Source organism: Diprion similis, chromosome 9 (genome assembly GCF_021155765.1).
Source record: "Diprion similis isolate iyDipSimi1 chromosome 9, iyDipSimi1.1, whole genome shotgun sequence".
In the NCBI taxonomy this organism is placed as follows: Eukaryota; Metazoa; Arthropoda; class Insecta; order Hymenoptera; family Diprionidae; genus Diprion; species Diprion similis.
Genome location: NC_060113.1, coordinates 3622154 through 3765607, shown reverse-complemented (window position 1 = coordinate 3765607; position 143454 = coordinate 3622154). Strand labels below are relative to the sequence as shown.

The window sequence follows — 143454 nt, the reverse complement described above, 5'->3', positions numbered from 1 at the left end:
TTTGGTTATTGTAATATAAGAAACTGTTTTTGCTCACTCATTTTTTTACCATTTTGCGCTGATTTTCAGAATTTTGTAAATTTTATCCGATATTGAACATCGACTTCCTTACGACGTTGCAACTCGATTTGGGAAAATAGAATTTTAACCCCCAAACCCTGATTTCCGTGAAGCCGCTTTATTCGGCGATTTCCATCCCGCATTTATCTGCACGAGTTTGGATCTGGGCCGTGGAATTTTTAGGGTGGATGGTACGACTTTTTGACATTTCAACGATGCAGTGGTTCTCAAATCTTGGTCACAGTCTGGTCAATTCATTGAAATGAGGTTATTTTTATTCTTTCTCTGTCTCACCTTATTGACAACAATTACACAAAGTATATTATTTGCAGAATATATTCCATGCTGTTAAAGACTGCTAATAAAAATATCTCAATAATCTCGAAAAAAGCATTATCTTATCGCATAGATTCGATTTCGAGTTAGCATAAAATTATCGAGTACCAAATCAAACCAAAATAATATTTCAGTTTAGAAACTTTTCCTTCTGATGAATCGTAATTCGTGATAACGGTTAGGTGCGCATAGCAATTCGAAATGATAGTGATTTCCATAACTGAATATATTTACCAGTGTGCATTCATCAGGCTTCTTCTTGTAATAGTTCGATTCAGCGTGACAATTTCACAGAATTTGATACCCGGTCAACGCACAAAATTAAGTGTCTTCGGAAAGTCTACCTTGCGAGACATTTGTTGCCTGGGTATTATCTTGGCGCATGAGAGCTTCAATCCTTTGAACAAATCAATGGTTCGACGTTGAACATTACTGTTGTTATGATATATACAAGTAAGCGAGACAGTCTGCAGCAGCAGGTCGTTGAACGTCTAGATAGGATCGACTGCATCTAAACGGCGCTGATGACGGACCGTAAATTTTTTTGCTGTTTATCAGTGCCAGAAATAATTGGATCCTCAAACGAACCCTACGTACCTACTTTTGACGTCGAAGTGAGAAACATGACACTATAAACCACCAACTGTACCGGGACAATGGTAATTGGATGCACTTAAACGCGGACGGATAATGATTACATCCGACGTCGGAATGTGGATCAACGCATTATAGTGGTCGTGGAATACTTTGTAGAGCTGCAGTTCATTCTGTGACTCTGTATGATGGAATAATAATTTTATTCCGCTGTCGATCGGATATTCTCGGAACGCGATCAGCGATACACGTAAATACCATTGTTATTACCATTCGACGTAGTTTTGCTTAATCAATCACCGAGATTAGATTGCATACGTCGTTATTGTACTCGCACTGCGGGGAGTTCGTCATTGGTTTGAGGGTGAAATTATTCACTTGCGAACACACGAAATGAGCTGGTGTCTTACTCAGATATTCGTGGCCGTATTATTCTTTGCCATTGTTATGTTTTGCGTACAATAAAAAGAGTACAACGGCGTTACTTTTTCATTAAAGAATCAATTTTCTGCAAAGCAAACTAATTGAGTATCACTTTGACTTATCAGGACAAATAATTATGTTTTTCAAACGATCGTATTCGAGCATTCACTGCGCAGTCTCTTTTCCCTCTGGTCTGCAGTAGATACTTACTATGCTGTGAGAAACAATGGTAAAAGCATTTTTTTCCTCGTTTACTTCTAAGAGAACCCATATTGCACTTTTATCGATCTTTAAATCGTAATATGACGTGTTATAGCTGTGTCTGCATAGCAGGTAGAAATCGCTAAACTAACCAACGCCTCAAAGCTCTTTGAATTCATGTCGACAGACGTATTGTCGTTCGAAATCAGTTGTCATTTTACAATTTAATAACCGTTTATTTAAGTACAAAAGAATACAGATAATTATAGAGGTACAGTAATGCGTCCTTTGAGAGTGAATAATTATGACTAGGAGTATTATATCTCGGATTTGAGAAACGCTGAGGGTAGGCGAAGATGAATGATTCAGACACGCGTGCGATTTGCATGACAATTACCATGTGTTGAATAAAGGCGGGTTCGTTCAGCTCGCCGTTTCATTCTCTCTTGTATAAGAGCGTCAAGCAGGTCACATATGTAATAAAGAAATACTTTACTTTCTAACCTGGTCCTCCCTAAATATCGTGTCATTTCCAATCTACTAGTCAAGTCCAAATGAATTTTTAAGGAAAAAAGCTATTATAATATAATAATATACGCGCAGATGAAAGCTAATGCACTTATATTTTCTAGCGAGTTCTTATTTTTTCTGACACAGCATAGTTCGCTGAATGGGCTCTGTTCCAAAGGAATTGAACTCGAGACGTGATGCCGGCGTTTGCATGGTCAGTGTTTTCTGATTCTTAAAAATAAATGTCCACACTATAGTAAATTATAATATACAGTAGAGGTCGTTAGACCCGTACTCATGGATATCCGACGACCATAAAAATTGTACCTTTCATTCATTTTTCTCTCCATTTTTCCGTCTCATTTCATTAATCACCACACTTTAGCTTAAGAGAAAGAAAAAAATAGTGCATGCCTACAACGTGATTCAGTTTTCGCACCCAGTGCCAATGACATTCGGATGTGGTTGGCGGTTGCAGAAGATATGATGTAACGTGTTATATGTATGTATGTATGTACATATAATAAGAATGAAAGTAAATTTCTTAGAACAGTAGCATGACTCAATTCATAATTACGTCATGATGCTGCATAAGCGACTACTCATAAGCCTTATGATCGTAAAATTAGGAATCAAAGTAGAGAAATTTCAAATTGACAATCGACACCAAGGAAACCTTGAAATCAAAGGCTGATCAAATTAAAGCGATCTTGTAGCTGCCAAAAATCGTAATGCTGCAATATCTAGAGACTAAATCAAGGCGAAATCATATCGTTGCAAAAAACGCCTCCGTAAGCGAATCAGCGATCGCAACATGGACGAGCTTCGCGGGTGAAAAACCCGCAGCCAATGAAAACTCGGCGAATCCTCCTTCAGCAAGGATGCGTCGCTGCTTTGATGGAAAGTCGCCCAAGTGTTTTGGGTTTCCCAGCCGCGCCTTGTCGTCGTTTAACGCGCATGCGCGGAGCTTCGGGTATTCCCGGGATTCGTCGGCTCGGCAATCGGGTTCAAGGTTTGGGTTGGCGGTCGAATTCGCACAGGTTCGTTCGTCGTTTCATTGTGTGACAGTGGTTCGTTCACTCTCGACACAAGTGGTTGTTATTGTAGCCGCGATTTCGTCCGACGAGAAGTTGCTCGCTCTATTGTGTCCGGTGCGCCTCCATCAAGCCCGCAGATAAGCGGTGTCTCGTCAAACTGCCACAGTAGAATAAAAAATACGCATAAAATGGCTCGCTGCTTTGCGCTTTCCATCGTCGCTGTGACCTGCCTGATCAGTGTAGCCTACGGTGAGTGAAAATGCACCGAAGGTGCCGATTATCGGCTACCGGCCGACGACTGTTCGATTTGTTTCGGTTCGATTTGAATCAGGACCGACCGTGACACACTCTCGAAGCGTGTCCGGTTCAAGGATCGTTAATTTAAGTACATAACGACAAGTGAATCGGGCGTCTCGACTTCTAGACTTTGGCCAAGAGAATTCGCCGCAACGTTGCTTCGATGCAGCAGAGATTGAAACTCGTTGGCAAACAGCCACACACACACACACACACACATGCACACCGAGAGTCCCGTTCCTTATGTGCAGTGAATCTGTACCTGTGTGCGCACTTAGCGAGAGTCGAGATAACTGCGCATGACGCATCGACACCGTGTCCGCTGATCTCTCTGTCTGCTCGCTCTTTTTTTATTCCAGTTTACATACTTTGTTTGCGCTTTTTTCTTCACCCATCACCTTCCTGCGCTGATATGCGATGCGGTTGCTTCGTCGTATTTCTTTCCGAGAATTCTTAATCTGTCGATTGCCGTATTGCGAGACGCAGGATTTACGGACACTCGGTTTACGCCTTTTCGAATTACACGTGCAACACATACTCACACACACACACACACGCGCGCGTTTGCTTATTTGAAACCCGACTCATATCTCATATAATCTTAGTTCTTTACTCATTGTCAGTGGTTTTTTGGTACCACGAGTGTATCATGTTATGAGACGACTTCATCGACTTTCGTCATAAAGATATATACCTATATATATACACACTCGCTCTGTTTTCGTACAGATAATGAATTCTACTAAGTACATAAAGACGAAATGAATCAAAGAGAGCCAGATATCAATAACCATGTATAGAAAATGATTTTGTGTCATTTTTCATGGGAACTACAGACACCTGTTTTATCTTTTGCTCCAAATTCACTTACAACGATAAGATGATTTATGACCATGATTCATTATCACTAATTCGATCAGTCATTTTTCAGCGATCTTGAATCGCTAATAAATGTCTCATAAGACTTATAAGCTTTAATTTCCTATAACCTGAAATTATTTATGTATGAAATATTGACGTGTCTAATATTTTTCTATTTATTTCGTACAGGTATGGACTGTACCTTAGGAACCAGTGACAATTTTCTCGACAAATTCGTAAACTCCTGTCCGAGACCACTGATTGATCCCAGCGAAAATAGCTATTGTTGCCCGAGAGTCGACGGTTCTGTTTACTGCTGTGATTTGGCAGAGTTCACAATGAAAACTGGGTAAAAAAAACTGACAATTTGGATTGTTTTGATTGATCGGAATATGCTGATTTTATGTATTACCTATACCTCAATTATCGAGGTTACAAGTAAGAACTGTTTTAATGGAAAAGAAACAATTCAGAACTTGCGTAATTTTGTATTGACAATCGGATAGCTATAGTTGAAGGTTGATATTTGTTATAGTGAATGAACAATATGATTACGTAACAGCGAGTATCAAAGAAAATTATTTTTCCAGACTGACCATAATCATTCCTGTTATTATTGCTGTGGTGGTTATCATCTCACTGATTGTGTTCTGTATTTCCTGCCTTTGCTGCGCCTGTTGTCCATGGTACCGACGACGTCACCGTGGAACCATCTATAGCAGTAAGGGACCAGTATAAAATCAGAATAATGTTCTGTAGGCTATCATTCCTCACATAAACGTTACACAAGCACATATTGCCAGGGAAAATATTTCAAAAATGATTTTCTTCCTTGCTTACTTATCCATTGAAAAAATGATCTTTTCTTTTATTCGATTTCCTTCAAATATGAAAGATCAATATGATCATAATTATCATGTACTCTACTGTATAGATATTCCATTGTTCTGGCAGATCTTTTTTTTTTTTTACGAAAATGTAACGCTAAGGTCCTACGCAGGATTATTTATTTGCTTAGTGTGGCAACTTTTACAATACAGCATGGGAATGAGAACGATTTTAAACAACCATGTCAATTTCTCATACTATAAGTACAGAATTATACCCTTTTTCAAACTGATTGTAAGCATAAATTTCGCTTCCTGTCTAACGTGAAGAGTAGGTCTACGGAGAGTGAATGGATTCATACTGAACATACTAACTTTGTACTAACTCTTCCATACCTGCATTGTTTGAGTGAAACTTAAAGAGAATCTCATGCATGTTTTTTTTCAGGACCCATTGCCTGAATGAAACCACTCGACGCATCCCGAAATAACTTTTAATTTCAAAACAAACGAAGTTACTTCCTACATATAAGTATTATTCGAAGTTGTCTTATACATTCCAGTTTTCTACGCTTTTTTTTCTAATCATATTAAATATAATCACAAAACATGCCTACTATATAATATAAATTAGCTATATTTTTTACATGGATCGAAGATCATTTTGTTCTAAGCATACGTGCAGCATTCCAATTCTAATAGAAGTAAATATTTACTTAGGGTTTGTTATTTTTAGGATAATGCTACTTGCAGATTGTAAGGTGTTGAAATTTACACAGGAATTTATTACTTTTGTGTGTGTTTCGGCCTGGAGTCGAGAATTTCTGAGGTTACAAACCTTGTTCTGATGCTATTTCTTCAGCATCATTCAAATATGCTGTTTAAATTTGAGTTTGTTATTTAAATTTAATTAGTAGCTGATACCTTTAATGTGATAATTTTTACATGGTCGGCGAAATAGAATTTATTGTAGCATCACGCGTTTTCATAAAATGAAATTCTTTGTAACATTCTTAAGAATGAGACTTAGTACTTACATTTATATACACTATAAAACTGGCTGTTACTGTGGATTTTGAGGTACATTTTTTGTATCGCATTGATATGATCATGTCTTTTGTTATAAGGAGATTTTGATTGTACAGGATTGAGTACAAGTCTAGAAATCTTTAGAACACAAAACATCAGTGTTTTAATGTGTTGGTCATATAGAGTGCAGCTCTAATCATTTATGTTCAACCTGCTTTTTGCTCAGAAAAAACCACATCATTTCAATCATACTAACCGGGATATCAAAAGTCGTACGAATGCTTTTTATGTGCACAATATCAACAATAATATCAATCATTTTGCTTAATATTGTCTCTAAAATACCGTAAATACCACTCAGACTTCTGTTCATTCTTAATATTAATTCAGCTAAATTTTAGAGCTTAATTTCTGCTTCTGCTTGCGCATCATTGATTGCAAAGAAAAAAAAATGGTAGCTCATTTTTAGATCTATGGACGATTTGTTGTTTCAAAATAAGTTTCCGCTAAAGTATACGCACAAAAGAAAATGAACAGATTTTATCGAAAACTACAAGAAAAGAGAAACACATCAGGGTTTTTGGTGAAAAATAGCCATGTAAACTATATTTTTTTTCACTGCTTCTAGAGTAAATACTGCAATTTAAGAAGTAAATTTTACTGAAAAACTTCGTGTATTACTCTTTTCTTGCAGTCTTGAGTAAAATCTGCTCTCCTATTATCTCTATGTAAGTGATCTACAAAATTAAGCAGATTCGCCAGTTGCGGATAGAAATATTTGCATGAATGTGAAATAGTCACTTCTTTTTGTATCGATATTATGCGTTGTGAATAATTATCGAGCAAAAACTGTTTTTCACCGAGAACTATACAGTGAATGACAAATATTTTATATTGTCACATTGTATGTAATGCAGTTTATATTTATATTATTATTTTGACTCATTGAAAAGAACCAACGTATGCTGTAAACGACATACATCATGTATGATACATGATATCTGATTGTAAGAGTACCCCTGTTACAAGATAATACGCGATATGTACGAAAAGTTTAAGTTCCTGTTCAAGATTTTGAAATCATTTACAAGTTTAACAATATGACATATATACTTATATTTTTGTATACCTACTTTTCTAGTTACGTAAAAGTAACGAACGTTAGTTTGAGTTTGTAGTTGTAAAACCGCAAGCGGAAAATAAGGAAATAATCACTCTGTGTAACTTTAAGATGCTTGCAGAAATATTGTGTGTAAAACTATTATATACTATTAATAAATATATACGTGCTTAATAAATACTCGTAACGAAATGAAAATCGAATAAAATACGTGATTGGCACGATACTTTTTGTTAATTTTTCCTAATCCTCTTTAAGTACAAATTTGATTTCTAATTTGATAATATATAAGTAAAATATCACCACTGTGAAAGTGATTTATAGATCACATTCCTTCAGCACTTGTACAAAATTTGACAACGTTCATTTGAATCTGTAGAAAAGTTTACTTTCTCTCTTTATGCACATATATTATTTCTGATTGCACCTTTTGCATGAATAAAAACCAGAGATTATTTCCAACGTCCGGTAAGATATTTGTCATCGCATTTTTTCACGGTTTGTTTTTTTCATTTTACTATTATCTGATTATAGTTATTCAGAAAAGAATTCCGGTCTTGAATTATCAGATCTTTATTGACGATGACTAAGATCAAGTACCTAGAAATATAATGAACGTGTGTGACGTAATATCGCTCTATCTGTAATAATTCACGGGCAAGAAAATATTCATAATATTGTTATTGAACTTTTAACAGCGTAAAATTGCCTCGAGATTTATATATAGCTTATGAGTACAGTAGAGTACATACGAGACAAAGATTTAAAAAAATTTTCCTGTAAACTTTGACTGATTGGGTATTCCTCGTAATTACTCAATTGAAACGAGAATTAATTGTGTCCCAAACACAAGACGCTAGTACTTTGATGTGTCAAATCAATTTTTCAGGCATGCAAACACCTGGTACGGGTGTTCATGTTATCCAGACGCCTCCTGGAAATTCTGGCTACACTGTTCATCAGATACAAAATCAACCGCCAATTTATGCGACTGCTGAATCAGGTAACTTGAATCAATATTATTATCAGTGTTGAGTGGAAATTGATTCCATTTCCGAAGTTGTTGATTAAGTGTCCTGGTAAAGATGTGCAAAATGTCCTGTATTCAGTTGATAACAGTCGTTTATTTTCACGCAGCTATGCCGCAGCATCCCGTTCCTCCTCCTCAATACACCAGAGAAGATTACACTAAACAAGCACCCTACAATCCAAGCTACGTCCAGTAAAATGTGAAACCAAGTACACGTGTCGCTCGGTGATCGAGGGCGTTGATACGGAATTGAGCGTCTCGCCGATGAACAAAAGATTATGCGCCTTACGATTTGAAACTTGAATGTAATCCTTCCAAGTGTATATTTAAATACCCTGAATGCATGTCGCGAGGATCCCTTGAGGGATCATTGTGGGATGAATAATTACCGTGGAATTTCTGTCCGAGCGAAGTGTGATGTTGGCAAGCGATTTATAAATCAAAGTGTTTTTTTTTTTCGATTCTTCCTTTATGACATACTTATGTCACCACTTACATTACACCGGTGGTTGTTTTTGTAATCCACAACAAGGCGCAGACTGTTAGAAATACTAGCCGCCAACATCACGTTTAGTCTCGTAGATTTATGTTCAGATTTTATTGGTATTTTGTCTTCGATCTTACAAAAAGAGTCTCCTATTTTTTAGGTATATTATATACAAGAGCTGTGATGGCCGATTATATGTGCTTGCCGATTAATTAGTATGTAACATTATTCAAAGTCAGAGCTAATTGTAAAGTTTAATTCCGTGGAGCATATTGACAGTCAGGTCTTGTCGTCAAGATTAGCTCTTATACATGAGTTATGCAAAATGCAGATAGAGAAAGGATCATTAGAGCAAAACCTTGCCTCAAGTCCCGACTATTAATACCGCCACTCATATCTTGTAATTCTGTTCTACGTTTTAAGTTGAGAATGACGCGAGTTGAACAATACAGTTTTTCGATCGGATGGAAGATATCAATTGCATATCTCACCCAGTGTGGGATTAAGATTGGCGGATGGTAGCATCATGCTCTTCTCCTCGTTAGATTAATTATTCGTTGTCTTTATTTTCGTGAAAAAACATTTCGATGAAGTGTGTAGATGAATCAACGTGTAAGCATATTTTTAGAAATAAGTTATATCTATGCAGTATTCGGGGACCTCTTACTTTTTCCACTTGTCAGTAATGATTACGGGAGGTGCAGAATTCTCGCAATTTACTGGGTCAAAAGAGTGAAATGATGTAAGTGAACCTGATAATGATGTAAGAATTTTTGGATTGTTTCGCAATAAATATCTTTATATTTTGGATGGAAATTATGTCTTGTAAAACTGTTCACGTGTCCCATATCGAACTTCATGATAATGACATAACTTTCGATCTGTGTGATGAATTTTGTCGGGTCAATAAGCCATGACAGCATGACCCTCAGAAATGGAGGAAACGAAGCTAAATAAGTGCAGGACCAGCAGCAGAGAAAGAAAAAAAATTTACGTCGACATGGTATTTCGTGATTTTCAGCGATGAAAATTTTGCGTCTCCGAATCGATTCGTATGACCCTTACTAAATTAATGAGACGCCCGAAAACTCGGAAAACACAAGAGAAAAAGCGTACGACCAGCAGCAGAGAAATGGCGATGAAAATCTGCAGTTTTTCGGCTGTAACTTTACAGGTGTTGCTCGCAGCGCATTGGGACTGCGATCAATCGATTTCTCTCGCAAAATTACGTCGGAATAGTGTTCTAAAGAATTAATTGCAGCACTTTTCAAAGTCGTCGAAATTTTCACCAAAAATGCAAAGGGGTTAGCCTTGGATTTTTTTTGGCCGAAAAATCTTTTGTCTGGGAATCGATTATTATGACGCTTTTTAGACTAATTCGACGCCCAGGAACTCAGAAAACACATGAAAAACAGCGTAGGACCAGCAGCAGAGAAATGGCGATGAAAATCTGCAGTTTTTCGGCTGTAACTTTACAGGTGTTGCTCGCAGCGCATTGGGACTGCGATCAATCGATTTCTCTCGCAAAATTACGTCGGAATAGTGTTCTAAAGAATTAATTGCAGCACTTTTCAAAGTCGTCGAAATTTTCACCAAAAATGCAAAGGGGTTAGCCTTGGATTTTTTTTGGCCGAAAAATCTTTTGTCTGGGAATCGATTATTATGACGCTTTTTAGACTAATTCGACGCCCAGGAACTCAGAAAACACATGAAAAACAGCGTAGGACCAGCAGCAGAGAAATGGCGATGAAAATCTGCAGTTTTTCGGCTGTAACTTTACAGGTGTTGCTCGCAGCGCATTGGGACTGCGATCAATCGATTTCTCTCGCAAAATTACGTCGGAATAGTGTTCTAAAGAATTAATTGCAGCACTTTTCAAAGTCGTCGAAATTTTCACCAAAAATGCAAAGGGGTTAGCCTTGGATTTTTTTTGGCCGAAAAATCTTTTGTCTGGGAATCGATTATTATGACGCTTTTTAGACTAATTCGACGCCCAGGAACTCAGAAAACACATGAAAAACAGCGTAGGACCAGCAGCAGAGAAATGGCGATGAAAATCTGCAGTTTTTCGGCTGTAACTTTACAGGTGTTGCTCGCAGCGCATTGGGACTGCGATCAATCGATTTCTCTCGCAAAATTACGTCGGAATAGTGTTCTAAAGAATTAATTGCAGCACTTTTCAAAGTCGTCGAAATTTTCACCAAAAATGCAAAGGGGTTAGCCTTGGATTTTTTTTGGCCGAAAAATCTTTTGTCTGGGAATCGATTATTATGACGCTTTTTAGACTAATTCGACGCCCAGGAACTCAGAAAACACATGAAAAACAGCGTAGGACCAGCAGCAGAGAAATGGCGATGAAAATCTGCAGTTTTTCGGCTGTAACTTTACAGGTGTTGCTCGCAGCGCATTGGGACTGCGATCAATCGATTTCTCTCGCAAAATTACGTCGGAATAGTGTTCTAAAGAATTAATTGCAGCACTTTTCAAAGTCGTCGAAATTTTCACCAAAAATGCAAAGGGGTTAGCCTTGGATTTTTTTTGGCCGAAAAATCTTTTGTCTGGGAATCGATTATTATGACGCTTTTTAGACTAATTCGACGCCCAGGAACTCAGAAAACACATGAAAAACAGCGTAGGACCAGCAGCAGAGAAATGGCGATGAAAATCTGCAGTTTTTCGGCTGTAACTTTACAGGTGTTGCTCGCAGCGCATTGGGACTGCGATCAATCGATTTCTCTCGCAAAATTACGTCGGAATAGTGTTCTAAAGAATTAATTGCAGCACTTTTCAAAGTCGTCGAAATTTTCACCAAAAATGCAAAGGGGTTAGCCTTGGATTTTTTTTGGCCGAAAAATCTTTTGTCTGGGAATCGATTATTATGACGCTTTTTAGACTAATTCGACGCCCAGGAACTCAGAAAACACATGAAAAACAGCGTAGGACCAGCAGCAGAGAAATGGCGATGAAAATCTGCAGTTTTTCGGCTGTAACTTTACAGGTGTTGCTCGCAGCGCATTGGGACTGCGATCAATCGATTTCTCTCGCAAAATTACGTCGGAATAGTGTTCTAAAGAATTAATTGCAGCACTTTTCAAAGTCGTCGAAATTTTCACCAAAAATGCAAAGGGGTTAGCCTTGGATTTTTTTTGGCCGAAAAATCTTTTGTCTGGGAATCGATTATTATGACGCGTTTTAGACTAATTCGACGCCCAGGAACTCAGAAAACACATGAAAAACAGCGTAGGACCAGCAGCAGAGAAATGGCGATGAAAATCTGCAGTTTTTCGGCTGTAACTTTACAGGTGTTGCTCGCAGCGCATTGGGACTGCGATCAATCGATTTCTCTCGCAAAATTACGTCGGAATAGTGTTCTAAAGAATTAATTGCAGCACTTTTCAAAGTCGTCGAAATTTTCACCAAAAATGCAAAGGGGTTAGCCTTGGATTTTTTTTGGCCGAAAAATCTTTTGTCTGGGAATCGATTATTATGACGCTTTTTAGACTAATTCGACGCCCAGGAACTCAGAAAACACATGAAAAACAGCGTAGGACCAGCAGCAGAGAAATGGCGATGAAAATCTGCAGTTTTTCGGCTGTAACTTTACAGGTGTTGCTCGCAGCGCATTGGGACTGCGATCAATCGATTTCTCTCGCAAAATTACGTCGGAATAGTGTTCTAAAGAATTAATTGCAGCACTTTTCAAAGTCGTCGAAATTTTCACCAAAAATGCAAAGGGGTTAGCCTTGGATTTTTTTTGGCCGAAAAATCTTTTGTCTGGGAATCGATTATTATGACGCTTTTTAGACTAATTCGACGCCCAGGAACTCAGAAAACACATGAAAAACAGCGTAGGACCAGCAGCAGAGAAATGGCGATGAAAATCTGCAGTTTTTCGGCTGTAACTTTACAGGTGTTGCTCGCAGCGCATTGGGACTGCGATCAATCGATTTCTCTCGCAAAATTACGTCGGAATAGTGTTCTAAAGAATTAATTGCAGCACTTTTCAAAGTCGTCGAAATTTTCACCAAAAATGCAAAGGGGTTAGCCTTGGATTTTTTTTGGCCGAAAAATCTTTTGTCTGGGAATCGATTATTATGACGCTTTTTAGACTAATTCGACGCCCAGGAACTCAGAAAACACATGAAAAACAGCGTAGGACCAGCAGCAGAGAAATGGCGATGAAAATCTGCAGTTTTTCGGCTGTAACTTTACAGGTGTTGCTCGCAGCGCATTGGGACTGCGATCAATCGATTTCTCTCGCAAAATTACGTCGGAATAGTGTTCTAAAGAATTAATTGCAGCACTTTTCAAAGTCGTCGAAATTTTCACCAAAAATGCAAAGGGGTTAGCCTTGGATTTTTTTTGGCCGAAAAATCTTTTGTCTGGGAATCGATTATTATGACGCTTTTTAGACTAATTCGACGCCCAGGAACTCAGAAAACACATGAAAAACAGCGTAGGACCAGCAGCAGAGAAATGGCGATGAAAATCTGCAGTTTTTCGGCTGTAACTTTACAGGTGTTGCTCGCAGCGCATTGGGACTGCGATCAATCGATTTCTCTCGCAAAATTACGTCGGAATAGTGTTCTAAAGAATTAATTGCAGCACTTTTCAAAGTCGTCGAAATTTTCACCAAAAATGCAAAGGGGTTAGCCTTGGATTTTTTTTGGCCGAAAAATCTTTTGTCTGGGAATCGATTATTATGACGCTTTTTAGACTAATTCGACGCCCAGGAACTCAGAAAACACATGAAAAACAGCGTAGGACCAGCAGCAGAGAAATGGCGATGAAAATCTGCAGTTTTTCGGCTGTAACTTTACAGGTGTTGCTCGCAGCGCATTGGGACTGCGATCAATCGATTTCTCTCGCAAAATTACGTCGGAATAGTGTTCTAAAGAATTAATTGCAGCACTTTTCAAAGTCGTCGAAATTTTCACCAAAAATGCAAAGGGGTTAGCCTTGGATTTTTTTTGGCCGAAAAATCTTTTGTCTGGGAATCGATTATTATGACGCGTTTTAGACTAATTCGACGCCCAGGAACTCAGAAAACACATGAAAAACAGCGTAGGACCAGCAGCAGAGAAATGGCGATGAAAATCTGCAGTTTTTCGGCTGTAACTTTACAGGTGTTGCTCGCAGCGCATTGGGACTGCGATCAATCGATTTCTCTCGCAAAATTACGTCCGAATAGTGTTCTGAAGAATTAATTGCAGCACTTTTCAAAGTCGTCGAAATTTTCACCAAAAATGCAAAGGGGTTAGCCTTGGATTTTTTTTGGCCGAAAAATCTTTTGTCTGGGAATCGATTATTATGACGCTTTTTAGACTAATTCGACGCCCAGGAACTCAGAAAACACATGAAAAACAGCGTAGGACCAGCAGCAGAGAAATGGCGATAAAAATCTGCAGTTTTTCGGCTGTAACTTTACAGGTGTTGCTCGCAGCGCATTGGGACTGCGATCAATCGATTTCTCTCGCAAAATTACGTCGGAATAGTGTTCTAAAGAATTAATTGCAGCACTTTTCAAAGTCGTCGAAATTTTCACCAAAAATGCAAAGGGGTTAGCCTTGGATTTTTTTTGGCCGAAAAATCTTTTGTCTGGGAATCGATTATTATGACGCTTTTTAGACTAATTCGACGCCCAGGAACTCAGAAAACACATGAAAAACAGCGTAGGACCAGCAGCAGAGAAATAGCGATGAAAATCTGCAGTTTTTCGGCTGTAACTTTACAGGTGTTGCTCGCAGCGCATTGGGACTGCGATCAATCGATTTCTCTCGCAAAATTACGTCGGAATAGTGTTCTAAAGAATTATTTGCAGCACTTTTCAAAGTCGTCGAAATTTTCACCAAAAATGCAAAGGAGTTAGCCTTGGATTTTTTTTGGCCGAAAAATCTTTTGTCTGGGAATCGATTATTATGACGCTTTTTAGACTAATTCGACGCCCAGGAACTCAGAAAACACATGAAAAACAGCGTAGGACCAGCAGCAGAGAAATGGCGATGAAAATCTGCAGTTTTTTGGCTGTAACTTTACAGGTGTTGCTCGCAGCGCATTGGGACTGCGATCAATCGATTTCTCTCGCAAAATTACGTCGGAATAGTGTTCTAAAGAATTAATTGCAGCACTTTTCAAAGTCGTCGAAATTTTCACCAAAAATGCAAAGGGGTTAGCCTTGGATTTTTTTTGGCCGAAAAATCTTTTGTCTGGGAATCGATTATTATGACGCTTTTTAGACTAATTCGACGCCCAGGAACTCAGAAAACACATGAAAAACAGCGTAGGACCAGCAGCAGAGAAATGGCGATGAAAATCTGCAGTTTTCCGGCTGTAACTTTACAGGTGTTGCTCGCAGCGCATTGGGACTGCGATCAATCGATTTCTCTCGCAAAATTACGTCGGAATAGTGTTCTAAAGAATTAATTGCAGCACTTTTCAAAGTCGTCGAAATTTTCACCAAAAATGCAAAGGGGTTAGCCTTGGATTTTTTTTGGCCGAAAAATCTTTTGTCTGGGAATCGATTATTATGACGCTTTTTAGACTAATTCGACGCCCAGGAACTCAGAAAACACATGAAAAACAGCGTAGGACCAGCAGCAGAGAAATGGCGATGAAAATCTGCAGTTTTTCGGCTGTAACTTTACAGGTGTTGCTCGCAGCGCATTGGGACTGCGATCAATCGATTTCTCTCGCAAAATTACGTCGGAATAGTGTTCTAAAGAATTAATTGCAGCACTTTTCAAAGTCGTCGAAATTTTCACCAAAAATGCAAAGGGGTTAGCCTTGGATTTTTTTTGGCCGAAAAATCTTTTGTCTGGGAATCGATTATTATGACGCTTTTTAGACTAATTCGACGCCCAGGAACTCAGAAAACACATGAAAAACAGCGTAGGACCAGCAGCAGAGAAATGGCGATGAAAATCTGCAGTTTTTCGGCTGTAACTTTACAGGTGTTGCTCGCAGCGCATTGGGACTGCGATCAATCGATTTCTCTCGCAAAATTACGTCGGAATAGTGTTCTAAAGAATTAATTGCAGCACTTTTCAAAGTCGTCGAAATTTTCACCAAAAATGCAAAGGGGTTAGCCTTGGATTTTTTTTGGCCGAAAAATCTTTTGTCTGGGAATCGATTATTATGACGCTTTTTAGACTAATTCGACGCCCAGGAACTCAGAAAACACATGAAAAACAGCGTAGGACCAGCAGCAGAGAAATGGCGATGAAAATCTGCAGTTTTTCGGCTGTAACTTTACAGGTGTTGCTCGCAGCGCATTGGGACTGCGATCAATCGATTTCTCTCGCAAAATTACGTCGGAATAGTGTTCTAAAGAATTAATTGCAGCACTTTTCAAAGTCGTCGAAATTTTCACCAAAAATGCAAAGGGGTTAGCCTTGGATTTTTTTTGGCCGAAAAATCTTTTGTCTGGGAATCGATTATTATGACGCTTTTTAGACTAATTCGACGCCCAGGAACTCAGAAAACACATGAAAAACAGCGTAGGACCAGCAGCAGAGAAATGGCGATGAAAATCTGCAGTTTTTCGGCTGTAACTTTACAGGTGTTGCTCGCAGCGCATTGGGACTGCGATCAATCGATTTCTCTCGCAAAATTACGTCGGAATAGTGTTCTAAAGAATTAATTGCAGCACTTTTCAAAGTCGTCGAAATTTTCACCAAAAATGCAAAGGGGTTAGCCTTGGATTTTTTTTGGCCGAAAAATCTTTTGTCTGGGAATCGATTATTATGACGCTTTTTAGACTAATTCGACGCCCAGGAACTCAGAAAACACATGAAAAACAGCGTAGGACCAGCAGCAGAGAAATGGCGATGAAAATCTGCAGTTTTTCGGCTGTAACTTTACAGGTGTTGCTCGCAGCGCATTGGGACTGCGATCAATCGATTTCTCTCGCAAAATTACGTCGGAATAGTGTTCTAAAGAATTAATTGCAGCACTTTTCAAAGTCGTCGAAATTTTCACCAAAAATGCAAAGGGGTTAGCCTTGGATTTTTTTTGGCCGAAAAATCTTTTGTCTGGGAATCGATTATTATGACGCTTTTTAGACTAATTCGACGCCCAGGAACTCAGAAAACACATGAAAAACAGCGTAGGACCAGCAGCAGAGAAATGGCGATGAAAATCTGCAGTTTTTCGGCTGTAACTTTACAGGTGTTGCTCGCAGCGCATTGGGACTGCGATCAATCGATTTCTCTCGCAAAATTACGTCGGAATAGTGTTCTAAAGAATTATTTGCAGCACTTTTCAAAGTCGTCGAAATTTTCACCAAAAATGCAAAGGGGTTAGCCTTGGATTTTTTTTGGCCGAAAAATCTTTTGTCTGGGAATCGATTTTTATGACGCTTTTTAGACTAATTCGACGCCCAGGAACTCAGAAAACACATGAAAAACAGCGTAGGACCAGCAGCAGAGAAATGGCGATGAAAATCTGCAGGTTTTCGGCTGTAACTTGACAGGTGTTGCTCGCAGCGCATTGGGACTGCGATCAATCGATTTCTCTCGCAAAATTACGTCGGAATAGTGTTCTAAAGAATTAATTGCAGCACTTTTCAAAGTCGTCGAAATTTTCACCAAAAATGCAAAGGGGTTAGCCTTGGATTTTTTTTGGCCGAAAAATCTTTTGTCTGGGAATCGATTATTATGACGCTTTTTAGACTAATTCGACGCCCAGGAACTCAGAAAACACATGAAAAACAGCGTAGGACCAGCAGCAGAGAAATGGCGATGAAAATCTGCAGTTTTTCGGCTGTAACTTTACAGGTGTTGCTCGCAGCGCATTGGGACTGCGATCAATCGATTTCTCTCGCAAAATTACGTCCGAATAGTGTTCTAAAGAATTAATTGCAGCACTTTTCAAAGTCGTCGAAATTTTCACCAAAAATGCAAAGGGGTTAGCCTTGGATTTTTTTTGGCCGAAAAATCTTTTGTCTGGGAATCGATTATTATGACGCTTTTTAGACTAATTCGACGCCCAGGAACTCAGAAAACACATGAAAAACAGCGTAGGACCAGCAGCAGAGAAATGGCGATGAAAATCTGCAGTTTTTCGGCTGTAACTTTACAGGTGTTGCTCGCAGCGCATTGGGACTGCGATCAATCGATTTCTCTCGCAAAATTACGTCGGAATAGTGTTCTAAAGAATTAATTGCAGCACTTTTCAAAGTCGTCGAAATTTTCACCAAAAATGCAAAGGGGTTAGCCTTGGATTTTTTTTGGCCGAAAAATCTTTTGTCTGGGAATCGATTATTATGACGCTTTTTAGACTAATTCGACGCCCAGGAACTCAGAAAACACATGAAAAACAGCGTAGGACCAGCAGCAGAGAAATGGCGATGAAAATCTGCAGTTTTTCGGCTGTAACTTTACAGGTGTTGCTCGCAGCGCATTGGGACTGCGATCAATCGATTTCTCTCGCAAAATTACGTCGGAATAGTGTTCTAAAGAATTAATTGCAGCACTTTTCAAAGTCGTCGAAATTTTCACCAAAAATGCAAAGGGGTTAGCCTTGGATTTTTTTTGGCCGAAAAATCTTTTGTCTGGGAATCGATTATTATGACGCTTTTTAGACTAATTCGACGCCCAGGAACTCAGAAAACACATGAAAAACAGCGTAGGACCAGCAGCAGAGAAATGGCGATGAAAATCTGCAGTTTTTCGGCTGTAACTTTACAGGTGTTGCTCGCAGCGCATTGGGACTGCGATCAATCGATTTCTCTCGCAAAATTACGTCGGAATAGTGTTCTAAAGAATTAATTGCAGCACTTTTCAAAGTCGTCGAAATTTTCACCAAAAATGCAAAGGGGTTAGCCTTGGATTTTTTTTGGCCGAAAAATCTTTTGTCTGGGAATCGATTATTATGACGCTTTTTAGACTAATTCGACGCCCAGGAACTCAGAAAACACATGAAAAACAGCGTAGGACCAGCAGCAGAGAAATGGCGATGAAAATCTGCAGTTTTTCGGCTGTAACTTTACAGGTGTTGCTCGCAGCGCATTGGAACTGCGATCAATCGATTTCTCTCGCAAAATTACGTCGGAATAGTGTTCTAAAGAATTATTTGCAGCACTTTTCAAAGTCGTCGAAATTTTCACCAAAAATGCAAAGGGGTTAGCCTTGGATTTTTTTTGGCCGAAAAATCTTTTGTCTGGGAATCGATTATTATGACGCTTTTTAGACTAATTCGACGCCCAGGAACTCAGAAAACACATGAAAAACAGCGTAGGACCAGCAGCAGAGAAATGGCGATGAAAATCTGCAGGTTTTCGGCTGTAACTTGACAGGTGTTGCTCGCAGCGCATTGGGACTGCGATCAATCGATTTCTCTCGCAAAATTACGTCGGAATAGTGTTCTAAAGAATTAATTGCAGCACTTTTCAAAGTCGTCGAAATTTTCACCAAAAATGCAAAGGGGTTAGCCTTGGATTTTTTTTGGCCGAAAAATCTTTTGTCTGGGAATCGATTATTATGACGCTTTTTAGACTAATTCGACGCCCAGGAACTCAGAAAACACATGAAAAACAGCGTAGGACCAGCAGCAGAGAAATGGCGATGAAAATCTGCAGTTTTTCGGCTGTAACTTTACAGGTGTTGCTCGCAGCGCATTGGGACTGCGATCAATCGATTTCTCTCGCAAAATTACGTCCGAATAGTGTTCTAAAGAATTAATTGCAGCACTTTTCAAAGTCGTCGAAATTTTCACCAAAAATGCAAAGGGGTTAGCCTTGGATTTTTTTTGGCCGAAAAATCTTTTGTCTGGGAATCGATTATTATGACGCTTTTTAGACTAATTCGACGCCCAGGAACTCAGAAAACACATGAAAAACAGCGTAGGACCAGCAGCAGAGAAATGGCGATGAAAATCTGCAGTTTTTCGGCTGTAACTTTACAGGTGTTGCTCGCAGCGCATTGGGACTGCGATCAATCGATTTCTCTCGCAAAATTACGTCGGAATAGTGTTCTAAAGAATTAATTGCAGCACTTTTCAAAGTCGTCGAAATTTTCACCAAAAATGCAAAGGGGTTAGCCTTGGATTTTTTTTGGCCGAAAAATCTTTTGTCTGGGAATCGATTATTATGACGCTTTTTAGACTAATTCGACGCCCAGGAACTCAGAAAACACATGAAAAACAGCGTAGGACCAGCAGCAGAGAAATGGCGATGAAAATCTGCAGTTTTTCGGCTGTAACTTTACAGGTGTTGCTCGCAGCGCATTGGGACTGCGATCAATCGATTTCTCTCGCAAAATTACGTCGGAATAGTGTTCTAAAGAATTAATTGCAGCACTTTTCAAAGTCGTCGAAATTTTCACCAAAAATGCAAAGGGGTTAGCCTTGGATTTTTTTTGGCCGAAAAATCTTTTGTCTGGGAATCGATTATTATGACGCTTTTTAGACTAATTCGACGCCCAGGAACTCAGAAAACACATGAAAAACAGCGTAGGACCAGCAGCAGAGAAATGGCGATGAAAATCTGCAGTTTTTCGGCTGTAACTTTACAGGTGTTGCTCGCAGCGCATTGGGACTGCGATCAATCGATTTCTCTCGCAAAATTACGTCGGAATAGTGTTCTAAAGAATTAATTGCAGCACTTTTCAAAGTCGTCGAAATTTTCACCAAAAATGCAAAGGGGTTAGCCTTGGATTTTTTTTGGCCGAAAAATCTTTTGTCTGGGAATCGATTATTATGACGCTTTTTAGACTAATTCGACGCCCAGGAACTCAGAAAACACATGAAAAACAGCGTAGGACCAGCAGCAGAGAAATGGCGATGAAAATCTGCAGTTTTTCGGCTGTAACTTTACAGGTGTTGCTCGCAGCGCATTGGGACTGCGATCAATCGATTTCTCTCGCAAAATTACGTCGGAATAGTGTTCTAAAGAATTATTTGCAGCACTTTTCAAAGTCGTCGAAATTTTCACCAAAAATGCAAAGGGGTTAGCCTTGGATTTTTTTTGGCCGAAAAATCTCTTGTCTGGGAATCGATTATTATGACGCTTTTTAGACTAATTCGACGCCCAGGAACTCAGAAAACACATGAAAAACAGCGTAGGACCAGCAGCAGAGAAATGGCGATGAAAATCTGCAGTTTTTCGGCTGTAACTTTACAGGTGTTGCTCGCAGCGCATTGGGACTGCGATCAATCGATTTCTCTCGCAAAATTACGTCGGAATAGTGTTCTAAAGAATTAATTGCAGCACTTTTCAAAGTCGTCGAAATTTTCACCAAAAATGCAAAGGGGTTAGCCTTGGATTTTTTTTGGCCGAAAAATCTTTTGTCTGGGAATCGATTATTATGACGCTTTTTAGACTAATTCGACGCCCAGGAACTCAGAAAACACATGAAAAACAGCGTAGGACCAGCAGCAGAGAAATGGCGATGAAAATCTGCAGTTTTTTGGCTGTAACTTTACAGGTGTTGCTCGCAGCGCATTGGGACTGCGATCAATCGATTTCTCTCGCAAAATTACGTCGGAATAGTGTTCTAAAGAATTAATTGCAGCACTTTTCAAAGTCGTCGAAATTTTCACCAAAAATGCAAAGGGGTTAGCCTTGGATTTTTTTTGGCCGAAAAATCTTTTGTCTGGGAATCGATTATTATGACGCTTTTCAGACTAATTCGACGCCCAGGAACTCAGAAAACACATGAAAAACAGCGTAGGACCAGCAGCAGAGAAATGGCGATGAAAATCTGCAGTTTTTCGGCTGTAACTTTACAGGTGTTGCTCGCAGCGCATTGGGACTGCGATCAATCGATTTCTCTCGCAAAATTACGTCGGAATAGTGTTCTAAAGAATTAATTGCAGCACTTTTCAAAGTCGTCGAAATTTTCACCAAAAATGCAAAGGGGTTAGCCTTGGATTTTTTTTGGCCGAAAAATCTTTTGTCTGGGAATCGATTATTATGACGCTTTTTAGACTAATTCGACGCCCAGGAACTCAGAAAACACATGAAAAACAGCGTAGGACCAGCAGCAGAGACATGGCGATGAAAATCTGCAGTTTTTCGGCTGTAACTTTACAGGTGTTGCTCGCAGCGCATTGGGACTGCGATCAATCGATTTCTCTCGCAAAATTACGTCGGAATAGTGTTCTAAAGAATTAATTGCAGCACTTTTCAAAGTCGTCGAAATTTTCACCAAAAATGCAAAGGGGTTAGCCTTGGATTTTTTTTGGCCGAAAAATCTTTTGTCTGGGAATCGATTATTATGACGCTTTTTAGACTAATTCGACGCCCAGGAACTCAGAAAACACATGAAAAACAGCGTAGGACCAGCAGCAGAGAAATGGCGATGAAAATCTGCAGGTTTTCGGCTGTAACTTGACAGGTGTTGCTCGCAGCGCATTGGGACTGCGATCAATCGATTTCTCTCGCAAAATTACGTCGGAATAGTGTTCTGAAGAATTAATTGCAGCACTTTTCAAAGTCGTCGAAATTTTCACCAAAAATGCAAAGGGGTTAGCCTTGGATTTTTTTTGGCCGAAAAATCTTTTGTCTGGGAATCGATTATTATGACGCTTTTTAGACTAATTCGACGCCCAGGAACTCAGAAAACACATGAAAAACAGCGTAGGACCAGCAGCAGAGAAATGGCGATGAAAATCTGCAGTTTTTCGGCTGTAACTTTACAGGTGTTGCTCGCAGCGCATTGGGACTGCGATCAATCGATTTCTCTCGCAAAATTACGTCGGAATAGTGTTCTAAAGAATTAATTGCAGCACTTTTCAAAGTCGTCGAAATTTTCACCAAAAATGCAAAGGGGTTAGCCTTGGATTTTTTTTGGCCGAAAAATCTTTTGTCTGGGAATCGATTATTATGACGCTTTTTAGACTAATTCGACGCCCAGGAACTCAGAAAACACATGAAAAACAGCGTAGGACCAGCAGCAGAGAAATGGCGATGAAAATCTGCAGTTTTTCGGCTGTAACTTTACAGGTGTTGCTCGCAGCGCATTGGGACTGCGATCAATCGATTTCTCTCGCAAAATTACGTCGGAATAGTGTTCTAAAGAATTAATTGCAGCACTTTTCAAAGTCGTCGAAATTTTCACCAAAAATGCAAAGGGGTTAGCCTTGGATTTTTTTTGGCCGAAAAATCTTTTGTCTGGGAATCGATTATTATGACGCTTTTTAGACTAATTCGACGCCCAGGAACTCAGAAAACACATGAAAAACAGCGTAGGACCAGCAGCAGAGAAATGGCGATGAAAATCTGCAGTTTTTCGGCTGTAACTTTACAGGTGTTGCTCGCAGCGCATTGGGACTGCGATCAATCGATTTCTCTCGCAAAATTACGTCGGAATAGTGTTCTAAAGAATTATTTGCAGCACTTTTCAAAGTCGTCGAAATTTTCACCAAAAATGCAAAGGGGTTAGCCTTGGATTTTTTTTGGCCGAAAAATCTTTTGTCTGGGAATCGATTATTATGACGCTTTTTAGACTAATTCGACGCCCAGAAACTCAGAAAACACATGAAAAACAGCGTAGGACCAGCAGCAGAGAAATGGCGATGAAAATCTGCAGTTTTTCGGCTGTAACTTTACAGGTGTTGCTCGCAGCGCATTGGGACTGCGATCAATCGATTTCTCTCGCAAAATTACGTCGGAATAGTGTTCTAAAGAATTAATTGCAGCACTTTTCAAAGTCGTCGAAATTTTCACCAAAAATGCAAAGGGGTTAGCCTTGGATTTTTTTTGGCCGAAAAATCTTTTGTCTGGGAATCGATTATTATGACGCTTTTTAGACTAATTCGACGCCCAGGAACTCAGAAAACACATGAAAAACAGCGTAGGACCAGCAGCAGAGAAATGGCGATGAAAATCTGCAGTTTTTCGGCTGTAACTTTACAGGTGTTGCTCGCAGCGCATTGGGACTGCGATCAATCGATTTCTCTCGCAAAATTACGTCGGAATAGTGTTCTGAAGAATTATTTGCAGCACTTTTCAAAGTCGTCGAAATTTTCACCAAAAATGCAAAGGGGTTAGCCTTGGATTTTTTTTGGCCGAAAAATCTTTTGTCTGGGAATCGATTATTATGACGCTTTTTAGACTAATTCGACGCCCAGAAACTCAGAAAACACATGAAAAACAGCGTAGGACCAGCAGCAGAGAAATGGCGATGAAAATCTGCAGTTTTTCGGCTGTAACTTTACAGGTGTTGCTCGCAGCGCATTGGGACTGCGATCAATCGATTTCTCTCGCAAAATTACGTCGGAATAGTGTTCTAAAGAATTAATTGCAGCACTTTTCAAAGTCGTCGAAATTTTCACCAAAAATGCAAAGGGGTTAGCCTTGGATTTTTTTTGGCCGAAAAATCTTTTGTCTGGGAATCGATTATTATGACGCTTTTTAGACTAATTCGACGCCCAGGAACTCAGAAAACACATGAAAAACAGCGTAGGACCAGCAGCAGAGAAATGGCGATGAAAATCTGCAGTTTTTCGGCTGTAACTTTACAGGTGTTGCTCGCAGCGCATTGGGACTGCGATCAATCGATTTCTCTCGCAAAATTACTTCGGAATAGTGTTCTAAAGAATTATTTGCAGCACTTTTCAAAGTCGTCGAAATTTTCACCAAAAATGCAAAGGGGTTAGCCTTGGATTTTTTTTGGCCGAAAAATCTTTTGTCTGGGAATCGATTATTATGACGCTTTTTAGACTAATTCGACGCCCAGAAACTCAGAAAACACATGAAAAACAGCGTAGGACCAGCAGCAGAGAAATGGCGATGAAAATCTGCAGTTTTTCGGCTGTAACTTTACAGGTGTTGCTCGCAGCGCATTGGGACTGCGATCAATCGATTTCTCTCGCAAAATTACGTCGGAATAGTGTTCTAAAGAATTAATTGCAGCACTTTTCAAAGTCGTCGAAATTTTCACCAAAAATGCAAAGGGGTTAGCCTTGGATTTTTTTTGGCCGAAAAATCTTTTGTCTGGGAATCGATTATTATGACGCTTTTTAGACTAATTCGACGCCCAGGAACTCAGAAAACACATGAAAAACAGCGTAGGACCAGCAGCAGAGAAATGGCGATGAAAATCTGCAGTTTTTCGGCTGTAACTTTACAGGTGTTGCTCGCAGCGCATTGGGACTGCGATCAATCGATTTCTCTCGCAAAATTACGTCCGAATAGTGTTCTAAAGAATTAATTGCAGCACTTTTCAAAGTCGTCGAAATTTTCACCAAAAATGCAAAGGGGTTAGCCTTGGATTTTTTTTGGCCGAAAAATCTTTTGTCTGGGAATCGATTATTATGACGCTTATTAGACTACTTCGACGCCCAGGAACTCAGAAAACACATGAAAAACAGCGTAGGACCAGCAGCAGAGAAATGGCGATGAAAATCTGCAGTTTTTTGGCTGTAACTTTACAGGTGTTGCTCGCAGCGCATTGGGACTGCGATCAATCGATTTCTCTCGCAAAATTACGTCGGAATAGTGTTCTAAAGAATTAATTGCAGCACTTTTCAAAGTCGTCGAAATTTTCACCAAAAATGCAAAGGGGTTAGCCTTGGATTTTTTTTGGCCGAAAAATCTTTTGTCTGGGAATCGATTATTATGACGCTTTTTAGACTAATTCGACGCCCAGGAACTCAGAAAACACATGAAAAACAGCGTAGGACCAGCAGCAGAGACATGGCGATGAAAATCTGCAGTTTTTCGGCTGTAACTTTACAGGTGTTGCTCGCAGCGCATTGGGACTGCGATCAATCGATTTCTCTCGCAAAATTACGTCGGAATAGTGTTCTAAAGAATTAATTGCAGCACTTTTCAAAGTCGTCGAAATTTTCACCAAAAATGCAAAGGGGTTAGCCTTGGATTTTTTTTGGCCGAAAAATCTTTTGTCTGGGAATCGATTATTATGACGCTTTTTAGACTAATTCGACGCCCAGGAACTCAGAAAACACATGAAAAACAGCGTAGGACCAGCAGCAGAGAAATGGCGATGAAAATCTGCAGGTTTTCGGCTGTAACTTGACAGGTGTTGCTCGCAGCGCATTGGGACTGCGATCAATCGATTTCTCTCGCAAAATTACGTCGGAATAGTGTTCTAAAGAATTAATTGCAGCACTTTTCAAAGTCGTCGAAATTTTCACCAAAAATGCAAAGGGGTTAGCCTTGGATTTTTTTTGGCCGAAAAATCTTTTGTCTGGGAATCGATTATTATGACGCTTTTTAGACTAATTCGACGCCCAGGAACTCAGAAAACACATGAAAAACAGCGTAGGACCAGCAGCAGAGAAATGGCGATGAAAATCTGCAGTTTTTCGGCTGTAACTTTACAGGTGTTGCTCGCAGCGCATTGGGACTGCGATCAATCGATTTCTCTCGCAAAATTACGTCGGAATAGTGTTCTAAAGAATTAATTGCAGCACTTTTCAAAGTCGTCGAAATTTTCACCAAAAATGCAAAGGGGTTAGCCTTGGATTTTTTTTGGCCGAAAAATCTTTTGTCTGGGAATCGATTATTATGACGCTTTTTAGACTAATTCGACGCCCAGGAACTCAGAAAACACATGAAAAACAGCGTAGGACCAGCAGCAGAGAAATGGCGATGAAAATCTGCAGTTTTTCGGCTGTAACTTTACAGGTGTTGCTCGCAGCGCATTGGGACTGCGATCAATCGATTTCTCTCGCAAAATTACGTCGGAATAGTGTTCTAAAAAATTAATTGCAGCACTTTTCAAAGTCGTCGAAATTTTCACCAAAAATGCAAAGGGGTTAGCCTTGGATTTTTTTTGGCCGAAAAATCTTTTGTCTGGGAATCGATTATTATGACGCTTTTTAGACTAATTCGACGCCCAGAAACTCAGAAAACACATGAAAAACAGCGTAGGACCAGCAGCAGAGAAATGGCGATGAAAATCTGCAGTTTTTCGGCTGTAACTTTACAGGTGTTGCTCGCAGCGCATTGGGACTGCGATCAATCGATTTCTCTCGCAAAATTACGTCGGAATAGTGTTCTAAAGAATTAATTGCAGCACTTTTCAAAGTCGTCGAAATTTTCACCAAAAATGCAAAGGGGTTAGCCTTGGATTTTTTTTGGCCGAAAAATCTTTTGTCTGGGAATCGATTATTATGACGCTTTTTAGACTAATTCGACGCCCAGGAACTCAGAAAACACATGAAAAACAGCGTAGGACCAGCAGCAGAGAAATGGCGATGAAAATCTGCAGTTTTTCGGCTGTAACTTTACAGGTGTTGCTCGCAGCGCATTGGGACTGCGATCAATCGATTTCTCTCGCAAAATTACGTCCGAATAGTGTTCTAAAGAATTAATTGCAGCACTTTTCAAAGTCGTCGAAATTTTCACCAAAAATGCAAAGGGGTTAGCCTTGGATTTTTTTTGGCCGAAAAATCTTTTGTCTGGGAATCGATTATTATGACGCTTTTTAGACTAATTCGACGCCCAGGAACTCAGAAAACACATGAAAAACAGCGTAGGACCAGCAGCAGAGAAATGGCGATGAAAATCTGCAGTTTTTCGGCTGTAACTTTACAGGTGTTGCTCGCAGCGCATTGGGACTGCGATCAATCGATTTCTCTCGCAAAATTACGTCGGAATAGTGTTCTAAAGAATTAATTGCAGCACTTTTCAAAGTCGTCGAAATTTTCACCAAAAATGCAAAGGGGTTAGCCTTGGATTTTTTTTGGCCGAAAAATCTTTTGTCTGGGAATCGATTATTATGACGCTTTTTAGACTAATTCGACGCCCAGGAACTCAGAAAACACATGAAAAACAGCGTAGGACCAGCAGCAGAGAAATGGCGATGAAAATCTGCAGTTTTTCGGCTGTAACTTTACAGGTGTTGCTCGCAGCGCATTGGGACTGCGATCAATCGATTTTTCTCGCAAAATTACGTCCGAATAGTGTTCTGAAGAATTAATTGCAGCACTTTTCAAAGTCGTCGAAATTTTCACCAAAAATGCAAAGGGGTTAGCCTTGGATTTTTTTTGGCCGAAAAATCTTTTGTCTGGGAATCGATTATTATGACGCTTTTTAGACTAATTCGACGCCCAGGAACTCAGAAAACACATGAAAAACAGCGTAGGACCAGCAGCAGAGAAATGGCGATGAAAATCTGCAGTTTTTCGGCTGTAACTTTACAGGTGTTGCTCGCAGCGCATTGGGACTGCGATCAATCGATTTCTCTCGCAAAATTACGTCGGAATAGTGTTCTAAAGAATTAATTGCAGCACTTTTCAAAGTCGTCGAAATTTTCACCAAAAATGCAAAGGGGTTAGCCTTGGATTTTTTTTGGCCGAAAAATCTTTTGTCTGGGAATCGATTATTATGACGCTTTTTAGACTAATTCGACGCCCAGGAACTCAGAAAACACATGAAAAACAGCGTAGGACCAGCAGCAGAGAAATGGCGATGAAAATCTGCAGTTTTTCGGCTGTAACTTTACAGGTGTTGCTCGCAGCGCATTGGGACTGCGATCAATCGATTTCTCTCGCAAAATTACGTCGGAATAGTGTTCTAAAGAATTAATTGCAGCACTTTTCAAAGTCGTCGAAATTTTCACCAAAAATGCAAAGGGGTTAGCCTTGGATTTTTTTTGGCCGAAAAATCTTTTGTCTGGGAATCGATTATTATGACGCTTTTTAGACTAATTCGACGCCCAGGAACTCAGAAAACACATGAAAAACAGCGTAGGACCAGCAGCAGAGAAATGGCGATGAAAATCTGCAGTTTTTCGGCTGTAACTTTACAGGTGTTGCTCGCAGCGCATTGGGACTGCGATCAATCGATTTCTCTCGCAAAATTACGTCGGAATAGTGTTCTAAAGAATTAATTGCAGCACTTTTCAAAGTCGTCGAAATTTTCACCAAAAATGCAAAGGGGTTAGCCTTGGATTTTTTTTGGCCGAAAAATCTTTTGTCTGGGAATCGATTATTATGACGCTTTTTAGACTAATTCGACGCCCAGGAACTCAGAAAACACATGAAAAACAGCGTAGGACCAGCAGCAGAGAAATGGCGATGAAAATCTGCAGTTTTTCGGCTGTAACTTTACAGGTGTTGCTCGCAGCGCATTGGGACTGCGATCAATCGATTTCTCTCGCAAAATTACGTCGGAATAGTGTTCTAAAGAATTAATTGCAGCACTTTTCAAAGTCGTCGAAATTTTCACCAAAAATGCAAAGGGGTTAGCCTTGGATTTTTTTTGGCCGAAAAATCTTTTGTCTGGGAATCGATTATTATGACGCTTTTTAGACTAATTCGACGCCCAGGAACTCAGAAAACACATGAAAAACAGCGTAGGACCAGCAGCAGAGAAATGGCGATGAAAATCTGCAGTTTTTCGGCTGTAACTTTACAGGTGTTGCTCGCAGCGCATTGGGACTGCGATCAATCGATTTCTCTCGCAAAATTACGTCGGAATAGTGTTCTAAAGAATTAATTGCAGCACTTTTCAAAGTCGTCGAAATTTTCACCAAAAATGCAAAGGGGTTAGCCTTGGATTTTTTTTGGCCGAAAAATCTTTTGTCTGGGAATCGATTATTATGACGCTTTTTAGACTAATTCGACGCCCAGGAACTCAGAAAACACATGAAAAACAGCGTAGGACCAGCAGCAGAGAAATGGCGATGAAAATCTGCAGTTTTTCGGCTGTAACTTTACAGGTGTTGCTCGCAGCGCATTGGGACTGCGATCAATCGATTTCTCTCGCAAAATTACGTCGGAATAGTGTTCTAAAGAATTAATTGCAGCACTTTTCAAAGTCGTCGAAATTTTCACCAAAAATGCAAAGGGGTTAGCCTTGGATTTTTTTTGGCCGAAAAATCTTTTGTCTGGGAATCGATTATTATGACGCTTTTTAGACTGATTCGACGCCCAGGAACTCAGAAAACACATGAAAAACAGCGTAGGACCAGCAGCAGAGAAATGGCGATGAAAATCTGCAGTTTTTCGGCTGTAACTTTACAGGTGTTGCTCGCAGCGCATTGGGACTGCGATCAATCGATTTCTCTCGCAAAATTACGTCGGAATAGTGTTCTAAAGAATTAATTGCAGCACTTTTCAAAGTCGTCGAAATTTTCACCAAAAATGCAAAGGGGTTAGCCTTGGATTTTTTTTGGCCGAAAAATCTTTTGTCTGGGAATCGATTATTATGACGCTTTTTAGACTAATTCGACGCCCAGGAACTCAGAAAACACATGAAAAACAGCGTAGGACCAGCAGCAGAGAAATGGCGATGAAAATCTGCAGTTTTTCGGCTGTAACTTTACAGGTGTTGCTCGCAGCGCATTGGGACTGCGATCAATCGATTTCTCTCGCAAAATTACGTCGGAATAGTGTTCTAAAGAATTAATTGCAGCACTTTTCAAAGTCGTCGAAATTTTCACCAAAAATGCAAAGGGGTTAGCCTTGGATTTTTTTTGGCCGAAAAATCTTTTGTCTGGGAATCGATTATTATGACGCTTTTTAGACTAATTCGACGCCCAGGAACTCAGAAAACACATGAAAAACAGCGTAGGACCAGCAGCAGAGAAATGGCGATGAAAATCTGCAGTTTTTCGGCTGTAACTTTACAGGTGTTGCTCGCAGCGCATTGGGACTGCGATCAATCGATTTCTCTCGCAAAATTACGTCGGAATAGTGTTCTAAAGAATTAATTGCAGCACTTTTCAAAGTCGTCGAAATTTTCACCAAAAATGCAAAGGGGTTAGCCTTGGATTTTTTTTGGCCGAAAAATCTTTTGTCTGGGAATCGATTATTATGACGCTTTTTAGACTAATTCGACGCCCAGGAACTCAGAAAACACATGAAAAACAGCGTAGGACCAGCAGCAGAGAAATGGCGATGAAAATCTGCAGTTTTTCGGCTGTAACTTTACAGGTGTTGCTCGCAGCGCATTGGGACTGCGATCAATCGATTTCTCTCGCAAAATTACGTCGGAATAGTGTTCTAAAGAATTAATTGCAGCACTTTTCAAAGTCGTCGAAATTTTCACCAAAAATGCAAAGGGGTTAGCCTTGGATTTTTTTTGGCCGAAAAATCTTTTGTCTGGGAATCGATTATTATGACGCTTTTTAGACTAATTCGACGCCCAGGAACTCAGAAAACACATGAAAAACAGCGTAGGACCAGCAGCAGAGAAATGGCGATGAAAATCTGCAGTTTTTCGGCTGTAACTTTACAGGTGTTGCTCGCAGCGCATTGGGACTGCGATCAATCGATTTCTCTCGCAAAATTACGTCGGAATAGTGTTCTAAAGAATTAATTGCAGCACTTTTCAAAGTCGTCGAAATTTTCACCAAAAATGCAAAGGGGTTAGCCTTGGATTTTTTTTGGCCGAAAAATCTTTTGTCTGGGAATCGATTATTATGACGCTTTTTAGACTAATTCGACGCCCAGGAACTCAGAAAACACATGAAAAACAGCGTAGGACCAGCAGCAGAGAAATGGCGATGAAAATCTGCAGTTTTTCGGCTGTAACTTTACAGGTGTTGCTCGCAGCGCATTGGGACTGCGATCAATCGATTTCTCTCGCAAAATTACGTCGGAATAGTGTTCTAAAGAATTAATTGCAGCACTTTTCAAAGTCGTCGAAATTTTCACCAAAAATGCAAAGGGGTTAGCCTTGGATTTTTTTTGGCCGAAAAATCTTTTGTCTGGGAATCGATTATTATGACGCTTTTTAGACTAATTCGACGCCCAGGAACTCAGAAAACACATGAAAAACAGCGTAGGACCAGCAGCAGAGAAATGGCGATGAAAATCTGCAGTTTTTCGGCTGTAACTTTACAGGTGTTGCTCGCAGCGCATTGGGACTGCGATCAATCGATTTCTCTCGCAAAATTACGTCGGAATAGTGTTCTAAAGAATTAATTGCAGCACTTTTCAAAGTCGTCGAAATTTTCACCAAAAATGCAAAGGGGTTAGCCTTGGATTTTTTTTGGCCGAAAAATCTTTTGTCTGGGAATCGATTATTATGACGCTTTTTAGACTAATTCGACGCCCAGGAACTCAGAAAACACATGAAAAACAGCGTAGGACCAGCAGCAGAGAAATGGCGATGAAAATCTGCAGTTTTTCGGCTGTAACTTTACAGGTGTTGCTCGCAGCGCATTGGGACTGCGATCAATCGATTTCTCTCGCAAAATTACGTCGGAATAGTGTTCTAAAGAATTAATTGCAGCACTTTTCAAAGTCGTCGAAATTTTCACCAAAAATGCAAAGGGGTTAGCCTTGGATTTTTTTTGGCCGAAAAATCTTTTGTCTGGGAATCGATTATTATGACGCTTTTTAGACTAATTCGACGCCCAGGAACTCAGAAAACACATGAAAAACAGCGTAGGACCAGCAGCAGAGAAATGGCGATGAAAATCTGCAGTTTTTCGGCTGTAACTTTACAGGTGTTGCTCGCAGCGCATTGGGACTGCGATCAATCGATTTCTCTCGCAAAATTACGTCGGAATAGTGTTCTAAAGAATTAATTGCAGCACTTTTCAAAGTCGTCGAAATTTTCACCAAAAATGCAAAGGGGTTAGCCTTGGATTTTTTTTGGCCGAAAAATCTTTTGTCTGGGAATCGATTATTATGACGCTTTTTAGACTAATTCGACGCCCAGGAACTCAGAAAACACATGAAAAACAGCGTAGGACCAGCAGCAGAGAAATGGCGATGAAAATCTGCAGTTTTTCGGCTGTAACTTTACAGGTGTTGCTCGCAGCGCATTGGGACTGCGATCAATCGATTTCTCTCGCAAAATTACGTCGGAATAGTGTTCTAAAGAATTAATTGCAGCACTTTTCAAAGTCGTCGAAATTTTCACCAAAAATGCAAAGGGGTTAGCCTTGGATTTTTTTTGGCCGAAAAATCTTTTGTCTGGGAATCGATTATTATGACGCTTTTTAGACTAATTCGACGCCCAGGAACTCAGAAAACACATGAAAAACAGCGTAGGACCAGCAGCAGAGAAATGGCGATGAAAATCTGCAGTTTTTCGGCTGTAACTTTACAGGTGTTGCTCGCAGCGCATTGGGACTGCGATCAATCGATTTCTCTCGCAAAATTACGTCGGAATAGTGTTCTAAAGAATTAATTGCAGCACTTTTCAAAGTCGTCGAAATTTTCACCAAAAATGCAAAGGGGTTAGCCTTGGATTTTTTTTGGCCGAAAAATCTTTTGTCTGGGAATCGATTATTATGACGCTTTTTAGACTAATTCGACGCCCAGGAACTCAGAAAACACATGAAAAACAGCGTAGGACCAGCAGCAGAGAAATGGCGATGAAAATCTGCAGTTTTTCGGCTGTAACTTTACAGGTGTTGCTCGCAGCGCATTGGGACTGCGATCAATCGATTTCTCTCGCAAAATTACGTCGGAATAGTGTTCTAAAGAATTAATTGCAGCACTTTTCAAAGTCGTCGAAATTTTCACCAAAAATGCAAAGGGGTTAGCCTTGGATTTTTTTTGGCCGAAAAATCTTTTGTCTGGGAATCGATTATTATGACGCTTTTTAGACTAATTCGACGCCCAGGAACTCAGAAAACACATGAAAAACAGCGTAGGACCAGCAGCAGAGAAATGGCGATGAAAATCTGCAGTTTTTCGGCTGTAACTTTACAGGTGTTGCTCGCAGCGCATTGGGACTGCGATCAATCGATTTCTCTCGCAAAATTACGTCGGAATAGTGTTCTAAAGAATTAATTGCAGCACTTTTCAAAGTCGTCGAAATTTTCACCAAAAATGCAAAGGGGTTAGCCTTGGATTTTTTTTGGCCGAAAAATCTTTTGTCTGGGAATCGATTATTATGACGCTTTTTAGACTAATTCGACGCCCAGGAACTCAGAAAACACATGAAAAACAGCGTAGGACCAGCAGCAGAGAAATGGCGATGAAAATCTGCAGTTTTTCGGCTGTAACTTTACAGGTGTTGCTCGCAGCGCATTGGGACTGCGATCAATCGATTTCTCTCGCAAAATTACGTCGGAATAGTGTTCTAAAGAATTAATTGCAGCACTTTTCAAAGTCGTCGAAATTTTCACCAAAAATGCAAAGGGGTTAGCCTTGGATTTTTTTTGGCCGAAAAATCTTTTGTCTGGGAATCGATTATTATGACGCTTTTTAGACTAATTCGACGCCCAGGAACTCAGAAAACACATGAAAAACAGCGTAGGACCAGCAGCAGAGAAATGGCGATGAAAATCTGCAGTTTTTCGGCTGTAACTTTACAGGTGTTGCTCGCAGCGCATTGGGACTGCGATCAATCGATTTCTCTCGCAAAATTACGTCGGAATAGTGTTCTAAAGAATTATTTGCAGCACTTTTCAAAGTCGTCGAAATTTTCACCAAAAATGCAAAGGGGTTAGCCTTGGATTTTTTTTGGCCGAAAAATCTTTTGTCTGGGAATCGATTATTATGACGCTTTTTAGACTAATTCGACGCCCAGGAACTCAGAAAACACATGAAAAACAGCGTAGGACCAGCAGCAGAGAAATGGCGATGAAAATCTGCAGTTTTTCGGCTGTAACTTTACAGGTGTTGCTCGCAGCGCATTGGGACTGCGATCAATCGATTTCTCTCGCAAAATTACGTCGGAATAGTGTTCTAAAGAATTAATTGCAGCACTTTTCAAAGTCGTCGAAATTTTCACCAAAAATGCAAAGGGGTTAGCCTTGGATTTTTTTTGGCCGAAAAATCTTTTGTCTGGGAATCGATTATTATGACGCTTTTTAGACTAATTCGACGCCCAGGAACTCAGAAAACACATGAAAAACAGCGTAGGACCAGCAGCAGAGAAATGGCGATGAAAATCTGCAGTTTTTTGGCTGTAACTTTACAGGTGTTGCTCGCAGCGCATTGGGACTGCGATCAATCGATTTCTCTCGCAAAATTACGTCGGAATAGTGTTCTAAAGAATTAATTGCAGCACTTTTCAAAGTCGTCGAAATTTTCACCAAAAATGCAAAGGGGTTAGCCTTGGATTTTTTTTGGCCGAAAAATCTTTTGTCTGGGAATCGATTATTATGACGCTTTTCAGACTAATTCGACGCCCAGGAACTCAGAAAACACATGAAAAACAGCGTAGGACCAGCAGCAGAGAAATGGCGATGAAAATCTGCAGTTTTTCGGCTGTAACTTTACAGGTGTTGCTCGCAGCGCATTGGGACTGCGATCAATCGATTTCTCTCGCAAAATTACGTCGGAATAGTGTTCTAAAGAATTAATTGCAGCACTTTTCAAAGTCGTCGAAATTTTCACCAAAAATGCAAAGGGGTTAGCCTTGGATTTTTTTTGGCCGAAAAATCTTTTGTCTGGGAATCGATTATTATGACGCTTTTTAGACTAATTCGACGCCCAGGAACTCAGAAAACACATGAAAAACAGCGTAGGACCAGCAGCAGAGAAATGGCGATGAAAATCTGCAGTTTTTCGGCTGTAACTTTACAGGTGTTGCTCGCAGCGCATTGGGACTGCGATCAATCGATTTCTCTCGCAAAATTACGTCGGAATAGTGTTCTAAAGAATTATTTGCAGCACTTTTCAAAGTCGTCGAAATTTTCACCAAAAATGCAAAGGGGTTAGCCTTGGATTTTTTTTGGCCGAAAAATCTTTTGTCTGGGAATCGATTATTATGACGCTTTTTAGACTAATTCGACGCCCAGGAACTCAGAAAACACATGAAAAACAGCGTAGGACCAGCAGCAGAGAAACGGCGATGAAAATCTGCAGTTTTTCGGCTGTAACTTTACAGGTGTTGCTCGCAGCGCATTGGGACTGCGATCAATCGATTTCTCTCGCAAAATTACGTCGGAATAGTGTTCTAAAGAATTAATTGCAGCACTTTTCAAAGTCGTCGAAATTTTCACCAAAAATGCAAAGGGGTTAGCCTTGGATTTTTTTTGGCCGAAAAATCTTTTGTCTGGGAATCGATTATTATGACGCTTTTTAGACTAATTCGACGCCCAGGAACTCAGAAAACACATGAAAAACAGCGTAGGACCAGCAGCAGAGAAATGGCGATGAAAATCTGCAGTTTTTCGGCTGTAACTTTACAGGTGTTGCTCGCAGCGCATTGGGACTGCGATCAATCGATTTCTCTCGCAAAATTACGTCGGAATAGTGTTCTAAAGAATTAATTGCAGCACTTTTCAAAGTCGTCGAAATTTTCACCAAAAATGCAAAGGGGTTAGCCTTGGATTTTTTTTGGCCGAAAAATCTTTTGTCTGGGAATCGATTATTATGACGCTTTTTAGACTAATTCGACGCCCAGGAACTCAGAAAACACATGAAAAACAGCGTAGGACCAGCAGCAGAGAAATGGCGATGAAAATCTGCAGTTTTTCGGCTGTAACTTTACAGGTGTTGCTCGCAGCGCATTGGGACTGCGATCAATCGATTTCTCTCGCAAAATTACGTCGGAATAGTGTTCTAAAGAATTAATTGCAGCACTTTTCAAAGTCGTCGAAATTTTCACCAAAAATGCAAAGGGGTTAGCCTTGGATTTTTTTTGGCCGAAAAATCTTTTGTCTGGGAATCGATTATTATGACGCTTTTTAGACTAATTCGACGCCCAGGAACTCAGAAAACACATGAAAAACAGCGTAGGACCAGCAGCAGAGAAATGGCGATGAAAATCTGCAGTTTTTCGGCTGTAACTTTACAGGTGTTGCTCGCAGCGCATTGGGACTGCGATCAATCGATTTCTCTCGCAAAATTACGTCGGAATAGTGTTCTAAAGAATTAATTGCAGCACTTTTCAAAGTCGTCGAAATTTTCACCAAAAATGCAAAGGGGTTAGCCTTGGATTTTTTTTGGCCGAAAAATCTTTTGTCTGGGAATCGATTATTATGACGCTTTTTAGACTAATTCGACGCCCAGGAACTCAGAAAACACATGAAAAACAGCGTAGGACCAGCAGCAGAGAAATGGCGATGAAAATCTGCAGTTTTTCGGCTGTAACTTTACAGGTGTTGCTCGCAGCGCATTGGGACTGCGATCAATCGATTTCTCTCGCAAAATTACGTCGGAATAGTGTTCTAAAGAATTAATTGCAGCACTTTTCAAAGTCGTCGAAATTTTCACCAAAAATGCAAAGGGGTTAGCCTTGGATTTTTTTTGGCCGAAAAATCTTTTGTCTGGGAATCGATTATTATGACGCTTTTTAGACTAATTCGACGCCCAGGAACTCAGAAAACACATGAAAAACAGCGTAGGACCAGCAGCAGAGAAATGGCGATGAAAATCTGCAGTTTTTCGGCTGTAACTTTACAGGTGTTGCTCGCAGCGCATTGGGACTGCGATCAATCGATTTCTCTCGCAAAATTACGTCGGAATAGTGTTCTAAAGAATTAATTGCAGCACTTTTCAAAGTCGTCGAAATTTTCACCAAAAATGCAAAGGGGTTAGCCTTGGATTTTTTTTGGCCGAAAAATCTTTTGTCTGGGAATCGATTATTATGACGCTTTTTAGACTAATTCGACGCCCAGGAACTCAGAAAACACATGAAAAACAGCGTAGGACCAGCAGCAGAGAAATGGCGATGAAAATCTGCAGTTTTTCGGCTGTAACTTTACAGGTGTTGCTCGCAGCGCATTGGGACTGCGATCAATCGATTTCTCTCGCAAAATTACGTCGGAATAGTGTTCTAAAGAATTAATTGCAGCACTTTTCAAAGTCGTCGAAATTTTCACCAAAAATGCAAAGGGGTTAGCCTTGGATTTTTTTTGGCCGAAAAATCTTTCGTCTGGGAATCGATTATTATGACGCTTTTTAGACTAATTCGACGCCCAGGAACTCAGAAAACACATGAAAAACAGCGTAGGACCAGCAGCAGAGAAATGGCGATGAAAATCTGCAGTTTTTCGGCTGTAACTTTACAGGTGTTGCTCGCAGCGCATTGGGACTGCGATCAATCGATTTCTCTCGCAAAATTACGTCGGAATAGTGTTCTAAAGAATTAATTGCAGCACTTTTCAAAGTCGTCGAAATTTCCACTAAAAATGCAACGGGGTTAGCCTTGGATTTTTTTTGGCCGAAAAATCTTTTGTCTGGGAATCGATTATTATGACGCCTTTTAGACTATCTCGACGCCCAGGAACTCAGAAAACACATGAAAAACAGCGTAGGACCAGCAGCAGAGAAATGGCGATGAAAATCTGCAGTTTTTCGGCTGTAACTTTACAGGTGTTGCTCGCAGCGCATTGGGACTGCGATCAATCGATTTCTCTCGCAAAATTACGTCGGAATAGTGTTCTAAAGAATTAATTGCAGCACTTTTCAAAGTCGTCGAAATTTTCACCAAAAATGCAAAGGGGTTAGCCTTGGATTTTTTTTGGCCGAAAAATCTTTTGTCTGGGAATCGATTATTATGACGCTTTTTAGACTAATTCGACGCCCAGGAACTCAGAAAACACATGAAAAACAGCGTAGGACCAGCAGCAGAGAAATGGCGATGAAAATCTGCAGTTTTTCGGCTGTAACTTTACAGGTGTTGCTCGCAGCGCATTGGGACTGCGATCAATCGATTTCTCTCGCAAAATTACGTCGGAATAGTGTTCTAAAGAATTAATTGCAGCACTTTTCAAAGTCGTCGAAATTTCCACCAAAAATGCAAAGGGGTTAGCCTTGGATTTTTTTTGGCCGAAAAATCTTTTGTCTGGGAATCGATTATTATGACGCTTTTTAGACTAATTCGACGCCCAGGAACTCAGAAAACACATGAAAAACAGCGTAGGACCAGCAGCAGAGAAATGGCGATGAAAATCTGCAGTTTTTCGGCTGTAACTTTACAGGTGTTGCTCGCAGCGCATTGGGACTGCGATCAATCGATTTCTCTCGCAAAATTACGTCGGAATAGTGTTCTAAAGAAATAATTGCAGCACTTTTCAAAGTCGTCGAAATTTTCACCAAAAATGCAAAGGGGTTAGCCTTGGATTTTTTTTGGCCGAAAAATCTTTTGTCTGGGAATCGATTATTATGACGCTTTTTAGACTAATTCGACGCCCAGGAACTCAGAAAACACATGAAAAACAGCGTAGGACCAGCAGCAGAGAAATGGCGATGAAAATCTGCAGTTTTTCGGCTGTAACTTTACAGGTGTTGCTCGCAGCGCATTGGGACTGCGATCAATCGATTTCTCTCGCAAAATTACGTCGGAATAGTGTTCTAAAGAAATAATTGCAGCACTTTTCAAAGTCGTCGAAATTTTCACCAAAAATGCAAAGGGGTTAGCCTTGGATTTTTTTTGGCCGAAAAATCTTTTGTCTGGGAATCGATTATTATGACGCTTTTTAGACTAATTCGACGCCCAGGAACTCAGAAAACACATGAAAAACAGCGTAGGACCAGCAGCAGAGAAATGGCGATGAAAATCTGCAGTTTTTCGGCTGTAACTTTACAGGTGTTGCTCGCAGCGCATTGGGACTGCGATCAATCGATTTCTCTCGCAAAATTACGTCGGAATAGTGTTCTAAAGAATTAATTGCAGCACTTTTCAAAGTCGTCGAAATTTTCACTAAAAATGCAACGGGGTTAGCCTTGGATTTTTTTTGGCCGAAAAATCTTTTGTCTGGGAATCGATTATTATGACGCCTTTTAGACTAATTCGACGCCCAGGAACTCAGAAAACACATGAAAAACAGCGTAGGACCAGCAGCAGAGAAATGGCGATGAAAATCTGCAGTTTTTCGGCTGTAACTTTACAGGTGTTGCTCGCAGCGCATTGGGACTGCGATCAATCGATTTCTCTCGCAAAATTACGTCGGAATAGTGTTCTAAAGAATTAATTGCAGCACTTTTCAAAGTCGTCGAAATTTTCACCAAAAATGCAAAGGGGTTAGCCTTGGATTTTTTTTGACCGAAAAATCTTTTGTCTGGGAATCCATTATTATGACGCTTTTTAGACTAATTTGACGCCCAGGAACTCAGAAAACACACGAAAAACAGCGTAGGACCAGCAGCAGAGAAATGGCGATGAAAATCTGCAGTTTTTCGGCTGTAACTTTACAGGTGTTGCTCGCACCGCATTGGGACTGCGCTTAATCGATTTCTCTGGCAAAATTACGTCGGACTAGTGCCTGAAAGAATTTATTGCAGCATTTATTTCACCCGATTCACCGCAGAAGGATGGATCGTGTTTGTTGGTCTCCTCGATCGAGTCGATTCTCCAGATACTATAAGGACATGTAGTTACTGTACACGGAAAATAATTACCAATTTTAAATAATTAGATGCTCGAAATAATTAAGATGTTTTTTTATGAAACAGTAATATACATATGTATATACATATACATATACTTTATTCATATATATATATATAGATTCATATATATATACACATATATATGAGGTATTCTATACCAAGTGTGTAAACCTGTGATCCTCACCCTCTCGGATTTTTTTTATTTTTCTCTATATGATCGCATCGAGCCGTAAAACACATTTAAAATAATCTGCCCACTACGGGTGATAGCTTGAAAAGTTTCATACGTTATCACGTTTTTTTGAGAATTTTTTCAGATTAAAAAAAAATGGTGTTTTTTTCGAAATTTTTTTTTTCAAATAAGGGATGTTTGAAAAAATCTCAAAAAAATATGAGGGTATCTTTTAGACTCAATGCGATCATATAAAAAAAAAAAAAAAAATCCGAGAGTGTGAGGGTCTTGGGCTTACACACTTAGGATGGAATACCTCATATATATATGAGGACATATATATACATATTTTATAATAAATCTCATCCGTGATACACATTCCTATACTAAAATTATTTACAGAATAGATCGACGTATGTTTTGTTCAAAAACTGGCTCTGGTTTGGTCACGGTTTCTCTCTGTTTTCATTATCTAAGGGCCAATACTCAAGGCGACTTCAAGTCGTGAACATATGGAATATCATTTGGGGAATGCGTATATCTTCGTAAAAGCAATCGGGCGTACTTAACATATAATTGATCGCGTTCTATAGTCAAATACACTACTATTTTTATTAAAAACTACACTATCGGTTATAGTTCCAGCTTGTAATGTAAATTCGTCGACTAGCATTTCGATTCAGCGAAAATTTCCACGAAATTTCCAAGAGTTTTGAACGGGGAATGAACGGCCTTGAATGCCTCATTGTATTGGTCCCGGAGCGTCAAGACGACTTTTTGACTTTCGTTAAAAATGAATACTCTTATTATTTTAAATTGTATGTATAATATACGTATACGTATTTATATATTGCCTATACATTAGATATAATCGATGAATTAGGTTAGTTTCCCTTGTACGTATTCCACGCTTATCGCTCTTAAAACGTTTAACGCAGGATCACAGTCATGTATGGATATCATAAATATTTGGAAATATTCACAAACGCTTCGGATTCTCAACTCCGAACTGCACGCCACCCTGCTCGAAATATCACTCGGTCGAATTCACACACACAGTGATTCTCTATCCGACGATGATCGTTTACCTAAGCTTGAAGGGGCCTCCAATTCCCGGCCTTCTTCTTTTTCTTTGGCCTATTTATAAAAGTTCGTCACTCTTCCCATAACTTTCGGACATTAACTCGGTGGCATTTGAAGAGATAAAACGGCCCGCAGGAAGATGACAAGTGAAATGACGAAGAAGCGGAGAGCCTGGGGAACCTCCGCCGAACCCGAGGCCGGATTTCTCGCCTGGTCGTTCATCACGTCGCTGGAAATTGCAGCGCTGTTCGGCTCGGCCGAAGGGCAGCTCAATTGTGGGCTGCTCGTGTTGTTTACTGCAGATTCCCGGGCACACCGACTGGCGTGATGAGCGAAGCAGGCTGCGTACGATATCGCGTGGGGTATGTAGCTCTGGTCCACGCTTCCGGAGAACAACGTCGTCGCCAACGGTCCGATAGCGAAAACGGGGACGTCCTCACCCCCATGGGTCGCCCAGGCGCGCGGTACTCCGGCGGTCTGCGAATAAAATTCAAGAATCAGCTGTAGATTGATTGCCATTGGAAACAACTGCCGCTGGATTCGCGGTGTAAAGTGGAGTAACAATGGCGAAAATGGATAAGATCCTATGTCTTGGAATTGAAAGGTGCTTCGAATAAAGATCGACGCCTACGGAGAAGCAACCTGATATTCAACTGAGTAACGATAATAGCCTATCCCGAGGCAACTTTTTCAGAGATCATTAATCAGACGTGTGACAGTCACATCGAAACCACTTTCGGGTGACTGTTTTGAAAAATTAATCCCCAGTAGTGGTCGGAACGTGAAAAATGCTTTATTGTAAGATTCCGTCGATCTGTAGCGTCTGTATCAACTTATACCATTTTCATCTCGTGGGATTTAGAGTAAGGGGTCCTCTCGATTCCGAATCAACGTGTAGAGCTCTTTTTCCACTTATTGACTGCATAACATCTTACGGTTAACGGCCGAAAAAATACACCAGTAAGTCAGCAGACTGTTAAAATAGGTAACTTGAGCAGTTTAATTGATTTTCCGAGAATTGCATACTGTTTTGGGGGTTGCTCAGTCATTTCAGAGGGTATTTCAAGACTTACGATTCTCGACTAGTTTTACCCCATTTCTCTTCGTGACTCTTGAGTCTTGCACTGCGTATCGCGCCGTACGTACACGCAAAGTAAGATGCCTTCAAACTCTGATGTTGCATTAAATACTTAGGATGCCTTGTGCTATGGTTTGGAGGCACAGTTTATTTCAAACATAACTTAAATTCTGGAAGGGTGATCAAGCTACAAAGCCGTCATTGATAATGCGGGGGCATAAACTTTACGCCAATGTATACCTAACATCAATATAATAATTAAATTGCCAGTAGGTCATTTCTGATAGCTTTATTATACAGGTACTTATGCATCTCATTTGCAATTGTATTTGACGCCAGGAACCTTCCTGTGACGCCAAGAGAATACTTAGAATAACCTTACCGGGCACGATATCGACAAGGATGAAGAACGCAATATGAGTTGTCGCGATTCCACCATCTGGCGGAAAATTCAATATCACGCTTGAAGAGTGCTGTATCTAATTATAAAAGTCGTTATTTATTTAATTCTTCAGCCTGTTCTTGTTGCGAAATAAAACTCTGCTAACTTGCACAAAGTTTCCTTCGCCTCATCTTTTTTACGTTTCTGATTATTTGACTTACTCATATTGTTCATCCCCACAGTTTCTCCACGATTTTATAGATTCAGCACTAATTTAGTTGAATGTTTTTTCGGCGATGTATAAATAACTATTAAAGCAATTGTTCGTTACGTTGCCGATTGTTTTGGGCGTAAAAAAATTGTCAACGAGTGTATGATAAAACTAGAGTGTAAACATAAGTCGCGAATTGGAATTCGGGAGTTCCGATATAGATCCAGGAAAAGGTTCGTGTGGTTTTTCTCACCTGAATCGAATCCTTTCCAGCTTCTCGAAGAATCGATCTTGGTTCGGTGTGCCCAGGTCCGTTGCTATACAAAAGAGTTGTGTAAGGTTTCCCGTCCAGGTCCGATACCTTGCTGTCTGAACCTGCGAAACAGATCAGAGTCATAATCAGCTCCGATGTTACGACGTCTTTCAAAATCAGAAAATTCAGATGAAAATATACGCGGTGGCAGGGATTGGATTGGATCGAATCGCGTGACGACGAGTCGAACGAGATTTAATAGCTGAGAGGAGTTGGTGATACAGTAGCGACGCATTTACGATCATAAATACCTAATACCTACTTATTCACAGACATGTAGTACAGGCACAACGTCCTCCTAGCTTTGCATAAATCTCTCCACACTGATGAAGAATAATCGCGTGGCTTTCGTCGATGTGAAATTACTCTGCGGGAATTACAGGATTCCGTGATAAAAATGGCGGTTTGATTTAGTACGAAGCAACATAGGGTAGTCTGCACTAACTTTTATTCAGGCAGGTGAGGAAAAGTAACCTCGCGAATTACGCTGTCCACGAAGTGGTTGCCGGTGTTTCATACCCTGGAAGGTGGATTAATCGTGAGATTTTTTTAATCGCGTTCAATATCGTACGAAGTGAAGAATGTAAAAATAACAGCGAAATTTCATCAAGAAATTCCAAACGTTTAAAATCTCTCGGCGAATTTCTGGTGATAAAGAGGTTTGCCGAGTGATGATGCACGGCGCATAGCAAGTTATTAACGATTCTGGAGAGCATTACAAGCTAAGAATTCGAAGAGAGTACCGTAATCAAATTGTTTGCATTGGTATCCCCAGATCCATATAACTTAATGGGTTCAGGGTGATAATTAACGCGCCAGGTTACCTAACGACATTACACTTCGCTATCCTGGCGCTTGTACTCAAGCTCAGTAAAATCTCACTACAGACTCAATAATTCAAGGAGTGTTGGTATGAACAGGTAAATAATAAACTCAGTGAGAGTACTTGCGCGAAGACAAGCTCTCAACTAAGTACAAACATTGTGGAGGACTGGTGTCAGAGATATACGGTCTGAATCACCACCGCGAAAACAGCTGCAGGGAGTGGAGATTAGTTCGTGAATTGAAACTAGCTTGGATTATACTATCTCGTTTGCACCATGTTGCGGTAATAAAAGGAATATTAAGTTCCTCACCACTTTCGGAATGAACCTGGTGATTACAACGGGTCTTGAATGAATTGTTAATTTCAGAACACAAGAGCGTGAAAGAATTTGCACAAATTATTTACCGAAAGCAGGGACTACGTTGGATACGGCGAAATATCTTTCGGAGAAGATGCAGTTATACGTGGTATAGAAAGTTGGAGAGAAAGTGAGTCAAGTTTAATTATATACGGCTAACAAAGAAAGTTTTTAACGAGAAAGTAATTTCGCGACATTATTCTTAACACTGCGGAGCCAAGCGCCGGAGAATTTGCATGAAAATCTGACACTCGAAACAACATTTAAACGCTTTTAGTTGTACGTGAGTTAATGCGAAAGTCCAAGTTCTTCTGCACCCTTGTTCAGCTCGTTACCGCGTCCCAAACCTGTGACGGTATATGTAACACACATATATCGTGGCCCTCGTAAAGGCGGGGTAAACATACCTATAATATTAACGAGACGAAAGATCCCAAGGAGATAAAAAGCCCGACGGAAGCTGCGGGGTTTCGAGCAAGAAAACGTTCGGCGTGTGCATAAACCGCGAATGGTGCTACCTGAGTGAAAATGATCAGGATTTCTCTCTTCCGGCGGGACTTTTTACTCAACAAACTGGTACGAGCATCCGGTCTGGAGTCCATTTTATAACCGAATAGCCAGGAGCTACTCCCCTGCTGTGAGTAAGCAGACAGTCGAACAGAACTAATTCCCACACCCCTGGTTCATTCCGGTGTTTAGGGTGGTTTACGGTAGCTCACCGAGTGAAACGACGGTTGTCGCGGGTATCAGGTTGGATTAATTAAGTCATTTCACGCTCTGCTTCGTCCAATGACAAGATTAAAGACCCGGCATGGAATCGACACTCTTGGGAAGCATCCGCGGCATCCCTCGAACTGCAGGGGCGGGTAGATGAATTGAAAGTCCACGAATGCTGTTCGAAAATCGCTTCCGAGCGGACAAAGCTGTAGGCTATACGTACGCCGATTCAAAGGACTCTTCCTGCTGGGTGTTGTTTGCTGGTTATACTAGACATGCACAGGGGCAACGACGGAAACGTTAATCAATTATGCAAATGGCTACTGATGCTTTGACAAAGGTCCCGCTGAGTCTCCACGACGCATAGAGATCCGAAACTATTCTTGGAAGTGTCGAAGTTTCCGCCGAAGTGATTGTCCGTCCAAGGGTTTCGACAAATTGATCGATTGGTTGGCCTCGATCCGAGATTCCGCTTTGAAAGTTTGCTTCCTTCCCCCGCCCATCTCTTTCTCCGTCTTCTTTGAGACTTTCGACGAGATTGAACACGAAATTATTCGTGATGGCCGAGCTAAGATATCCCCGTTGATCCAGACGTCGGGATTCGAAGCGTTATTGAATCCCCGATTGGCGAAAACGCTTGACTGACTGACGAGTAAGTGAAAAGAATTAGAATTGGTAAGCGTTCGATATCCCTGAAAGCATTAATTTCCAACATTATTCCGCGGGCGTCGTGAATTGAAGGGGGATTGAATTGTGCTCGACTCGTATAAACCGTTCGTATTATATTCAATTTTCTATTATGAATTATTCTGGAAACACCGAATCTGCCGACAGTATGCTGATTACTGCATTACAAAAGCAATTCGTCTATCTGAATTTCGATTCTTATCCAAAACGTTCGAGATTATGCGAAAAATTTGTGAAATCAAACCTTGTGGTAAAAATGTGTTAAGAATATGATAAAATATAAATTAAAATAATTTAACAAATTATTTACATATTAAGTGAATGATAATTACTTAATTAACGGTCAATCTAAGTGAAACTTAATATCAACTTGGGCAACTGAGAAAGTTCCGTGGAATAAGCATGGGTGAAATTCGTAAAAAAATAGTATACCGTTCATTTGAAAATATATCAAGTAGATTAAATCCTTCCAGTGTCTTCTCGCGAATGGTATTAGAAAGTAAAAAATTTTAGAGCAAAATTCGCTTCGAGTCAGCGCGTTAGACTGAAGGCAACGAAACATGGAGGTGTACGTATAACTCTATAGGTATATCTATTTATCTATCTATCCAGCACCAAGTATGCTCAACGTGACGACTCGACGAGGCGAATCGTTGGAACTTCTGTACGTGCCCCAACTTCAAAATGGATTTTCCCATAACGCTGTGGGTAGAGCACACAAAGTCGCTCCTCAAAAGTCTGGAGTAGGTATAACGAATTCACCGTCCCCGAAGTGGAAATACCCATATAGTATACCCGAGGCGAAGATATCCACACTTGAACGGTGAGATGGTCGTCGAAGTGGAAGCCGGTGAATTGTTTTGGCGCATCGTAGAAGAAGAGGCTAATTGAATGAGATCCCGTCCCCGACGAACGTTCATTTGATTTTTTTTTCTTTTTTCGGTGGTTAGATGAATTCGAACCCCTTCGGCAAAGGGGTCAGCATTTGAAGGGAGAGCGATTCCCTTGCCCAAGAGTATCGTCCTTAAACTCGTTCGCGGTACGTACGTGAAGTGATGAAATAAAATTGAAGAAGAAGGAAAAGGGGGGAGGAGAGAAGTGGAACGTTGGAACATCGCGTCGCCGGTTTATAGTTTTGCAGTGAACTGGAGGACGTCTGGACCTGGTGCAGCGACTCGAGAGTTGGCCCGAACCAAGCAGAGGTGCAATTCTGTATATCACTCCAAGTAGTTCCCAGGACGAGGTGAACCCCGTACGGTGTGTATACGTATGACGATAAAAATTTTGCAACCTCTATTTACATTTACGACGTGAAGACCGGGATTCGATTTACCGGAGACGAGAGGCGATCTGCGAACTCCCACCCTCGAGGAGCCCCGCATACAGCATATATAGGAGACCACCCCGTATACATACACGTATGTCGAGCAGATTGAATCTCATTGAATTATGGCGACGGCAGGGCGGCGTGCACGTATCCATAGAAAAGCAGATAGAGTCTATCGGGGCTCGTGTGTACTAACCTAGGATCGGGTTGCCCCGGTGAGTAGCCAACCCTCCGAGAGTCAGTACGTGGGAGTGGTCCGCTGTCACCAGCAGGAGCGTTTCTGAGAGATCAACTTCGTCCATGACCGCCCGAACTGCCTCCTCTAACGCCAGAGTCTCGTCCAAGGCCCGATAAGCGTTGTTGTAGTGATGGGCGTGATCGATCCTACCACCTTGTCAAAATCATTATTACTTATAAGCGTGACGGAAAACGTCGATCGAGAACGTTTAGTCCCTCAGAAATTATACCTGTGATCGTGTCTTTGATCCTTTTGATATAGAAAAACACTCGATATATTGTCAATAAATTATGTATAAAGCATGAATTTTTAGTACATATGATTCGATGTAAGCAATGAACATAAATAAATTCATCATAATTATGTGTAATGGCTTCAGCATACCGATCACCAGGCATATTTCGATGTGACTTTATTAAGTAACTTTATTAATATTATAATAATTAAATGCGATTGGTTAGATTCAATGTGAGTGAATGTAATATAAGAATACATAAAATTGTCTCTCATTGTCACACGTACCGAAAACAATTGTAAATCTACACATTTTATATGAAAAAACCAGGAATATTACTCCCAGTAGAGTAAATTCCAAGAAACTGTCGCGTCTTTCGTACTACTTTATGAAATTAAATAGCAAATTCTGTTGGTATAAATAAAAGGATATACTACAAATTGCTGGAGCTGAATTTTTTCCTTATCACAAACATTTTCCATAAAAAAATTACTGCAGGTATAAATGAAATTACCAATCTTGAGTTTTATTAAAATACATTATATGTCAGCTTCATTTAAGAGATTTTCATAAAATTCAACGATAGTCAAATATATGCAATATCTATTGAAATGGAACTGACGGTATGACTTCGGTGCTATGAAAAAAGTCATTAACAACTGAATATTTCGAATTGATGTTTCTCACTCGTTTACTTACGTTGTTAAATTTTGACCGGAGATTCTCTTGAAGAGAAAAAACAAAAAATAAAAAAGAAAACGAGACCAACTCGAAATTAACTTCTCCAATTCTGATTTTAGTATCGTTTTTATTCTGTAGCGTTTTACTGGAACGTATGGCCGTTAAATCCTCACATCAAGATAACACTGACATTCGACCGTGTTTTTACTAGCGAAACGTGTATTTTCCGTGTCTGTATCCAGCTGTCGAGATATTCTACACCGACTATGAGGTAACAATACATGCCACCGGTACGCTAATGGCAACAAGATTAATACAATAACCGTAATTAAACCTGATAAAACATAGTTAAGTGCGGTACTCGAGTACTGTACAATCGCGTTTAATTTCACCCTCGAATTAGAGTAACAGGCAACGTCTCCCCGCCTAGCCTTTTCCCTTCGCTTACCTTCGACAAACAGAAAGAATCCCTCTGGATTTTTCATCAGTATACGCAGCGCCTTCAAAGTCATTTCAGTTAGCGACGGGTCACCCGTACCATTAGTGTTTCGATCGACGTCGAAATCCATGTGCGAGTAGGCGAACAAACCTGGAGAGTAGAAAAAAAAAACCCATATAAATTGTGACATGGAAAACGAAGCACAACGTGCGAAAGACACTGGAGATGAAAAAAATCTTTCAGTCAATTCAATTCCGACGACAAAAAACAAGCTGCGTTTCAACTCTTTGTCGAATGTACCTGCTCGGTGGAAACCTACTCTGGAAAGCTCAACGCGACTATAAGGTACAGAATGCTGATACTTTACCGCAAGTTTACTCCGCATTGATACGGAGCTTTCGAAACATAGCGCATGCAGGTCTAGCTAACGAGGAAAATCCTTCGTGGCTCCCTTTCATTGGTGTTTGAATGACTCGATGTATGTACATATAAATACCGCTACAGTTGCACCCGGAGGGAATTTAACCCGGCGGATTTTCACGCCGATGGTTTACGCAGGTACGTCTGTACAGAGTTGTCTGTATATTGAACGCGAGGGTGGTGAGGTCAGGAGAAATAAGGGCGAGAGTTGGCGGTCGCGAATGAAATACTGCAGGGTAGTAATTCATTTCAGCAGGTAAAATAACAGTGTAGAATATAACCGCAAAGAGCGTTGCAGGGTGGTGTTGCCACCCAGAGTTGGGACCATCGCGAAGGGATTATCACGGAGCTTTGTATTCCTGTTAAGCCGCAGTATATTTAAGCAAGATTGAAACGTGTGTAAGTAGAGATGGGCATCGTTGGTTAAGGCGCGAGTAGGTAGGTACCTCTGATACGCCACTGCACTATTTTCTCTGTGAAAAGTTGGCTAAGCGAAAGCTCGTTAGACTGCATGGAGTTTCCGGCGTGGAAGCCCCGCATCTGGGTCCTCGGCACGTATCAGGTCTCGCGATAGCGCACGTTCATTAGTATCCGTAACTTCCGTTTCCGGTCTAATCGTACAAGACTATATATACGCCTGACGATACACTTGCAGAAGCTACCGGGAAACGGTGTCGATGTTTCGTTGGTGTCGTCATTGTTGTTGCTATTGAACGGCTGAAAACTACGCCCGGAAATTCAACCCAAACTGACAGCTCAATGGCTCGTCCGACGTCCCTGATGGACGGAAAACTCGACGGCGACTATCTGCGACCGAAATACGGCCGGACCGCAAACGGCTCTCACTACTTGCAGCCGCGTTTCGCAATCAGCTGCCTGCCTGTCTGACTGCAGCACGATGCTCATCACTGGAGGGTATACACATCGTACTCTTCGTATTTGGCGCAACGCTCGCAATCACTTTTCCGAGGGTTGATATGCACAGTACCAACTGGAATTTCACCCAGTAACTGGAAGCCAGCAACCGCAACGCGGCGACGACTGCGATGCAATGGTCAACTAAATCGGACGAGCCGGCTGGCTTATTCTCGTAAATCACAAACCACTGCCTAGCCTGCCTCGGTGTGTTTGACTACAAATGTAGGTATCTACGTATATTTTGTCTTTGCACCCTGAAGACCGGTGATTAATAGGTTATTGAAGGGATGACAGAATTCGATAAACTGTTTTTCTGTCAATTTGGATCACGGAATGTATCGAGGTTATTGGATTTATCGTATTCAAGAGACTTTCACAAACTCTCATCGACGTTCGTCTTTCACGTTATCCAGTTGTTCGGACGAGCTGACAACATTCAATTATGCACTAAACTGACGTGAATTTACTTTCTCTGAAATATTCTCCGACTTCTCCAGACTGTGAAATTCCCCCGAGATTTTTGGGGTTTCCAAAAATTGTCTGGACCATTCCTAGTCCGGAGAATGTATGAGGGGGAAATTGAAATGTCAACTCACCGAGTAAGTGCTTGACCTTGCGAGGGTCAACGTTCTCCAGTTGTTCCTTATTCCACACGTACTCGGCCTCGATGTTGCGAAGGCGACGCTCGCGTGACCATTCCTCAATCAGGTTCCGGCCGTCGAGTCGGCGGCCCTCCTTGTCAGGTTCCTCGGGATCCATGGCAACCTTGGGTACGAAGTGCCTTCTGCCTCCGCCCAGGAGAACCTGCACAGTAGAACACACGCGAGGTTAGCTACAGGCTGCGATATGGGCTCGTGGTCCAGCGGCAAAAGGTCTTGTACGGTTTGTTTTTTGCTGTTTTTACTCCGCTCTTGGATCGATCAATCACTCACGCGGTTGACGTCGATTTTCAAAAGTACCACCGAGGAAATATAATGCGTATCAATATATCATGCTTCAGGTAATTTGTATGGTATACATTCGACAGCGCGAAAAGTCCTTCAGATCCATGCCCGTATACTTGGTATCACAGCGAGGATTTATCATTATATAATATATTTAGTTGTATGCGAAATGTGATATCTGACAACCGTCCCTCGTGCACGCGATATCTAGATTTATCGATGGACTTTTTTTCAGGGTATTTTCTTTCTTCGAGTTTTCAGATTTTCACATCTGCAATGAATTTATTGACAAAACTGGGGCTTAACCACGTCACAGTAGTTGCTGTAGTATTACAATAAATTTTTTCAATCGAATTAGTCAACTGTAGAGAAATTTTCTTATATAGCTAGTTAATGTGAAAGTAGGTTATTCCTTTCGATGCGAAGTTACTTTTGATTTCATACACAACCTAATCGTGCGAAGTACGCTTGGGAAAAACAATACTTTAAGAGTACCAAAAAGCATGTGATGATAAGCTCAATGGATGTGAAATTTAAAAGTAACAGTTAAAGACAACGCAAAAATCATTTAAAACCTACTAAGTTACTTTTAAAAATTAAATACGTAAACGTAAACGTATGAGCTTTACCAACACAATTCTTTCGCTCGTATCCATGCCTCAAGCTGCGAGTTCGGTGGGCCTCTTGTAATTTCGGTATACAAGCGTCGTTCGATCACAGTTTCGGGTCTCGTGAGAGAAATAAAAGTAAATGAAGCGGGTAGAACAGTAACTCAATATCCACGCAGCGAACTTACGTTGATGTTACGGCCAGGCTCATCCTCGAGAAGCTGTCGAGCAATGTCCTTACAGGAGCGTCTCGCAGCCGGTGGAACCTTGCCGTCATCCTCCCAGTAGCGACTAGATGCGTGGCTGAACAACGCTGCTGGCGTCGCGTGTGTCACTCTCGTCGTCGTCACTACGCCGGTTGATTTCCCTGCGAAAGTACGAATAAAATTGGTGAGGAATCGTGGAGCGTTATAACGAAGATTCTATCGCGCTAAGCCGTTTAGCCGCACGGCGGCGCCACGTTCGAGGATCCGTGACGTCAAAATAGCTCCAGCCAATCGTTAGCGGCGTGTCACGAGGCGCGAAATTTGAAATGATCGAATGTCGAACGTAAAGAAAACAATCGGCTCACTGTACGGGGTGAAATTCATGTTGAACACAAGCCGCGAAGATTCGTTTCGAAAAGCGCCGTTCGTGGTTGTGAAAGATAATCATTTTATCGATGAATAATAAAACGCAGGATGTGCACAGCGTTATACGCTACAGAGCAGAAATTCCGTATGAAAATGCTTGCATATTATATCCAACGCAGTTTTTTCGTGGCTTGGTTTATAATTAAATTTACGAAGCGTATAGAAAGAATAATTGATTTCTCTCGTCGAAGGGTCGCGATGCATACGTCTAGCTATATCGCGTTCATCATAGTCTGTGGAATTCAATTATTAACAAAAGGAGGAAAAAAGAACCCTTCGCAAAAAAAAGAAAGGAAAAGAAAAAAACAGTGTCACCGTTGATAACCGTGCGGTGAAGCTGACCCGAGGAAGCGTATTTTCATCCAACAAAGAGACTCAATTTCCCCTGATATATATCCCGCACAATGTTGTCCTGTTTCTAGGTTTTTTCTTCTCTCTTTATTCCCTCCCTCCCTCCCTTTTCTTTCTCTTTCTCTCTCTCTCTCTCTCTCTGTCTCTCAAAATTTGCTGATATATATTGTCTTCGTATACATATATGAAACTAAATGATTGTATATCGTAATGTGCAAAAAATAAATCGCATCTAATCTAATCTCTCTCTCTTTCTCTGCCTCTCTATACCCTACCAGCGGTTCAATTTGCTTCGTAGCTGCTCTTTGTCATCTTTTCACAACTATTCCACCCTTTGACCAGTCTAGATTTATCTCCCTTGAATAGTAACGCTCGCGCTATCTGCCGCGTGGTTGCGAGATGAAAACCGACTTCCACAGGCTTCTCAAAATTGCTCAATCCATCGGCCAGGGCTGAAGTTCTGATTAAAAAACAATCGATTAACAAAGCTGGAAACGGCAGTGAATCTCTCAGGTCGAAATATAGATTAGAGAAGAAAAAATATCGCACGAGAAACTTGAGTTACGATCTTGCATCAAGCAATCTGTCCCACGACATTCCTGAGAGACAGGTCAATCACCGTTGCATCTTCTCGTCTGATCAAAAATGTGCAGGGATGCAAAATTGCAACTTGCAGAAGAAGAGCAACGTTTCCCATACATGGAATGCGAGCGAGCCATCTCCTTCCTGCTCCTTCTGGATTAATCGTTTGGAACTAAATTAGTTTTATCGAGTTACATACTTTCGATCGAACCAATATGCGGTCAATGGTTTCCATTCATCAAAAGAACCACGCTTTTACGATTAACTCTTTTTTTTGGATGAGTTAATTAACTTTCTCAAGATTCTTTCTTTTCTAATTTTCTCGAGGAAACAGCTATCACCGCGATACCTTTTATCATGTTTCATAAAACTCGTTTTACTCCCTCAAAAGTTTACCGATTCTCAACAGTTACCTACGATGCAGGCGTGTTAAAATTGTGACGGAAAAATATCTAAAAACTAAGGTTATTCAATTGAAAATAAAAAAACACCTGCAATCACTGACGAAGTTTCAAAGTTTAGGGTCATTCTGCGATAATAAAATTGACTTCGGCGTGAAACTAAAACTCGGAACGATGTAGTATAACGGTCGAATGACGTCCAATGGACTACTTGAACGCCGTAAACCAGACTGGGCAGACCAGAGATTGGGTAACTGAAAACATATCGTCGCACGATAACCAAACGCTGACTTCGGATAAGGCGGGTGTTGAATCTGAGGGTCCTTTGGCCGGCAGTTCGACCATTTTATCACCAAGATCTGGGGTCTCGTTTCTCACAGGCATACACGAATGTGTGCGTATATGTGCACGCGTCGACGGAAACTTGACCAAACATTACATGGGTATACGAATTATTCGCCGTCGAACTAGTTTGCACGAGATTTCGTCCAATTCATTGTCAGTTTGCACAATCAAGTCCGAAACAAATTCGGACTAATGAAAATTCGGTGAAATCAAAGAGCGATTAGATTAGATTGTCCGTTTTATATACCTATTACAAATGTATTCCCACAAATTTTCGTAAAATTCAACAGCTATGTCTAGTAGTGAGATTTTCGACGAGTTATCACAAGTTATTACCGCACGCGAGCGAAAAAAACACGCGAAAATCAGAACAAAGTCTGACATTTTGAAAACAGCGCGTATCAATTATTTATAAAGTCGTGCAGCCCGACGAGTTTTTACAGCTACTTTAGGGGCATGAGAAAGAGAGAAAGAAAGACTTAGTGCGAAACGTGCGGCGTGTTTGTCGCCCTTTACATAAAATAGCGTAACGGTGACTATAAAAATTTATACACCGTGACCTCAGGGGTGAATATTATATCCGAGGAAAAAATGCGCGTCTGAATTAGCATCGTGAGATGCATTTTTTCCCGAGCTTAGAACTGTTCGAATTTCGATCCTTCGATCACGTGTCCATAATTCGCGCAGTTAATCACCTGCAGCCTTATCCTTTCGGATCAGATCTTCCTGGGTAATGGGGTAGCTGAAAGGAGGATTTCACCCGACTAATATTATCAAGAAATTGTCCGAGGGTAGTTTATACCTAGGGATTAGCGAAGTTTTCCTTCTAAAATCGGAGCGCTGGGACAGAGCTGTTACTCATTCTTCGAGAAAGTTTCTTTTTCCACACTGCGTGTCGCGAATGTATCTCTGGGCAGAATCCGCGTAGTCGGATTGTACTACGAACTTTGCCAATTAGCCAGAAGCGAGTGCAAGGCGCGGTGGTGGTGAGCTTGTTTCGCACATGATTTATTATTTTGCAAACAGTCTGTGCTTTTCTTTTCGTTTCTTTTTTTTTTTTTTTTTTTACTCGTTATTTTTTTCATTGTATTTTAACTTTCTTTTGTTGTTTTTTCACGCACGTTTGAATATTTTCTTACAATGTGTTGCGGAAGGGTTGACCTTTGTTTAATATCGAATTCCAGCCACTTTGGGAGGTTTGGGAGAAAAAGGTCAGAAGATATTGCGAAGTGGGGAAGAAAAAACTAAGATTTATTTTTCTCTTTTGAATGGGCATATATCAGTGAGTAAAAAATTATACGGAAAGTAAAACCGCTCGGGTGTAACGTAATAGGTTTATTGATTACATGCGTATTATATACACGAGCGAAATACTTTCAGTTTTGGGAAGAGATGGAGATTTTGAATGTAAAAATAAAACTTGGAAAATGGCGAAGAATTCAATTCTAGCGAAGACAAGCTCTCTAAAGCTCACTTTCGGAGAGAATCTCTGTTCTCAAGAAATTCCTTCCATAACTCGATATAAACTCGATTTTTGGAGAATCTCAATCGAATCTTACGCTTAGCTAAAAGATAATATACGAATATACGTACGGCAGAAGTCTGATCGGATGATGAAAGGTAAATCCGAGACGAAATGTGTATCCGGTGAAAGGATACGTTCGGGATAAATTTGAGCTGTGCACAGGAGGGACGAAAAAAGCGAGGGAAACGGATGGCTGAGAAAAGACTTTCCCTCGACTTACCTTGGTCAAAAAGTAAATATCTTACTCAGGGAAAAACTCTTATTAACATTCGAATTTAAACCCGATTGAAAGTCAACGTCAAAAAATTTCTTCAAACAAATGGCATGAATTTTTAAGAGGAACGTCTTCTTTGCCGCGAATATTTAGGCAAAGGAAAAAGCCTCGCGGCGTTAAATTTTGCTTTCCATTAAGCCCGCCCACCCCGTCACCTCATTCTTGTACCGTGATGAAAAATTTACAAGTGTATACTAGAATTACCGTTCAAGCTTATATTCTCCTTATTCAACGGTCTTACAGAGCGGTGGGAAGCGAAAGAATTTTGCAACAAAGAGCTACTAATAAGACCAGAAACGAAATGCCGCGAGTATTTTCATATTCACTTACCAAAATCCGCTTGAACGATCGACCCTTAAAATGTGGAGACACAAGGTCGAGCTTTACATTCTCCAGTTTAATCGCTTCGAATGTGAAAGAAAGTTGAAAAATTTGTGAGTTGGAAAGGCAGAAAAAAGGAATAAGAAAAAGCAGGCAAAGAGGAGAAAAATTCGTCCAAGAAAAAAGGTAAAATAATTTCAAAGGGCGTGAATGTCGGACTTTTAATACCCTCGAGTGGTAAATTATCGTTATAATTAGTGGCCAGCTGATTCATTACCAAATTGTAAAATATGTCCCTAAAGTCACGGGGGCACATGGCGGTGCTGGTTGTTCGGTTAACGAGCCAAAAATTACTTTCACGCTTTGAAACGCCACCAATTTTCAAACGAGTCTTTTGCAGGGAGTTTTTTTTTCCGCCAAAATTCGAGAAACAATTTAGCAGCACTCAGAACACGATTAAGTTGCTAAAAATGAACTGCGACGCGATATTGCGAGCAATTTGGAAACCGCGGTCCGAGCCGAAAGGAGTAGATACGCGGACAGATAAAAGGGGATGCTGCCGGGCCGGAAAGCCGATGGCAAAAGCGGGGATCCCGAGCCCACGTTCCCGTGCAATTAATCAACCAGGCAATCAATCTTAATGAGCCGAGCGGTCGTGCAACCAACCAAGAAGAGCTTGCGCCTCGGCATATGTGAGACCCGCACGCCACACTCTGCGGGTCTCTGGAACTTCGGAGTGAAACTGCGGTTTTAGTCGCTCTGACGGAACAGATCTATACTCCGTATCCAAGAGCGATGGGGAAGTGAAGGAATTCGAAAGTGGGTCTGGAGCCTGGAGAATTCGGTCAGGTTTATCTCTCACCGACATGCTTCGATTCCGCCGTATTTATCACGGCGGTGATGAACGCTTTTTACCCCGCGAAGATCAATCCGAACTGCGACCGGAACAGGGATCGAATAAACTCTTCGATTCGACCGTCAGGTTTCACATTCTATTTTTCATTTTACCCTAAAACGACGGAAATTTCCGTAGAGATTTCTTGACCGAAGTTTAGTGCCAATTTCGCATCGGGATCTATCGAGGTTTTATAAGAATTTGTCAAATTTCAGGGATTCTCGAAAGCTTTACGACGATACTTTAAAGAATTTATAGAATTTTATCGGATTTTATAAAAGTCGATACAATGTTTCAAGATTTTTCTTCTTCTTCTTCTTCTCTTCTTCTTCTTCTTTCTCCTCACAACTCACAAGATTGTACGAGAAAACTTTTGAGAACATCGTAAGGTTTAACGATAATTTGTGGATTTAATCCAAACTTAATATAAAAGAATTTAATATAAAAAACAGACAAGATCCCACCGGAAAACTTGAAAGAATACTTTACGATGTTCGATAAAATTATGCAAGCTTTCGTATAAAATTTTACGAATCTATAAGATTTCAAGAGCTTTCACTATAAGACTTGATATTATCCGTGATGTTTTGTATAGAAGATTTAGAAGACATTCCATCGGAAAATCTGACGAGACTGGAAGATCTGGAAGCCGACTCGAGGATGAATATCGAATACTTGCTAATTCCTGATTCGTCATCAGCTAGAAACAGCCCACCACGTAAAATTCAGTCACCCCAGAGGCCAGGTAGTTTCTTGTAGCACATAAGCCCGTGAAACTGTTCATACATATAGGCAGGAAAGCTCAATTAGATAATAATTGTCCCATAGAGACCGAAAAGGGTCCTCAATAAAAAATCGGGAACGCCCTCAAGTGGAGCAATTTATCCCCGAGTCCGTTCGAGCTAGGCTTGGGCGTGAAATATTTTTGGAAAAACGGCGTGCTTCAGATCCGAACCTTTATATTTTCCTAACTTCTTTACATTTCCTTTGCCATAAACGCGGGGTGAAAAGCAGATTGAAGCGCTTATCCCGATGGGCAAAGGTTTTTTCACTCGTGCGCAAAGCATATTTTTCTCTTCGAAAAAGACGTCGGCAAAATGCAGATCAAATACCAGCGTCGTCAGCCCCTCGATTTCTAGAGTAAATAGAAATTTTCTCTCCTCGCGGTCTTTCGCTCATACTTTAAATCCGCTCCTAAATCTGGTGAAACGATGATAACCATTCATGCACACACTTTTGAAAGAAAGAAAGCCAAAAACTCCCAAAATCCGCCCTCTTTTCCATCAAAGCCTCGTCAAAGCTATCGGGTCCTTACCTTGCTGTTGGGCCCAGCTGATCAGCGATGGAACCTTCGCGTTTTGGCTCGAGAAGCAGTTCTCGAATCTTGCGGAGGAATCGAGTCCGACGGTTTCGTAGTTGGCCTTAACCCCGCAAAGCAGGGCAGTTGCGCAGGCCGAAGACTCGCCGACCTGAGCGTCCATGTTGTAGGTCTGAAACACGTAAAATAACCAAGAAAAGTGGTTAGGAGTAAAGTAATGAAGAAATAGGAATCTGAGGTTACGTACATAGGGGGAATTCCATGGGAATCGAGCCGACATTGAACTCTCACCATTTTTGATTTTGTTCAATAATTTTTTCTGCAATTATCCCAACTTGGAAACAGTGACCAGATTTTTTGAACACTTTTTATATACTACTGGTTAATTAATTATTTATAAATATTGAGAACGATGTTGAGAAGGACCTTGTTTTTAAATTCTACAAAAATACTCAAAAACTGTATTTTTTTTTTTCCAATTAAAGCCGTTCTTTTAATGGTTTGAAAATTCATAAACAATTTTCAGAAGTTCTATTTTTCACTTAGAAAATTTCGAGGACTATTTCATTACGAAGTTGATAAAAGAAATTGAATGTGCCAAAAAAAATAGACAAATATCGCTTCATAATGGAACCCATATAGAAAATTTCTAAAATTGTGTTTTCCAAGATTTTCGTAACAATTTCAAGTGACAAGTAACGAATTTCGCTCTTGTAGTTAAATTCTCGCCCCTGAAGTTACGTAAGGAGTTATAAATACCGCCTTTCGAGGAAAGCGCGAATTATGGATCAAACTGTCATAGATGAATGAAATCCGCGACGAGAAACTTGACTTATTGCAGTTGGTCGCGGGGGTTCGGGTTCCCCGTGGCAGCCCATAAAACTGCAGATTATGATAATCTCGAGGTCGTTTTAGCGCCGTGGTTATAGGTGACTACTAGATTCGAGAAAGTGGGGTTAAATCTTTTCCGCATTATTGAATTTAGCCGGGTGAGTTCTGCTGACGCCTTTGATGCTCGGAGCAGATTTCGGCGCTCTCAAACATGGAGTGTAAGAGATGCACGAGGTGAATGCGAGGCCTGCGCAAGTAAAATGCCTGAAAAAGCCGTCAGGACCAGTCATCATTATCATAACACGGAAGGGAAGAAGCGACTCTCGATGTGGATCAGGAAGCTCGCGTTCTCGGTTCGAAAAAGTCGTTCCTTGATATGGGTATTAGGGTGGATCAAAAAAATGACTATTTTTTTCGTTAGTTACCGTGAAAATATCGTTTAAGATGACAAAGAAAAAAAATTCCGTCAAAGTTTGAATTCTTAATATTAATATTAAGAGGTGCCTATTTGCAATTTTCCATTTCACGTTTAAATGACACAGGAAAACGTTTTGTTTTATTTATTTATTTCTTTGGAGATGTTTTTTTGTTCTTGTTTCTTTTTTTTTTTTTTTTTGATAGAGTCCCGTGAAATCTCGGTAATATTTTAAAGTTCCGAATTGAAATCTTATGCAATCTCATAGATTTATTCGAAATCTGATTGAATTAAGTAAATTAATTTTTTTGAGCACATTTTTTTTCAAATCTTGTGACTGTAACCTTATAAATTACATCCTTAAAAGTATGTAAAATGTCAGGAAGCCTGGTACAAAGTTTTTTTCAAACTATTTGATGAAAATTTCCTTTATCCAACAGCAATTCGTAGTGCAGAATAAAAGTACGTATGATCTACAGGCATCAAAACTTGTTTGAAATGAATTTATATTTACGATATGGTACGGGTTGATTCATGCGGTATACAAGTAATACACACACACACACATATATATATATATATATATATATATATATATATATATATATATATATATATATATATATATATATATATATATGAAACTGTAATATTATTATAACGAATGGCGGGTGTCGTGCGCATGCATAATCGCTTGTTTATGAAGAGAAACTTCACCAAGAACGCCATGCGGTTCTGTTTTATGTATAATATACAATAGACTTGCATATTTTGACGGAACGCACTGTTATGACAACAACTTATCTCAGCGGTGAATTTTCCGCATGTTTTAGAGTATGTTTATTAATTAATAAAAGCTTTCAAAGGTACGATTAAAGTTCACATCGAGTCGGTTTGACTGATCGTGAGAATAAAACAGCAATTTTATATATATATATATATATATATATATATATATGTATATATAATTAGGGAAAGTTAGAAGAAAAAGAATCTAATTTCAGCTGAAATTTTGAAAGTAAAAAATGGCAACGATGCACTTTGTACGGTAATCATACTTGCATTAAGTTACGTAAATTGGAATAATTTATTTGATTGACTAAAAATTTTTGAATACTATTCATTCCCTCCCGATATTTAATTTAATTTATCAAACCTGCACACATAATACCGTAAAGTTTGATGCAGAAGTTTCATCGATAAAACGGGGTATAAAGTAGTCTGTAAATCGCGTTGTAACCTTAAAGCGTCTTTTGAACGTGGCTGTAATTTATAATCCCGTCGTCCCGGGGGATTTATGTAATTCCCAAGAGACCTTGCGAGAGCTGAATGCATAAAGATCGCGCCTTGAGGCCGTCCGTCAGCCTTGTTATCGGGACGGCGATGAATCCGAGGTCTGACACACCGGAAGTTGCCGCGGGCCAACTATCATGCAGGTTGAATCGTTGGAATTATACACGGGCCTTTTAAATCGATTCGATACTCGATAGTCGCGGCTCGGATAAGATAAGAATGTGTTATGTGCGTTTTATCTGGGCCGACGTAACCGACGAATCTTCGCGGTGGAGTCACTTGGTCGAGGGATTTCCCGCCGTCGGGATCGTCATGACGTCGTTGACAGTCCGCGAAAACCGCAATCAGAATTTCAATACGGAAAAAATTTCCGGTTCGCAACCCGAGCCGGAAACCAGGGCTGATGACACAGACGCCTGGCTACTGAGGAAGAAAAAAAACAAGTTAGTATAACGCTAGTCTATCGCGAAGTTAATTTCAAGTGCATATAACTGAAAAAAGTGTTTCGCGAATTACGCACTTCGAGAGACTATATTATAACCGAATAATGGCGAGTTTGATATCAGGCTTTTCCGAATATTTTTCGTGCCGTTCTATCAGCTGTTGTCGAAGGTGATGCGTCACGTTGAAGTTTATCTCGTTTTAATGTCAGTGTCGATAAGGCGGCCTGAATTTCATACTTTATTGACACTTCGATGGTTTAATAGCAATTCATACATGGACGCGCCTTGGAAGAGGTTTATAACTTTTTTTTTTTTTTTTTTTCTATGAAACACGTTCTTTATAACACGGCAAGATTAATTTATGGCTAAATTCTCGATAACTAAGCAGCACAGACGCCGAATTTTGACTGATTAAATTACTCCCTTGGAAGATCGCGTATTTTATTAAAATATTCCTAAGAAATGACGACGGTTATTCAGAAAAAAATTCTCATTCACGGCAACGGGATTCTTGAATCTTTTTCACTCGTTGAATAACCGCGTTACACGACGTATATACGATATACATATTACATCTACAGAAATACGTTGGATTCACTGGTTTTTAAAAACCTTTTTGCTTCCCGGAACAGTCATTGTGCCCTGCGGGATTTATAAGTGCGTTATTAAGTAACGTGAAATAAGAGGTTGAGAGAACGGGAAAAAAGAAATTTATGAAAGTAATATTCTTTTATAACCAATTTTCTTTACGAAAAACACTCCGACGAACATCAAAGTCCCACGCTTTATACATTTTTTTTATTGCCGACACGTGACTTTGACTTCGCGCATACGCGCGTGCATGAGTGATGAAAAACTGTCAACCGGCTGGAAAATTTCTCCCAAGTATTTAAGTATGTATGTATGTAAAAGAAAAGAACTTAATGGCGTGACTAAAAAAAATTAACCGAGTTAAGGATTTTAACCGCGTGAACCAACCGACGTCTAATTAAACCACCGAACCGCAAAATTCATTGCGGAATTCTCGTACCCAAAAGTTTTTTCTGGCTAAATAATGTATTGAAACTGAACTTTTGAAAGGTCGTAATATTTATGACAGTAGCGAAAGGCATATCGGTGACCTGAACGATTCAAGCTTATGGCAACTGTGATTTCACTTCTTCAATTGTTTAGAAACATTAAAATTGTTAAGCAGCAAGTTGGCGATTACTCACACTCACGGAATCACAATCCGCAATTGTTGAGCATAAACTGACCCGAGTAAAAATGCCATGGGAAACCGTGAGCTCCATAAAATTTGTATCACAGATTCGTTTCGCTGTCAAATCCAAGCTTAAGTCGCCCTAAATTAAAACCAATTCCAAACCTGACTCCAGAATCCGTTCAATTTTCCACATTTCCCAGAGTTGGTTTAACGCAGCACCATTCTCATTCCGAACAAGTAGAATTAAGGCGATTTTTGCCTTCGGCAAGTCGACAGAAAATATTCTCTCTCTATCTCTTTTTCTCCTCCACGTGTTTCCCGCAAAAGCGGAAGCCCCTGTCGTCCTCAAATCTCACCCTCTCCCTTTTCTTGATTATATATACAACGCGAGTTTTCATCCCACGTCAGTCGAGTGTCGCCGCGAGAAGATTCAACCGCAACAACAGACGGCAACCACCGTACCGCCGCCGCCATTCCCTCCCTCCCTCCCAGACCGGCATTCCTTTTCTTCCTTCTTCAGTCCCTCTCCAATTTCTCTCTAGTCCCTCCTCCAGGTCCTCTTCACTCTCATGCTACCGAAAGATAACGAGATGGTTCGCCGGTCTTCAAGTCTCGGCGTAGTTATTCATCCGGCAGCTCGTCTTTGCCACGCTTGCAGTCCTCTCTCGTTATAAGACCGGCCGAGGGGCTGTTGGTTACAGGGTAGAAACTTCTCGCGCGCAGTCGAAACTTTGTAGCCGGTAATGACAGCTCGATACATGTGAAACTTGAAATAGTTCGTTCGATGCTTTTTATGCCGAAATATGGCAAAAAGCAAATTTGAGAAAAAGCAGAGACTACAAATCGTTAATTTACGATGTTTCGCATGTATCCGCAGAAAACACGTCAGGAATTATATACTTGATACATGTGCTGTAAAGTTTGTTGTTGAATTGAGATAGTAAAATATCTGTAAATTGTAAAAACTAATTATTACAAAGCGGTTTCAAATTCATTGAAAACACGCAGAAAGTTGGTAACGTTAACGCGATGACAAATTATTACGAAAAATGGTTATTTTTTCAATTTCAGTAGGTTCTGACATTCAGTAAACCGTATAATGATGCAAAAAAGAAGATCAAAGAATCTGATATTCTGCAAATTTAACACCTTCAAAGTAATTCCGAAGTTGCGAATTAGTGACTTTCTTTCTCAATGCTCCGCTACGTTAGCGTTTAATGTTACTAACTGCGATCCCGTGAGTTGGTTCAAGTTTTCATACAAAATCGTCTTACCCTGGATTTTCGATTCGTGACTCTTTGGTCTGCACAATTAGGCCGCGGCTTTGCCGCCATTTAGCCAGATATTTTCTCTAGCTCAAGGTATATATACATATATAGATAGATATATAATTGTCAAAGGTCAATGTTAGAGAGCTTTCGCTGAACGAGAATCGTGCCCTGTTTTCTCAGTCGTGGAAGTGCAATTATAAGACGACATAGAGGTAGGGAGGGAGAGAGAGAGAAGGCTACTCCACTCTGCAGGATAAGGATTATTGGCTTATCCTTCAGAACGCTACTTTCGACTAGTCTTAATTTAGTAATTCCAAGGGGGATGTAATCCCCGCCATAACGCTCGTCGCCGTGCAATCGGCGTTAACGGATCAGACAGCCGTCGGAGTGATCGGATCCCAACGATCCGGTAACTGAGTGTGCAATTTTTTCGCGAAAATGAAAAGAATATCTGGGCTAAACCGCCCTGACAAATATCGTACAAATGTTGTCTCTGCGAGCGGGCGAAACGTTCGATTGTCCCAATTCTCGTCCTCTGAATATGTAATAGCATTTGCGCTGAAATTGCGCTCTCGCGCCACATGTTTTTGGTGTACAAACACGCTGCATGCAGATATCGAAACGTATACAGGGTGAATCCGTACACCAGCTGATACCTCGGCTCCCTTTCGAAATTGCCGTTCCGCAAATTTTGCCGGAGTCACGTTACACGTTTGCGGTGTTTTAACCACCCGAGTCGAAATTTAGCGCTTACCTACCTCAAACCCTAGCTAAAGTTTGAAGATAACAAAGTAGGTTCAATTTCAATGCATTATTAGACCCTATACGTCGACGCTAAAGTGTTCAAGATTTCCTGATTTAGTTCAGTTTCCTTCAAAGTAGGTTCACATAAACCTCGAGGGAGGCTCGATCGTAGGCCATAAACTTCGACTTGGGCGTCCTCGATGCCATCCTCATCCTCCCGCACCTCTTTCTTCACCACCTAATTATTTTTTGTTCAGTGACGATGCCGACAGCGTGGCGAGCGTCACGTCGAGCCTGGAAAGCACCGTCGTATCGAGCAAAGTACACCGGGATTCCGAAGTCTACGACATGACCCACCCACGACGAGGAGTCGCCCTGATCTTCAACCACATTCACTTCGTGAACATGGCGACTCGGACCGGGACGATTAAGGACTGCAAAAACCTCGGAGAAGCTCTCGATAGTCTTGGATTCGAGGTTCGCGTCTACAACGACCCCAGCTTTAAGACCATAACGCAGGTCCTGAGATCAGGTGGGTTTTTCAAGCTTCTAAAGGAAAACTCAGCGTCGAACTTCTGCTTCCTGCACTTTCTTCGGTCCAAACCATGCAGCCGGTGCGTTATGGAATATACCTGGAGGTGCATGAAGTATTCACCCGGAAAATTTGTTCAGGCTATTTTCCAGGCTCTCTAACCCAGGACTCGGGAAACTCGGATTTTGAACACACCGTTATCGCCCGCAGTCCATAGCTAACTACGTCTGCATGCAGAGCTGGGGAATTATTTGTTTCGGTGAATCGGTCCTAAAATCGATACATTATATGTATACCTTTATTGTACCCTGGATGATTATAAAGTTAACACAAATTTAGTGTTGATAAAACTCGATTCGTGCTGCACGTTCTGTAAAAATAGGTCGGTTTTGGAATTAAAAACTTGCAAGCATTGATCATTGGAGATTTGTAAAATTACACCGATTTTTTCAGCGGTCTCGATTTTAACGCGGGGATTCAGAATTCGATTACTTCATCCGTTCCCCCGAAAATGAAAAAGTTTATCAACATTCGGGGTTTGCGACAGAGATACGTATATGAATATGCATGAATGCTTTGGTGAGGTCGTTCATTGTCGATGATCAAAGGCAGGTTTTTGATAAGACCATATTTTAACCTGCTCTCGATTGGCGAAACATCCGAAGTTCCAGCGAGAATCTATCAGTCAGATGAGTTTGGCTTGTAAGCTCCTCGATCTTCGGGACAAGAAACTATTCGCAGTGAGAGATAATTTTCAAGTTACACAAGACAGTTGCTGAAAGCTGTTTATCCGAGTTATTCAGCCAGCGCGGTAGGCCGATTAATTTGCACAATTGTAACGCCTCTAGTGTCTCTCTCTTCTCACTGACTTGACACAGAGGAATTCAAGATCGTTCCATCAACACGACGAACGGAATAAATTACTTGCGAATCGTTGGAATAATTATCCAGGTAGAACGTGATGCTCGCTTTGGGTTTAGAACAGTCGAATTGAATCCTGCGCAACGAAAAGACTGCCGAAATACCTCGAATATCCATTTAACCCCTTCTACAATTTGCATACCTAATGAAACGTGGAAGAGTGAACAAAAAGGGGGAAAAAAAAAATTACTGTAACTTTGACGACGAGAAACGCGACGAGGAATTATAATGTCGGTCGTATTTACGACACGCAAATTTCTGATTGCTTTTACCCCTTATTGTATCCACTTATCATTAGTGGCAATATTTATGTTCATTAGGGGTCAAGCTAAGCACGTGACGTACAAAGCCGTTATCAATTAATTGCCAAAGTTTTTAATCGCATTCAGTCCTCCACACGCACGAGTGATTTGATTAAGTGGATAAATTAATGTTTATCATTCAAAACAACGAGAGGAATTCCGCGGTATCAAATTAAAAAAAAACAAAAACAAAACACAGATAAAAACTTTAATAGATACATGTTCAAAGCCAGCCGTATTATACGATTTCTTATTAATAAGCTTTTCGGCTGAGTTCTGAACGAGGCAAGGAGTTAGTTGGGGTAGTAATACGTTGTTTACCAATCCGTGAAATGATTATTAATAAAATTACTGGGAATAATGATGCTCGTGAATAAATCATAGATCGCGGTAAAGAGGTGTCAGTATATAAATATTCTGCAGAGGTGCGACAATTTTGACACAATTTCATCCCGAGATTCGAGAATAATAAATAATAAACGTAGTCTCCACACAGACGAAGAGTGTTTCAATTCGAATTAATATTTAGGACTCGTTAAGTGCCTGGAATCGAGTGAATAACCTGTTTGGGGTTTGCAACCATTTTAAGACATGTTTCGTAGCTTTGCTCCGTCGATCCCGATCTCCTGATAAATTTACGCCGGTTACTCTATATAAAAAAATATAAATTCGCATCGTGTAAACGTAATTTTGATATGCAAAACGAGGTCTCATTAGACAAATGTCATATAAATATTTTATCGTCTCCCCGAATCGTGTCGGTGAATAATTGGCAATTTAAACTCGCACAGCTGATCCTCGAATCGTAAAAACCCGTCGAACTTTTACGCTAGATTCCCACTGCATTCACACTCAGGATATGACGGGCCTGGCTAACGAGCTAAAGATAAACAATCTCCGAATTGGCAACAATTGGGTGGGCAAAAAGCGATAGACGTCCAGCCGCGAGGCGTGTGATTTGCGAAATTGGTGCAACTTCGTATTCGCGTTTGGCTCAAGGTGAGCAGGAATCTGCCAAACGAAATTGGCGAAACAGCGAGGCTGCATTTCAGCGTGGCTTTTCCATGAATCTTGTCCCGATTGAACCCAAAAACGCATCGGCGGCCTCCGGATCACCGGATTAATTAACGCCGTTGTCCTGATTTCAGTCGCTGCCGAGGATCACAGCGACGCCGATTGTCTCGTTGTATCAGCGATGTCTCACGGCGAATCCGGCTTCCTGCATTCGAGCGATGAACTTTACCCCGTTGACAAACTGTGGAATTCTTTCACCGGCGATTTGTGCCCCACCCTCGCTGGAAAACCGAAGCTCTTCTTCATCCAGGTCAGAGGAAATTGAGAATTGACAGGAAATTTAATGGAAATAAATGTTTATATATACATTTTATTTTTGATCAACTACGTCAATAATTTTATCAGATCTGTTCAGTTTCCTTTTTTTTTTCAATGATTCACCATTTTTAAATTATACAATGACCAGATTTTTCGGTGATAATATTACAAAAGCAATTATTCACATTTTGTGGAAAATAGTAGCATAATGATTGAGGATTATTACATTATAGCGTACGAAATATGGTGGCGATTAAGTACTGTAAGAATTTTGGCTCGACATGTGTTTTCAGTTTTTAATATATTATTTATTAACCCTGTACCCAATTTCTCGCCGAATCGCGTTGATTTGATTAGTGATCGTTACATGATTACTTACAGCCACTTATCACGTTTGGCTAAATTATTTCCCACCGTCTCGCGAGAAGGTTAATTAATTTCGTATTTAGTGTGAAAAAAAAAAAAAATCAGAATAAACAGAAAGTCTCGATGCGAATTGCAGCCGATATTTTATAGATTATAAATACACGTATTATACGGTATCAGACGTGGAACGGAGGATCAGATAAGCCACTTGCTTTTCCTTCTGCCCCATAACATTAATTCAAGCGGGTATTCAATCCGTTTCACTGGAATTAAGAGTATGAATGCTTTATTTTTTATCGCACAGAAAAAAATGGGAGCAACAAGGGGAAGGGATTAATCGATCGCTCTAAAACGCGTGCAGGATTTAATAAGCGTCGGATTACACAAAGTGCGGAAATATATTACACACACGTGTATACACGGTTTTGCGTATTACCTCACGTTCATGTGTGCACCGGCGGGACAAGATTAAGTTTTTTTTTAAAAGCGGACGCGTGTCCCAAAAATTTTGTCCCCCCCCCCCCCCCCCCTCGTACCCGCACCCTTTTTTTTTATTTTTCTCTTCTCTTTATTCGCGGTATACTTTTTTTCTACCTTTTGCCTAGGATATACATTTCATTAAATTTCTCGTACGGTTTAACATAGATATACGTATATAAAGTCTACATATATACACGAATAAGGGTAAGCACAGGGCTGCTAAGACACATACATACATGCAAGATTCGCACGAAGGGTGTACTTTCTCGTTTCTTATTCTTTTTTGCTTCTTTTTACTCCTCTTCCACTTTTATTCATTTTTCCTTTTCTTTTCTGGAAGCTGACTAGAGGTTAAAAATCGCGTGGATCTCGATTGCGAGTAGAAGACGGTTTGATATAGGGGTAGATAAAAAAGTTTCACGTTCGCATTTTTACACACCTACCAAAAATCATATCACATCAGTTTGGCAGCAGAATTTTTCGCCCTCTTTCCTCCCCATCCAATGATTCGTTAATTCACGTTTTTCAGGCTTGCCGAGGTAATCGACTCGATCAGGGTGTCACAATAATTGACGAAACTGACAGCGCGACTAGCTACAGCATACCTGCCTACGCTGACATCATGGTTGCCTTCTCTACTTATGATGGTAAGCATTAGAAACACGAGTGTTACTCGAAACGAGCGCGTATTAAAACGTAGAGTGATACTGGTCAGAGATATAAGTTTAAATGAAAATTCAACGCGTGTCATTATACCACTGATAATGAGTTTGAATCCCGCTATTTCATTATCTTCCGCAAATTCTTACGAATTACACAGAGATTTAATGAAATTTCCATCAAAGAAGAACGCGATTAATACTGAAAATACGTTTCTTACATAACCTGATTATTAAAAATCCAAAACTCTTACCGACATTTTCAAAGATTCAAACAAATATTTGCTATCCAAATTTTGCGTCTTACAAGATACAAACGTTTTTTTTTTTGTTTCTTGTTTTTTGTTTTACATATCTATTCATATTTGAATGTGCAGATTGAACGTAAATACCGGATTTTTTTTTTATTCAAATATAATGAAACTGCTCGTTCACTCTAAAGAAATTCTTTAACCCACGTTTATATCTAAGCTTAATATTAACTATATTGTAGAATCTAATAATTTTTCAGTGAGATATACGGCAATGAATTGATTACTGATTTTCTGCATAAAAATCATTTTCTTCGATGATCATTTATCAACCGCATTAGTATTTCGGTGGAAAACAAATGCGGAAGATAATTTCCGTCGCATATAAAACCTCAATTCCACGTGTTTCCGTTTACCCGGATCGCCGTTTTGGCAAACAACCCAACCGTGAAGGTCGATTGCGAATCCACGCTGGATTCTCGCGTCGATTTAACCGGCAAGGTTATAGCAGGCTTCCGGTTTCCGCGAGCTTTTCGCAGCTTCTCGGTCCATCATTGGCTGGAACCGCGCGAATCGAATCTCACTCGGATCGAGGCCAATCTTGCAGATGTGAACAGGGCTTGCAGAGAATCCGCGGAGTGGCTGGGAGTGGTCGGATGCTTCTGTCGGCCTGAATGCCTAACGGAGAACCGTGCATCGCGTCGAATCGCAGAAACCGCCATCGACCTGCACCGCACTCTACATACCTGATTACGACACGTTGTCCACTTTGCAATAAGCTTTGACTATCGGAGCCGGTTCAATCGCCAATTTAACGCGGGCTGTAAATCGCTGAGGAAAGAGGAAGTTTCGGGGTTGAAATTCCGAACTTGAAAGGTATCGAAAGCGCCTGATTCAGAATTATTTGGCGGCGAAACTTGAAATGAAATTCGTAATTTCAATCCAATCTCGAGGAAAGAATTTGCCAAATGTACAGAAGTGATAGGTAGCGTCTTTGAACAATTTATCTAATTTCGCGAAACTTTTACACTTGTATGTAAAAATAAGCTTCATTTTACCGTTTGATATATTTTCTTGTTACTCTACGAAATAACAAATATTGCGTCGTGGAATTGAGAAATTTTTTATTCACTAATTAAAATGAATTAACCACGAGATGGTAATGAAATATTTTGCACAAAATAAATAAAATTAATCCTTTTTTGCTCGATGTAATGAAAACTGTTGGAATGATCCTTACAGGTTTTTGTTCTTTACCGAATCAATTGCATAAGTCTGTTATAAAAATTATAGTAAAATTTTTTTCCTATGACGTATACCGAGTCCGTGAATATTTCACTCGCTTAATTTTTTGCACAATATTTAAAGTAATATATTGTATGAAATTGTTTTATCTCCGTAATTTCTCTGTCACTGAATATCGGCAGGCTGTCTCAACGAATATCGACCCTTGTAATCTAGTTAGAGAATATTATTATTATTAAACCTTAATCTCGATTGAATTCTCCTGAAAAAATTTTTACGCTCTAAATAATCTAGATCTCGTTCTGAAAACCACCATAGTTCCAGTTCTGTAGGTACGTTAATAAACTGTTTCTAGTTGAAGTTAGTTTAATGAGCTGCCGAGCCTTCACGAGTTCCGGTATACCTGACCTACGATAAAACGCGCTTCTGGAACCCATCATAATGACTCCTAAGTGCCCCTTGTGTGTTGCAAAAGTTATCCAATCAGGCCGAGTTTCAAATTCAGGAAGCTGTTATAAAAAAGCCGAAAGAAGAGGTTTTTTGCGATACTTTTCATAACCGTGAGAATTGAAGAGTCTGTCGGTCTGTCCCACAAACTTCCGCGACGATTTCGTAAACAGCCAAGTGAAAAATTTGAAACTGATAGGACTTGGCGGCCAGATGAAAACGTTTTTTGGGGAATGGATTGCCTCGTAATTTGACCCGCAATAGCGGTTGAATAAAAGTTTCATAAGATTGCAAAATTATAAGCAAAGGAAAAAAGGTAAGGTAGTTATTATCAACGGATAACGACAATGAGTCCCGCGAAGATTGGAAAAGTTAAAAACGAGGAGATTTATTTATTCATTTTTGTTTTTTTTCAATCACGCCTTAAATATCTTCCGCGACTGATTTGAACACTGCAAATTACTAAACTCAAAATTCTAACAGTATAATCAAGCGTTTTCAAATGCTTCTCTGTGTGAAAAATTTATGTTCATTGTTCAATTTCGTACGTAAACGTTGAAAGAAAATCTGCATATATAGTCGTGATAATCTGATTAAATAATAATAATAAAAGGAAGATATAAAGGAAAAAAAACAAAGTACATATAAAGTGAAGGAATTCAAGCGAAGACAAATTATACCAGCTAGTCGCGAAACGGCCATTAGATACGCCGTCCAAATGATCGAAAATCGGTTCGTATATCGAAAACAGGGGGGGGGGGGGGGGGGGGGGGGGGTCGACGGTTTTCATTATCCCGAGGGAATACATTGGAGGTAAAATACAACTTCGGTATCTCGACGGCGAGTCTATGTCACGTGCAAATAAAGTTAAAACGTAATCACAGAATTATACAACTCGTTTATTCCGAGGACATCATTGTACGGCCGACGACGCGACGAGGCAGCCGAGTAAGTAAATGCGGAGGGAATTTGCGAGCGAGGAGATCTTTCCGTCCGTGCGACCCTGGACTGTCGCCCTTTTGCGGACAATTTCTCACCCCGTGTATAAAAAGGGACTAAATCCCGACAGCGGAATCGCTTCCGAAACAAGAAACCGAACCTACGCATGCAGAGGAATGAAAATACAGATACCGTGGAAAGTTTCTTCCTCGAAATGAGAATTTCTTATTTCTATTTCTCGAGGGGTTGGATGGAATTCGTGGCTGAAAATTTGGAATTTACATCCCGACGACCAATTCGATCGATATTCGATTTAGATTTGTTGCGTTAAAAACTATGTAGATCGGGATTTATTACACATTTATTTTGTTGAAATTAATTTATAGGAAACATATTGTTATTGACCTCAAAATCAGCTAGATCGATTTCAATAAAAAAAAATCTAATAAAGCTCTTACATGCATACTTTCGAACGAAATAAGCCCGATTGAAATTGAATAATTTTTTGTCAATAGATAAGATCCCAAAAGTCAGCGACTTTTCTTCAGCCGCTACTCGTCTCTACCCCTTGATAAATATCCGCTTTGCACTTTGTTTCAGGTTTCTATTCCTGGCGCAACCCAGACGCTGGTTCGTGGTTCATCCAGGCGATCTGCAAGGAATTCGCCAGGAACGGCACGAGTCGGGACCTTCTGACTATAATGACGTTCGTCAACCGGAGGGTCGCCCTCGACTTCCAGTCCTACGTACCCCAGAACGCCAAGATGCATGCAAAGAAGCAGATTCCATCGATAGTTTCGATGCTCACGCGCCTCGTCTACTTTTCAAAAAAATCGGGCAGTCTTTGTTCTGCAAAAAAAGTCACCGCACTTTGAATCGAATCCCATGAACGAAGGCTTTTATAAACGTGAATCATCGACGACCGTTGAATACACTTGATTTATTTCAGCTGCGTATAATACACAAAGTATTTCGTGCCAATTTGATAGAAGGTTTAATTGTTAAAAAAATTTTGTTTAAAATTTTGAAAATGAGAATAGAAAATAAGTACTCGATAGAATTGAATCGGGGTAGAAAATCAAATTTTTGCGAATTTCACGAAAGGTGTGGTATTAAGAACCAATTTTAATATTCATATATACAACTCAAAAAACGGCCGCGTAAAAACAAAGTCAAAAAAAAAGGAGAAGATTGGTGTTATGAGAATACCGTTAGGTACGTGAAAAAATGTCGATCCAATTAAAAACTGCGATATTACAAGCTCTTGTCAACCTTGCATGGAATACCTCGTATACATGTTAAATATTGTGATGCGTATCAGCAATATTTCAATATATACATAAATTAATTCCCACGCAGCCGAATGAAGAGTTGTCAATTTTCGACAATATTTATATCAGAAACAAATTACTTTTTAGGTCTTGAGTGCGATTCAAACGAGAAGATAAAATTTTATAATAAAAGTTCACGTATCAAATTAATGTTTCTGTTTTTTCCCATTATTTAATATTATTTTCACAATTGTTACAAGCAATGTACGAAGTATTTGTGAGAGTCACGTTTGTAAAATATTCGCACGATTTTTGCGAATGCGGAAGCGAGTGCGAATATTCGTTACATCACTATTATGTACACCAAAAGCCTGGATATTGACCGTGTTTACTTAGGTCCAAGAGAAATTATTTTCAGTTTCCGTGCGTGTTTGCCCATCGCAAGATTGCAAATATCGCGCCAATTAATTATTGATCGATATCGCCTTGGGTGGCTTGCGAAAGGTAATTACAAATTATTCAATCATAATGTACGTACCTACGTATAAACGAGGTTCGAAACTTGCTGTTTAAGTGTAAATCAAAACCATTCTAGAAACGATACGTAATAAAAAGATGCAGTTATACCTGGTTAACTCGCAAAATTAATTAACTCCTTCGTTTCAATGGATAATTAAAGCCTCGCGTACCTACGGTGTAGGTACAGAAAGCCTTTTACAGCAGACAAACAAGCTCCCATAATGCCCTTGCCATGCCTCTATCTACCTACCCGTCGTTTCTCCTCGCGAGTTAAATTTGTAAGTACCCCCATTCATCGGCCCATCATCCGCCCACTGGTGGGTGGAAATCGACTCTGAACATAATTTATTCAAGACATTGCGGGGCGTTTAGGCCCGCGTTTACATTGTTCAAGTCACGACATAATTGGTAAGAAAATTACTCGACCGTTCGTTCCGGCATTAAACCGTCGGATGTTCGTCGTTCGTTTAATATATTTTTTACCACTTTTTTAACTTCATCAATCTCGATCGTTGTACGTAAGCGTTGGACGAAATCTCCACTCGACTTTGTACATAATTTATTAATCAACATAAATTAGACTGTCTATACACTTAACTTCCTATTTTCTTATTTTCTAAGAAAAAAGTAAGTTATTGTAATCATCCCGAAGATGAAGAGTTGAGTTTTCACTAGATTATCACGATTTGCAGTTTAGAGTATCACCTGCAATCATTTTCAAACGAACCTCCGGATGAATAATACGATTTCGATGATTTTAGTCTCGATCAACTCGGCTTTTCCAAAATTAGAACTGATTAGATTTTGGCTATTATCGATTTAGTATACGTGTTCAATTATTCGAATGACAAAATTCCAATAAATCAAATCGATAATCGTCCGTTTTTGGGGTGGCTGATCACGAATCTGAAGTCAGATTGCGAAATCCAAAACGGCGATCCAATATGATGGAAAAAATTAAAAAATAATTACGATTTCGGCAGGAATTGGTAGGCCAAGGTGTCTTGGGTCACAGAAAACGAATCCAAGATCAGACTTTCAAAATTTGTAATAACGGTTCCATTGTAGTGGTTGAAAATAAAAAAGTCGTCACATTTTCACGTAACATAATATCCAAGGGCTTTAAAACCGTCAATCAAGAATCTGAATTTGCAGTTCGAGATCCGAATTAGTTATTCTTCCTTTTTTATCTATGAACTTGGAAACTGTAGTGTAAGAAGGGGAAGTTCAAGGGCTGGCACATGACCAGTCTAAAGTCGTTTGTGTTACAACATCGTTTCAATTGTTAACCAATTTTGCGTTACTTTTTACCCCCGCAATTATATGGAATAAATAATCGCTTCCAAAAATTCAGATTATTATCTAGATACTCTATTCGATTACTCTTTCTCAAGTTTATCAGGCTAAGTGTGTACATCTTATATTATACGTATGTGTATTGGAGTAATGAAAATGCGCACGACGATGGCGCCGCGGCGCCTCGCGTCGAGAGGGAAAAGCAGAGGGCGAGAGGGTGCTTCGAAGCAAGCTCTATTCGCAACCCTTGCCGGATTGCCATGGTTCGCAAGGCATATGAATGTGAATATGTACGACACGAGGACAGCTTGCTGAGACCGGTGTCTCGATGTGTGCGGAACGTGGAGAAGAGAGACACCCTTGCGGTTATAATTTGAGTGCAAATACACGAGGCGAGGCGAGGCGAGGCGAGGCGAGGCGAGGCGAGGGGATGCAAGCCTTAAGAGAAGCTAATGAGATCGCGCCGAGGGGGCGTAACAGCCACAAGACGAGATGATGCGCCTGTTATGCTTTCCCCGTCTTACAGGCTTTGCCGGCTACAAAGTGAACTCTGCAAACAACGAAGGAGGATTCGTGTACGTAATAATTTGAAAATCAATAATTAATTACCGACTTGGAACGCGTCTCTCTCTCACTCTCCAGCTCCGAAAATTTCCAAATTGGGATAGATTTTGCGCAGAATTTACGACTTCGGTTGAACCCAACGCGGAAAATAGGATTCCTACGAACGCGGGGATTTTTTGAGAGGAAAAGGAAAACAGGGTTCAAAGAAAATTTTCTGCTTGGAATTTGGGCTATGTACTATATACGCAGGGTCAAGAATTGCTAAAGGCTCTTTCCGAGGTGGAGAGATAAAGTGGAAACAGAGAAGAAACGGTTGAAGATAGGTTGAAACTATATGCAGCTACAGTAAATCGAGTTGGTTTTTTATTAATACAGTATCGAAGACCTGCGTTTGTCATTTTCGTTTGTGATTTACCGAATGAAAACCGTGACAAGTGAAAACCAAAAATCAAAGAATGCAGCTCACGAGTATAAAAATTCAAAGTGTAATATCCGTTTACAGAAATCGTTAAGCACTTTCAGTACACTAGTCACAATGAAACAGAGGTTTAAGTCCTGTGACGAGAATCAATCGAGTTGAACGTAAGTAAAACAATACGAAAAACTTTCATTCCTATTATTATTTCTTTTACAAAACCTGCACAAGCTGCAAAAGAAATGATAAAACAATCACTAAGATAAATATCTTTTAAGAATCCGCAACGAAATCATGCGAGAAGTTTTTTCGAGATTTAAAAAGCTCGAAGGACATTTTTGTGACCAGCAGGAATATTTCCGCTGGGACAATTCCATCCGCAAACTTGCCTGGGTAAAACGGTCGCCCGATTTGTCGATCAATCGTTCTACTCCTTCATCGCCGATCTCGTCGATCTCGAGTGACGAATTCTATAGTCGCTCGCCGTAAAAGTACCGACGACCAATCCGAAGCACCAAAATTAATCCGTTCTCTGCCCGCATCCCTGAAAGCGAAGGGTTCGACGGAATATCTCGAGACCCGATCTTTCCCCGCCTCCCTCTCTCAATTATGCTACCGAAATTAGCCTTAAATGCTATCAACTGGCATGGAAATGTTGCCTCTCGCGTTACTCTGAGCCGCCTTTGGTATTCGGATAAAGGAGACTCTGGAAACAGTTTGTTAAGATTGCGAATGATACTTCCTGGTTAATAGTTAAAAAAAGTTTCGTTCGATTTTTTAGTGCGTAGAAAGGAAAGTGTTACAGTAATGTGTGAGAAAAGGTTTGGATCCACAATACGATAGATCATTTTGTAAAGATTGAAAAGGTATTTTAAAGAGTGAAGATCTAGTCCGACAACCCTTTTTACTTCACCTAATATTCTTGTCCGTATACCTGTATGTTTTCACGACGGAAAGGATGCGTTGAGAAAATCAAGAAGTGCGTAACAGTATAGAATTGAAAAAAGGTTGAAATAGAAAAGTTTTCAAAACATCAAAGAATTACCTCGCTCCTACTACTTCTGCGCAAAGTCAATCCCAAGTCAGTCCCTCTCCGTATCTTTCTTCCCCTTTTTTCAACATTCTTGTTTCACTTCCTCTCTTTTTTTTCTTTTTTTCTTTTTTCTCTTCTTTACACAAGCCAGGGAAAACGAAATGTCAAGTAAGTCGGCCGAGGGCATGTTTGCTTTGACACCGTCGCGTCGCCTCGTAGTTTCGCGAAAAACACTTTTCCGGATAAAATATATTCCGCCTACTCCGCGCGGATCGGCTTATAGTCAGCCTATATGCATACGAACCTTCCATCTATCTACATATGTCTCTATATAGATAGGCATACATATATACGAACCGACGACAATGGCCGTGACGTTGAAAAACCAAACGATGTAGAATAATTCTCATTTCGATATAAATATCGGGCGAAGCACAGTGCCTCTCTCTCTCTCTCTCTCTCTCTGTTACTCTCTTTCCCTCGCGTACCTACAATTATTAATTTTTTCGCTGGTAACTCACAGTTGGTCCGGAAATTTCTGCTGGTCTAAGGACCTCGTTCCGCAATCAGTAGGACGAAGTTTCCTTTCAGGCGGAAAGTAAAGGAAAGAAAAGGAAAGCAAATCAAAGCAAAGTAAAGGAATGAAGGTGTTTCTGGATGGAAGAATCGGGAAGGTCCGACATTCCGGTTGGACCGTATAAATACATCGATCCTCGAGAGGTACGATATTCCTATTACCGGCTTAAGAACTGGTCAAGACTGTCGCCCGTCGAAAGCTCACCATTCCGTAGAACGGGTTTCAAAGCTCCGTCATTCAGGTTCCCCGTCTGGAACTCGAATCGGTCCGCGAACCATCGAACCGTGACAAAAATCCATTACACGTTAAGGTACTAATCAATAGCTGAGGCGTACCAACTCGAAACGAAGGATATTCGCTCGACGAGAATTTTCGCACAGGTTGCAAAATCTCCGTTACGATAATACTTGGTCGCATTTTTTCATCTCTCATCGCGTTCAATGTAGGCAAATCGTAAGAGTTGATCTAGCTCTTATTCTCAGCCTTTCTGAAATTCGACACCGAAATTTTACATAAATCTCTTCGGGATATATATATATGTTTATATGTATACACCGCGTCTGATTTTGTTTAAAATTAGTTTTGCAATTGTCCAAATTCTGAAACAACGCCCTGAAATTTGTGAGATTTTTTATTCACGTGTTAATTGATTTATAAATTATTTCAAGTGATTTTGAAAAGAGACTTGTTTAAAATTCTCAAAATATTCTCAGAAACTATATTTTCTATTAGAGATATTTTAAGACTGAGCCCAGTATGAACACATTTTTCCCCATTTTTTTTTCAAAACTTTGAATTTTTTTGTTCAGTTAAAACATCGTTGAACGGTTTGAAAGTTTCCAAAAAATTTTCAAAACTTCCGTTTTTCACTTTCATCATTTCTAGGCCGGTTCCATTATGGAGCAATTTTTGTCTATTTTTTGTCACATCAAATTTTTCTTCCAACTTCATATCAAAACTAGTCTATAAATTTTCCAAGTGAAAAACAGAAGTTCTGAAAATTTTTTGACAAATTTTCAAACCATTTACGCAATGCGTTCGTTGTTAAAAAAAAATATATCAAAATTGCTAAAAGGGTGCTGGTCTTGAAATGTTTGGAAAAAATAATAAGAGTTTTTGGGAATTTTTAGAGAATTTGAAGTAAGTCATTTTCAAAATAACTTGAAATATTTATAAATAACTAAACAGTTGAATAAATAATCTAAACAAAATTCAGGGTATTATTTCAGAGTTTGGACAGATGGAGAGAAAATTGTTGAACAAAATCAAAATTGGTGAGGATCACATGAGTTGGGTTCCCATGGGATTCCCCCTATTATATTGTATGGTTACACTAGAATACATGTATCATTGGGAATAGCTTCTTATTTTCTTAATATAACGAAGACGAAAGGTATCACTCATTCGGCGAAGGTTAACAATAAGCCAAATCTCAGAAGCGCGTTCCAGTTTTTTTTCTTCTCCTTCTTCTTCTTCTTATTCTTTCTCCGCCTTCAACCCTCATGGGGGAGTTGAAATAAGATGTTTTTTTTTTTCTGTTCTTTTTTCACTCTTCTCTCGCGTAGTTTTTCTTTCTTCTTTTATTCTTTACTCCTCATTCCATTCCTCGCGGAAGACTCGAGCGTATATAGTGAATGAAAAGGGAGGAAGAAGAGTGCTGCACGTTTTATGGTGCGTGTATGTATGTATATACGTGTGCCGTGATACGTTTGACTAAGAAAAGTAAGGAGCTGAAAGGGGGATGAAAAAAGAGTCGTCTTCATCAAAGTGAAACTTTCCGACGCTCGCAACTTCCGGCAGGATGAACCTCCACCCCTCCCTTTATTCATCGGTCTATGAAAAGCTCGTGTCGTCGGACTTTCGCGACCTTGAGCGAAGACCGAATCCCGATCGAATTCCTCCTCATCCCTCTGGACGCCCCCGTAAAACCCGGCCAACAAAACCAAAGCAATAACAATGAGTCACTCCGTTACGTAAAAGCCACGTAACACAGACTCGGTTACAATTCTCAATCAAGCTTTTGGGTAGGAATTTATTTTACCGACCTAGTTAAATGGCGTTTATTTGGAAAAATATTAATTCGACGGAATTTGGTGATGTTGCGTGCATACGAAGAGGGCTGGATTCGCAAAAATTCTCGCCCCCTCCGCGAAACAGTTGTTCAAACATTCGTTCGCGCGATATTATACCTGTATTACGACTCTGAGCTTCAGGCACGAAGGATTAGGCTTCTTCGGCAAATCATTAGAAGGTAACTGAGCGGATGTTTTTGTCCATTATAAGTGAAAGCTTATAATTTACTTAGGTACACCCGGCTCGTAAATAGGGAGTCTAGAGAGTCTCTGTTATTGAAATTCCGGAGTTTGTTGTGTAAATTTTGGCTATGTGTAAACGCATAATTTCAGCGGGAATTAACCTGCGGACTTTATGCCTCGACTAATCCTCGGCTTTTTAGATCCCGCTGGGTAAAGAAAGCTTATATAGGAGGTACCTGCAGGCGAATAGGGGCGTCTAAGCTTGAGGTTAGACTCCGCCGGAGTAAAGCCAAGTAAGAACTTTGTTCAACCAAGTCGTTCAAGTTTGAAAATTCGAACTTTGCAGAGCTATAAGATTTCCTCGAGTATGTATGTATATATATATATACATACCTACCCTTGGTATATACACACCTCGAGATGCACGTTTACCGTAAACTCGGAGAGGGAGTCTTACGATTAGACATAAACCTGAAATCGTGAGTGATTAACGCGCTTTTCGCCAGTGGATGTGAAAAATGTGACCGAAGATCTTGGGGCCATTCATTAATTGCGCAAGGGTCCCCGGAGGAGGGGGGGGGGTTAAGAAAATCTATACATGCCCTTATCTTGGGGGGGAGGGGGGTAAAACCCATTCTTACGTAATATTTTACAAGTCGAAATTTATTATTAAAAATCTATTTCTATTTCGGATGCTGAATGATTTTCTTCATTCCATAATGTGCACTTCGATTTACATCTTATGTTACAAATTTTTGTTTATTAAAATTTAAAAATCTTAAATATTTTGATTTTCATCCATTTTAAATGTCATAAATAATAATTATATTATAGTGAATTCTTCCCGCGTATTAATTTTATTCTAATCATTTGAAAAATAAGAAATGATTCTCGTGTTATTCGTTTAAAGATTGTTTAACTGATTTATGTTTGTTCACTTCAAGATTGTTTAAAAACTTACTTTTAATTATAATAATAATATTCCAAAAACTAGATAGTTATCTAATAATATAAAAATAATCTATATCTGATAGCAATGATAAAGTATAACCTAAATTATCTGCTAAGAAATAAAAATTTTTGATTTACGTAAAACTATGAGTTTTAGTGTAATTGATCCTTTTCTAACAACGTTTTATTATTTAATCTTGAACGAGATTGAATCTTACGTAAGAAAAGGGGGAGGGGGGGGGGGGGTTCGAGAAATCTTACGTATCCTTACATGGGGGTAGGGTGGGTCAAAAATCGTCAAAATCATCCTTACGTAACTAATGAATGGCCCCTTGAAGCGGAAACGAGGGAGGAAATGTGCGAAGAAACAGACGGTCAAAGTTTGGGGCAGAAGAAGGTGACAGGCGGAGGTAAAAAGCGAGAAACGACGGTGGTGAAAAACTGCGGATCGAAAGATCATAGAAATAATAAGCAGAGGGGGAGGATATTGCGCGTTGGTCCCGATATAATGAGGGAGAACCTCTGATTGTGAGCTTGGCTCGCAACGCGAGGCTTCTGCATACACGCGATTCGTGTAACAAGCGTTTCAGCCCCGGGCGAAGCAAAGCCTCTCGGGTATACAAGAGGTGACACAGCGTGTAAACGGCTTATAACTACAGCTGGCAGTGCTCCTCGGAAAATAGTGGCTAAATCCGTTGCTGATTAAGGGTTTATGTACAGTCAAGAGGCCAAAAAAAAATTGATTTTTGGAGAATTTTTCGGCAGAACACTTTTTAATTTATTAAAGTAAGAATTTGTACTTATATTATGGTAACTTTAAACTGTATTTTGATATTTTTTATTTGTAAGAATAATTATTTTGAAAGTTGCTGTAACTGATCTTTGGGAGCACTTCTAAAAAATGGCATTTTGCGGTGAGCGTATATAATGATACAAAATGAAAGAAACAAAAATATTTCGTTAATATAATGTATTATTTTGTCATTAATCGAAGGAATAAGGAAAATAATGATTTTTGACAAAATGGTGATTTCTTAAATATTTATCGGCGAGAAGAAACCTTCGAATGGATTACTAAAAAATGTGCTTAAAAAGCTTGTGTTAAAAGTTGAGACTGATCGGTTGAGCCATTTTCGATAAATCTTTAAAAGCACAGTTTTGAGAAAAACGCGTTTAAAGTTTCAGAAGTACTTTACATTTAGTACAAACATTTTTTTCTTCAACTTATATCGAGTTGTCAACATTTTCTGGGTTGACAAGAAATTTTCTGTGTGTGTATTTAAATATATGTAAATTACGAAAGTAAAATTTAAAAAAATCGTTTTCTTGAAAACTTTAACTGTACACAACCCCTGAAACGATCGAGTGCATGCGTGATTTCCTATAAAATTCAGTAAACTGTAATAAGAAGAGAAATATTCATATTTTCAAATCTTAGTACCTTCGATCATGTCAATGTTAAATTGAAAAAACGTAAGTTTTTTCCCCAATATTTCATTACTACGATGTTACTAACTTCAACATCACCAAATACGCGTATAAATTTCTGGGTATAATAATAATCTTCCGGCAACCGGAAGCCCCATTTGTTTATTCGTTATTCGATCGTCGATTCGCTGGGAGGATCTCATAATTTGTGCTCATTATTTTAGCTCAGCTTGGGTCTATGGTTATAATTATCCGCTCGGTACTGTGCACAAACGCGGTTGTTGTATTGAAGGCAATTTTCAAACAGCATCATCGTTTCATTGTTCAACACAAATCATCAGTTTTCCTCGAATAGGAGAATCGTTTGAAATTCAATAGCTTCCAGTTTTCCATTGAATTTAACGCGCGCGTTCCGCACTGCGGTCCAGTGAATAACTGCAATTTTATATTATAACAGCTTGATTAACGAGTGATTAAGGATTTTCAGGTGGTAAAACGGTCAAATATTACATATCAGAGCTGCAAATTTTTTAATGCATCGCCATTTTCTTTTATCGTATCATTGATTTTAATTTTCTAATCTTAAGAATTTCCATCAACCATTGAATTAATTATTTTTTTTTTTTTTTTTCATGGAAAATAATGTTCACCAACTATTGAATTTATTTTTTTCAATGGCAAAAATTGTCAGTAAAAAATTTAATGTCATGTTTACTGTATAATTTTTCATAAAGAATTTTACAACCCTGTTACATATATCTCGCTGATATAGTATACCTATATATGTATATAGTATATATATCAACAAAATGAAATTATTCAACACAAAGTTTCGTTTCAGGTTCCTCCTAACGCTTCGTTAGCTTGTTAAATATTTACAAATACCGTTTGCGCAACAACTTCTAATCAAGATTAAAATCTGCGTAAATAAGTAAGCGTATAACCCATCAAATTGTTTGAATTTGGAGTTAAAAATCGCGCAGGACGGGTTGGTGGGTATCGATTCCTCGGCGTATATATGCAGATAAGTTATGGCCCTGGGGACAAACGCGAAACGATGGATGAACGCGGTACGCCAGTAATAATGATAACTTTGATCGAAAAAAAAAAAAAAAAAAGAAGAAGAAAAAACAACCGCCCGATATGTGTGCAGAAAAATGTCAGCTTCCGCGACAGTTCAATTTTCGCAATCGTCCTTTAGCAGTAGGTGCAAAGTAATTTCTGAGGTAACAAAATTGGTCAAGGAATTTACGGTTTATTAACACCAGTGTTCCAGGTGTTCAACTGACACCGCGGCTTGAAAGTGAACCGTCGAAAGTCGGGAGATTAATTGGAAATCGAAACGGGAATATGGATGGATAAGGTAACGGTGATATCGGGCAATTTGCGAGGGTTCGAAAAGCGGATAAATTATGCGAACCCTCCTCACTCCTTCGACGGACAATCGAAGAGGTAGAAATGTTCTGTGCAGACACGAAACGCGGTCTTCTGCTCAGGTAACGCGTACCTACCGACTAACGACAAGACCGTAATTCTCTATGAAAGCCGTCGGACAATGACGGATTCAAGTTTCGGATCCACCTACATTTGGGGATGATGAAGTCGTTACGGGGCGTCGAAACAGGCAGACGACACTCTCATCTCACTCAGCCACACGAAATGTCATCAAGGAAGAGATGCGGGACGGGGTGAAAGGGGCGAGTGTAATTCAATCGGTGAATTAAGCCGGAGTGAAACTTACAGGCAGCTAGGACTAACTTCGCTCTGGAAACGCGTAATAGTGTTTTGGCTTAATTCCGATTATCGTAGGTCAAGTTTGCAGGAAAGTGGTAAACTTCCTGAGGTATACGTATATCCAGCCTCGAAGCGAAACAGCGATAAATCTGAAAGGCGTCGAAATCTAATCTTTACACCTCGGAGTCATACCTCCTCGTCCTTCAGGATTCTGCGCGGTGATCATCCACCATCCATCCCGACAAGGACGGGAAATTTACGACTTTGCTGGGCCCGTCAATAGGGTCGTTAATTCCACGAAGAGATTGAGATGAGATGGGTGTACATACCTGTATAGATATAATATATATATGCGTATGAACGTGTATTCGGAGAATTTGTTGTTAAGGGAGAACAACGGATCAGCCTGAATAATTCCGATGAAACTTACACAGAATTTCTGGGGTGTATTCTGTCTCTCTACCGAACGACGGGATATGCTTGCGATGTTTTGTCAAAGAGAACTATGGACTACCAGCAGCGAGAATGTCCTTAAAAATCCTTTGCATGGATACAGAATTATTCAGTTTTTCACTGTTTTACTGCTCTCTCAGACATTTTCATTTATTCTACATGCAGCGAGGAATTCTAAGTTTTGGAGAGTCAAGGCGAAGAGGCTTGGGTTTTAAAATTGACGTTACGTGTCGGTACGGTAATAAAAGAAATAAATTCAGGACCTTTTATTAATACTAGCTACAAAGTGAATCGAAGAATAATGTTGGTCGTGCGAGTGCTGGTCATCGCAAGAGAAGGAATAAATGTATTTTGCAATCTTTGGACACGTGCTCTAAAATCATCATGCATATTCCTGCAGCTGCTAAATCGTCGTGCGAATTTCTTTTCCACATAAAGCTATTAAGGAAGAGATCGAAAAAAATGTCGAGCGTGGGAAAGTCGAAAAAATGTAATCGTAAGAGTCTCTGGTGACGGTACATGAAGAAAAGCGTTGGTTCGAATCATTGATTAAAGTGATTAATTTAGTTGTAAAAAGCATTTATCGCCAAGATCCTACGTCCTGAAAAAAAAGACTCGCAAAATAGGTCACTTTTTAACCGAATAAAAGATTGAGGTAAAAAATTATCCCGAGATCATTTCTAAAGAATGAATTCTTGCGAACAAAATGCGTTGTATTTTGTTAAAACCGTGCAATAGCCTTACTCGATTTTAGGTTCAAAGAAAAAAAAAAAACCCCCCAAAGAACAACGAGATTCCCCTAAAACGATAACATCGGTCAGATTCTTTCAAGTTGAGTAATTTCAGCCCGTGCGTTCTTTCAGCTGTTGTTTAATCACTTGTCATTAGTTTCAACGCGTTCCGAGAGCTGAGAGTTGAGTTACTTAACGTGCCTTAAGGGTTAACCGTAAACCCCCGATAAAAATCGAAAAATACGTGGAAGAAAAAGTTTTTTTTCCCCTGTTTATTTATTTTTTTTTTTTCTTTTTACTTTCAATTAATTTCTAGAAACGAAATAAACTGCGGAGGTATATATAGGAGAGATTATCGAAGATGTGCTTAATCAGGGCAAGAGACAGAATGCGAGAGATTTTCTTTCAGGCGTGAAGGACGATTAGTCATTAGGGGACTCGGGGAAGCTAGAAACCCGTTTTCCCCGGGGTGTCATTCCCGGGTCTCTATATTCCAGGGCGTAATCCGTCACCGTCGTAACTCCACCCCCTGATACATCGCCTCGAAGATGTTCCGTGCAAAGTTATCCAGGTATTGAAAATTTTTGCGTTAACCCTGAGCACCCTGCATCCACGTTTCATAATTATCATCGCCGCCGGTTCATTTCGCACCCTTCACCCGCAGCATCAACGACGTCGCCTTTAGTCGGTTCATGGAGTCGTTCGTTTATCGCACGCTGTATAAATACCGGGATTCAGGAAGGCACTCGGGACGAATCCAGAATACAGCTCATGCCTCGAGAGTATGAATGCAAAAATAATAGCCCAGAGTTTAAGGAGGAAAGTTTCGTGCAGCCGTACTGCACGAGATGCAACTACGGATCCTAAGAATAATAATAGTAATGATAATATTAGTAGTACCTAGAGAGAAGACACTTCTAGAGGAGAGACTCCTATACGCTTCAAACTTCGCATTCATATCTTTGTAAATATGTATGTATATGTATATAAGGTAAGATTGCGAATCTATGAATACGTAAGAAAGTTCCCTCGTAACTCTTATGGAAATAAAACACCGCGGTATTATAATTCAGCTCTAGCAAGTTTGTCTTCTCATCTCCTGATCGTCTGAATTTGTTCCAACCTGTACAGGGTGTTCCATTTAAGTTGACACGGTAGAACATTTCGCGTGAATAACCCATTTTAGAGTAAAAATTTTTCAAATAAAACTTTAATGGTTCGAAAGACGTATAATATGTACTTTTTTCGTCAACGCTTACAAAGTCGTTTGTCGATTAACATCGCCTTTTTTAAATGTGACACCCTGTATATACCTACATGCACTCTTCCATTCGCGTTCCTCGTTGGCCGATATGTGTGCGGAATTTTGCAAGAACACCCTAATTTGCTTCGAGATATGTCTCCGAGACGATGAAGTGAAAATACTTCGTCACTTCGAGCCTCACCGGAATATCAAGTTGTGTCAACTTTTAACGTCCTGGATCCTTGAACCCTGGGAGTATCGTAGAATCGCGAACAGAATGTTTATCGCATAGCGATAACCCTCCGGCGATGCTGCACTCTAGAGCATCGGATCGTGTGGATTATCGAAGCGACTATACGTGTACCTACGAAGCGAGGGTGTAGGTGACACGCGTTAATAATTCCCCTAATTAACAACAAACCAGACTGGCTTATTTCGCCAGAATTCAATTTCTGCCTGAGTAGGGTCTACTGCCATCCCTACTTTCACCCCCGAGTTACATCGCAGCTGCGTTCGTTAATGAGACAAGGTGACACGTCTTTTCGAGCAATTAAGACGATTGTATTGCCGTAATTACAAGGTCCGACTACGCCAGTATTATCGATCTTTTATCCTTAACCTCCCCCTCCCCCACCTCTTTTTCTTTCTCTCTATTTCTCCAGCAGAATAAACTTTCGAGGGAGTTCATCTCCTTTGAATTAAACTCGCAGCTAAAAACCCGCGCGTTACTTTCACGTATTATAGGATTTCTGTGCGTCTACGAGGAATCGACTGAATCAACTTGTTGATTATAAATAAAACGACATTGATTGCGAGACCGAATTCTATCGATCTAATTCGCAATTTATTTTTAACATACCTGATTATTGTATATAGGTATGTATTTCGTTGAGTCCCTTCCCTTGAGAAGATTCGAAAAAGTTTCTTTCGCAGGATTTCTCTCACAATGAGAAGAAAATTTATTATTATAGGTAGGTCGGTTAAAAATTCGAAACGATTCAAAACTTATCGTGACAACGGCTCGGTGAAAAGTTTTTCAAAGAGGTTATGTACATACATGTATATAGTGTATATACCTCGCGTTTATACTTTGCCCGCGGTGACAAATGTAATAGTTCTATATCTAAAGTTTTAAAGTTTCTCTGAGTTCGGAGCTTTCAACGAGCGTCACAAATACCACGAAGACGGAGAGAATCTAGCCGAGAAGAAGATGATCAGGGGGAAGAAACTTGGCGAATAGACCTGAGAGCGTTTAATGATGGTTTCTAACTGTAGCGAAGCTGGAAAATCGTTATTTAGTTGTTGTTGTTTTTTTTTTCGAATTGATATTTTCATCCCAGTATACGTATCTATAGCGCGAAGAGAAGCAGCAAGAAAAAAATAGCGGGTTCAAAGCGTGTGTGGGAAAAAAAAGTATAGAATCCATGGAACCCCGAGGATGAGAAGAAAGAAAAAATGTGCCAAGTTCGCACGTCGTAAAATCTGGCATGCTTACCTACTTATTTATATGCCATAAAACAGAACCTTCATCCCAGGTTAGACGTAATCGCAAAATTCAACCGAACACAGAACAGCAGATTTACGTTAGTATAACCCGATATCGGATGACACTTTTGCTTTTTCAGTGAAAAAGAAAATCGTCTCTTCGTAATACAAGGATTTTAATAAGAAATCGAACTCGATATAACTCAAGGAGGTTGGTTGGTGAAAACTCGATACGTTTTTTCACAATTTCAACAGAAATGAATAAACAAGATATTTGCGTATCGAGTATTCGTCACAATAATATGTTCGCAACGTGCGAAGATAACTTTGAAAGTACAAGAAACAGAAATACAAAAATTGTAAACAAAAGCTTGGACATCGATGCTTCATGTCAAGTTGATTCGTGGGTTAATCTAGTCTAGAAAAGTAAATTTTATTCATGTTTTAGGGCTAAATAAAAGAAGATATGTGTATACGAGAGACTTAACAAATATCAAATAGAAAAAGGTGAACTCCCCAAACCTAGTTCCAACGCATCGTAACGTTCATGTAGCTACCAGCCATAGGCTGAAAAACTTAATTTTTTTACTTTTTCTATGCTGTGTTATGAAAAATGCATGCTAGTGATATCGAATTCGTAGCACGCAATACTCGCGAACTAGGATTTGAATTAATTGTAAAATGTGCTAAGTGTGAATCATTAACCATGGACTCTTGCCCATTAATTAACACTGCGTATGCAGTAAATAAACGCATTAAATTTGCAATGAAGCTAATTGGAGTGGGATAATATGGTGCGAGATACATCAGTGCATGCATGAATTCACCAAGGACCAATCTTACAGAGCTTTTATGATCATATTTTAACTATGATCAATGATACACGTCATGTGACGAGCTATGCCGAAGAAGAAATTGGTCTTAAAAAACAAAAATTTGGCAGAGAAAATATCGCAGGAGTTTCTGCATCAGGAGATTTTTAAATTTATCTTCTGCAAGCCCTGCTCTCAGATAGAGCTATTAAAAAAGTATCCTTTTTCGCTACGAGGCACTGAGAAAAAAGAAACAAAAGATCTTGACGGAAAGGAACGACTTACTGATAAGGTTGTAAATTATCTCGCTAATTATTGTAGTCTTTCATTACGTCGTCATTCTCTGATAACATTGGCGGTATGTACAATGGTGCACGGCAGGCTTGCATTATAAATCATGATCCTTCGAAAATCCCAGAAATTTTATGTGTCCATAAGGTATCGAATCGTGGTGTAAATTCCAATACATTACTGGGAGAGACAATTTGGCTGCATTTGAGGATAAATCACCGTTACCTGAAGACATTGCTGAGCGTTTTTCCTACTTACGAAGACCTGTCGAAGGATAAATTGTCGGAGAGGTGTGTCGGTGAATTCACCCAAAACTAGTAGTACGAGTGTCTCGAGTGTTTCTGCAGTAGTCTGGCAAATGGCACCTAAACGTAATTTCAACGGAAATGATATTGTTGGAATAGAATTACATATTCCAACGATAATATTCAAAGAAAAAAGTCTAGCAGCTTTAAAAATATATGAGATACTGGCAACAAAGGTTGGACCTACTCTGTACGACTACTGTGTTCACAAGTAATGCTGACATTTGAGAAAAGTTGAATAGGTTTCAAATTCGTGATTACTTGTGATACCTGAGAACCAACTAGTGCTAGTTTTAGTCCTCCCATCAACAACAGAGCACTCAAGTTGCCATTCGATCAGATTACAATGACCTGAATTTAGATAAATTTATTGAAATGGCGTGAAGGAGGCTTCAGGGAAAATAGCAACGAGAGCGTCACCGTTGCGGTTATTTGGTCAATTGGTCAAAAGTTAGAGTGCGAAAATATATAAAAAAAAGCACCTCCTACTTTGCAGAAAGTTCTGCAGGCTGGATTATTGAATTTAGTGTCTCTTATGAAAGACAATTTAATAAGTACGTATAATCGTACGAGAAGGCAAATCAAACATGGCAAAACGGTCTTTTACTCGCCCCCTTATGTTGCAAGCTAAATTCAATTAAAATGATATGGTCGACGGTGAAAGATTGCGTGAAAAGGCATGACGCAACTTTTAAAATTGATGACGTAAGAAGTTTACTCGAAGAAGGAGTAAATTGAGGGCATCGGAGCGTAAAATTGAAAGATTTTTTTCAGGCATGTCACACTAACGGGCGGAAAACAATATCTGGGAAGTTGTCGATTACAGATCTAAAATCGCATTCAAAAATTTCAAGATAACAAAAATTTAACTTCAATCGAAAACGATGAGAAAAAACTCTATGCAGCGAGAGTTTTTAGGGTCGCTGAATGAATTCACGATACTCAATATTCAAAATCTGATTTCAGATTCGCAATCAGCGACCCTAAAAATCCCAAAAATTTAAATTTTTCGTCCGGCATATTGGATAGGCGCTAGGCGGTAGGAATACCTACCGCCATGACTCAAAGGGTTGATTTAAGGGTTATCTTAGAGAGACGTGAAACTCACCCTCGCCAAGGCGACGGCCGGAAAGGTGTCCCAGGCGAGCTCAGCCTCCTCTCCAGTGTTGCCGTGGCGTTGACCCGACAGGATTCGGGCAGCCGTCAGGGTGCTAAGGCCCATACCGTCGCCGACGAAGAGGACGACACCTCGGGCAACGCCCGTCGGCGTTGTGCCGGGGTTTCCGGAGGCTGCTGCCATCTGCCTGACCCGCGATTCGATGGCTCTGGTCGCAGCCTCGTACCAGACTTCTCTTTCTGCAACAAAACGTCGAGGGTTCGAGTTACAGTTTAAAAGAAAGCTGCAAGGAAATTCGTTTTCTCTACGGGACCACTCGATAAATATATATTTTTTTTTTTTTAGTTTACAAAGAAGTCTCGGAAAGACTGATTACAGAGGTACCAATTTCAACATCCGCGAACCTGATTTTTTTAAAACCAAAAAATAAAAAATCGATGTGATTTTTTTATCGCTTTTATATTTGACGAAAAAATGCATCAGGGTAAAAAAAAAAAAAAATTATCTGTGATGCAAAAGGTTTGAAATAATAATTGAAGGGCGGATGGTGGTGAGAAAAAAATACACATACGCCCTTTCGCCACTAAAATTGCATTTTTCATGGTTACGATCTTACGCCGTTATAGACGCACGTGAGATATTCTAAGGACTGAAACCGAGCTATTGAAGATCAGAAAGGCGATCATCAAATCGTGCGGATTGCATAAAAAAGCTAAGCTTCTATCTATATTCGGTTATTTTTGGGCGCACCGACCCAATTGAAGTTCGAAAAGCGGATATTCTTTTCCGGAAGGATTCTTCTCCTTATGCTTTGCCGGACAATTCGAACTTTCCAAGGAAGGAGAGAATCTCGGCTCGACTGACCGTCCAGCGTAATTTCGAGTGTCGACGGAGGGACGTTTTGCCAGCAAGGCGACCGGCCACCCACGCTCCAGATTATTCGAGTCTTTGATTCGATTCAATCTCTTTCACACCCGACAAGCACGTAGTTCCGTATACGCGATGAACCAGAGCACAGAGGGTCGGATTGCCGAGTAAAATTTCGGACACGATTCGAGGTCGATCGAATATCATTCCTCGAAATTGCTTTTTCACCATTTTCCGCATGGAACAGGTGTTGCAAACGTGACGTGAAATTTTTTTCACAGGACGGTCAAAGTTCATTTTAATTCTTTAATTGTGTATAAATAAATAAATTCACCTTTGAAAAGAAATCCCCGATTCGGAAGGTTGATTTTACTCATTATCTCTCTTAATTGTATACGGTTAGAAAAAAGATGTCTGAGCAGGAAAATCTTTTGTCGAGTTAAAGATTGACTAAACTGAAGCTTTTTGAGTAGTAATTATGGAGTGTTGTTCGTTATGTACGTGAGGTATAAATTTAAAAAAGTTAGAAGTCCTGAGAAATTTGAAAGCTGCGGTATCCCAAATCGAATGACATGGTAAAAATTTGAAAATCAAGATAACATAAAACAAAATAAGCAAACGCGCGTGACACGCATACGAGGTAACGAGGGTGGAAGGATTGTGTGAAGGTTTGATTTTTGCCGGATCGTAAATTTCGGTTCAATGTTTGGGCGGTTGGATTATTTAACGGATGCCATGGAAAACAGGGGGCCAAACCGCAAACACCTGATTCCTCGATTCCCTCGTTTATTACACAATTTGAAGTCTGGAGAGCAGCCTTCGACTGTAAGGCCGTCGCTAACCTCTGATCTGGGCGCGACCTAATCAGGAATCTTTCTCCTAAATTTCCTACCACAGATGGGGGAGAGAAGTCTCCGAATAAAAGTCAGGCCTCGACCTTTTCCCGGGTGGTAGTAAAACTGAAGTAACATCAGAAAATATAATGGAACGGTAACGATGTCGAAACATCAGATACGCGAAAAAAATTACAAAATGTAAACATTTTTTATGTACAGAAAAGTTAAGCTGTAGAAAGATAAGTGGGACAGATGGGGTGGGGTTGAAATTCCGAATTTCAAAAGCTCCGAAAGCGCCAAATGCCCAATTTTTTCAACTACCAAAATCTGACTTTGACGAAACTTCAAATTTTCGAATAATCCGAAGCCTGAGGCTCAAAGTTCGAAAAGTGCGATAATGAGAAAATCTAACATTCTGAAACATCGAAATTCCGAATGATCCAAGATTTTCAGTTCTGTGAATGTCTGGCTTGGTGAAATTTTTTTTCTTCGGATTTTCGATATTTTTTTATTTACTCATGAGCTATGCTGTATGATTGCATTTCAATATTCACAATTTTATTCTATCGAAACTTTATTTTTCAAAACCTTGCATTTCGGAAATTTGCGCCATCGCCTTTCGGACAATTCGAAACATCATTGTTTCGTAAAAGTTTCATTTCTTTGCTTCAACTTTCGCCACAAAATAAATCGAAATTAGACTTCAACCCCGCCACGATTATAAGGATCAACGTAGAATTTTCAAAACAACAAACACAAAACTTCACTGTTCCTATCCCTCTACATTCTCATCCCCGGGCCATGACAGTTCCCCCTTGAATTGTGAGCCTAAAAAACTCCCTAACAAATATCCGAGGGGCGGTTCGATGACGGAATTATCACTCCCTAAGGAGCAGAGTCCTGTTCATAATAAACCCGGGTAAAGGAGTCGGTCGAATTGTCGCAGGATTCGAGAGTCCGAGCGGGCAAGGACCTCGGGCATTTCTATTAATCCCACTTCGTGGTCCGGAGGCTGAGAGATACGTCGGTACCTCGAAGACGCGACGCGGAATAGCTAAGGGACAAAATTCCCTTCCCCACGTGTATATGAACAGGAACAATGCAGCGTACACGGAATATTGTGGCGACAATACCGTACCTACCAAAGGTATTATCAGTATAACGTGCGATGGAGAGGAAGAGAGAAAGGGAGGAAGGAAAGGGTCAAGCAAGGGGCGCTACAGGACAAGTAATTCAAAATGGCCGTCCGACTACTCGCGGGCAAGCGCCCAGGACTATTTTCATTTCTCAGTTGGTTAGACCGGAAGTAGTTCTCATACGCTCTGTGGAGCCTGGAAAATCCAATAACGCTGATGGCAGTTCCCGGATGTGTAGGGTATAAAGTCGTGTATAATGTTACGCGCTTATACGAGATCCAAGCTTTTCTCATTCTCGATCTCGATCTTCGATTCTGACCTAATTCCTACCCGCACGGTTCAATTTTCAAAGGCGCGGAATGTTGTAATTTCTTTCTGGAAAGAAAAAGATAAGAACTCCTCCCGCCGATGGCTAGCTGGACGAAAAACATCGACGAGTTGTTATACGTTATGATTGTAAAATTGTTGGGAGAAGACGTGATAAAATAAAGATTCAAAAAGTTTCGTCGGATCTAATCCAGTTATAAGTTGTAACTGAAGAAATTCTTGCACGTAAGAAATTAATTTCTTAAACTTTAAACAGTTCATCGTATCGATGACCATTTTCTTCATTTTTTACAAAAATTCCAATTGCTTGACTATAAATCTCATGAAGAATAACTCGTTTTGTTCGCAAATAAAAATAATGACAAAAGTGTATTATCTTGCTGAATAAAAATTAAATTATAACGATTTTGTAACTTCTTCACCAACTGACGGGATGTATAAAAAAAAATTGTATTACGTAATGAACAAAACGAAATTATTTTCCTGATATTGTGAGTAAAAAAAGTAATTTCAGTTGCAATTTTTAAACTAAATTAGACTCGATTAGCTCAAAACGTAATTTTACAGATCCGTTTGTTTTTTATAATTTTTTGGCATTTTTGTCACCACGAGTGTACGTTTTATGCAACTTTAATCCGCCTTTCACTCGCGGGAAATTAGGAAAGACAGAAAAAACTGCCGCTCGCGATGTGTGTATACCTTATACCCTTTGCATGCAGGCGTAGACGAGAAATTAGAATTACGAAGTTAGAGAGCGGTTCCCAAGGTAGTCACGAGATGTGCGATGCGAGTGGAAAAGCCTCTGCCGCTGGTGTTGGAAAAGCTGGCGTGTATCGCCGAGCCATTGTTGAAATCCCAGGCAGACAAGACAACTTTGGCGAAATTAACACCGCTTTTTGTCAGAATTAAGGGGCCGCTTTTGTCGCGACAAATGTCGCACATTATGAGGAAACTACGCAATACCGTGAAATCAGCTGCGTCTCGCCGCGAGTTTTGAGTTTTGCGACGCGGCGTTTAAAACGCATGGAGCTTTTCTGAAGTCGACGGTAGTAAAAATTATAAACGCACTTCGAAAATCTGTAGCAGTAGTTAACTGAAGTCGATGGAATCGAATTTCACGAATTTTTAGATTTGAGGTGTTTGGTTGAAGAAAATTTTTAGTAATTATATTAACTGTAGAATTCGTGTATTTGTTGAGTAATCATATTCGTGAGCTACGAAGATCCCTTCAGACATGCATACGAAAATAGATAAATCTTAGAATCTTAAAACATTTTTTTGATAACTTCAGTATTTTCCATGATCAAGGAGTGAAATATTGGTAAAAACAAATACAACATTCGTGTTAGCACCTGTGAACGCGTGAGACCATAAGTCAAGCTTTTGCCTGGTGCATTCCTTCGAAAGCCACGTAGGTATCTACTCATTGTCAGTTTGGAAAACTTTTTAATAAACCTTGTTATTTCGTTAGCGGCTGTACGGAGACAGCGGCTTGTGAAAAGTGAAGTGAAATAAAGAAATGGGAAGAAATGAAAATCGTGCTCGGAGTAGGTACGTACGTACGTATAGATATACGTATGCATACGTATATAGCAGGTTCACGCCAGGCATAATATTAGCTGCAAATTGAAACTTCGTCCGGCTTTCGAGGTTCTTTAATAAAAACTTTGCCACGTGCAGGCCGCGTAGCTTGCACCGAACGGCTGTGAGCATATTAAAAAACCTGACAAAGTTTCATTTTGAAAATAATTAATTCACCCCACGGTGTGTATATTTTCAATTTTCTCTCACACGCGATTCTATATCTGCTGTTTGACTGCCCGCGATAGCGAATTTCGGTTATTTCGAACCGCGAACACGGTTCTCGATTAATAAAATCGTATTGCATTCATTATTGACAGTTATACGAATCACGGTGCCGTTTGCGAATTGAAAAATAATTTCATTTTCCATCCACCTCCCTCCTTCCCTATTCCCAAATTCTTATCAACATATTATGCGTCACGTGCGATAAGCAATTAAAAAATAAATTACAAATAAACTATCATTTCCTGCTTATATTACGATAACGTTTTACGATATTCTCACACATTACTTACGATTTAAAAAACTATATCTTACGATTGTAAAAATTATGCGCAAAAAATGTTCTCGTATACAGAGATCTTACAACTCCGATAACTGATATTTATTTACGTTATAAAACATCGTATTATCACGCTGACTTTATCGAAAGTTAAATAAGTAAAAAGAGAAGAATAAAAAACAATTTTTAAACCGAACACCGTAGCGATTTGAGAGTTCAAACGATACCGATCCAACTGACAGGGCGAAAAATGTGCATATTTCCAAAGACTGGGGGAAACGATCAGCGCCCCTCCCCTTTTGATAAGGATAATTGCGTTATCCAGGTACTTTATCCTTTAGGGGAGGACGGGGGAGGCATTTGGACTTGTACCGAGTTCGAGATTGGATTCAACGTCCTCTCGCAAGCCACAACCCAATTTGATCAGTACACCCTGGTGTCACCCCATGTAGATATATATATATATATATATATGTACTATAGATAGATAGTCTAATATGTCTCGAAACCGAAATTTCGAGTCAAGAGCACACGTGTTTCTGACCCAAACGGGCCAGCCTCTATAGGCATCAGCTCTGCGAATATTATATCCGATTTACACCCGCGCGGATCCAGGAAATTATTATTTTTCCTGAGAATGGAGAAAGTATTTTTTCTCTCTTTCTCTTCTTTTCTTGAGCAAAAACTACGTCCGCCTACGCGGTTTCACATGGAGAAGTACGTGAGGGCGGAAAATGAAAATACAATTTACTTTTTTCGTATTGAACTTTTTCTTACTTTGTCGTCCTTTATTCGTCGCGATCTCCCTTTTCCTCATATTCTTTTTGTTTTCGAGCATTTCATCTCCAGGCCGGATTCGACCTCCTGCCCCAGCTACTCTTAAGATTTTCGCTTTGACTGGAGCTTGATTGTTTTCTCAACGCGTATCAACTCTGATGGAAATTGAAACATGTCGGGATATCTACGGAGAGGAAATAGTGCCTGAATTTACTGAGTTTGTATTGCAGGGAAATAATACTAGTCAATTAACGCACTCTTTCCTCCCACAGTACATACAATAACAAGCATTGGAAAAAGTAACATTTTTTTGCTAATGGAAAAATATTTGCACCCGCACGTTTCCGTAAAGTCTTGTTTTACTCCGATTGGAAGAAACGTCAGGAACGAGAGAAAATCGTATCGATATTAGTACACGAAACGTAAGCAGTTATTCAGAAAAGACGGATTCCAAAAAGCCTGAGTAAATATTGAAGGCTACAAATTACTCGGAACTCTTAGAAGTAATGAAAGAAAAAAACCGTTGCAAATAAAAATTCAAACTCTGACGACTAGCAATGAAATTATAAGATTCTTATACCGAATTTCTTTCAGTGACTAAATATTATCAAAAAAGGTTTCATGCGTAATTTATTAAAAGTATATGTTATGCATATTCGATTGAATTTCGCAGTAAAAAATGGGCAACATTCTCACGACGTCTGAGCTTTGAATGATGTAAAAAACGATAGTATGAATCGACGTAGGCGCATAATAATACATCGTATATCCGACGGAGACACGTTGAAAAATGTGATTCAAGACGGCGGCGTGACGATTTCTTACCCGACGTTGTACGAATGTAACGTGTGTGTAAAAAGCGTTGACAATTTGTCAGGAAACGTAAAGGGGAAGTAGCTGCGCGTTCCATGAGATCGAGGTCAGTTTTTGGACGAGCATACAGGGAGGGATAAAAAGAAAAACGAAAGAGATATCTGATTATAGTAGAGAATATATAGTAGACGGCTCAGGGACGAATAAGGAGAGAGAAAGAGAGAGAGAGAGCGAGAGAGAGAGAGAGTCGGTCCATTTCATTCGACCATTTTGGCCGGATTGAAGTTTCGATGAAAAGAATCTCAACGAGAGAAAAAAAGAGAAGCGAATTTTTCAGAGACGAAGGTTCCCAGTTTTGACGGTCCCCCGGAGACGAGAGAATGACGCGTTACAACGACGTTGCGAGGGTCGTTAAAATCCCAAGAAATCCGTTCGACTCCTATAAAAGACTCGCAATAATATCGAGCATCCGAAATGAAAAAAAAAAAAAGAAAAAAAAAAAAAGTTCCGCCTCAGTTCCAGAGGGAAATATAATTCGCCACGTGTACGACGCAGCTGTATGTCACAACCATGTGAAATTGGTTTCACATCGTAAGAGTAAAGCGAGTCGCCCACCACACCATAAACGTGTATTAAACGCGTTGACAGCTGAAAATTGTTTTTAAAGTCTCTCAAACTGACGCCATCGTGTAAATTTTTAACTTTCGCAAGCATTGGCAAATCGTAAAATGAAAGGAAAAATTATCGTAAAAATTATGCCTTCACTTTTCGAAAATCTTATCGTTAGTTAGGTTAGTTTAGGATTCACAAGAAATTCGGCATGTAGAATTCGTTACGAGATATTTCTTTACAATCTCAATTGCATGTACACATCTTTGAACCTTTTTTTTTTTTTTTTGATTCCTTGATTTTCGGTCATACGTTACGATTTTTTTTTTCTCCATTTTCTGTCAATAAGAATAAATTTTTTTTTTTTTTTTTTTCATTTCAATTCATATTTCTTTCCTCTCAACAGATAATTCTGGCACGAATCAAAACTAATTCAAACCAACTTGACTTAATTTTTCATAGTTCAATTCTTTCTCAATTAATTATCATTATTTCATTCGATTCTCATTAATACAGTAATTTTCAATCAATTCGGTTGTTTCTAATTAATTCAGGTGAATTATCATCAATTCACAAACCTATTGACATATCAATTCACCGAGTTATATTCACCCCGCATTAAACTTTATCATATAAATAAGCTATTAAAAACCAGCTACAAGTAAAAACAAAAAATCCTCCCAGTTTTTTCTCTCGACCCCGCCAGTTTTGTATAATTTTATCATCGGCGCGCAGATCGGCCTTGACGATTACTCAATTCCGGGGGTTTTCGCACAAGTAGACCTGAAATTTCTAGGGTCTGTATAACAAGATACGGAAGTGTAACGCATAGCCAAAGGCCCGGGGCCCTTTCTTCGCGATAACCCGACGACGCTATACGTATACAGTGCCCTCAACTTCTCCCGAGGAGAAAACACACGCTTGAGTTTTACGCTTACGGAGCAAAAGGAGGATATGCCTCTGAATACATTTCCCTCCAGTTTGTTAGCGGTTTCTTATGCAAAATGACGGTACAAGTAATTCGGCGAAAGGGAGGAAAGAGGTCAAAGGGTGGGAAAGGACGAGAAGATGGGTGGAGGAGGGGGGGGGGGGCTCGCGGACGAGAAATACTAGGCACGTAATTTATCTTGCGTCATAAATTAGGGCAAATATCAAAAGATGCGAAACATCCCTTTACATACCCAAATTTTGCAGCAGCCCTTGGCGAAATGTTAAATATATTACTGAAAGGATGTCACGTTTCTTATTTTCTATACCTACTATAAATTATAGGTATATATTACAGATGGATATATTTATATAAAACGTATTTATACGTGTAGAACTTTTTTTTACCCCATAGAATATCGGAAACATTATTTTTTAATGTTATTATTTAATATATATACGCGATGCAGAGAGTTGGCTTGAAAGCGAAAACTATTCTATAAAATCAAGTTTCCTACTGTGTTTGAACTTGAAACGGTAATAATCTCGCATCTAACAAAATATGGCGCTTGTCAATTAAATAACGCGTGAAACATACGGTCGAGGAAATAAAACAGCCTTAATCAAAGGCTCTGATAAAAATCAAAATATATATGCTCATCAGGGAGGCTTGAAAAAAAACAAATATATGTTTCAGTTTGTCTGCAAACTCAGCGAGTAGACAATATTATACTACCGTAGAATATGAACATGCCGTAGATATAATTGAAAATCTTTTGCCACGAGGCGACTCGATGCTGTCAATTTCCTGCCCGTTTTATAGCCTCGGTTAGTCTAGCCGGCGTTTCCTCTTGTTTTTTTCTTCTTTTTTTTTTTTCTTTTTTGTTGAAATTTTTTCCTGCATGCAGGCGACATTGTTTGATGAAAGTCGGGTGAAAAATGACAGGGAATAGATTGATCGTGTCGGCGTAGTTTGAAAATCAGAAAGGAAATTTAACGGATATTCATTTCCACTGTAGGTGGTTCGCACCTATACCAGTACTAAAAAAAAAAATTACGTTACGACCGACCGTCTGAAGAATGGAATAAAATCTCTGCTCGGACAACTGATAAGTCAACAATATGTGTATACGTAAACGTATACGGTGTTCCCGCAGACTTTTCCCCTATCACTTTCGTCATATTCCATTATTTCGGATGACTCGATTCTCCACTTTGTTTTTTTTTTTTTTTTTTTTTTTTTTTAGTCTTTTTTCCTACGCCGCAATGTCACGAGGGTCGCGAGGGTCCTTCAGCGATTATCGAATCGCAGTCGGACCGCAGAATTTCCAAAAATAAATATATATATATATATATATATATGTATATATACGTCCATGTATAATACATTATACATATGTACATACATGTAGTGTATTACACGCGTAGAGTTTGTGACAGAGACCGTCGAAGTACGAAAATAACGCTGATATAGCATAATTGTAACGTGACAGTGAGAACTAGCCTGAATTTCATTTAGTTCGGTTAAATTGATGGAAAATTTATTTTAATACAAATTCCCGAACCCTGAGGAATTCGGACGATTCAACGCAACGAGTTAGATAAACAGACTTTACTGCTCGACTGAGGTTCAATTAGTCCCTTTTGGCTACGCCGCAGGCATCGTGCGGTCAAACTTTGACCATTTCTGCGCGAACGCGAAATCGTGTAGGTGGGTGGGTGTATGGATAGATATCACGTATAAGGGTAGGTATGACGGGCTTTGAGTATATGGAGTGAAATTCACGGGAGAAACGAGGGGCGTAAAGCGAACACGTGACTCGAGCAATTCTTGGTGGTGATATAGAATATCGTTCTCGAATAAATTATTTTTTGATTTTATTATAATAATGATTATTATGAAGATATATTGAAATATGAATTCTGAATAAATCTAAAAATTAATTAATAATTCGTTAATTAAAGTTCTGACAGATTATCAAAGTTCTTATTTCAAATTTTATACATAATACAAATTCTGAAATAAAAACAAGTGAGTCCACTATCTATATACATGTACAATTGTACATACATACAAGTTCTTCTGCGTATAAATATTTTTTTGTTTTCTTTATATAATAAGCTTCTTCGTCGCTGACGGTAAAGTCGAGCATAATACAGATAGGTGGCAGCTTATCTTCGTGCTTTTGTCATAACCTGCAAGGTTGTATTTTGGATCGATCGTAACACATTTTCCCCCCGCACGCAAAGAGCGATATTTTTATCCATATAAGTTTCGAGGCTCCATTTCGCGTGCGACACGGGTTAAAGCCTACATCTGATATTCTTGACGAGTTCTTTCTGCGATCCTGTACGGGTATTGAAACACACGCAAACACACAGATACTCGGGACAATGAAGCCTCTGTTTTGACACTTGGACCCGTGTGCCAAAGCTGCAGGGATCGCGAGATCAGATCCTCTCTCTCTCTCTCTTTCTCATCTCAAGATACACAGCTTGGACGGTATAACTACTCTTCTTTTATCACGAAAGCAGCTCCCCCAAAAGTAATACAAATATATATATATATATATATATATGTATAGGTAAGTAAGGGATGCAAATTGGGATGGCGACCAACACGCAAAGTTCATCCTCAAACTTTTCTGCGGGTGCGGAAGCAGCGAGTAACGAATAAGGCTCGAGTATAATGCCTGCAAGGGAAGAGGCGAGGAGAAGAAGAAAAAAAGCAGAAGAAGAAGAAGAAGAAGAAGAAGAACCCGAACGGTATATGTATATAATACATAGGTATAAAGGACTCGAAACTGTTTCGAAAGACATTTATTTACCCGAGACGGGGTGAGACGGTTAAGAAATTAGAATGAAAAAAATATACAGGTATATATATATATATATGTATATATAGTACGTATTTATACCTACAGAATGAAAGAAATGAGGAGGAGAAAAAAGAAAGGAAACGAAACGGATGCGGAAACGTTCCGAATAATAGGATTTAATGCGATTTCGTCATCCCCAAATTCGAAACGGAAATTTTAGAGGCTTCTCGTCAGACTCTCGTCTATACATGTGCATAAGCACATACACAAGGTCTTAATATGTTCGTACGTGTATGTATATATATATATATATATATATATATATATATCTGTTCCTGCACGTAAATTCTATCATCGATGACACGCTAAATGCATGTACGTATATATACACATGTATATGTATATAGTCGAAGAATCCGCATTGTTAATTTGTGAATTGCGACTTGTGCAGTAATATTTCGCCAACCGCTTCAGTTACTGATACCAGAAACGTTGTTCCAAAGATTTGTCGTTGGCGAAGTAATTTCACCGTGTTTCATGCCGTGGAAAATCAGCGACATTTCTTTTTTCACGCTCGGATGAACGACCGTATCGCAGTGACAATATTTTGCAATGTCCGCGATTGCTGACCCAAAAAATTAATATCTACAGTAACCATGCATCGTCAGATTTATCCCGATTCGCGATATTACAGAAATGACGAATCGCTAAAATAATTATCCAGATTAAATTACAGATTCCGAATCAACGGGCGTGCAAGATGAAGAAAATTTTTTTTTTTTTATATTTGATTAGAAGTAGATCGTAGAACGCAAGAGTTTTGTATTCATTTATCTGCACTCAATCCGGCTACAATTTTTGTCGACAACTTAACAATTTCAATTTAATTAAACTCAAAGTGCCATGCGGTTGTAAAAATTATTCAAGAGCTGCGGTCTGTTTTTATCTTCATGCTTCGATGTGAAAGCAATTTGTCAAAGTCAGAACAGAATGTATATCGCGTGCAGAAATATAATTTTATACATAGGTACCTTGTACCTTGGCTCGCGGTATATACATAATATAACATAGATAAGTGATATGAATTTTTCAGTTTTTATATTACTTTGTTTTACTTCTTTGCAGCGCTTTCTCACTGTCAGACCTAAATCAGTCACTTAAAATCAAAGCTCAAGAGACACAGGCTCACATTTCACAAAATCGAATCGACCAGACTAAGGCTTTCAGTTTCATTTCGAATAAGAGAGAGGCAGTCAGAGTTGAGGGGTTGGAAAAATATTGAATAAAACCGATAAACATTAACGATTGTAAAGCGACGCGAGAGCCGATTTTATATACGTGACATATATAAGGTTTGGGTTATTGGTACGAAAGAGAATGAAAAAAAGATTGCCTCTTTCGAACGGTAAAATTTCGCAAACTACGCGGCAGAAACGAATAAAGTGTAAGATCGCAATTTCTTTTCAACTTTTAAACTTCCGAGACTTTTCGTTGACGCCAGCTTCGCTGCAAGTATAATATCTTCACGATGACGCGACGACGGGGGGCGACGGCAAAGAATTCGTATGGAAGGTCTCAACTGGAGTGAAAAGTTATTTGCACCGAAACGCGTTTTCTCTCTTGCAGCAATTTACATAAATAAATAACACGTGTGTACGGGTATTTTATTTACAATATTATTTTCAACTGGAATAATGCAAGAAAGTTTCCCCATACATGAGAACTCTGTGAAATATGTATAATAATAATTGTCGACTTACAAGTTTACAATTGACAATGTTAAATACAATTAGTCAAACACGAGTGAAGAAATTTTTTCAACTCCGCTGTGACCCGTTTCCGGTAAATATTAATGTTAATGAACCTAATTGCTTCAATGAAAGTGAGCTGCTCTCAGGAAATTAAAGAATGTTCCCGTTAGAATTCATCGATGGTTAAATTTTAGATGTAAAACAAATGCGGACATAAAAAGGAGGTAACTAAATTGATTTTATTCTTTGCTGGATCGTGAAAAATTTACTCAGCGAATTGAATCGTCTATGATTTATTTTATGCGAAAAAACTTTTCACATGGTGTTCTCAAAGTGCTGGAATATTAATGAAGGCAAGATGAAAAAAACAAAGACAATAATAATAATGTTTTCGAAACATAGAGTTCAGGTAAAATTCGAGAAATTCTCTCAGAGATATAACAATATTGTGTGTTAAATAGGAATTAGGTTTAGTTTCGTAAACAAACTCGAATCAAATGAAAAATCGTCTACCACCCGAGGCGATTTTCGCAAATGACATACGCAAACGCATCGAAAATGTTTGGAAAAAAAATCACCAGAGAGAAAAGGAGAATAAAAACAGGATCAGGAAAAAGTTTTGTTTCAAAACTGTTACGTTTCAACTAATTGAAAACCGCGTTTGAAAATACAGAATAAAGCTCGGTAGTTAATAACTCTAGAAATATTGCATTATTGGACAGTTTCTTTTAATTTTTACATTTACATTCATAGATAAATATAAATCGTCTACAGTATAACGAATTTCGAATAACGTCAAACATGTTTTCCACTAACGCAAGGTAGAATTTTATGAATTATATAAACGACGTTTTTCCAAGCGAAGATAAAATGCTTCAATCGATTCAAACTCGCTTAGATCCAATTCAAAGTTTTTCACCCCGTTTTTCCAATCAGAATGAAAATAACGACGATGGGAGGGGTGAAGTCATCGAAATTCTCTATGTAAGCCGTGTTGTAGCAATAGAAATGAATTGCAAGTACCGAAACAACAAGGAGCACGTATTCGCAGTGATAATGAATTTATACGCATGTTTTCTCCTCTCCGTCTCCCCTTCACCCCTTTTCTTTTGCCTCTAATCTCCCGGAGGCTTGGGAGGCAGGAATGATAAAATTCGTTACCTCGGCCGGGGTTAAAATAACCGGGAAGCACTGACGGGAGAGAAAGCTTAATAGTAGTCAATGCCGAAAGAAGGGTTCGTGCGGGATGAAGCGGTGAGGTGGAAGAAGAAGAAGAAGAAGGAGAAGGAGAATAAGAATAAGAAGGAATGGGAGTAGGAGGAGAAGGTGGTGGAAGCAAGTCACCCCGGAATATCCCGCCCGATAACTTGGCCCATTACGCAGGAAGGGTCCACGTGGAATTCGGCATCCCTCCGGGAAACCGTCTCGCGTTTCCTCTCGTCCCGGAATTATTTTCATCAAAATTCGCGCGCAATATATACTCACGTATGCGTAACGTGTAGCGGAATTTGTCAGATAAGCAACGCGGCGGCGGCGAATGAAAAATAAAGAGTGGAGAACGGTATGGAAAAAATTTTGGTAATCGGTGGATAAGTGAGCCGGAATTCGGGACGTTTGCGTTTGGGTAAGTAAATGATGCCGAGGAAACTCGACGAGAACTCCCTCAATTTACTTAGTAATATCAGATGAAGACTTCAGAGAATGGCTGCATATTCTACCGACGATCTTCTCTGATGTCCTGACAATTAACCCTTTGAAGCATGCATTTTTCCTCGTAGTCAAATTCTTTGAAACTGAGTCTACAAGGGTTTTCGGAGTAGCGGAAATCGAATCCGATTTCAAAATTTCAAAATTCAAGATAGCGAATCTAATATGGCGGACTAAAAATATAAAAACTTGTTTCTATTTGCACGTATTAGATCCGCCATTTTAAATTTTGAAAATCTGAGTTCGGATTGGTAATCAGCGACTCCAAAAACAAACTTTTACTAAATTTCAAGGTTACTAATTTCAATCTCGCAATAAATCAAACTTCGTCGCAAGCTCGTCTGTTTCCACATTTTTGCAAATTTACTTGAAAGGTCCCGTGTTTTTTCTTTCTTTCTTTCTTTATTCGTCAAGCAAATATAAGCTAAAAAACCATGTTGAACTCGTTAAAAACTCGTCGTTCAATGGTAACGAATCAGCGATTTAAATAGCACCGGACGGTTTCGAGTAAGAACAATTTTCTCTGCGATGCGAATTATGCATTTTTCAAAGCGACTCGAGGAGGAGAAAAGGAGGAGAAAAGGGTTTCTCAGGGAGTGTAAGAGTGTAATTTGGAGAAAATGCATTCCGTGTTCTTTCATCTGCTGAGATGATAATGTCGAATTTTATCAGAGCTGCAGGATGTAGTTTTACTCAATTGGCCAATTTCTCTAGATTGAGACTCGTTTCCCCGGCATTGAAGTTGCGAGATTTATCTCTCAGGTTTCCCGGTTCCATACACCAAAAATTATTATCTTTCCAACAGGGCAAGAACTTTATACGCGGTGTAATCAATCAAAAATAACGACCATGTTCCAATCTCTCTCTCTCTCTAATTCCCTCTTTCTCTCTTTCTCTCTGAGTATGGAATCAAGGCAGGTATAATTTTCTCCAATATTGGACGGCAATAAACGTAATGGGACACCATCACTTAAGTGTACAAATTTGATGATACTTCAAGATTGTCCAAGAGACGATGACATAGCTTTATACACGCCATAGCGTTTATTCACTTCCACTCAATGTTTCCCTTATTCGACACACACACGCACACACACAGTGTAAATTAATTACTTTCCACTTTACTTATATCCTCGCAACACGACAAGGTGCGTTTAGGAGTAAAAGGTAGGCAGAAAACGGTCATCTCATCATTTTTTTTTTCTCGATTTTCATCAACGTTTAAGTTATTTTGTTCTTTGTTCATACTCAATTATCATTTTCTAGTTGGATAACATGCAGAGATCAAGTGGAAGCCAAGCTAAATTAAGTTTCAATAATACTTTTATCGTGAATTACCAGTAAGTGATTTGAATCTTTATTGATAAAGGATGATAACGTAGGATTTTTAACGTAGTTGGCGAAAGCTTTTTGCGCCGAAGGTGTTTTTTGTGGATATTTTTACCTGCAGCTCGTTGAAGGTTTTCAACTGTGAACTCCTTGAGCAAGCATCGTTACGCGAGTTGGTAAATTTTTTCGTAAAGCATGTAAGCCTGTAGATATTCTGCAAACATTTCGTGAGTGCAAAAAGCGGAACAACGCGGTACGCCAGAAAACGAAAATGCGAATTAATCCGTGAGAGAAACAAGCTTTGCCCCTTTGGAACGACGCGACTGTCTCTGTTTGCTCAGGCTGCAGGGGTGGTATCCTCGAATATCAGTCACGAAAGAGAATTAGGCGCGTGTATGTACTTCCATACACCATAGAAAGCCACACCGGGATTTCTCAACCGTTCTGTAGAAGCACGCGTCGAAAATCTGGGGCTAATGCTGTTCATACATAATCTCCGAGGGGGTAGACGACTCGTGATTTCAATTTTCGAGTAGGTACAAGTTATTTGGGAGTTTTGTCGAGAGAATTGTGATTAAAGAAAAAAAAAAAATAAAGAAAAAAAAAAGTTAACAAACATATAAATAAACATTGAGAATGTCAACGATCGGTTTTCTCAGAAAGTTATCCATCGTTAAAATTCAGAGCGATCTCATCTATAATTTTAAAGCCCGTCAAAGTTACGAACTCGCGCTAAACTCCCCGTGAAAACTGAAATGGAGTTGAGCATATACTGCACTGAAGCACTTGGAAATTTACAATCTTGAAAAATTCATTCAGCTTTGGGCAAAATTTACGAGAGAGCGTTTCGTCGAGAGTTGAAATTCATTTTTCAACACTCAAAGTCTACGGAACTAGACAGATTAAATTCTCTTCACTGAATAACAGTAACCGCAACTGTGTGAAAAAAAAACAAAAATTTCGAAAAATATGTCGATGAGAACGTAAACGTAAGTTGAATAAAAATACGATACATTTTATTTATATACATACTCGAACTACACCGTCAAATTCGAATCTAAACAATTTTTAATCGCTCGCACTTCCAGAGACAAGCAATAAATGCAGCTTCATATATAGGCAACGCTGCTAGGGCTAGTAGATTACCTTCATCCCCTCGGCATATAAGCTCAATTAAAGTTAAACGTTATTATACATCCGTGAAGGTAGATACAGAACGTACGAATGCCTTCTGCTCTACTGTCCAGCAGAGGTTATAAATCGTAACCGAATTTTATCCCTGTATAAACGGTGGATTAACAGGGCGGGGGGGGGGGGGGGAGGGGGAGGGGGATTCATCCAGCTGTTGCAGTTTAGGATGTTCAGGTGGGTGTAAGCAAGTATCTGTACGCACGCATATTTAGTTGAATAATAATACCCATTCGAGAATCGAACCCTCGTCAAAAGCTGTGACCTAGACGCCAACCCTAATCACGTGAAATCCCAACCCGCCCGGCAGCTACCGATTGCAGAAATCTGTAGTCAAAACAGCATTCAAATGTTAAATCTAACCAGGTTCTACACAGTTAGACATACGGTGTTAAATGTAACACCGAAAAAATTCTATAGAAGTCGAAACCATTTTAGTGTTGACTTTAAAACCACTTGGTGTTAAGAATCGAACGATTTATACACCGATAATGTTTAATTTTACACCAAACAGTGTGGACTTTTATTGATATGGTGAATTTTATAACAGCGTAAGAGCGAAAGAGGAAAGATTGATTGGCGAAATTGTAAACGAGTCGGTATAATAAACTTTTGAGTCTGTTGTAACGCGTGTTGGAAGATTGTTAGTTTTGGAAAGTTGGAGATGCTAAACTGAAACTCTGTATCCTCAGAGGGATTGCGGGAAATCCTGGAACAGGACTGAAAACTTTTCATTTTGTAATAAAGAGCCTGGCACCACTTGCCGAGTATTATTCGTGCCAAAATCGTGACGGAACCTTTTCTCTTTTCACACTACGGTCGTCAATTTCACTGGAATTCCGAGTCACGGTAAACGCTTTGGAAACAACTCTGTAGTGAACAAAGCTTCAACAGTGCGAGCGCTTTTCGACCGGACTGAAAGTCGAGCTCGAATCAATGGCTGGTTATTACACAGCTTGTGAGTGATATTCCGTTCGCTGAAGGAGGCGGTTTATACAGTTGGGTGGAAAAAAGTTTCACGGTCCAACGCGTTGATCCGCAGAAAAGGGAAAACCAGGGACCCGGGGTCCCGGAAAGTCGGTCCCAGGACCAAACAGCCCTTGTGAAACGGGGCGGACGGCCGGGTGGGGGTCGAAATCCCAAAAGACCAAAAAGTTGGATGGTTGAAAAGCGAAAACTTTCAGGATACGAATTTTAAAATGAAGAATGACCGAGTAGCGAAATTAGAATTTTCGATAAATCACTCAGTATAACGACTGTTTTCTCGAAAATTCATTTAACCGAACGCTATTTTGTCCGATAAAGTATTTTCAAAACAATCTGCATTCCGAGTGAACAATTAAGCAAAGAATGTGAAGATAAAGAAAAATGAAAGTTCCAAAATTGAGAATTGACAACGGCTGATAAATACTTGGATCAGCCAAAGAACCAAAATATTTATTTGTAGAAAAAAAAAGTTCAGACCGAGCAAAATTTCAATCCGTAAAATACAGAAGGACCCGAATTTCGAAAGAAGGAAATACCGAATCTCCTTAAAATTCGGAACTTGTGAAGTTCGTCAACTCGATACTATATAGTTTATATCAAGATTATCTCATTCTGTTAGACGATCGTCTGTGTCATCAAAGGAAAAAATAAAATAAAATAAAATATTTAAAAAAAAAAAGAAAAATAAAATATATTTGAAATGTTTCTATTAATTAACAGAATATTTCAGAGTTGGTTTCATTCAAATACATGAAGCGCATCAAGAAATTATCCCGTTCGGTGCCCATCTTTGGGAGTCGTCTTCACCCCTTGAAACCGTTTTTCCACAGATAAAAAAAAAACGTGTCTTATAGTGTTCAATGTTCTACAACTCACATGACTCTCAACGAAATCAGAGTTCAGTTCCTTGTTAGTTGGTTTCAGGATTTCGACCTTTCGAGCCATTGCTCAGACGTTATCGTTAAATTCGGATACATAAATTTTGGAAACCGTGACAAATCTGATATTTGAAAAGTCTCCTTTTTGTCTCTCAATTTTCAATTTTTCTTTTTCTACGCTTCAACTTTCACTATATATTCATTGTCCATCCACATTTTCAACTACCGTTAACACGACTTCCTGGATATCGTGCCGTCGACTTTTCGGTCTTCCGTATATTTCCGGGCCAACCCGAACCGTTTTAAATAACCCGATCGTTTCTCCCTCGTGATTAAAAACTTCTCACCTTGATCGCCGGCGCTCGTCAGGGCCGTAAAAATCGCGATGACGGTGATAACCGGGGGCGATAGCGAGCTGGGCCTCATTTCCAAAGCGAAGCGAGCAACTCCTACGCGTTTCCCCGGCTTGACTTCATCACCCTGCTGCGTACCAGCGACGAGACGCTTCCTCCTCCTCCTCCTCCTCCTCCTCCTCCTCCTCCTCCTCCTCTCCAAGGGATCTATCTGGTGGTTCCTTTCCTCGATCTTACACTTAATCTCTTCCCGCGAAACACTCCCTAACTTAAATAGTGACAAAAACACACCGCGACACGTAACGCTGCATATGCAATAATTAAGTACACCGGATAAATTATCGTCGTTTGATCGCCGCCGCCGCCGCCGCCGCAGATTTCTCCGCAGGCTCGTTACAGAGGTTTGACGTGTCGTCGAACAAACGAGCTACCCTGTGTCACCACAAAGGGGTGGTGATTTACCACCGTCCCGATATTGAGTTCCTCATTCCCTACTACTAACTGACAGCAACTAACTCATTACGAACTCGTTTCCCACTCATCTACCCCGGTTAATTTAACCCCTCTTCGTGTTGTAGTTGTACACGGGTGTTTACGCGTTAGTTCATTATTAAACGCTGGGGGTTAGATAAGTGAGTTTTGTACGATATTATTAAACATTATATGAGGCATCTGCGAGCGCGTAAAACTTACATGACACGAAATAACTTGTTATTTATACGATAATAATTGATTTTACACAGCAAAGTTTGACAAAAGAACCGCCAATTAATTGTGCGTTTAAAAAATTTTCAGGGTTTTTTGATACAAAGTGTTTCCTTATTTTTCACTTGTTTCTCGTTTTTCCACATTTATTTACTTATCGTCCGTTGAAACTCTTTCTCACAGATAATGACGAGAAAACAACATTCAAAAATTACCAAAGAAACTCCACAAGTAGCTTTTATCAATTTTCCAAAATAATTTTGTAATCTTTTCACCACCGCACTTCACTTTAGTAATTTATACAAGGTTGGGGTGAAAAAAAAAAAAAAAAGAAACAAACAAACAAACCGTGCGAAAAATCAATCACTAAACATTTTATCACGTGCTTATATTATTACGTACCGATAAACGTAATCCACGTATCTTAATCATACGCACGTTACTTAATCTGTCACAATATTTCTTTTACAATTACGAAATATCCACAAATATTATTATTATATTCTTCACTAAAGCACCCTGTTTTTTCCTCAGATCTATTATAGCGCATAATATCAATTGGACCAAATTTTCACTTCAAATTACAACAGAAAGAGAGAGAGAGAGAGAGAAAGAGAGCGAACGAGAAAGAGACAGGGAGTGAGAGAGAGAAAGAAAATAGCTCCTCTCTTCCGCCCGGCGATTATCAGCGATCCTACGGGTAACTCGCTCGACGCTGTGCGGACGCTTACGCGACTCTGGGAGTTTCGGGAGCGAGCAGCTTCGCCTATCCCCACCCATCGGCGTCGCGGCGCCCGCGTGGGTGCGACGGAAAGACCACGAGGGGGGGGGGGGGGGGGGGAAGAGGGGGGGGTTGGAGGTGTAGGGACAGCCGCGTTCGCTAAACGGCACCGGACGTGCGGAAAAAATGTCGTATGCGACGAATGGGAGGACAGGAAATTAGGGAGAAGAGAAAGTATTTGGGGCGGGGTTGAAATTGCGAATTTTGAAAGTTTGGAAAGCGCGAAATTTTGAATTTTTTCGTGGCGAAAGTTAAAGTAGAGAGAGCAAACTTTGAGGATAAATCGAAGTAAGTCTGACGAATTATGGTTTCGAAAATGTGAAAATACTTAAAAATTTGAAGCATCGAAGTTCAGAATGATCCAAGATTTTGGGTGGGGGTAAAAAATTAGATAAATCGAAGATTAGAATGGTTAGTAGTGAGGATTTAATAAACTTGAAAAATAGATATAACATATTTGAACTTTCGGAATTTTACTCTATCGATATTTTATTTTTCCTAACTTTGTTTTATATCGTAACTTGAATTTTCGGAAGAATATTGCATTTTGGGAGTTTGCGTCGACGGTTTTCGAACATTTGAAACTTTGTTGTTTTGAAAAAGTTTGATTTCTTTACTTCAAGTTTCACCACCAAATAATTCGAAATTTAGCGCTTCCGGAACTTTTCACATCCAAAACTTCAACCATCCCCCAAATATTTGTGTCCTGTGATATAATTATAATTCGGAGATTTGCACAGAATAATATATGGAATTTTCAATTTCTTTCTGACCCTCTCTCTTTTTTTAAAAACCTGTGATGTCTATGAGTCGTTTTAATATTTGTATAAATAATATGTTTGCACTGCGCAAAGGGTGAAATTTTTTTACTTGCGTAGATAGGTTTGAATTTTTACTAACTATCTGCATTTTACATCGAATGGGTTATTATTACACGGACGAATCTGTTCTTTCAATTACTTTAAAAGAATTTTTAAATTTTGCTGAAAATGGTATACGACTGAGAGAGAATATATGGAATTCATTTTATCTCTTCGTAATTGACAAATCAATTGTTTCCGTTTTTGTGCTAATTTTCGGATTCCCATATCTGACCATGTTGCATTGAAAGTGTATTTTAGCAAGCTGCATAGCTGTAGCGTATTACAGTTTCTGTAAACTATCGTTAAAAGTGCGGTTAAGAGAAACTATATTCATCTTGCGTTTTTGAATTTAATCGTTGTTGAAAAGAATCCGCGAATTAATCTTATTACTTTATATTCTAACTTAGCTGCACAATTTTCTAAATTTCGTTACTCACAGGTTTGCAAAAATTTCAAAAGATGACACATTCATCTCGATAATTAAAATTTTCTTTCACCAAAATTAATTAAACCTGAATTCGAAAATCGTTCATCGAAACTTGAACACAGAATTCTACACCTGACCGATAAATTCATTGTTTAAAATTAGCTTTGCGTCGAGTTTGAGGACAAATATGAATCCAAAAAAAAATAAAGCATTTTCTTATCCCTAAACGTGAAACAGATCGGACTTCGAGTCCCAAGAACAGTGTGAAAAATTCCATCTCGAAACGATTTTTCACAATTCAAACGGTCAGTGCACGAAGTCAAGCAAGAAATAACCGTTATGTCAATAATATAATTCAAAGGCGCAGGGTAGAATTTATCGTCGAAAAGAAAACCGTTCAAATGAGACTCCCATTCAAGAGCAAGTCGTTCATCTTGTGAGTGAGTCTGGCTTATACCTGCAGACGATATAATGGCCGCTACAGTAGATCTACGTTGCTCGTTTAAACGCTAATCATACACGAAATTATTATACGGCATTAAGCCTTATTATATATACTTACAAAAATTTTTATATGTTTCGGTAGCTGTATTCAACGATCAATTTTGACGTAGTTATTTGACTTTTGATAAAAGGCGAGTCATTATTTCCGACCAACGAAATTGATTCTTTCATTATCCTGGCCTTTTTCTTCTACGCTTTTCCGTCCCTCTTTTTCCCCAACCCTTTCAACGACTTATTCCCCATCGTCAGATAGTGACGAACAACCGTCGGCTCTACGATCTCCGCTGGGTTGACGGCTGACAAATACGCGGGCAGGCGGATGTCTGCGATATTACAAAAAAAAGAGGAGGGGAGGAGGGGGAAGAGGGAGAGGGAAGAGAAAAAAGATGGACACCCGACCGCAACGGAATCCAGGGAATCGATCGAATATATTAAGACTTTCCGAAAGCCATATGTCAGCTAAAAAAGTGCATTTTTCAAAAGTGCATCTTCATGGTTTGGAGCTATTTCCCAGTAAATTCGAAATCCAAAAACTGTGACAAAAGTCAAACAGTCCGAATTAATTTAAAATGTAAATGTGAGAAAATACATTGAAAGCAACGGTTTACAACATAGAAAAAAAAAAACAACGAAACAATTGTTTATAAAAATGATGTATAATGTTATTCTGTTAAAACTGATTTTCACGTCGAATGATTTTTTCTGCATTGATCGCATCAGAATTGAGTGAACTTTTTTCACTTCGTCGGTTTGCGATTTTTAATCACTCTCAGGCGGCAGGGATTTATTTCATAAAATTTCGCACCGTCAACTTCAGTTCTTTTAGATCCTAACGACAAGCTTTGCTATCATCATTTTGTTTTGGGGTAAAATACCTGATATACATTATATTATATATACACACACGTGCATATAAATAAGTCTTAAAAAAAAAAAAAAAAAAAAAAAAAAACGAATACAAGTTGAGCGATGATTAAACTTGACCTCCGAAGTTTAGCCAAGTTGGAAAACTTTCGATAAGGGGAAAAGTAAATACATCATCACGAAGGGAGAAAAAGGAGGGGGGGTGGGGGAGAGGGGGGGGGGGGGGAGCCAGCCAGTCAGCCAACGAGGAAAGCGGCCTTAATGGAAGTGAAATATTTAAGGTTTCGTGTATAAAGTATATTATATACATATTTTGTATATTCTAGCTGTATAATCAAGTCCCTATATAGATATATTTATAAATACATTTGACAGGCGGAAGATTAATTACAGGTGTATTATTAAACGCGGCAGTATAATAGGGGAGGGGGAGGGGATTTAAAACTTTCCCAAATTGACATAACATGAGGCAATTTCAAGTCGTACCTCCGTTATACAAGCTCTCGGCAAAATAAAACACAAGGGGACATTCTTTTTCCGGACTTTGTAAAGACAGAGACTGAAGAAGGTGCGAGTTTATACGCGGATATAAAGAGGGTTCTTAGCGTCCGAAGGAATCTATTTCCTGGTTATCTACGTCGCGCTTAGCGCGTCAGATCTTGGAAAATGTAGGCGCGTGGTTCCGCGGTAGCAGAAGACGAAATCCCACACTCAGGTCTTATCGCCGGAACCAGACTGGCCTATTTCCCGCCCACTTTTCCGAATTTTCTTTTCTTTCCCAGGATCTTCATCCACCGCAGGTACAAACGCCGCGTGACTGTCGGATTTTCGTTCGCCTTTTTTATCCTCGATACATCGAGTCGCTAGAAAAGTCGGGGAAAATCGTGGAAAAGGATGGAGAGACTTTTGGTGGAAAATTTCACTTTCCACGCCGGGAACGCGTGAGGAGAAATCGGTTGTATAACCGAAATGATTTTGTCATCATTTTGAAAACGGGGGGGGGGGGGGGGGGGGGGGATGCTCAGTTCCGTGACCAAAAATCTGCGTTGCACAGGTTTTTCATATTTTCCCTTAGAGATTTTCACTCACTGAAACGCGGAAAAATAGTAAAAGAGTTCCATCACGTCAGGTTTTCTCTTGAACTCATATTTTTAATTTTATTCAGAGTTAAACTACGGTTTCATTCTAAATCTGGTATTCTATTCTTGGTTATAAAAATCCTGTCCAAAAATGATGACTAACTTCGATTTGAAATGTTCATTAGAATGAGACTCGAGAATAAACGTAAACATGCAGGGAAACTGAAAATGGAAAACGAAAGCCTGTTCGGAGGTGTATCGAAGGGTCGAAGAATAAAAAGTTTCACAGGCGAGAAGAATGAAGACGGAATGTAAAATAAATTTCATAAAGAAATTGTTTGTTTAATTATACAAGAAACATTGTTTAGTTCATCGTAATAAAATGGTGGTATTTTTCATTATTGTTACGCGTTTTTTTTTTTTTGTTTTTTTTTTTTTTTTTTTCATGCAAACACCTTGTATTTTCCAGGAATAATGAAAAAGTATTTTAACAAAAACATCCCATGCGGGTGAAGAAAAATACTTTTTTTTTTTTTTTTTTTGCATAACAGTGTTATCGAAGAGATTATTATTTTTTATTCAAACAATTATAGGGTAACAAAAATCCCAGGGATTTCGCGTACAGTTTTTTTTTTCTTTTTTTTTTTTGGTCAACTTGTTTCCAATTTTACCGTGAATGAATACACCGTCGCTGCTGCTGCTGCTGAAATGTACTTCGATAATCCGTCAAAATGCGTGCGTACTCGTGAAGCAGCTTATAAAATGCATGGAATTAAAATAAATCATTTTAACGACTTGTTATTATTCGCAATTTCCACTGTATTCTCCGGTTTTTTTTTTTTTTCTCCCCCTCTATTTCGCCTACCTCTTCTCCCTACTGTTCGACTGGTAAAACAAGATTGCGGATGGCATTGAACCTAAATAATGTATCTCACTCGGAGAATTGTGCTTGTGAGATTATCGGATTTGGCTGAGAGATTGTGAGAAGAAAACAACAGAAATGAAAAAAGGAAAGATATACCTAGAGAGAGAGGGAGAGGGGAAATGACAAACCTCGCAATGAAAATAACGGGAAAAAATCGCGATTTATGTATTGAGATTTGAATAATCGAGAGGGTGACTTTTTTTCCTTCTTCCGATATTTTTCTCTTCCACTCCTCTTTCTTTCAATTCTCGTTCCCACGCGAGTTCCCGTTAGCACTTAGCTGTTGGGTTGAATTTCTAAAACGTGAAACCTACATTACATATAGCTCGTATATGTAATTACCTGTACACGTGCCGTGATTTTTTCTTGAGCTTAATTTTTGCCATTGGCGAATACATATATATATATATACATACATATACGTTAATTCAAGCGAAATTTTCAGGGATTAAACAAAGTGGGACAGAACCGCAAGCGTATAGGCATAACATACGGATTGGTTTGGCGCGCAAAAAAAAAAAAAAAAACAAGATACGATTCGTCCGCTTCGTCGATTCTGTAATGAAATCCGACTAATTAGTTCACGACCCTCTCCGAAGCGCCCGGCTTATATTTCACAAACCGAATTCAAGATTCTATAAGGCTCTCGGGTTTAAAAACCACCATTAAATTATCCCCGCGATGAGACCAGCAGTTATAGCTGCGAATTATATTATGCAGGTAGCGGCGGGAAGTGCCTTGCTACAGGTAATTCGATTAATGTCAGTGCAGTGCCCGGCTCCTCGTTCAAGAATTCAATGACATTTCGCAAAAAAGTTACATCTCTTAGCTGTTTTTTCGATCCTTCGTTAAATTGAAAATAAAAGAATGAGAGAAAAGAATTTTGAATTATTTGACGTATTTGAAAAGGGGAGGGTGGGCCGAAGTGAGCATTTTAGAATCTTTAAAATCTCAAAAACCCCGGAAATTTTTTAAATAACAAGGAATAAAATTAACCACATCAACTTTTAATTAAATATAAATTATTGGGAAATCATTAATTCGAGTAATTGCACAGCTGCTCGTAACGCGAAACGTTTCGAGTTGTGCTTTACTCTCAACACGTCAAAGTCAAATAATTTTCTCAACTTGATTTTATGATTATTTTTCTCTCGAGAAAGCTGTAGATAATAATTTTAAAAAACTAGTCATATGAAAACTAAACATTTTATTCTGATTTTAGACATTATTTTCTTGAGGGGCTCAATTTGCCTCACCCTCCATTATTTTTCACATTTATTACACCATCGCATATCCGATTTTCAGAATCAGGTATTCCAGATCGGCGATGTCAGAAGACAAACCCTGAACGTAAAACAAAAATCATTAAATATCCCAAGCACGGTAATCAAATATGTTGAAGTTGATGTTCCGGCCACTTTTTTGTCGAATATAAAAAAAAAACAACACTAATTTTCGGTCCTGCTTCTGTGCGATGCTTTCTCACCTCTCCAAGAAGAAAAACAAAAATTTGCCATATTTCTGCATCATCTCGCATAGAAAAAAGAAAAGTTTTATAAAACGTGGAAAACTCGTCTTCAAGAAAAAAAAATAAAAATATGCAAACAATTTTTCCCAGCCAGTTTATTAAATACTATTGCAGTATAATTAGCTCTGAATGTTTCCACAGTCTGTAAATTCATTTTCGCGTTAAACTCTTCAGGTTCGTCAATGAGTTCGAGAAGCTGCAGAGAGAGACTCGAGTTGTTTGATTTCCTCCCCCATCACGGGCAGCAGCACTTGACCCGAGAGCTTTGTAAAAGCAGACGAAGAGAGGGCCTACCGCGAAGAAGTGGCCCGGTGTATAAAAGATTTTTTTTTTTATTTATTTTTTTTTTGTTATACTTTTAAAAGTATAAAAATATTGCCGGTTCACATGATAAAACTTGCAAATTCTCTGCAATTTTCTGCAGGTAGATATTTTTCTCCTTTTTTATCATATTTTATTCACATTATTTTCTTTAATTTTATTTCGTTTATTCGTTTTCTCTCTTTCACCCGGCCATTTTCCTCGACAACGTTTCCAAAGTATTCCGTCAGCATCGCGTCGCGTCGCGTCGCGTCGCAATCAGAGCTGTGTGTTTCCTGTCCTTTGACGGCGGGATTTTTAGCTTAATACTTTTGGATATGAAATATTCATAAGCGAGCGATACGCGGGCAGTCATATTTATCCGCGTGTATATGTATATATGTATATATATATAGCCCATCTAGAATTAGACTGGAAATAGTCAGCCGCAAGCTTTCCGAACGTTTCTCACGTGCGTTTAGGCCTCATCCACGGCACGGCACGGCATGGCACGCGTGCAGCTGCGGTACTCATAAAACATGCATTTACCATTTCCTGCTTCAATATTTTAACGCCATTAACAAGTCGGGCTTACAACTTTCTTGTAGAAGCAGCTACCGCGATCGTTCAATGTCTAGGTTGTAATAATTATCCTTCATTTTTCCTCCTCCCGACGAGGCTTTAATAATTAATCGAATGCAGTAAAAGTGCCTCAGTGGATCGCAGTAGGTGGTACACAGGTATGTGGAAGTAGGGAAGTAGGGATAAAAATTCGACGAGAATAAATTACAGCTCGCTCGGCGATACTCGAGATTTGTAAAGTTTGCTCCCGCGACGAGTTTTCGAGTAGAAGGTGGGTACCAGCCTCGAGAATAAGGGAAGCAAGCGAAGAACGGAGAGTAATCATTGCGGCAAAGTGGGTCTGAAGAATAAGGCTCGGACAATAAGCCATCGAAAATTCGTAATGCGGGGGTTTGAGTGACACGTGTACAGAACCTTCGTTGAGCATAAATCTTTCGCCCTGACGTCTGGAGGAGGAGGATGATGAGGATGAGGAGGATGAGGATGAGAGCGGACTGCGAAAAAAATGTAGTCGAATGCGCGCGGAAAGCGAAAAGAAGAGGAAAATAAAAGAAACGTGAAGTGGATGGAAAGAGAAGGGAGGAAAATGCAGAGAAGCAAGAAGTGAGGCTGTGAAGAGAAGCGAAGAAAGAAGTAAGGAATAAAGATCGTACGTGTAGGTATAGAGTGTGGAGGTAAGAGCGAGTAACGAGACAGCTGAGAGATTCGTTCTACGTCGGAATGCACTCGTATAAGACACTCACATTTTTGCTTCTTTATTGCGCTCATCTTTCATATTTACGGCCGGTTGTAGTAGGCGGAGAGGATGAGGAGGAGCGAAGCGGCCTCCGTCGACCCGGGATAGAAGAGGTTCGGTAATGAGAGCGAAGTATCAAAAGCCTGAAATAAAGATTGAACAAATAAATTAACGAAATGAATAAATAAGACGGAAATTACGCTGGCTTTTCGACGCTCGCCACCGAAATTCCGGACGGAAGCGCCGGTTGAAATTTATGAAAAATTTAACAGTCGACCGGAGATAAACGGTGCTTAAAAAGAAAAAAAAAACAAAAAAAAAATATCAAAATGTTTGCATGATAAATATGTCTGCTGAAAATCAACCGAATTCGCAATTGAACGAAACTCAGGATAGTAAACTTGGGTGTATTTGTCTCTATATAATACAACGTTTTGACCGATAGACCTGCGACTTATTTGGCCTTCTGCAGTAGTTTTATACGGCGAGGGAGGAAAAGTGTGATGGACGAGGAGTGACGATAAATTAGATCGCTTGGTCCCCGAGAGAAAGTGGACAATCGATCACTTTCATCATTTGGAGAAATTTTTCCTCCTTGTATATATATGAGGCATTCTCCACCCCAAGCCGACGTATATTTCTTTTATTTTTGAGTACGGTGTTGAGAGTAGAAAGAAACAAAGAATTTGTGAGAAAAATTTGAAGTCAATCGATTTCTGCTATTGATTCGATAATGGTGTTATCGCGTGTTTTTGGAAGTAATAAAGATCAAACTTGTGGTTCAAAAAATCTAAAACTCGGTGAAAGATTAAGTTTTTTCTACACTCTGCACCTTGCTTTAAAAATAAAAATAAATAAATAAATAAATAAAAATTGGAGTAGGCTCGCTTTGAAGTGGAACGCCTCGTACATAAAGAGGCCGTGTTCGGATCGCGGGACGAAAAAAAGTCTCTTCTGTTCTCTTTGAGAGTACGTGGGGTCACATGTACTTTATACGTGGTAGGAAATTTTTGCGTATCAAATAACATATCGGGTCTCGTGACGCGTGAATTTCTTTCTCACTTCTCTCTCTCTCTCCCTCGAATCTCTCTTATCTATCTATATATCTATGTATCTATCTTTATCTCCCTTTCTCTCTGTAAGGAAATCCGAAGAAGTAGAAATAGAAATAGAATTCCTGCATGACTACAAAAATGAAAAATCCTTTTTCCCTAAAATATTTGAGAAAATTTCTTCTTCAGACGGATGAAACATTTTCACAGTTCTCTTTCACAGTTCGCTGTGTTTTCGAAAGGATCGACAACCCTTTTGATCCATCGATCCATCGGCATATCAACGAGCTGCGGAATTCAACTTGCCATATCTTTGTCAGTTTTCATTCCGATTTGAAGCGGTAAAATATTTTCGTACACCTGATTTAAAAATGCAAAGAAAGGCGGACGAATTCTGCGGGGCTTGAGACGCACCGTTCGCGATTATAGATCATTCAGCCCCGAACATCCGGCGCTGAAGCTGCTGCAAATGTCAGCGCGTGACGTTGCATCCGCAAGTCGGAAACAGGCATCGTATGTACGTCGAGCTGCCTCGATAATCAGGACTAACGAGGGAATTCGAGCCGGTTCCATTGTCCCTTGCACAACTCTCCCTGACCCGGTGGAATCCCGCAGGATACAATTGGCCGAGTGTCGATTGTACAAGAATTATCTTTCGACCATTTAAACTGTGTTTTTGGTCATCAGGTGAAGCAATTTGGAATGTTTTCGTGGCAAAATGAATTTTGATAATTTTGAGGTGAAAATCGACTGAGTCTAAGTCTCAAGACACGGATAATTGAGAAAGAAAAAACTGTATAATATAAAATTTCTGTGTGCTGAGGGTCAGACTGTATTTTTTTTTTTTTTTTTTCTTTTTTTATGTATATTTTCCCGCCGAACATATTTCTGAAGTCAGAATTGTAGGCCGACGTGAAAAATGTTGAAAAAAACCATAAAAACCATGTTTCAGCAATTATTTACTTCATTCTTTTTTTCATTTATTTAATTATAATATATTATCGTGGATGTTTTTCACATGAAATTTACGAGAAACATACCGCGATGAAGTAATTCTGACCCCGATGCGCAGCGAAACTGAAAATGCATCAGGAACAATGAATAATTTCTTATGAAAATTTTTTTCACTCCGTCACGCCAAAAAAAATATGTTTCCCCTATTTTCAGTTCGCTGATTGGCCAACGCGAACAGATTTTCGTCCGCAGTCAGCAGAGATTCATGCGATGCGATAAAAGCCTCGAGAGTGTATGATAAGAGGGAAGAAAAAAAAAAAAAAAAAAAAATGTAAATTCGTTGGATACGGAGCGAGGGGTAGTTGATGGTATAAAAATATATGTATACAGGAGGATTCGCTCTCGGAAACTTGTTATTATTCCCATTCAAATCGACTCTTTTAGTGCGCTTCGCTCCGTCATTTTACAGCCTTGCGAAGCATCCGTGGCGACGACAGATACAGAAGAGACTCGTCGACGCGATGACCCGAACCCTCAAAGCAGAAACGCGTCCTCCTATTTTCTGCTCAGCGAATTCCGTTCTGTCTATTGCATAAATTGGCTCGTTGCAAGAACAAGAATCAGCAAGGAAACGTTAACACATCGTGGCAGCAGCAGCTGGCCTGATGAATATTTCTTCACTCGAATTCGGGGCGAAAGTTTTTTGCGGGTGCTAGAAGAACTGAAACGGAAACTCAAACGGAAAGCCTGAAATTATACACGCCTGTTGTTGCTCGAAATAACATTCAATTTTATATCCCATTTTAAGGCAACGGTTTTATTGTACTCCTTGTTTTTACTTGCTTGTTTGATTTTTTTTTTTTTGTCGTCAGTTAGGCGCCTCCGTCATCGTATTCGTCGAGGTTAAAAGGGTTTCTAAGGAAAGAGCAGTAGAAGATGATTATTTTGTCGTTGCATTGTGGCTGGATTAATCGGATACGGAATAAGATAAAACAAAATACATTCGAGGGTTAAAAATTTGCACTTTGAAATTGCAATTATTTGAGTTTTCGAATCGTTAATATATCCTCTGAGCTCCTGTCGAACAGATTTTTGTTTCGACTTTTCGTTTGGAAGAAAAAAAAAAAAACAAAAAAAAATTAATAAAAAAGTTTCCGAAAGTCAAATTTCGGTTAATCGCTGAGCGCCAGCCTTTTCTGGCGGATGAATTTCGACAAAATTGACAACAAAAACAAAATCCCTGAGACCGGCTCAACTGTGAATTTTCAGACTAAAATTTAACGTGTCGAGTGTAGTTTGTCATAAGTATAAGCGATCACGAAAAACTCTTGTGTCAAAGCTGAGATAGAGGATTAAGATTCACCGGAATCCTCCGGCAATGGTGACTCGATTCCGGGCTCAGTGGGGATGCAAATTAGGCAATCGCAAATTGCGTGGAAAAGATAAGCTGCACGCACGGGTAAGTGAACGTGTCACAGTCACCGAGGGAAAAAAAATAAAGGGAGAGAGAGAGAGAGAGGGCGAATATTATTTGCACAGTGCTAAGGAGAATCGGATGTAAAACCCATCTCCATAATCTTATATATTCTACACATTAGAATGGTCATGGATACGGTCATAAAGTATCTCGAAATAAGTGAAAGGGAAATGTTGTTTACCAAGTTTCGCCTTAAGCCCTCAAAATTTTTCCGCTTAAAGTAAAAATGACATAAGATTTTTGAAACTTGGTAATAAATTTTTCTGTTACCGACGATACGTTTCTCGTTGTTAAAAATTGAAAACATGGTAAATTTCTTACATACATTCGTAGGTATTGGAAAATTTTCACGATTTTGAAAGTAAAAAAAAAATCTTATTTGAGTGGGAAAAACTTGGAATTAAAATTGTGTCAGAAGCCTGCAGAGTTTCTGCCATATTTCATTTTCTTCATTTGTGGGGCCATGCTGTCAGGGTGTAATGGCAAATGTTTACGAGATACCGACGCGGAAATCCCGGAGTATCCGAAAGCAATTTCCGCAAAAGTGATGTGACGAATTGAGGAGGCAAAAAAAGGCAAGAAGAAGTTTGCAGGGCTTTAAATCGGCCAGAAACGACGTTGAATATCATCGAGGTCTCTAATGAGTCGAAAGTTGACAGCGTATGGCTGACATATTAAGCGAGCGAGAAACTTCAAAAGTCGTTTAACGCGAGCTGTTTCGTGGGATAAAAGGAGGATAATGGCGGTGGGTGTTATACATCCGGGAAAAAAAGTTTCGTCGAAGAAAAAGAAGAAAGGATGAACGCAGAGAGACTTAATTTCTTCGAAGTACGGTAAGTAAACTCACGGAAAGAGTACGACGAGGTTTTCTTTCCTCTACTTTTTTACTACCTATTTCATTCGCACAAAGAAAGAACAATATTAAACGATCGTTGTCTTTCACGTTGGCAAAATTTTTGTCAAACTATTAACAGAACGCCCAAAAACTTGCAATTAATTCGTTCAAGTTTACGGATATAATTACACAGATTTTCGTGATTGGGTAAGAATTTTCTTTTCTCTAGTAGAGACGATGAATATATATATAAACTTTATTTTATTTATTCATTATTAATATTGACAACAGATTTTCTATTTGAAATAAATTTTTCGCCCATATTTTCGAATCAATTTTGAAAATTAAAAATTTCTTTATATTTGTCTAGATTGTTATATAGTTCATTAAAAACAATAAAAAAAAATACATACTTAATAAGGGATGACAAAACGATTCAATAGATCTTTCTTAAATAACGAATACCTAAATGATAATTCATTGCACGAGGAAAGAAAATTTTTCACTTATAAAGTCGAAGAAATTATTACGTAACAAAAAAGAACTAGACAATTTACTCAACGACGCAAATCGCATCGTTATTTCCTATTTGTCAAAGTTAATCCGGACCGTTTCGAGTAGCTCGAACGTAAAAACTAGCCGAGACGGTTGAGTTGACGGGGATCCAACCGAATGAATCAAGGTGTAAGCGAGTGGCATCGCGTCGCGTCGGTCTGAAGCTTTTGGTGAAACGTCCTACACGTAATTACAGCATCCGGCGTCCGGCAGCTCCGCTGTATCTCATCTTTCCGACTGGTTCTCATACCGTGTTGTATTTCGCAGCTGAATGCAGCCGTAGAAAAAGCCGAAACCCTATCCGCCATTAAAGGGAAGGTTCGATGCACTTCTTAGCTACGAGAAATACTGGTCCTAAAGGATTGACGATTTTTTCTGTAGTTTCGTTTGCATTCGCAAAGGCCCGTAATAATTCACCAAAAATTATTGTGTATGAAAAAAGATTCAAAACTCAGGGCTATCGTGAAAAAGATTTTTTTTTACCACCAAAAAACGAAATTGATTATTGTTTAGCTCTTCCGAATTTTTTATGCATATGAGAACTTATTAATTTAAAAAATGAAGCACAGGTTTAATGATATATTAGGTTGAGTCGAAAGATAGAATTTGTGAAATAGTCGTAGATGAAAAAAAAAATTTTTCAGCCACCATAAATGGTCCTTCGCGAATGCAAACGAAGCTGTACAAAAAATCATGAACTTAGCTAGCAAGTGTACCGAACCTTCCCCTTAAATTAAGGGAACGCGGAGCGATTATTCGGCCAAGTTTACCTCCGGCAAGTTAAATTTCAGCGTGTTGTGCAGTTGGTCGATGATACGCGACTCTTCCTCGTTTCGCCAAGTCCCTCGGCGTATCCGGTGACGTCATTATAATCCGAACGAGGAACTTCGGAAGCCCGATAACTTCGGGGAATTAGGGAGACTAGGCGGCTGCATCGAGCTGCAGCTTTAATATTTATATACATATATATATGTGATTGGAATTAACCGAAATGGAAGCGAAAACTGACGCTGCATGGAAGAGCTTTTTGTTTCTGATGCAATAGCTACGAGAGCTCGGTAATGAGACGGTGTTTTTTTTTTTTTTGTTTTCACTAATTTTGAAAACGAAACAATTTTCAATACCGAGTGTAATTTATGAGTGAAAATTAAGCATGGTAAAATCTTTTTCTTGCTTCAATCTGTACCGTTCAGTATTCGTAGCATTTTCTTAACATCTTTATCTGACAGCGAATAATACCGCTGAGATTGATCCTGAGCTTGGAATCCGAGAGATACCTAATCACCCGCTGCTGCAGAGGTGACACGGCTCGGTTTTCAAGAATGAATCTGAAAATATGAGCCTGGAAGAGATAATGGAAGCAGACTCTCGCCAAGTGGTCTGAGAACTTACGTAAGCCCGCGCGTCGTCTGGAAGAGACATTTATTTGCAGAAGTGTTCCTTTGTTTAGGAGGATGAAAAAGGAAAGGCGGGACCGGTCCCGAGGGTCAAACAAGTGGGCCAAGGAAAATGGAAGTAATAATAATCGTGATAAGCGTAACGAATCGGACCGAGGAAAAACGTTGGTTCATTTGGATTAATTGAGCTGTCAGCGAGCCTAAATTATTTCTCTATGTATACACGTAGGTATATAATATTGGATTATAACCCGTATAGATTACGCCTCCGGGGTGAGTTTCGTCGAGGTCAGATTTGTCGGGTGAAGGGGTTAATTAACCCTCTCGCGTTAGCATAATAATTTTTGTCATGCTTTCACCAAGCCGGAAGTTGGCCCTTCGCCGCTTCCCTTCGCTTCCCTTCGCTTTCACTCTCTTTACCTTCCATTATCCCCATTTCGGAAAAAGTGTTTCACATTTAAACGCATTAAAATTTACCCCCACATTCAATTTTCATTTCATTTCATTTCATTTCGCTGCGTAACGTAACGCAACGGTAGGGGTTATACGTTACCGGGAAACTAAAATTTCAACCCGCTACGTTGTGCCAAATAATCCTCCACCCTCGCAGTAACTGTTTTGACAATCGTTGACTCACATTTCATTAGTCGGTGTTAATCGTCGGGTTAACCATCCTTGAAATCAATATTCGCATCGGCGAATTGCCGCAAAGTTTTATACACGCTCAAGTTCATCCCTTACCGATTTTTACCCGCCGGAGTAATTGCATCAAGGTGATGAATATATTATTTCTGTGAAAACTTTTTTGACACTACAAAACCAAGCCAAGGAAAAAAGTTTCAAACAAAGTTTCATATATCTACTTCTCATAATTTCAGGCGTCAAGTTTTCTATTACAATGGAAATGAAAATTTTCCACAGTACCGAATCGTTTAAACAAAATACAAGGTTCATATTCATCCGTGAACTAAATTGAATGTAAACTAAATGAAAAGTTTAAAAATTGAACAAAGTCGGGAGAAAAAAACCCTCAAAACTTGATCGATGCAAAAACAACTAAACCAATTCAACCCTGATTATAAAATTATCGATTGAAAAATCTTTTCAATATTTTCTAATTACAGTATATAACGTAATAAATTTCTCCAACAATTTTTAAAGACTAAGCTGAGCGGCTCTCTAGTCGTCTTTTTTTTTCCTTTTTCGTTTCCTTACTTTTTTTCATCCTTCCATCCTATCAAAACGTTAATTTACAGCCAAAAGCTGTGCGAAAGGATGACAGAGTCCCACCCTCTTGACACGCGACGCAAAGATTTGGAGCAAGTGGCCAGGTGGAAGAAAAACGGAAGGTAAATGGGACGGGTGGGGGAGGAAGGGTGCCGGAGAGGGGGGGAGGGGGGGGAGGGTGGAATGGAGGAAGGGATGTTATTGAATGTGGATTTCCGCACAGTTTACCACAAAGCTCTTCCCTTCACGTGAACGTGCCAGGAATTCTCTACCCCGATTAGATACCACCTCTGTATCCCCCCGTGGTAATATTTTATACGCCAATGGCGGACAGGCCAGGACAGGCGCGATTCTAAACAAAGTTTGCACGCAAGGCATGGCGAAATTGTGTGTGTGTTAGAAGGTTAGAAGGCTCTTTGTGCAGTCGAAAACAAGATTCTCGATGTTATAGAAAAAGTAAAATTTAATTCAACCCTCCTTTATCGGGTCAAAGTAAATTTTTTCTTTTTTTTTTTTTATCATCACGCAAGGGAATTTCGCAAATTTAAGAGAAGAGATTAACAGAAATTGTGAGATACTTTGCTGACATGTTTATTTACGGTGATTCTTCGACATATTGACACGACTGTTTCGTTCTGTTTCGCTTTTTTGTACAATTGATGTCCAAATTTGAAATGATCGAAGAAAGGTAACATTTGAAATTTATAAAAAAAGAAATTCAAAATCTGCCGACTTTTCTGAGTCAGGTACCAAACTCGCGATTCACCCCCTCCCCCCTTTCAAAACTAGTCCGTGACTAGTCCGAAATTTCACCGGCGAATAAAATTAATCCAAAATGACGGGAATCGGAATTTAAAACAGCTTGACAATTTTCCATTCTAAATGATTAGATTATGTTTGGTTATTGAAAAGTTGTCTAATATTGAAATTTTACAAATATCTTTGCAAAGAAAGAGCGCTAAGCAGAAAGACAATCTCATTATCTTTTATCTTTTTCTAAATTCTTTCCACAAATTTATAATAATTTTATTTTCCGCATGTAAAAAACACGAAGTTCAATCCGACTCGATGTTTAATTCGTTTTGCCAATCAGTGAGCGCTTCGAATTCGACCGCAATTTTCTTTTTTAAGCCCTCAAAAAATAGGCGAGCATTACATCCGATTTAAGTAGAGATTTTTTAAATACATTTTATTACGTGCACACGCAGTTATTTTCCAGCTGATGCTGTTTCGGCCTCCACCTATTATACGGATATAACTTTTGCAATTACAGTAATTAACGCAAAAAGTCTGGTCATAAGCTCTGATTACTCGCCTTGTGCCTAAGAATTTTCCCCTTTTTGTACCCCCTTAATTTTTCCTCCCTTTTTTTTTTTTTTTATTTCCTCTGATGATTTCTCTTTCATCTTTTTCTCACACTCTCTCTCTCTCTCCTGTAATTCGAGCACGACTATAAACCACTCGTCTTTATACAGCTTGTGTAAACAAATACATGTATAATTAATTGCGGCAAACGATCGTAAAAACGCTGCGACGAAAAACTTGTTTTTACCTCTTAAAACGGACCGTCATCAACTTGATACAACGAAGTTTTTACTGCTCGTATTTACCTGTGTGTACATAGGTTCCAACCCTCGGCGTTTTGTTTTGTTTTTCTTGTTTCTTGTTTTTTCTGCCTAATTTTTTTTTTTTCTTTTTTATAAAATAAAAAACGTGTCTAAAATTACACGCTTTTTAGTGTCTGCAGCGCACCTGCAGGTGTTTGAAAAAAATTCACACACGGTTCGGTATAAATTGAAGAGGGAACTGAAGAGGATAAAGAAGGACGAATAAATTTCTAAAGCCTGAAAAGCTGGATTCGGGCGCACGTGCTACACACTTAGTCGGATTACAGCAATTAAGCGTAATTTTGTATCGTAATTTGCCAAAGGGTGCAAGGGTGGGTTGTTCTAGGATATACCTACGTAGGTACGTACCTCTACCTATAATATTATAGATCAAAGGAATATGCCAGTGTTAACATAGCAGTTACGTTCCAACTTTGTACTGCTAATTAGAACGAGTTATAGTTACACGTCTTTTGTAATTAAAATATCTAGGTATATGCCAGCCGACTATACGGCCTGCTTCGCACCTGTTGGCTTCGGATTATCGCGTTGCGCTACTATACTAAACCAGAATCTCCGCTTAATTTCCCCACATTTTACGCCGAACGAGAACTCGGCGGTCTTTTATTCACCCTATAAAAAACAAATTGAGTACAGGGTACAGAAAATAAAAACAAAAAAAAAAAAAAACATCAATCATCCAACAGGGAGAACCAATTAAGACTGGAGAATTGTGCAGAAAAGTAAAAAAAGTCGATATAGAAAGCGCGGTAATTTGGCTTGGATAGAGTAATTTTCGGTATATATATATATATATATAAGCATTACAGAGACGCGAATTATTGGCGATAAAAGCGTTAAGTTAGCTTTGGGATTTCGGTTGGGTATAAAGCTGCACGTTTTACAGATTATCGACGATTATTCTCTGAACGTTTTGGTTTTTTGTGTGTAATAAAAGGTGGAGAATCGTGGGATGATTAATTTGAAGTAAAAGTGAGAATATTGTATAATTTGCGAATAAATCGGAAGCTGTATAAGCGCTGGGATTTGGATTGACGAGCGATGCGACAACGCGATATCAAAAGAGAGGTGAAAAATTCCGAGCTGTTCGATATGGAAATATTTAATACTGATTTACCGAAACACCGTCGTTTCGTTATAAATAAAAATATCATGTTTTTCGTTGAAAACAAAAAGTGTAATTCCTACGAAAATGAAAACTAGACAACCGGATATAAATTTCAATTCCGATACCTATAACGAACATAGAAGTATACTTATTAAAATATGTGCCTAAGCTGTTGATAAACTATATGAATATATTGACATTATACATCCGTTCAAGTAGATCCCCGCTAAATCAGGATCTATCAATTTTACCGTCAACAATATTAAAACATCTTCGACGTTTCACCGTTTCGATATTAAAGAAGGTGATACCGCAACATTTTCCAACAAAAAAAAAAAAAATATCACCGATAAAATTTTCGGTATACCGAAATACCGAAGATCCCCCAAAATATTATATCGAGATTATTCACGAGATGAAAAAAACCAACTAGACAGACCAGACAGTCAGTCAGAGCGGTGAAAAGTTCGGGCGTAAACATTCAAATTATCGAAATCGAATGTCGGGAATCCCGACATCAAACCCCAGGAGGATTCCCGACAGGCTGACCATCCAGCCGCCCGTCCGAAGAGTCACTGCGAACTCTAAAATTCTATCGGCGTGGTTCATCGGAATTTCAACTCGGCGAGTGGAAATAGTTTCGCTTCTTGCATTTGCCACGGATGCTGCACATGCATCTATGCATCTATGTATACATATATACATCTGTGTATTATACAGAGAAATCGGGGTGATGAGAAATAGAAGGAGGAGAGGCGTGTCTATATATGTATATGTATATATATATATATATTATGCCGGATATAATCCATTCCATCCCCCGCTGCAGCAGCGTTACGTTGCATCCGATGTGCGACTGTGCAACACCGCGTTTCCCGTTATGCAGCCTGGGAATACTTCGGCCGGGAATATTTTTCCATATTTTTGCAACTATTGCGGAGCGCGTACCTTCCGGTGGGATATAATAAAAAGGAGAAAAAATGGAGAGATGAAAAAAAATCAACCTCGATAAGTTTATTACGAAACTTTTCAAGAGATTCTGACCGGCTATATATATCTGCGGATTACGGGTAACCACAGCTTCTCGAATCTTTGATGCAACTAGCTACCTACCTACTTACCTATCTACGGAGTGGAAAAAGCTCAAGAGGAAGAAGGGATGAGAGGATGGATGAATCTGCGGATGTTCACTATACCATCGCAGGTTTACACGAGCAGATAAAGTCTGAAGTCTGTTGCAGCCGGGACGACATCCGGTGGCTGCAGCTCTCTTGCAAAGTAGTATAACGTAGAATCTCGATTATGCGAATTAAGCTTAGAACGACAAAGTTGTTTTTTTTTTTTTTTACCTCCGTACTAGAAAGTGGGGTAAATATTTACCCGACGATTTCCTCGTTGGTAATATATGATCGTTCCCAGAGCAGTAATGGAACTCGTAAGTGAATGAGTCTTCTCGTTTTTTGATCAGCAATAAAATGGCGAAATCAGTTTCATCGATGTTTAATTGGTGAAAAATCCATTCGAAGACAAACGAAATTATGGAGATTGATCGAGATTGATAATAAATACACACATTAAACCTCTTTCAAACACCATAATCATGCAGTTTTTGGCCAACGTTCGGATGAATCAATTCATGGTTCGGATAACCGAGGTTCTACTGTATTTCAATGGAACGAAATTACACCATGGCTTCAAAGTTGTCCCGACTAAGTGAATTCGAATTATTGTACATTATTAATACGGTTAATCAACCGCGAGCGAATTACGAATTCGCTGTAATAGAAGCGACTATCTGACTAATCAAATGAACATATTCAAGAAATATGATTACGAGGATCGGGAATTTGCGGTCGTTCTATGTTATTCTGGTGATTTTCATGTCAAAGTGAAAATCCACCGTCACATGTGTATTTCATGAAAGTTCTAATGCAATTTTCCACCCATTATTCGCGACACTCCGAAGCCTAATGAGAATCGTAACAGCTTACGAGGTGAATAAGTGACAGCGATACTTCGGTCGTTAATGAAAAAAGGAAAAACCAATAAATTGATCCCCCACTCAGACGTTTAACGGCGAACGATTCGCCCGGCGTCACGTCACGTCAGTCGCTGCTGAAATTTTACTCCGTCCCGTCGTGACGGATTCCGGGTCGAATCCTTTCTTTGCTTCAACTTTTCACGGACTGTCGAAAGGCGATGGGAGAAAAATCATCGATTTGAATTCTTCCTTCGTGAAGCTCAGGTGTCCCTACGTTCAATAACGACATCCGACTGCACTTGTATGACAAATATAATTTCAAATTATATCAGCGCGTAACCTGGTTTAATATTGGAAACAAAAACTTAATTACAGCATTAAAGAAACTGACCGACAAATTCTTTGGTAAATAATTCTCTTTCGATTTTCATTTTGATAACTATTATATGTAGTTTGTTGATCTACCCAAAATTTATAGTTTAAACGTGCAACGATTAATTTTTACTATACAACAATTATTCTGATTGATTTCTTTCTTTGTTTTTTGTTTGTTTCTGCACATCTGTCGTTATAGCTTTGGCAAATTAGTTGAAATAATTAGACAACATACGTTTATAAAATAAAAATCGTACGTTTTAAGAGTTTAGATTCGTCATTAAAATGTCTCTTTTAGTAGAAACTTCTATTTCACCCTATTACGAAGCCGAAATCAAACGCGAGTTGGAAATACAAAAACAACAAAAAAAAACAAGCAGTATAAAGATTGATTATTCTTCAGTTCGTAGCTATTCTTTTATAATAATGGGGGTAATCAAGATCGTGAAAAAGTCTTTCGTCTAAAAATAAAACAAATAAGAAAAATGAGGTTCTAAAAATATTTTAAAAAATCTACACCCTGCACACTTATAAATATGTATATATAATATACACGACCCTTTCATTTTCTAATTACGCGGTAGTCTCGTCCGAAATTTTTTGCGAAAAAAGTAATATAAACACAGAGAGCTTGAGGCAAATTTCAGCCCCAACCTTCTGCAGTTATACATATATGTACATAGAGGTATGTGTATGTAATGTACTCGGAGCCATATTGCGTCCCGCTGCAGGGCTCGAAACGCGGCAGCGAATTCTGAAGCCAGCAGCTTCTGCTCAAAGCAAGCAGATCCATCAGCGCTGCGGTTTTGATCCTCTGAGATTTCAGAGGCTTGAGTTGAACAGGCAGCTCTCTCGCCCTGCGAAGCCAGTCGAGTCTTCCATTAATTAATAAATACAATTAGAGTCGAATGAAACGCGCCAAGAGAAACGCCGCGTGGCGATACATTTTATTTAATTCTCGCAAAGATCAGGGATTGCGAAAAAAAGTGTGAGAAAATTAATTATTTCATACCCTACGTTATTTGACTCGTCAGAATTTCATCGTTGCCGTCGTATGATAAGATGATTACGTGAGGAATTTTTTTCCCACAATTTTTAATTTATCTTTGTCATTTTCATTTTTTCCATAATAATATACGTGCTTAAGACGCGTTAAGACACTTTCGTCCGGAATTTGTATTAAACGAAACGAAACTGAGAACGAATTGAATAAGAGGGTTTGAAAAACTTGTCGCGATTAGAATATTTTTAAAGAAATTCATAACACGGGTTATAAATTTGTTTAAAATAAATTATGTTCACTGATATGCATTCAACATCGCGATTACAAGCCGCAGTCTTCAACATAAATGTTACATAGGCGCATAGTCAGGTGTGGCTGTAAGTAAGTTTGGCACAGTTTCAACCCCCTTTACATACAAGCTGCTCCTCGCCCCTATTAGCAAGTTGGAATTATTATACCTTATATTCCAGAGCCGCATCTAACATCGCGTTAATAAATATTCCTTTCACCGCAGCTCAGCTGCAGCAAGCAGCGACACTGGATCCAAGAGAAAGAGAAAAAGAGAGAAAGAGAGAAAGAGAGAAAGAGAGAGATAAATAATAGCGAGAATGAGCCAACTTTTGATTAACAGCGTTTCTCTGATATCTAAACTGTTTGGTTGTCTCGTATACGATTCTCTTTTAACAAAGCGAGAGCTCCTACCGCTTATCCTCTGCATAATCAACGTCGTTTTAACCCTTTACGTCACAGTTTCATTCGCCTACTACGCAACAAGCAGTGAATCGATTTTAAACAAGGTATAGTATAACACTGGTCAACACGATTTCAGAGTCTGGGTTCTAGATGTCAGATTTTGATTTCTTCCACGTAACTAATTAATGAGAAAATAGTTTTAATCGATGAAGTTTATTTTTGTAGAAACCAGAACATATTTTCACAATCATTTATTGTTTAAATAACAATTAAACTAACTTCAGTTTTGCATTTAAATCACATTTATTCGAAAATAATAATTAGTAATAAACTAAAAATGTAAAAGAATTGATAAACAAAGTTTAAAAATTAATATTTTTCGCACTTTCCTGATAACGTTAATAACGATAAACTCCATGACGTCTTAGTAAAAACGTTTTCATTTTCTTCCGTATAGTCACCGATGTTAACTATCAACCAAAAACTTCAAGACTTATTTGTAAAGAAGACAAAAGCAAACTTCATGAGTAATAAGTGAAAATTTTTCTTATTATTCAATGCATAGAATAAAAATTTATTCATTTAAATGTAAGCTCAAAATTCCAAAAGCTCACGTATATGCGTGCCTCGTTTTTCGTGAATAGAATAAAGTTCGTCCGATTTTTCTTCAACGTCCTTTTTGCACGACGCATTTTCAGCACCTGTAATAAACCGCGATACGTAATCGAACTTTTCAGTACACAAAACTTCTCGACACTCTGGATTCAAAAAGCGACGTGATAGTCGGGATAAAGTGCGTAACAAGATTCGCCTATCAGCTAACGACACTGTCGGTATGTTGGAGGCACAGAAAACTCATAGCAACGAGCATCGCGGATGCCAAAACGATCCTGTCATCTCATCAAGGGTCCCAAGCATCGTCCTGGAATTACTATTGCCAGATATCGATTTATCCGGTCCTCCTGATCACCAAAATTGCCGTTAAAGTCTCGACGATACTTTTCGCCAGCTTTGATTCAGCCTCGATGATCTTGTTCGCCAGCTTTGAGGTCTGGGCGGAAATGGCGCCGATCTACGTTGAGGTATGAGGAAAGCAACCAGACTTAAACGGTGTGCAAATGTTTGATAATAATTCTACCGCGAGATATTTTAACAATATTGGGTATTTGCAAAATTATTACGTTCGTGAGCTACGAGAAGAAAATCAAAAATATCGTTATTGTAAACGAAGGCTTGTATATCGATACTGCCTTTCGAATCTCTATTAAAATTTCTTCAAAGTTTGGCAGACTTGTTAGACTTCACTTTACGATCGTTACACTTTATTTTCATCATGTTGGTTTTCGTATATTTGAAAAGATATTTCTGACTTGCAGACATATTAGCTAGGATTTTCGGCCAACCAACCGCCGCAAATGATCCCGTGAATTTGGTTTTATTGTTTCCCGATTTCACCGTATAGATCGTCCAAAGGTTGATCCGACTTTTTCCAACCTTTCTCTGTCTTTTTGCCTGTCGTTTTGAACGATGAGAACGTTCGTCCCAGACGGGGTTGTCAGCCCCGTCGAATCGAGTCTCGTTTTTCTACAATAACACGGATGCATCATAGCCTGCAGTTTTTGTTCCAAGATTGAACAATGGGCCGCGGAAGCGAATCGAACTGGAAACACGAGTTCCCCGCGTCGATTATTTATCGCCCACCTATTCTTGCCGATTTATTAAATTTTCACGCAGAGGCTTTTCCGCACACGTTACATAACCGTATTGTCACGAAAACGAGGCTATTTTATATCAAATCCTCATATCCGGTAGACGATTATAAGAAGCGAACCATTCAAGCGATTCACCAGCTGCATCGACTCTTTATACCCACTTCCTCAACTCCAATATCGACGCAAAAAAAAATTCTTTTTTCTATTCCCAAGCCGCAGAAACTAGCTCAATGAACAAATTCCGCAGCTATTCACATATGTATATACGTATGTATTACATACCCGGAGATTCGATGTAACGTTTCGATTGAATGAAAACTGCGCAGGTTGAAAAACCATTCTAACGTTTTCCGTTAAGCGGAAGAATTATATAAAAATAATAATAATAATAATAATAATAGCAGTGGTATATTAGAAATGCCAATTGCTGGGACGGAGTAGATATTGAAAATAAAGTAAAAATAAAGGAGGTCGGTGAAAATGAGTCTCGAGTCCAACGCGACGGCATTGTTCCAGGGTCAATTCGCGGCGTTAGCCTGGATCGTGGAAAGAGGATTGATGGATATTAATCAGGGTATCCGTGAGTTTTCCGAAGCCCTCGAGGACGGGGATCGCCGAGCCAATCGTCATCGGCGTCTGCCGGTGGTGATCCACCCCCGGGACGATCGGGCGGATCCCTTTTTCCAGTACCCGCGAGATTTTATACCGTCTTGTCCGATCAATATCCAGCCGGGTTTAATTAATTTTGAGTTAAAGGAGAGGACCGAGTGCAGCTATAATCGGGGGACGAAAGCCAACCGACGTTTAGATTCGATGGGGGTAGTAAGTCGGCAACCCTTGGAAATTAGCACCTTGAAAGATTTGGTAGACCTCGTAGACCTCGAAGCCATCGAAGAAGAAAAAGAGCCGGCACGAAATCAATTTGCTTCAGAGTTACCGGTGCGAGGCCCTCGCAGCCATTTTGAACGCGTCGTCCGCTCTCAGGTTCTTCGTGTTTCTCCTAAAATATCGCCTCCAGAGGTTTGTAATACCCGGTAAACGCTAGTCGGGAACAAGGTCTTTTCCCCGCTCGGCCTCGTTCCGGGAGATGATTTTTCTTTTAAATTAACCTCACTCTGACGTTTATCCAAGATGGCCAAGGTTACCGATGCACAACAGTTGACACCTTTTGATTTTATTATACGGTGGAAAAAACACAATGTTTTAACACTAGAACTACCGAGGTAGAATTTAAGACGAATTAGGAACATAAAAATGATGATGTCAAATGTTGTGTCTAACGAAACAAAAATTAAATTCATTGTGTTACTCACCATTCACTTTAGACTGGTCTGCTAGTAGTTCTGGTATTAAACTTGCTGATTTACCCTATAAATAAAGAAATAAATAAATAAATCGTATCACCTTTGCAGTTATTTAGCAGAGTGTTTTTCAGAAACAATGATTACGTGACAAAAAAGATAAAAATCGTGATAATTAAAACAAGCTACGCATCTTCAGGTATATCTAAAAGATCCTTTCAGGAATCTGAGGAGTCAGGTGAGATGAGATCGACCCGCATCGTCAGGATCCAGAGTTCAAAGGGTCGAAATCTTGGGCATCTGGCGCGGGTCGAGGGTTCGGTGAAGGTGCGCGAAATGAGAGAGTTAACGAAACAACACTGGAGGGTGGCCGGGTTTGCAGCTGACGTGAGCAAAAGCTACGGATCCGAGCTGGCGGCTTGCCAACTTTTCGTCAGGATAAACAGCCCCCTGAATCTCTACGAGCTTATACTTTTTTTAAAATCAACATCCAACGGTTGCCGCGACGAGAGTTCGAGAAATGTGGTTGAAGCTTGGAAAACGGCGTTCGTAATCGTTCACTGGCTGCTCCGCCTCTTAAGCGTCTCCAAGAGAAGTCAAAATGTCATTTCACAGGTAAGGAGAATTCCAAAGTAAAACTTATTCCCTTGGCTGCTTTCCTGATTTATACTCTGGAATTCAATGTTGCCGAGCACGAGTGCTTGATATTAGAAATAAGTATAATATAAAGAGGAGAAAAGTGAAAAACACGCGTTCCGCTTCTCTTTCGTTTTTTGTTTCATAAAAATACGACCGATTGCAAGAAAGAGAGAGAGAGAGAGAGAAATTCATTGTGCTACAAAACCTTTGATCCTTGGTTTGGATATAAGTATAATACGCACAAAAACTTTACCGCTAAATTTCACTTCAATTTCGTCCAAAGCCACAATAATCGGCGAAATTTTATTCCACATTTTGTCAATTATATCACTTTTACAATGTCAATCTTTAAGATAATTTTTAACATTACATAATAATAGTGGTAATAGATCTGTATAGATCATGTCTGCAGTTGGACAAACAAACGTCTTCTATCATTTCATTTAGATTCTTATGCCACACAGGTTTTCGAAGAAAGGTTTTATTTTTTACAAAATTATTAGGTTCCATTTGTTGCACAATAACTACCTACGTGAAAAAAAAAATATCTATATCCTTCTATTTACGAACCTTGAGGTATTTTCATAAGCAAGTAATGATTGCACGTTAAGAATTTTGTATCCAGCCAATTGCACCATTCCGATGGAATGATGTGTGATAATAATGGTAATGAATTTTTTATTCGCACGAATTTCGCACGCGACCATTCATGAAGAAAAAACATATCCAAGAGTTAAAACGGAAAGAAAAACCAAAGTTTAGATATTGCGAAAAGCGTTTGATCTGTTTATACAAGGCAGGAATATGCAGCAGCAGCAGCGTCGCAGGATGATATTACGGCAATATTGGATACTTAGTCTGGACCGATATATGGGGTATTCCGCGTAAATTCGACCAGGATTTGACTCTCAGCCTCTTGAATTTCGTTCAGGATTTCTTATATTGCTGTTTCAACTCTGAGAAGCATTGCAATTTTTTTTCAGATTTTTCTTACCAAAAATATTATATTTCAAAGAATTAATAATTATTTTTTTTAGTCATTATGATTTTTCTTTCAATCTTCAGCCTTCGATACATTTTTCCCGATACAAAAACTGTCATGAAACTTTTATCGAAATTGAAAAATGAAAAATCAAAGTAACTGAAAGAAAAATTATCAGAATTAAAAATTTTAAAACCTAGAAATTAGGAATAAATCAAAATTACTAAAAACAAAAATTAGTATCAGGGATATTTTTCGTTTCGACTACAGAAATTATGGAATTTTCGTTGATAATTTTCAAAACTGTCCCAATTACTGTAAAAATATCATTATTCATAGAGCTCTGGGGGCGTTAGGGAGGCGGGGGTTAAAAAAATCCGAAAAAAAATCTGGAATGCTTTTTGGAGTTGGAAAAACGATTAAAAAAAATCGCGAACCAAATCCAAGAGAGTTAATTAGGGTCAAACCCTGGTCTAATTAACGTGAAAAGTTCCATATATTCATGCCGATATGTATATGTATGCCTCCAGACCAGAATACACCCTTAAAAAAAAACGCCAATCAGATCAAACCCTGATTGCTTATTATTAGCACCATTCTGATAACTTTTTGAACCACCATAGTATTCGCCGCTTTTTGGTGGACGTTTTTTCAGTTGAAAACCCATATGAGATACTCCTCACCCCCACCCTCGACAGGATCAGCCAAGGATCACGTGTAGTATTTGTATATAGGTGTTATTTACTAAAGCAAAGTGGTTCGAGCCATCCCGATGGGAAAAACCACGTGGTACAGGAAATCTATCAGCTGCCAGAGTCCCGGGACTACAAGTTAGTCTCCCGGACGGGAAGACGCGAATATCCTTCGAGACTCCTGCAAAGGTCCCTTGCGGAATTTGAACAAGTCTTAGACCGAGAACTTTTGCAATAACGAGGACCTCGGCAACTAAACTCCTCCCAGCGCACGCCTGTAACAGGATGTAATCATACTTTTATCCTTCATTGATGGTTCTCGATAATCCATGGATCCATACGCGGATATAGTCGAAGCTGCCGGAAGCTGGAAACTCGCAGACTTCTAACTATAATATAATCAGTTATCGCAACTTCATATTTGGATTCTTTTCACCTGATTTTCAGAACGAAAGAACCAGGAAAAATCTGCTGGAATTATCGCGGTCCCGTATTTCTCCTCGGGACGTTCGAGAGGTGAGAATTTCCTGGTGTCGTCGTGTCGTTTTTTACGGCCTCCAAGTTCGCAAGGTTGAATTTTAAATTAAAAAACTGGATTCAATATCGGTAGGTGGACAAGTTTCTGAGCCAGATAGAACTTTGGCCGATAAATTTCGAGGCCGGTCTGCAACGGAGGAGCGTAAACGTGGCTCAGTTTTTCTCGGTAAGTCGAACGCCAGCAGGTTAAATAACAATTTTCCGTAATAGCTGGCATCGCAATGGAATCATGCATGCATGCATACCTGTGAATGTACCGTGTATCGAAGCGATTCGTGCAGGCGTTCCTGTTTAATTAAACTGCAAGTAAACGTAGAATTCTCTGAGGCGGTACGCTTTTTGGAAACGTCAATTTCTTATATTAAACTGATCGTGAGAATCTGGCTGTGAAAATTTGAACAGGAAATTGAAATACTGAAAGGAAAGAATTAGAAAAAGAATCAAAAACGTGGATGAAAGGTTTTCCCTCACCGCTGCGCTGCTATCAACAAGCATCGATTTCTTGTCCAAGCTTCGTAATTTGTTTCTTCCGCAGATCCTCGGATCTATACTGACATCCCTGATGATCCTAATGCAATTCTCTGGATTACTCTAATCGCATGATCCGGGAATTTCGGGATTACACCTTCGAGTTGGGCAACGTTCGTTCGGCAAACTTTGGGGGAAAAGGAGGCTCGTCGAAATCCTATCGGCACTTGTTGCCGATTGTTTAAGGATGTGTGGAACGTATACTCGTTTCGAAAAAGTATTGTGAGAAATAAGTGATTGAACAAAGCTTTTAAACGGCAGTTACATACATAAATTTATCTAAATCTAAATTTTTTAGGTTTTTACAGCAAAATAATTGACATGAAAAATTGCCATGTCCCGTTTAAAACGAACTTCCGCTTCTAACGGAAGTAAATCGAATTTTCACTCGGCTGCTTTTGAGATCGGAGTTGTTTGTCGGACAAACGTCAAACTTTTTTCTATTCATGGTGATGTAAATTATCGCAAAAAAACTGTTTTTCTGGCTTGTTTAAGAATAATTTTTCCTAAGAAAATACGCCATTCTAGTTTCAGTGGTAAGAATCTTAAACAAAAAAAGTCTTCCTCAGTTATTAGCAAACTAGTGATGGAAAAAAATGTGTGTTACTTTTATTGTTTCTGTAATACTTTCGAAAATAGATTAATAAAAGGTAAGAAAAAAAAAAAAAAAAAAAAAAAAACTTTCCTTTCATTGAAACCCATTGCAATGACAAGTAATCCGATGGATGAAAATGATTCCGAAAATAAAATGCTTAAATTACAGTTTCCGAAGTTCAAACAATCGACACCAATCGAAACTACCTGTCAACTTTTAAATCGGTGAATTGTTAAGAACGAAGCTTGACTGTCCGGCTGCGGCTAAACGAAGCTTCGCACAATTTCGTCCTTCGCTGAAAACCCTTATAATGAAAGCCCGACAAAGATACAACAGCGAACCGAGTCCTGGTGGGGTTTAATATGCGCAGGAGGATTGCGACGGGAGTGAAACTGTGCCAAGGATATGGGTTTTTGGTCCCCGCGGTGAAAATCGGGGGTCGGTTTACTTTGGTCGAACCTGGTGGGTTTCGCTCAAGTTAAACTTGGCGTCTAGGTAAGGGTGGCCCGAGGATCGAGACTCGCGAAGCTATTTCGGAGGCGAGGGACCGGTGGCCTGGTGGTTGGTATATTAATGAGCGCTGCTCTGCGGTAATTAGATGTAATTGCTTCAAGTGGATGGTGAAGTGCTGCTGCATGCGCGCCGGTATATGACTGCCGCGAAGTAGGCGAAGTATGCGAAGTAGCAGGTAGCGCTAGAGTCCTGCGCTCTAGGATACGAGAGCGACGTGGAGAAAACCGGGAGGAAACCAACCACCATCCAGAGAGGAGAAACTCCCGCGAGCAGATGTCGAGTTCCCATTGTAGCCATTAACCGAGTGCCGCGAGACTTCGCGTCCCTTGTAGGTATATATGTTCACGTCGAGAGCCATCCATGCATGGATGTACGGCGGTGTGTGGGTGGGTGGTAACGTATGTATGGACATTCCATGGTCTTTATCGGGCCAACTCGTCGAGATAATTTTAACGCATTCGTATCTGCAGAAACACGAGAGGGAAGAAATTTGCGGTATAGAAAATTAGCCCCAATCAAGGAATTCTGCAAGATTTATCGAGTAATAACACCAGCAATTTTTATTCCCGTTATATTAACCCTGAAATATCTGTACTCTGTAACCCCGCAGGAATTTCGCGCGTGAAAAAAAATTAAGGTCAAGTGAAATTCTAGTAAAAATCGAGACTTTCTTGTACCGTTAATTACGAATCTCGGTCCAAGAGATGTGAATTCAAAATTGCTGACTATAATGCAAGAAGTAAATTGATTCAGATGCAACTTGGTATACTAAAGTCACTGCGCGATAACGAATCTGAAATGAAAATTCAGAGGTTCTCGTTGCATATCAAGTTTTGCATTTCTAAATTCTTACTTTCGATTCATAATGTGCAACGTCATAATTCGTTTTCTGTCCGGTTTCGTTTAGTTTGAAAATCATCAGATCCTTCATTCTGTTTCACTCGTTACATCTAATACAGACAGAAGCGAGAAAAGTTTCAACCGAAAGTATAAAGATTTTATAAAAACTCATTCAACTTTAGTTAATTGTACATTTTTCAAGTTCATACTTTTCTATATTACATTAAGCTAAGAATTTTTCTACCTAAATAACTTTGATAATAATTACCAAAAAGAAAAAAAGAATCTAAACGGCGTATAAATTTTCCATCACTTTTAAACTAAGTAATAAATTGAGCAACGATATAAAGATAGTTAGAACAAACGGGCCGGTAAAATCGGGGCATCAGGCCCCAGAAAAGTTCGTGAAAGTATATAACGGAGCGAAGCAGCTTCTGTATTAAATACAAATAAGAAGTGGTTTTTAAAAACAATGCAAAAAAAAAAAAAAAAAAAAAACCAGGATATCCCGAATTAAGGAAAATAGCCAAGTGCCTCCCGCTAAATTTAATATCGTAATGGAAAAGGTGTACCTAGGCAACGAGTTGCGTTGCAGATAGGACGGTGTGTATGCACGATATACGTACGTATGGCTGCCTGTGTCCGCAGATGTTTACCAGGCATTAGTGAAAATCCCAGTGCACCAATGGTAGGTATGAGGTAAAAGGAATCAGCCGATTTCGCCAGATAGGATACGGCAAAGCTTATCGAGCCGCTGTGAACGTTGAATTGATTTCGATTAGTCGACTTACCGCTTATTGTATCGCTCTGCAAGTGCAGGGATTTGAAATCTCCGAAACAAAGCCTAAATATATACGATAAATATGAAGCTGCGATCGATAGCTAGATAGCTGCGTAAAATTTTCCAGTACAATGTCGACAGCTGTTGGAACTCGCTAAATCGTAGATTCGATAGCATGGATGGACGCATTTCGATGAGAATTCCGCATTGTCAAAGGATTGTTCAATTGTTGATATGTTTAATAACGTTGTAACGAATACGAAATGTTGCGGATTTAATTATCGAATAATGCAAATAGATATTCAATTATATTTCATGTTTAATCGAGATATTACGCAAATTTACTACACACAGGATGAAACGGTGTGCATTGATTTTATGTCAAAAGCTTTCGGTCCAGTTTTTCCGAAAAGCGAGAAAATAAATAATTATATCAAGAGAGTAGATTGTTTCATTAATTATTTTTTCTTTGTTTCTGTAAATGAATAAATAAATAAACGAAAGCTCGCATGATAAAAAATCTTACAGTAGAATCCGTGAACGGACGTATAATCATCTTCGTTGGCTTTTCGACAGGCTATATATACTTTTCCCCGTTCGCTCAATGACGATCGCGTCGTTCCGGCACTTCAATCACTATTTAGTGCCGAATCTAGGCCTCCACTCCAGGAAGCGTATAGCACGAGAGCAATCATCGAAAAGAGCTTCGCTGAAAATTGGATGCTGCCAATGCTGCTGCTGCTGCTGCTGCACGATTATACTCGATTGTGAGTGAAGGGACAAAAGAATCACGGTTCACATGATCGCACTTTCAACGGTACTTCCGCTCCGTTCAACGATGTTAACACAAGGGTAGTTTAGAGATGAATCATCTATGTAATGTTCGATTAATTCGAGTATGAGGTAACATATAATAAGCTGTTTCGTGGTGTGCGGGTCGCGATGAATGAAACCGG

General features: G+C 39.5%; 3 protein-coding genes across 4 annotated transcripts; 2 read left to right on the top strand and 1 right to left on the bottom strand.

Annotated features, from left to right (window-relative positions):
* The first annotated feature begins 3207 nt into the window (after positions 1–3207).
* Positions 3208–9628, top strand: LOC124410266 (protein shisa-5-like). The gene is made up of 5 exons (XM_046888496.1): positions 3208–3410; positions 4509–4668; positions 4910–5040; positions 8185–8298; positions 8433–9628. The coding sequence occupies exons 1-5, from the start codon at positions 3350–3352 to the stop codon at positions 8519–8521; spliced, it is 555 nt and encodes a 184-aa protein (XP_046744452.1). The 5' UTR covers positions 3208–3349; the 3' UTR covers positions 8522–9628.
* A 31597-nt stretch (positions 9629–41225) lies between these two features.
* Positions 41226–139562, bottom strand: LOC124410375 (alkaline phosphatase-like). 2 transcript variants are annotated; one of them, XM_046888678.1, is made up of 9 exons: positions 139499–139562; positions 90401–90648; positions 58252–58426; positions 51799–51977; positions 50655–50862; positions 48730–48870; positions 47324–47518; positions 43153–43274; positions 41226–41705 (listed from the first exon to the last, which is right to left on the bottom strand). In XM_046888678.1, exons 2-9 carry the CDS (start codon positions 90590–90592, stop codon positions 41325–41327), a joined length of 1593 nt encoding a protein of 530 aa, XP_046744634.1. In that variant the 5' UTR covers positions 90593–90648; positions 139499–139562; the 3' UTR covers positions 41226–41324. The 2 variants fall into 2 exon arrangements, with proteins under 2 accessions (XP_046744634.1, XP_046744633.1); XM_046888677.1 differs by lacking the exon at positions 139499–139562 and adding an exon at positions 109794–109956.
* Positions 61060–73024, top strand: LOC124410376 (caspase-1-like). The gene is made up of 5 exons (XM_046888679.1): positions 61060–61236; positions 64713–64987; positions 67359–67534; positions 68918–69035; positions 72530–73024. Exons 1-5 carry the CDS (start codon positions 61106–61108, stop codon positions 72802–72804), a joined length of 975 nt encoding a protein of 324 aa, XP_046744635.1. The 5' UTR covers positions 61060–61105; the 3' UTR covers positions 72805–73024.
* Positions 139563–143454: the final 3892 nt, after the last annotated feature.

Excerpts from the sequence above, each read along its gene's own strand:
- LOC124410266 (XM_046888496.1), top strand. The coding sequence starts at position 3,350 with ATGGCTCGCTGCTTTGCGCTTTCCATCGTCGCTGTGACCTGCCTGATC. Across the intron at positions 4,669-4,909 it reads GAGTTCACAATGAAAACTGG|ACTGACCATAATCATTCCTG; the intron begins GTAAAAAAAACT and ends TTATTTTTCCAG. Across the intron at positions 5,041-8,184 it reads CCGTGGAACCATCTATAGCA|GCATGCAAACACCTGGTACG; the intron begins GTAAGGGACCAG and ends TCAATTTTTCAG.
- LOC124410375 (XM_046888677.1), bottom strand. The coding sequence starts at position 109,872 with ATGAGGCCCAGCTCGCTATCGCCCCCGGTTATCACCGTCATCGCGATT. Across the intron at positions 90,649-109,793 it reads GACGAGCGCCGGCGATCAAG|AAAGAGAAGTCTGGTACGAG; the intron begins GTGAGAAGTTTT and ends GTTTTGTTGCAG. Across the intron at positions 51,978-58,251 it reads CAGCTGGGCCCAACAGCAAG|GGAAATCAACCGGCGTAGTG; the intron begins GTAAGGACCCGA and ends GTACTTTCGCAG.
- LOC124410376 (XM_046888679.1), top strand. The coding sequence starts at position 61,106 with ATGACGTCGTTGACAGTCCGCGAAAACCGCAATCAGAATTTCAATACG. Across the intron at positions 61,237-64,712 it reads CTGAGGAAGAAAAAAAACAA|TGACGATGCCGACAGCGTGG; the intron begins GTTAGTATAACG and ends TTTTTTGTTCAG. Across the intron at positions 67,535-68,917 it reads CGAAGCTCTTCTTCATCCAG|GCTTGCCGAGGTAATCGACT; the intron begins GTCAGAGGAAAT and ends CACGTTTTTCAG.